Genomic DNA, 144,179 nt, shown 5'->3' with positions numbered 1-144,179 from the left:
TTTTGGGACCTACAACTCAAAGCCACTGTCTTCAAAAAGTTCGATTTTGGAGAGAAAAAGCAACTATTTTGTGCGGGCTTAACTGAAGAAATGGCAGAGTATGTCAACTCCCAAAGGCCACACACCATATCGGCAGTTATACACCATACTATGGTGGCTTCTCGAATCAATTTCCAAAAAGGGACTAAAAGAAATTCTAAGCCATGGAAAACAAGGGTTCCAATGAGCCTAAGGGGAAGGACAATGTCCAAAAGTCTCCTAAGGGCAATTCCAACAAAGCAAAAGAGAAGGGAGTTTACAAAGGAAAAAATAAACTCTCTCCTAAAGAGCTTGAGCGTTATCGCAAGGATAACCGGTCTTTCAAGTGAGGCGAGCAAGGGCATGCATACCGCGCTTGTCCTCAACAGAACACCCGCCATGAACCTCCTAGAGCTACCTTGGTCGAAATCCAAGAGGAGGAAACTCATCACAAAGGATCTTCTCTATGCCATGCTTGGGGAAAGGTAAGAGAACATGATTCTTTTATTCTCTTTGACCCTGGTGCTACTCACAATTACATATCCACAGAGTTGGCCACCAAGCTAGGCATACAAGCCTACGAGATGGGAGATGTCCTACCCGCGGACGATGCTTTCAAGGGGCAAGAAGCTTCAATCACTCCCTTCATCGGGAAATTGAGGCTCCATGTCCAAAGCTATGTGGACAAAGAGGACTTCTTTATCTCTCCTCTCAAGCACGAGAATGTAATCCTAGGGGCACCATGGTTTGATCGCATGGCTACAATGTAAATTCCCTGAAAGAAGAATCTACTTTAGGTTCAGGGAAAAAGATATGTACATAGATGCCAAGCAAATGGGTAACACCATAACCATTGTACATACGCAAGCTTTCAATAAGTCAATAAAGAGCTCTATTTTCGTGTACATGATTTTTGTTAAAGATTCTCAAAATGAACCTATAGAAAAAGAAAATATAAACAATCACAAAGAATTAGAGTTATCCAACTTTCTCAAGGGGTTTCAAGATGTTTTTATTGACGACATCCCTTGTGAACTACCTCCTAAACGAGGCAATGATGACCATGCAATTGAACTTCTTCCAGGAAGTTCACTGCCTAATAAATATCCTTATAGAGTTTCTCAAGCTCAACGGGAGGAGATTATGCGACAAGTGTATGAGTTAGTTGAGAAGGGTATGGTTAAGTCTAGCTCATCTCCATTTTGCTCACTTGTGTTATTAGTGCAAAAGAAAGACGGCACATATCGTATGTGTCTCGACTATAGAGCACTAAATTGGATCACTATCAAGAATAGGTTTCCCGTTCCACGGGTAGAAGACCTATTTGATAAGCTACAAGGGTCCACTTACTTCAGTAGGATTGACCTAAAAAGTGGCTCAAATAAGGATAGTTGATCAAGACATTGTAAAGACCACATTTTGCACTACGTTTGGTCTTTATGAATATATTGTCATGCCTTTTGGCTTGCCCAATGCACCAAGCACATTCAACCGCTTGATGGAGAAGCTATTCAGGCCTCACCCAGCCTTTACTGGAGTGTTCTTTGATGATATCATCATCTACTCTAATTCATTAGACGAACACAAGCAGCACCTCCAGGTAATATTTCAAGTTCTAAGAGAGAATAAACTTTATGTTAATCGAAAGAAAAGTGAGTTTTTCTTGCAAGAGATTCAGTATTTAGGTCACATAAGATGGCATCCAAACGGATCCATCAAAGTTAGAGGTAATAAAAGGATGGCCTAAACAAAGGAATCTTCATGGACTAAGAAGCTTTATAGGTATGTGTGCATACTATAGATGCTTCATAGGAAAGTTCTCACTAATAGCAGGACCATTACATGACCTAACAAAGAAAAACGTTAGGTATACATGGTCTTCCAAGGAGAAAAATGCTTTCGAAAAGCTTAAAGAAAAGATTATCTCTCAACTTGTGCTTACATTACCGGATCTCTCAAAGCCATTTGAGGTCCAATGTGACGCTTGTGGTGATTGCCTTGGAGCTGTTTTGCTCCAAGAAGGGCATGACATAGCCTATGAAAGTCGAAGGCTCGACCCTGTTGAGCAAGCTCTAGGCATATATGAAAAGGAACTCCTCGCAGTTATACATGCCTTAGACTCATGGAAGCACTATTTATTGGGGACTCCTTTCATTCTGCGAACATATCACCAAAGTCTTAAGTACTTTATGACGCAGACCAAGCTCTCTGACAAACAAATGAGGTGGGCAAATTTCCTTTCGCAATTTCATTTTCACATTGCTCACATTGCTAGCAAGCATAATCAAGTAGCCAATGCACTCTCAAGACGGCCGAGACTGAATGCGGTTTCCATAGCAACTCACAATGATCTATCTTCTATGATAGATGAGTATGCTATTGATCCCGATTTTAGAGATGTGATTTCAGCCCTTGCATTAGGGAAGAAAGAGGAGCCATTTACTTTACAAGATGGTTATCTTCTCCATGGCAATAGACTATGCGTTATTAACTCACTACATGAGAAAGTAATGTATGAATCTCATGCTCCTCCTTATGCAGGGCATAGAGGGATTCAGTCTACCCTAAAGGGAATTGAAACATATTTCTATTGGCCTACCATGAAAGAAAACATACAAGAGTATGTATCTAAATGTGTGGTACGCCAAAGACGAAGTTTGACAGAGGGAAGCAACCTGGAATGCTTCAACCTTTGCCAATCTCTAATTCACCATGGGAGAGCATATCCATGGATTTTATCTTTGGATTGCCTAAGTCTATCCATGGGAATACAGGAATATGGACGATAGTAGACAGGTTTAGTAAACAAGCTCATTTTATACCTGTCAAAAAGACTATCAAAGCTCATCAAATGGAAACCCTCTTCATTTCACAAATCTTCAAGTACATGGCTTGTCAATGTCCATAGTGTCGGATAGAGATCCTATGACTAGTAATTTTTGGAAGGGTCTCTTTGAGAATTTAGGGACAAGGCTAAATTTCTCTTCGGTCTATCACACACCCGCCAATGGATGGCCAAAGTGAAATAGCTAACCTAACAATTCTGGATCTACTAAAAGTCTATGTAATGGAAGTAGATCAAAGGTCCAAATGGGAGAAGTACTTACCCTTATGGAGTATGCCTAAAATAACACTGTACATACTTCCACGGGAAAAGCACCTTTTGAGGTAATTGAGGGGAGATCAAAAAGTCCCCTACTACTTAACATACACGAGAAGATCTTTGCTGCAGATGAGTATAGCCAAGACCTACAAGAATCTTTTCAAAAGATTAAGGATGTTATCTCTATCTCACGACAAAGGCAAAAGGCTGCTGCTGATAAGCACAAAAGAGCCCAAGCCTTTAAAGAAAATGATTGGGTCTTACTCAAATTCCCAAAGGCTCGATTAAGGCACACAACGGGCAAGAATCCTACGGGACACCAAAAGTACTATGCTAAGTTAGCAAAAAGGTACTATAGTCCCTTCCAGATTCTTAGGCCAATCAATGAGATGGCCTATCAACTCAAGTTGCCCAACCATTGGCTCATACACAATGATTTCCATGTGATCCTACTAAAGCCTTACAAAGGAGAGCCACCTCACGAACCAACTATTGAAGACCCACTGGAGATTGAGGACCAAGAAGAGGTGTTGCAGTCCGAGTCGTCCATTCTCTGACATGAAGACAAGGTATTAAGAGGCGGTAAGACTATCCGACAATATCTTATTTAGTTTAAGAATTATCCTTTTGAATATGCTAGATGGATGGAAGGCATACAATTAAAGGATAACCTAAACCTTGTCAATGCTTACAATGCTTCCCTAGAGTAAGAAAATGTACAAATATTAAAAATGAACAAAGTTTTTGTCTTATAAGACTCTATGTTTCTTATTGTGCACACAAATGAAGTAGTATGCATGCTTAGATCAAGTTTGCGGAGACGACGTCTCCCAAAGACGAAGTAAAACTTGTCACTCTATTATGGAAGATTGATAGGACTAATGTGCAGACATGCTTGGTCGCGTCGAATGTCGTCCTATGCATGTACAAGAGTGGCGTCGCCGATGGGAGCAACATGAGGGGCAACTTGTTCCAAGAATGAAACGTTTGTCCATTCTCCATACGTTGCCGTACTGGGGCCCGATCTACTAATCAACCATTTGCTGGATCCAATGCATATATTCAAGAATGTGGGAAAGCTCCTTTGGAAGACAATCATGGGAATGAAAGACAATCGAGCTTCACGAGATGATTTGCAGTCAGTTGGAAAGATGCCAGAGCTGTGGCCTTTCACCAATGCAGCTGGTCAAACAAAACTTCCAAGAGCGCCATGGGTATTGCTAAAAAACGAAGAGCGACAAGTGAAAAGGGTGATTTCAGAGTTCAGGATGCCAACAGGATATATGCGATGTCTCAAGACAGCATTCACCCGTGACGATCAACTGTCAGGGTTGAAATCGCACGACTGGAATAAGTTCTTGCAATTCATTCTTCCAATTGCAATCAAGGGGTGTTTAACGGAGGAAGTGCGGACCTGCATATACAAGATTTCAGAGCTAGTGCGGTGGATCTCTTCCAAGGAGATACGGGAGGAATCTATTACAGTCGCAAGGGCTAACTCCATTGAGGCAGTTTGCATGATTGAGAAGTATCTACCCACGAGCTGCCTAACTATCCAAATGCACTTGCTCGTCCATGTAGTAGATGAGGTTGCAATGGCAGGTACAGTCCACAGCCGTTGGATGTTCTTTCTAGAGGTTCATGAAAACACTTAAGGGTTTTGTTCGCCAAAAAGCGCGTCCAGAGGGGAGCATGGCAGAAGGATGGCTGGTGCAAGAGTCTCTTGTATTGACGATCGAATTTCTATCCGTTTCTGACCCAAAAATGCCTCGACTATGGAGCGATGAGGAGGATGCAAGACTGGTGGGAGAGGAGCCGCAAGGGCAAGGGGTGCCGAAGAAAATGAACCTGGCCATGCGAGAAAAGATCATGAAGTTCTGTATACTAAATTCAACGCCGATGCAAAAATGGCTTGAAAGGTACGAAGAAGAGAAAGAGAGACGCAATCTAGAGCGACAGGATTTCAGGCGAAGTCGAACGACTAGAGGCTTACCCTTGCCAGACTATCTCGCTCCTCTACCTGAATTCCCTACAATGGCATGGTTGGACAAGACAGTGAGAGCAGCTCGACAGATCGGAGAACACGATCCTAGTGACACCTTGGGGGGCACACGATCCTAATGCCTCCAAGCTCTATACTGTACGGGGAGATGGTTCTGTTGACATGGATAGAGTCGGGACTGAGATACGACAGCGGATTCGCCAGCTCGTGGAGCTGCAGTTTTCGACCAGCATTCTGACGTCTTGGGATCAGCAACAAAAGGAAAAATTCACTTACATAGTGGAGACCATCCTGAGAGAGTACCAGCCTACTCCGGGTTCTTCCGTTGTTTCGGTGCGGTGGATCAAGGGTGTTACACGGGACACCATCAAACATCAACGAGATGCAGCTCGGAAGGCTTTCAGGACCGGCTCGCTGAAGCCTTTGGGCATCCCACACGAGACGTGGCTACAGATCAGGGAGGATGAGCGGACAGCGGCCACATGGTTCAGACAACAGCGTGAGGCCACGCAGGTACGACAGATGACTAGGGGGACATCTCATCTTGGTAGCGGAGGCTTCGACACCTTTCGCTATGAGTTTGTGAGTTTCTAATCCAATCTTAACTATGGCGTTTTTTAAAACGCGATGAATCATGTATTCTTATTACTTTGATTGTTGTATAAACGCAGAACCTTGCGATGCATCGAGCTCCATCACGTGAGGAGGAGACAGATGGATATCGCAGAGGTATCTATGAAGTGCTGAATGATCTTGAAGCTTCAGGAGAGCCTGTAGACTGGGAGGCCTTACAGTCTCGTTGATCGCTTGAGGTGAGACGTTAATATGTGTGAGTTGATTTAATTAAGTCAGTATATGTGAAGTAATATCAATACTAATTTTGTGAGTTGTCCTATGTGCAGGTTGCGACGCCTAGTCATTAGTGGACCAGATTTCATCTATATGCTTTGTGAGACACAGACACGCTTCTGTGTCTCTTTTTTTGTACAAACAGTTAGTGTTCAGACAGTTATTGTTTCCCTTATGGTTATGATTATTGTCATTGTCATTGTATAGACAGTTATTGTTTCTCTTACTGGTTATGCTTATGGTTATTGTTAATTTTGTTTATGGTTATGGTTATCTACATTATGGTTTTGATCAAAGTGATTATAGCCGGTTATGGTTTTAAGCTATGGTTTTAAGTTATGGTTATGGTTCGTTATGGTTATGCTTTTAAGTTATGGCTATGCTTTTCAGTTGGTACGGTTGTCTTTCATTGGCCTTAAATCTCATGTGAGATCCTACATGGATAGCATATAGGAGGCGTATACATGATATGTTTTTTTTTTTAAGTTCATGTAAAAACAAAGGGAACTCTGCCGAAATTTCTGCGCGCGGGAGCATGGTTGATATTTTGGTGCTGCTCGCTTTCTTGGGCAGAGGGCAGGAAGTCTGGTTGTGGCTGTGTCCATCTTTTAACTGGGCACAGGCCAGGCTACCTGCCCTCTGCCCAAGAAAAAAAATTTCTGCTATGGTCGTCGCTATATGCGTCGCTATCAGCGTCACTAATAGCGACTGGTTTCATAGCGACGCGTATAGCGACGCTCATAGCGATGGGCAGCATCGATATATGCGTCGATAACACCTTCTTTTGTTGTAGTGCAAGCACCAAATGGACTAGTCATCCATTCTGGAACGATGTCGTAGGGTAACATAGGGATCCTCTACCCGCTAGAAAAAAGGACTAATGAATATGTCTTATCTTCTCTACCCCATAGTCGAGGACAACTATGATTTTACGAGAGAGGTAATGTCATAATAAATAATATCTAATTCTCCTAAATGATTTTCTCATGTTAAACTGATTATTTAATATGGGGAAGTACCAGGGGAGAAAAAGCTAGAATATTGGTTAAGCTGGCAGACTGGCCACAATAGGGATCCAAAGGAGAGAAAATAGGGATCCAAAGGGGGGCCATCTGCAAAAGAGCTATGTGCAACAATGGGCTTAAAAGACCCTAAGGTTCAACCCATTAAGACTTCCAAAATGCTAAGGTTCCAAAATTTAAAGGTTGTGTCCAAAGGTCAAACTCTAGGGAAATTGGATGCTTTGTGTGTGTCCCAAAAAGTCATCTCAAGTCCTACATAAGAGGGGGCGAGCCCAAGAAGTAGGGGATGAGAAATAAACTCACACACACACACACAAGCTATCTTTACACAAAGGGAATGAGGGACACATGTCAGCTCCCTAGCCTAGATGCCCACAAGGTGTACTCAAATCCTATTGGATGGCCTTGGAGGTGGACCAATGAGAATTAGGCTAGAGTAAATCTAGTTTAATTAATTAAAAAACACCTAATAAAAGAACCAAAAAGAATTAAGCTCTCTAGAAGACTATTGGACAGTCTCCCAAGGGGTCCAATGAGAATTCAGCAGCCCAATGGCTTGCCTGGTTCCTATTGGCCAGGAGACAAAGGGGTCCAATGAGAGTTTAGTTGCATTAATTAATTACCTAAAGCTCTCACAAAAGGGGAAAGGGGGACACCTGTCAGAAGGCTATCACTTATGCTGCTTAATTTCCATTGGCTAAGCCTGGGGAGGTCCAATAGGGTTGCAGCATGAGCAAATAGCAAGAGGCGTCGACCAAGAGAGAGAAGGGGATGATTTTCTCAAGGCATTATTGCATACACACTCACACTAGTCCATGTGTGGAGTAAGAAGACTCTCTCTCTCTTTCTCAAGCTTTAATGGAAAGCTTATCACCTACTCCAAGCTTGTGAGAAGGGAGGACTACGTCAACAACTCTTAGCTTTGTGATGCAAACAACCAAGACCCAAGCTTCAATGCATGCTCATCTCCTCTACCATGCTAATTACTAAGCTAAGCTATGCTAATATGAGTGAGTATGTGAGGAGATATACATATTTCTCATAAGAATACTCCTTCTTCCTCTCCATCTACTCTCATACCCCACTAGCTCTCACTATCTTCGAAGGTGTGTGAGTTCTTGGGTCTGAGACCGTGAGGGAATTGATGTTGTGTTTGATAAGTGTTTTGCTTAGTGCATGAAGTTTCCATCTTCATTGCACTAGCTAGTATTGAAGGAACACAAAGAATTGTATTGTAAAATTTCTCTCTTGATGGGAGAAACCATAAAACAAAGCCTTTTGGAGGGGGGACCGGCTCCATGTAAATCCGATCCTCAACTGTTGCCAATAGTTTAATTTCTCTCTCTTTTGAAGTATTGTTCATCCTATCTAACTAGGTGTTATACTTTTTGTTGCTCTCTCCACCCAAGAACTCTTGTTATTCTCATTAGGAATCTATTCTAATGAAATGCTCACTATGTTCATGCTATTTTCCGCTACACACAAGTTACTAGGCCATTAACTATTACACTTAGGGCTAGGACAAGAAGATACGTACACGCCACCCTATTAAATTAAAAAAATTGAACCCGAAGATATTTTGTTGTCTTCCTTTTCTTCTTCTAGCCAAACATCTTGCATTGACTCCTGGCGAGCATAAAAAGTTTCTTGAAGTTTCTTGGTTGAGTTTCCAATCAAAAAACCTTGCTTTTCATCATTGGAGATGTCAGATAGCTCCACAATTGAAACATTTGTTCTTGAGGACATACCCACACCCATATTTGTGACCAACATAGACTTTGTGGACAAGGTTGAATCCAATACAATTGAAAATGATCACCTAATGTCACACCGTCTTTCACTTGAGTCTGAATGTCACCATCCAGAGCAGAAATGATGGAAAACATCTCGTTGTTACTACAACCCCCCATAATCTCTAGGATTGACCATGGGAAATAATCTTGCAGGGCAATCAAGTAACAAAGATTCACTACTATTAGTATTCCGACAAACTCACCTTGCATAACAAAACTGAAGCCATCACTGGGAGAATCTATCAGAGCTTGCAGGCTATCCAGATATATTTTAGTTGACATATTTATAGAGAATCTCTATTTTCCCAATTGTCTCTCTCCCCTTTCTATATCCCTCCACATCTCTCTCTCTCTCTCTCTTTTCATATCTCTATCCCTTTCTATCCTCTCTTCTCTCTCTCTCTCTCTCTCTCTCTCTCTCTCTCTCTCTCTCTCTCTATTCCCCTCTCTCATCCCTCAATCCCTCTCTCTCCCTCTTTTCCCTCTCTCTATAGCTCTCTCCCTCTTCTCCCCCTAATTATCTTTCTCTCTCTTTTTTTGTGTTTCTCTCTCTTTCTCTACATCTCTCCCTCTTTTCCCCTCTTTCTCTTTCTATCCCACCAATTCTCTTCATCTGACTCTTTTTTCTCTCTATCCCTCTCCGTCCTTTTCCTCTCTCTATCTCTATCTCTTCTTCCTATTCCTTTCTCTATCTCTCTATTCTACCACTCTTTAGAGCCCACTTTCTCTTTGTAAAATGTTACAATGCAGACTTTCTTTTCCAACTCTAGAGTACTTTAAAAGACATAATATAAAGAGCTCAAAAGATATAGGGAAAATTACCAAAATACACCTCTAATTTGTGGAGATTCCCAAAATACCCCTCAAATTTCAAAAAAAAATCAAAATGCCCCCAATATTTTGTCATAAATTTTCAAAATGCCCTTCAAATTTTCCAAAATTCCTTAAATACCCTAGTTTTGAGAGTAAATTTCTCCAAAGATAAAAAACTTGTAGCATTTCATAAGAAGATTGATTGTCTATCGATAGAATTTGAGTTAGTTATGTAGGCTTTGGAGATGAATTGCTTTATTATTTTTAGACATATTGCCCTTTTGTGCGAGGTATTTTGTGACAAGTTACATGCTAAGTACTCAAAAACAGATCTCAATTGTCAAAAAGAAATAAAGATTGGAAAATTTCAAGCAATCCAACCAAAATAGATACAAGGATATTTTGAGAATTTTTGAATTTTGGGGGATATTTTAGGAATTTCCATAAATTAGAGGGGTATTTTTGTAATTTTCTCAAAAAATATTAGAAAAAAATAATCACTATCTCCCTATTGATCTTGGCTCTAGCACCCATGTTGACAAAGAAAGGCGATGCAACTCTCCCGCCTATGCATCCTGGCGCTAGGACCCATATTTAGATGGGTCGCCTCTCTCTCTCTCTCTCTCTCTCTCTCTCTCTCTCATGCACAACAACATGCTGAGCAATAGCGCTCACCAGGAGAGAAATTTTAAACCTTAGAAAAAGGCAAATACTTGTTCCTTCAGGAATATGCAGAGGCATGCAGACTCACAAACATAGAAGAGATAGGGCTAACACACAGAACAGATGAGAGAAGAGCAACACAGCCTCAAGCCATGAGAAGAGGGCATGCACCTTATCATGAGAGGAACAGTCTCAATACAAATTGTTAGACTATGCACATAGTGGCGGTCACAGTCGGGGTAAGAGGTAGCAGCTACTAGTTATGCATGCGAGAAAGGTCACAAAAGATCAGGCAAAGAAGCCAAGGCTATGGCCGGGTAGTGGGTATCAGGTAACCTACCGGTTTGAGCACTCCAAAGCTCACACAAATTGATAGAGATAGAGAGACAGTTCAGTGTGAGTCTTCTAGGGTGGGGAGTAGGTTTCGCCACCGTTAGTGGTAGAGAATTGGCCCATCCATGCTGCGTGGGGTGAGTGGTTGGACGGTAGAGGTTCGAGATGCACTGTAGCTATAGGTGGCGGCATACATTGGATAGTTGTTGGCTTTGGTTGGGGCAGTAGAGTGCCACCCGTATTGGTTAATGAGGTTGTCAGCGTACGAGAGCTTTGTCGTCAACCAGATCTGAATGGGCTGCAGTTCTTGTCTCTTGGGTAGCCAACTCTACATGTCCACTAGCACTACCAATGCTGATGCACCGCCGTATGCACTGCTAAAACACCCACCGCTCCTGGAAAAATATATGATCTATTAATATTATCAGGGATGTTTTTTCTTTTGTTAGATCTTTTTCCCACAAGGTCCATTGTGGACAACTGGTTATTCCACTCCCTCTTGAATAGAGAATCACTATTCGAGATTCTTTCCAAAAATCCTTGAGATTTCTTGGAACTATAACTACTACACTAAAATCTTCTTCATAGTTCTTCCCATTCATGGAATTGTTTCCCACAATGAAAGTTTATTGGTGCCTCTGAGAACGAGAGGTTTTGAGTTGAAGATTGGTTGAGTAGATCTCTTGGAAACTATTATGGCAATAGTAAAATTTCCATATATCTTGTTTATTAGGTTAAATTTCTACTTGAAAATGAGTATTGGCCGTTTTGGATTTGAGGCGTTTTTTTGGTAATGAGTGTGCCTCATTTCTAGTTCCATATTTAGCTTGGCGCTATCACGGTCTTGCGTATCAAAGAGAGAGTGTGAGATTATACATAAATGCTCTTTTTCAAAGAGTTGTTTTGTAATTATTTTGCCTCTAATGTCGCGCCATATGCAGCTTGGTGCTAGCGCCCAATTTGAGACAGAGCGAGAGAGCGAGAGAGAGCGAGAGAGAGAGAGAGAGAGAGAGAGAGAGAGAGAGAGAGAGAGAACAAAAACACTTTTGACGCACATTAAAGATTTTGCTAGCTTCTCATCTCTAGATCAATTGAACCTGGCGCTAGCGCCCGCTTTGAGAGAGAGGGAACAAAAATAGATGATTGCCAAAGGGAGTCAAAGAGAGATTTTGGAGAGGGAGCCTTGTAAATAGCAGTTAGTAGGTTATGTTTTGATTTGCAAGCATTATCAAACAAAAGTGTGATTGAGGTGAGCGCCCTATCTCTATCTTTTTCTCTCTCACTATGTCTCTACTCTTCCCCCCCCCCCCCCCCCCCCCCCCCCCCCCCCCCCCCCCCCCCCCCATCCTCTCTCTCTCTCTCCTCTCTCTCTCTCTCTCTCTCTCTCTCTCTCTCTCTCTCTCTCTCACACACACACACACACACACACACACACAAGTTGTGAGCGCTAGCGCTCAAATTTTTCTATTTGTCTGTTAATGTTGCGGCACAATGACGGGGGAGGGAGGGAGCTTTTTGCATAAGATTAGGGAATCCATCACAAATTGCTTAGAGAGAGCTTTTTCAATAAATTTTCCAAACCGTCAATTTTTCATTAAAAACTCCCTCATAAGCTCCCTCCAAAAGCTCCCTTCGTTCCCCTACTCGACAAACATCACAACCGTTTGCATGGAAACAAAGTCCTTGGATGATGGTTTTGCTTATGCCAGGATAAAGAGCAAAGATGGAAAGCGAGTTGTGCACTTCTTGATTAAGTGTGTGAATCATGAGAGGAACTGTGATAGTCTTTGTTGAGTATCATCTACCAAAGGCAAACAAAGAGTCCAAAGACTACAAAGGCAAGGGGTTTTTGCCATGTACCATTGTAAAGCGGGTTTGCAATGGTATAAGAAGAAAGGGATTCTCACTTGACCCAAAGCAAGAAGAATCGTTTTCTAAAGGTTTCCACGGATTAACAAAGCAAGGGGGAGTATGTTTTATAAATCTTGAGGATATGAAAAGAAGTACAGGATAATATGTACATAATGTACATGATATGAAAAGAAGTGCAGGACAATATGTACATAATGTATAGAAAGACATGAAGGAAAATTGTTTCATAGAGGATAGTGAATGCATTTTAGGTATCTTTGAACGAGTTTCTTGTATAGATACTCTCTCTGAGTTTGAGGCTATAATGGAATCTAGCATGCAAGATGGAGTCCAAGTTGTAGAGGTGTGCTCTTTGGAAATGTATGAAGTGATTGAGGCTTTTGAAGATCAAAAAGATTTCAATGTCAATGAAGGATCGGAAGTGTGGGTAGAGACCAAGTACAAACTGTGGCAAAGAAGGTGAGACTGGTGGCCTTACCTTTATCATTAAATTGTGCAGGAAAAAGCTAGAACAAGCTTCTTTGCATCAAAATCTCAGGGATTCAAAAAGAATTGGACACGAGTTCCCAATGGAATCTTTAAAAGAGATAAATGTTGGTTGTGAGGAGTTTTTAGAAAAAGAAGAGAAGAAGCATTCTAAAGGAATGTTTTCAAGACATAGTAAGGCTTTTGCTTTCGAGCCACATGAGATAGGGTGTGTTAATCCTAGTGTTGTTGCACCTATGGTGATCTTTACTATCGCTCATGTACCTTGGAATTTGTGTCCAATCCCAGTTTTGAAAGCACCTATGCCAAAGCTAATAGAACTAGTCAATGAGAAGATTAGCATGGGTATCTTAGAGTCTTCTTGTGCACCGTATTCAAATAGGTGGTTCATTGTGCTTAAGAAGAATGGAGCTTTGCGTTTCATATTGGACATGTAGCTTGTAAACAAGCGTATTATTAGGAATGTGGGTAAATGACAAATTGTGATGAGTTTACAAAGGCGTTTGTAGGAAGGTCAATTTACTCAATGGAAGATCTCTATTCAGGGTACAATCAATTTCAACTAGATGTTGATAATAGAGATCTAACAACCATGAAAACACCTTTGGCATTGGTAATAATGTGTACCTTCCCTCAAGAAGGAACGAATTCAATTGCACATATAATGAATGGGTAAAGATATAACAACCATGAAAACACCTTTGGCATTGGTAGTAATGTGCACCTTACCTCAAGGAGCAACGAATTCAGTTGCACATATAATGAATGGGTTGAACAAGGTTCTGCATGAATTCATAACTCAAATTGCAATGACATTTCTTGATGATCTGCCTATCAAAGGATGTGAAGACAAAGACAAAGAGGAAGCTATGAATGGGATGAACAAGGTTTTGCGTGACTTCATACCTCAAATTGCAATGAAATTTCTTGATGATGTGCCTATCAAAGGTTGTGAAGACAAAGACAAAGATGACGATGAAGTTATGGATTTAAGGGGGTGTTGTAAGTTTGTTGCAAACCATATTGAAGACTGTGAGAAGATTTTGTCAAGGTTGGAAGAAGTTAATCTTACCCTGTTAGGAGAAAAGTCTATATTTGGAGTTAATGAAGTGTTGATTGTGAGGCATATGTATGGTCCATATGTAACTGCAGACAAAGGAGAATTTGATGTTGATGAAGCAAGGGAATTGTGAAGGAGTACGAGCGGAAGTGCGACGCGAGAGAGAGAGCAAGAAGAAGAGCACAACGATATGGTGAACTCGCTCTACTGTAATGTGTAGCTGAGCATAGTGAGTTCTTATTAGGTTTTTACAAAAGAATATGTGTACAAACCTGGCGGCCCGCCCACTTACCTGGGCGACCACATTGGGCTTCACATTGGGCTTTATACCCCAACAACCTCCCACTTAAAGTCCAATGTGGTACTTTAAGTGTGAGAGAATCTACTATACAAGCTAATATACAAGAGATGTACAGAAGTGATGTACTACCCTACACCTAACTGCTTGCGGAAATGCGCAAAGCTCTCTAAGGGAAGTCCTTTGTAAGTAGATCAGTAGGATTTTCTGTGGTGTGAACTTTGACAAGCTGAAGTTGCTTATCCTCGAGCATTTCCCTGATGAAATGATACTTCACATCCACATGCTTTGTCTTTGAGTGATAAATTGGATTGCGAGCCAATTGTATAGCACTTTGACTATCACAATATAACACAGGCATCTCTTCTTTGATTCCCAAATCTGTTACTAGTCGATTAAGCCAAATTGATTCTTTGCATGCCTCTAATGCTGCAACATATTCAGCCTCTGTAGTAGACTGAGTAACACAATCTTGTAATCTAGAACGCCATGATACTGCTCCACCAGCCAATGTAAAGACATACCCTGACGTAGACCTTCGGTTGTCTAAGTCACCTGCATAATCTGAGTCTGTAAAACCCTTTACACTTAGCTCCTGACTCCCATAGCATATACGCATACTCTTTGTAGCTTTCAGGTATCTTAATATTCCTTTCACTGCCTCCCAATGTTTCTTGCCTGGGTTTGACATGTATCGACTTACTACTCCCACTGCAAATGCAATGTCTGGGCGAGTAGCAATCATTGCATACATCAAACTACCCACTGCGCCAGACGCATATGGAATCTTATCCATTTGAGCCTGTTCTTCCTCAGACACGGGACAATCTTGTTTAATGCTAAGTTTCACATATGGTGGCAATGGAACACTTAGTGCCTTTCCCTTCTCCATATTGAAACGTTGCAAAACCTTGTCAATATACTCTGTTTGAGATAACCAAATCAACTTCTTTGATCTGTCTCTCTCAATGCGCATACCAAGTATATGACTTGCCTCACCCATGTCTTTCAGGTCAAACGATTTTGCCATCTTTGACTTCAAAGCTGAAATTTCTTCCAAGTGCTTGCCAGCAATCAACATGTCATCCACATACAAAATAAGGATCAGCCAACTACCATCCTTAGCCTTCTTTGTATATAGACAGTGATCGAACTCACTACGTTTGTAGCCTTGAGAAAGCATAAACTTGTGGAATTTATGGTACCATGCCCTAGGTGATTGTTTTAAGCCATAAAGACTCTTTAACAACTGGCATACCCAATCTTCCTTGCCTTTCTCAACAAACCCTTCTGGCTGCTGCATGTAAATTTCCACATCTAAATCACCATGCAAGAACGTTGTCTTGACATCCATTTGGTGCAACACCAAATCTAATATGGCAACCAATGCAAGAAAGCATCTCAATGTAGTCATCTTGACCACCGGAGAGAAGACTTCATTAAAGTCAATGCCTTGTTCTTGCTTAAAGCCCTTGGCAACAAGCCTTGCTTTGTACTTTGGCTGACTATCATGAGCGGTGATCTTATACCTGTAAACCCATTTACAAGGTAGAGCCTTTTTGTCCTGTGGTAATTTAACTAGCTTGCATGTCTTGTTTTTATGCAGAGCTGTCATCTCTGACTGCATGGCCAATTGCCAATTCCCGACATCCTTCATTTGCACTGCTTCCTTGTAACATGAAGGCTCATTGCAATCAGTCAACATGACATAGTTCATAGATGGAACAAACCTATCAGGCGGTCGCGTGACACGTCCAGATCTACGCACAATACGTGGCTCAGGTGTGGTTCCACTCTATCCTGTCCTTGCTCCTCTTGAGCCCTGACATTTTGTCTTGCACGTGCAGGTCCATCTTCTTGGAAGACAACTCTTCTAATCTCCTCAACCCTCTCTGGTTTAGAATGATATTTGGATTCATTAAAGTGAACATCATTGCTGCGGACAACCTTTCTGGATTCGGGATCCCAAAGTCTGTACCCCATCTCACCAGAATTACCATAGCCTAGAAAGATGCACTTTCTACTTTTTGGCTCAAGTTTGTTCCTAAATTCCTTTGGAACGTGAGTTTATGCCTCACAGCCAAAGACTCTGAGATGCTTGTATGAGGGCATTTTGCCTGACCATACCATCTCTGGCACTGAATCCTTCTGCAAAACCTTGCTAGGAGATCTATTTACAAGATGAACAGCTGTTGATACAGCTTCAGCCCAAAACCCATTTGGCAGTTGTGCATTAGACAACATACTTCTGACCTTCTCTTGTATGGTCCTATTCATCCTCTCAGCAACACCATTTTGAGGAGGATTGTAAGGAGCAATAAGTTCACGTTTTATACCTTTTGACTCACAAAAGTCCTGAAAGGCCTTTCAAACATACTCTCCACCATTGTCAGTGCGTAAGCATTTAAGCTTCTTGCCACTCTGATTCTCCACAAGTGTCACAAACGTTTTGAAAACACTAAACGCTTCATCCTTGTGCTTGAGAAAGTAAACCCATACTTTCCTCGAGTAATCATCTATAAATGTCATAAAGTAAGAAGCTCCCCCTAGAGATAGGTTAGGCATAGGTCCACACAAATCACTATGAACAAGTGCCAACTGTGTATCCTTCTACTGCTTCTATGCTTATCTGGCTGCTGTGTTTGCTTACCATACAGACAATGTTCACAGAATTCAAAATCATTAAATGAAAAGCCAGGCAAATAACCAGAACGAGACAAGATTTCCATTCCCTTCTTGGACATATGTCCTAACCGGCTATGCCACAAAGAAACGTTCGGCTGCTCGGTTACATTGATTACATTTTTAGAGACATTTGATACATAAATCATGTAAAGTCCTCCAGACTTTACTCCATGTGCTACTGTCATAGAACCCTTGGATATCTTCCACATGTTCTGTCCAAAAGTGGTGACGTAGCCAGCATCATCAAGTAAACATGTGCTGATCAAGCTCTTTGTAATTGCGGGAACATGTCTCACATTCTTCAGCGTGAAAGAAGAGCCATTCTGAAACTTCAATTGAACATCTCCAGCACCTAAGATCTCACATGTCTGCCCATTGCCTAGCCGAACATGATCTTTAGTGGTCACATAAGAAGTAAACCACTCCTTGTTTGGAGACACATGAAGTGATGCCCCTGAGTCTATAATCCAGTCACTCAGTGCATTTCCATCAGATGCTGTAAGAAGAGCTGAGTCCATTGTATTCTCCAAGAAGTAGATGTCTCCTGACACTAGACTGTCATCTTCTGCAACAGTGTTTGTCACATTTATTTCTTGAATCTTCACTGAGGACTTGTTCTTCTCACCATGGTCTTCAGCTTTCTCTTTGCCTTTTTCTGCTTTCCATTCTCCGCAGTCTCTTTTCATGTGACCCTTCTTGCCACAGTGGTAGCATTCTATGTCACTCTTGCCTTTAGCACTGCGGGACTTGCTACGAGACTGATTCCTCTTTCCACCTTTGTACTTTTCTTTGGTCCTTCCCCTGACAACTAAGGTTGTTCCTTTGCCTTTGTCCATTGTCTTTCTATTGGTTTCTTCAGTAAGCAGACTTCCTTCTACACCTGCTATGTTCAAACCATCTGGAGGTGCAGAATTACTCAAAGCTGTGCGAAAAGTGTCCCAACTTTCCGGCAATGTGATCAACAGGAACATAGCTCTAACAGGTTCATCAAACTTGACACCTTGAGCTGACAACTGACTATAGATTGTGTTGAATTCATTCAGATGATTGGACATAGGTGTCCCTTCTTTCATCTTCAAGTTAACAAGCTTCTTAAGCCAGTATACCTGTGAAGCTGCACTCTGTTTCTCATAAAGATCACTCAGCTTTAACCATGCTTGATAAGCCGTCATCTCGTCTGCTACATTGAAGTAAATGCTTTCTGCCAAAGTCGGCATAATGGTAGAAAGTGCCAATTCATCCATTTCGCTCCATTCATCTTCGTCCATATCTTCTGGTTTTATCCCCTTGAGCTTTATAGGTTTTATCTGCTTCTTTTGTACCAACACGTGCCAAATCTGCTTCTTCCACAATAGGAAATTGGTTCCATCCAGCTTCTTGATATTGTAAAGAGCAGTGTCCTGTGATCCAGCCATAGCTACGCTTCACAGTAGTTTACTTTCCTGGGAAAAATTCGGCAGAGTTTCCCCTGTAAACTAACCTCTGAACCAATATCAACCTGTCAAATGAACCAAGAAAGCTTCAGATTCTGCAGAAATTTTGGCAGAGTCTCCTTTGTAAAATGGCTCTGGTGTACTAAAAACAGACCAAAAAATAGCTCAAAAAACCACTGTCTCTCTAACACTGTAAGCTGTGGGTAAACCTGTCCTGCACCTGTACTGTCTCTGACTGTCCTGTCACTGTCCTGTAAGCATAGACTGCGACAATGCCTCAACGGCAGTAAAGCAAAGATGCAATCCCAACTGTCTAACTCACAGTCAATACATCCTAGCTGCCTATCTAAGGGTGCTCGAGGGATCGCTCCAAGACTTGTATCACCGAAAGGATCTCAACATTCGAGAATCCCCCAGCTCAATAAAACCTCACTCGACCCTCAACAAAGGCTGCAGTAAATCTGACAGTACATAGACTTCCCACAAAGTCATACATCCACAAATTTCCCACTATATGTTGTAACCGCTGCAGCGGTTGTTTGCTGCGTGACTCACAGCCAGCAAACCCTCAACAAACATACATCATCTCTGACAATACTTCCCATGTGGAAGTACCTGCAATGTCAGGATGAAATCTGGAATATCAAGCAGCAAACACAAGCTACCTGATGAACTAGTGGATGTCGCCTACAGTCTGTGTGTAGATGTGCCAGTGTCGTATGTGACACGCCTCCAAGAACTGTCAGCCGTCCTTCGATGTGTAGACAGCCACAAATCAACACTCTGGGAGTGTCGATATCCTCAGCACCTGCAGTCGTAGGCCGAAAAACCCAAATTTGCAGAGTCGGATCTGCACCCGTTGAGACCATGTAGTCGAAAATGGCCTGCGCAAAACTTTGTCGAAGCCGAACGGTGACCGAGATGACCTCATAATGAAATTCTAACAACACCAAGCCCAAGCCTCGATCTGAGCTCTGATACCAGTTGAAGGAGTACAAGCGGAAGTGCGACGCGAGAGAGAGTGCGAGAAGAAGAGCACGACGATATGGTGAACTCGCTCTACTGTAATGTGTAGAGCATAGTGAGTTCTTATTAGGTTTTTACAAAAGAATATGTGTACATACCTGGCGGCCCGCCCACTTACCTGGGCGACCACATTGGGCTTCACATTGGGCTTTATACCCCAACAAATTGTTCTCTAGGATGGGCATCAAACTAGCTTTAACTTGTGCTTATAACCCAAAGGGCTATGGAAAGAGTGAAAGAGGGCATCCTCCAAAAATTAAAGATTTTTCTAAGGCTTGTGAAGGTAAGCTTGGTGAGTGACCAAGGCTATATTCGTTTACATTATGTGATGATCATACGACACATAGTTCAATCACTGACTATATGCTTTTTGTTGAATTGATGTATGGTCAAGAACCTCTGATGCCAATTGAAGACATAGTTCTTACATGGAATGTATTTCCATGGGAAGATGTAATGAGTAGAGAAAATCTTCTTGCATTGTGCATATGAAAATTGGAAAGAAGGCCTAAATACATTGAGCTTGCAAAAGCTCGTCGACTAAAGGATGCAAGGTTGAAAATCAAAGATAAATTTGACAAGAGACATAGGCTCGTACCAAAAGACATTGAAGAAGGTGATTGGGTGTTGGCGTATGATAGTAGCCTTGAAAACTAGAACTCTACAATAAGGAGACTTGCAAAGAGATGGTTTGGCCCTTATGTTGTCAAGCATGTGCATTGAAATGCAACTTACACCTTGCGTGAGCTGAATGGGACAAAAATGAAATTTCCATTGCAAGAAAAAAGAGTTAAATTTCTCAAAGAAGAGGGGATGTTGATCCATGTTCTGCACAACCTAGTGAAGGGGATGATGGGTCCAACTATATGCAAATTGAGGATGAAAGTGAAGGTATGGTATCTGAACATGAGTTTTGATGCTTAACAAATACTATTGTGGCACATACCAGAGGGTGTACAAGTTTAGAGGGGGTGGATTTTGTGCCATGGCACATAAAAAATGTGAAATAAAAACAAATACCTCGCTTTTGACACGTTTTGATGCATGGAAAAAAGTAACCATGTACATATTGTGATATTTGCTAAAGCAGCTACTATGTTCGCTATCATGTACATGCCTATCTGGGGAGTCGTGGCCTTGGATGTGGCATTGCATGATTTTCCATTTTATAAGATGCGTGATTTGATTTCATAATGTATATGTTTCAAGTGTTTCATGGTGATACACTCATATCACCTACAAAGATTGGTGCAGGCAAAACTGCGAAAAATAGCAACTAACGAGCATCGTCCTAAAATTGGATGGAAAGTGACCCAAAATAATGCATATCTATGCCTTTTATGCTTATGAGAGTGATCCCACAAGTTTAGGGATTTTTTTAAATCTATTTGGGATTTTCACATCAAAAATAGTCTTTTTTGGGTTAAAAATGAGCGAAAAAAGTGGAAAAGAGGCCCGAAATTTGACACATCAGCTCATATTTTTGTGGGGAAGAGAGAGAGGTCTGATTCTCAATGTAAAAAAAACTTGCAACTTTTCCCTTCTATGCAATTCACTTCATATCGCTCTATGAGTGTGTAGTGTAGTCCCGCCTCTCCACTATCTTGTATTTGAGCTTGCGAGGGAGTGAATTAGGGTTTCCCTTCATCAAAATGGTGTGTGGAATTCAATGTGGAAGCTCTTAAATCTATGAAAAACTAGAAAATGGTCATCATGAAGGTGGGAGCTCGTGAATCCCTTTCAACTCTTTGAAGTTACGACTATGTAATTGGAGGCGAGGCTACATGATCCATGAAAGAGGTTTGGGTTTTGAATGGGATTTGTGTTTGTATGAGCGTTGAGTTTTCATGGATGAAACTTTAGTTTTTTAAATTTCTCTTTTTAAGTAAAATTTGATGTGAATTGGTGATCCTTTCATCACAAACTCGTCTACAAAATTAAGCAGATTCCAAGCACAATAGGAAAGAGGGTTTGTGATTGTTCTTTCACGAACGCTCTTAGAGTTTAAACCATATTTAGGGAGACGGTTGGTGATTTTTCATAAAAACTTTTTCACAAAGTGTTTGTGATTTTCATTACAAACTCTCATAGGCAAAGGTTTTACACCTTCCCAGTTAGTCCGCACACTTTTGACAACGCGATATCATAGTCTTTGCTAGGTCAGAATCCCTTCCCCCATTATATGTCACCTTAACTTCTACCATGATGTTGAACCTACCCTTGCCAACATTGGCAGTCGGTATATACTCAATGTAGGCGTGGCAAAGAGCACACAAGAGACAAGGCTACCCATAATTGGTGTTGATGAGGCTACTCACACCTCCACCATTGGTGCTTGGGCCTCTACACTAACACAAGGCTCGTCATCAGTGCGTGGGCACTTGCCCCTAACTTCTACCATGATGTCAAACCTACCCTTGCCAACATTGGCAGTCGGTATATACTCAATGAAGGCATGGCAAAGAGAACACAAGAGACAAGGCTACCCATAATTGATGTTGATGGGCTAGTCACGCCTCCACTATTGGTGCTTGGGCATGTACACTAACACAAGGCTCGTCATCAGTGCGTGGGAACTTTCCCTTCCTTTTCTAGCTATCGTAGAGATCCTCTACCAGCTTTATGCAATCCATAAAGTCTAGTTGAGGCTTCACTATTGGCTCAAGGGAGTCAACAACCCTCACTACTTGGCCAAATATTCATGAGGTCTCAATTGCTAGTTGGTATGCTCTCTGAATATATATATGCCACTGGATGCTTGGCCAGATTTCTAAGGTTAAGCATTGTATGCATCCTAACATAAGGTGTCAACAAAGGGCTTGAATGTAGAAGTCTCGAACAAGCTCTATAGATGGTCCTCATGAGTAGAGTGATGCATACAAAGTCCTCTAAAAACCAACACTCTGGTTTTGTGAACTCATTGGCCATGGTGTAAAGAGTACCTACATCAAATGTGGGTCAATCACATGAGAAAAAATATTTAGTTGGCATGGTGACAATTTAAAAGCTAATGTGCACTAAAGTTTGAGCATACAACGTGCAATCAAGAAAACTCAAATGGTCAAAAAACCAAGCAAAGTCAATTGCAATCAAGCAAGGCAAATGATAAAACAATGATATTGTATGCAATCTTGCCCATTGTGAGTACCTAAGCCATCCCAAGATAGAACACAATGGTTTTTAGCCCAATTGTAAGAGTAAGGGAGTAACCCATAGATCCAAACGATGAGAAAAATTATATTGAAAGCAAGTCACTAACAAGTAGTGAGATCAATCTCTCTTTGTAAGAAACAAGGCTAGGTCGAGGATCAGAACGCAAAGAGAAGCATGAAACTTGATAGCTCATAGTATGCTAGAGTTATGCTAGCCCTAAAAAGCATTGCACAAAGTAGGAAACATTATAGGTGAGTTAAGCAACATACTTGATGACTACGGTCTCCTAGAACAACAAGTCAAATAGGAAGTGCTAGATCTACTTTTTTCCAAAATTACTATGATAATAAGAGATGATATCAAATTAGAACAACCCATAGTAATGTCGAAACCCCCTAAAGTACCTCTGGGGTTGGACGTGCCAAATGGTGAATCAAACCTTGCAAGTAGTGTTTACCTAATCTATTCTACATTAAATGTGAATAGGACATGCCAGTAGAGGAGCATCAAACATGCACACAAAACTTGAAAGCATTAATTTTTATAAAAAAAACTTTTAATAGTTTACAATATGGCTAATCATCTGTGTAGATAGAGAGAGGGTATGTGTGTGTTGCTAGCTAGAGAGAATGGCAATGTGTGTGTGTGTGTGTGTGTGTGTGTGTGTGTGTGTGTGTGTGAGAGAGAGAGAGAGAGAGAGAGAGAATGAGAGTGAAATGTCCGATCGATAGTTGTATTGAATGGAATATTTATGCGGTTATAAATGACCACTTTATTGATAAATTTTATGCATTGATAAAAAATATTCAATTATTCATCTAGATATAACTAAAAAATACACATATAATCAAATAAGATGCTTTTTTCATTATTTAACTGAATAAATGCAACCCAACTTCTAAGTGCTTGCCACTTTAAAGAGGGAAATGAGGACATTGGATGATTGGCCTTTAAGATCATAGTACAAACTAATGGATGTAATGTTGAAGCATATGTTTGGGGAGTGATATTGATATATCTCATTGCAGGATATGTCCAACAAATGGAAGGTCGCGAAGATTTGGGTTTTTTTTTTTGGCAAATGCAAAATTGAGAAACTCCATTCAAATGTGATCACCCATGTTTGCAACTTGGAGAAATGCATAGTGAGATTCTTGGTTAGGGGCTCTAAGTTGGAAAACAACATTGAGCTTTGCAATGACAAGTCTACAAAATGTGGTAATCTATGTAAAGCACAAGAGGTTTTTGATAAGTTTCCTATCATGCATGTCATCTATTGAAGTGCATTTATTGCATGATATTCCAAACAAGGGAAAGGCCAATGTGCTATGTGTTGTTGTCACCAAAGCTTTATATGATGTACAAGAGAAAGTAGACCAAACGTATGGCATGCAGCTTTGCAAAGGCGAGTGTTAAGAGTCTGAGAGGATAGGCTAGATTTAAGATTCTAGGTGTGGCAGATGGGTGCTAGGCTTGCCTCATCACCTGGCACTCACTATCCTTGTTGTTAGGTATATGCAAGCCTACCCTATGCTAGCATCCTGGAGCTGACCTAATCTATAAGGTCACCATCATATGAAATAATCTATGATATCATTTTGCATTGCATATTGGCTATAGTGCCCTTAGTTGTATATTCTCATAGTTCCAATTTATTATAGTTGTTCTAGTCATTAATCCAAGTTCCATCTTGTGCTCTCTCTCTCTCTCTCTCTCTCTCTCTCTCTCTCTCTCTCTCTCTCTCTCTCTCTCTCTATTTCTAACATGGTATCAAAGCAAGATTTTTAATTAGAGATCCTCATTTATCTCTTAATACTATTTGATCCTCATTATGCTTCAATGTACAAAGCCTTAAGTTATCTTTCTGTTATCCATAAAGCTATGTTTAGAGAGGATATCCAAGAAATGGGATAATGGGTAGACACCACCCATGATGTCACTTATATATTCAAACTTGACGACAAGCCATGAGCTCTAATTTTGTGTGCTACTTTCCATTGTGTACGGCCTCTTATACTCATCAACATGATTATCTTCTTGTAGAGCCTCTCATACATAGCACTAAATGGCCCCTTGTAGGGCGTGTAGCACTAGCTACGTAGCCATAAATGTCGGCCACCAATGCCATCCAAGGCAACAACCTCTCTTTCACTTGCAATGACACCTCCAATGGCCACAAAAAATAGTATGGTTTCCTCTCACACTAGGCATATTGGGTGCTCTGGAGACAACGCTTGCCTCCCTTGAGGCTGTGTACTCACCTCATACGCATTCCCTTTCTCTCTAGCGTTGCTACTTCACATACACTTTCTCTCTTTCGACACTCTCTGACTATATTTTCCAATAGAGACTTGAAAAAGCCATAGTTTATTCTTTAGGGATTGTTCTTACAACAACCATTCTTATCATGGATGATATACATTCCGTAATATCCATTGAATCCAATGATAGCACAAGTTCTATTGTATCAATTGCTCAAACTAAGAGGAAGAGGTCACAATACTGGCAACATCATGCCAAAAATCCAAATCCTTGATGGGGAATTGGTTCATGAAGGAATAAAGTTTTGGACTAAAAAAACTTTCTACATCCAGAATACCATGGCATCTTAAGCCTTGGCATCGCCACTCGGTAATAGCAGCAGGACTAGGACCTCTCCTAACTTCTTACATGGAGTTGTATGGCATCTGAATTGAAAATTTGGATTAACCAGGCCACTTGGATGACCACGATCCTTTTTTCTTACAAGCTTTGGAGGAGATAGAGAAGGATCCAACATGGAGAACAAATGCAGAGCTTTAAATTGGGAGCCCCTGGATTTACTCCAACATTTTGAATATGAATTTCATTAATGTTATGCATTTTTCAAAGATCTTTTCCCATGTGGTTTTACTTTGATGGTGTGTGTATTCATTTAGTTGGGTTTAAACCTTCTTCATGCTATTAGAAGCATGTCATAAGAACCCATGTATTTTCCCTAGTATATGCATATAGTTCAAGTTATGAGATCACTTTTTTATGCTCTTTTCCCTAAGAATTTGTATTCAAGGGAGTCTTTGAGTCATCTGAAGCATACGTGTGACCAACCTTTGAACATCGAAGGACGTGCCTCTGAGCTATGTTGACTTTTGATCATTAGCCTCAGTCTCGTGCATGGATATTTTATCTAGTGTCATGTCGGTGCATCATCTATATGTATTCTATAACAGCAGTGAGAGAGTGCCCTTTACACATGTCGAAGACTGCGAGATAAAGGCTAAAGTCCAGGCTAAAGTCCACATCACCTTTGCGCATGATAAAGAGGGAGAGAAAAAGAGAGAGAGCGGCCGGCCATACTAGTCATCTCTAAGCCTATCACAGTCCATGCTAGCTTTCCTACCTTTCTGTTTTGAATCCAAACTCCTTTTTTGAGCTTAGTGTCATCTCTTAAGTTAGCACCACCTATGACCTGAAGGCATTGCATCTTTGGCCATAAAGCCCTTAGTTGTTTAGGCTTCAATGAGGCATGGTGAGTACCAACTACATGCTAGTGATATGTTTGTTGCACACTATCACTTCAATTTTATGGTTCCTTGAATCCTGAATGTTTTGTTTTATGGCTTGCAGGAATCTTTTGAGGAAAAGGACCGTCATTACTTTGACTTTCAAAGACGTACATGACAACCTCCATGTAGAAGGAGGTGGGTTGTTTGAGCAATACTATGTGAAGATGGTACGCTTGATTGACATAGTTGATGGTTGACCTCTATATATTAGGGGGGAGGTGTTGATTATAGAGAAGTGTTGCATCACAACAATTCAAGCCTGATGTCTATTTCTCTCCAGCATTTAAAGATGTGTTTTTATAATATCTGATGTCTATTTCTCTCCAGCAATTAAAGTTGTGTTTGTATAACATCTGTAGAATTGAAGGTCACTTTAGCAACTGCAGAGCTTGATTCTTATTTATTTGAGATGTTAGAACCCAAGATTTCTATACAAGTCTTTGGCTACCAAGCTGATTGTTGGTATTCCATTCAAGGTACAAGCTGGCTTGAAGGACTTTGATTGGATATATACCAAGTGTTTGGTTTTAAACTTACTTTGGGAAATTACTTTGCCTTTAAAATCTCTCTTTCTCTCTAGGAAATTAATAAGACTCTTTCTCTTTCTTTCTATGAGTGTGTGCAAGCAACTCTCTCTCTCTCTCTCTCTCTCTCTCTCTCTCTCTGGCTGATGAACATCAGCTGCGAAATGTAGCAACTCAGGACTAGTGAGTGTTAGGAATTTCAAGCACTACAGATCAATTTTTGTAGTGAAACTCGTCCCTCGTCCTGGTCCTGGTCCTCCTGCCCCCTTCGCCAGTAAGGAAAGATGGCGTCTGCAGACGTCGCAGCTTCTTCTGATGGTGGAGAGGGCGCTGCACCTCAAGTCGAGTGGGAGTGGTGTAGCGATTCGCTGTGCTGGAATGCCTACCCTCCTTTCATCTCTGCTCTCATCGAGGCCGCCTTTCAATCTTCGCGTCCCTCTGTCAATGTTACCCTACCCAAATTCTCCTATTCTATTCAATTTGAGACGCTGCAACCGTTTCAGGTTGGCTATGTGTGTGTGTGTGTGCCCATCTGCAACCGTTTCAGGTTGGCTATGTGTGTGTGTGTGTGCCTATTCTATTCAATTTGAGACGCTGCAACCGTTTCAGGTTGGCTATGTGTGTGTGTGTGTGTGTGTGTGTGTGTGAGTGAGAGAGAGAGAGAGAGAGAGAGAGATGCACATGTACATGCACGCATTGGTTCCGCGCCTGCAGGTTGTAAACAGAAAGTTTAAAGATTGTACTTGATTGCATGCTGGAGCTGAGGAGGACGAATTCTCATTGATGTGGCACAACACATAACAGAGAGGCGCAAAAGTCTTTGTTTGGGAAGATGCCATTGATCCTGTTTAAGAAAATATGCACAGGGCTGATTGTTTCCATGTTTTAGGTTCTCCCTTTTGGGTTCAACATGTTCCTGTTGCTTTACATATACATAGTGTTCCATTTTTCCTGTTTGAAGAACATGTAAGCTATTACACTGTCAAAAGTACATCAGTGCACTTGTAAATTGTCCTCTTTGAAGAAAACCCAAGTGACAACTTACTCTTACACACCCTTAACGAGACCATGTTCTATGAATTTACTTGACCTTTCGATTAAGGGAAGTGGTTCTTTATGCTTTTGCAGAAAAACTTGGTCTCAGGGAGAACGAGGCCAGTGAAGAGGCAAGCAACAGATGAGACGTCTGTCTCGTGGCTCTGGTGGGAGAGTGAGAAGCAGTTTTGGCATGTATATGGTGCTGAGCTTGCTCAAAAAATTGAGGCAGCATGGAAGGAAAGTGTGCTAAGCAAGACGATAGGAGGAAAGAGTGCTCCTGCTGGTTTGTTTTTTGTAATCCGTAAACAGGCTTACAGCATGGAGTTTGAGAGGGATGGACTGCAAGTCAATCTTAAGACAAAGTTCTCTCGAGGTGTTCGTAGAAAGCTGTGTTTAGGAAATCGGCAAGGATCGGATGAAGGAGCAGCAACATCAACCTCCTTGGGATCGAGCCCTGCACATGGGCAACGCAATTCTGCTCCATCTTCGTCAACTCCATTGTTGGGAAGAGTACTTGCCAATGACGCACTTCATAATATTTTTAGGCCAAGGACCTCATCTCTGGCGTGTGATCAAGGACCATCTTATACCTCAAGCGATGTCGTGGATTTGGCAGACCCATCAGAAACAGAGGATTGTTCCATTTGCCTCTGTGGCCTGCAAGAGGAAGCAGCAGTTTCTCTCTCAAAATGCAAACATTGTTATCACAGGGATTGTATCGAGTCTTGGTTCAAAAACCGACCGACGTGTCCAGAGTGCTTGACGGTGTATGGAACCATCATTGGAACCCAGCCTCCTGGAGAGATGCATGTTCAGTATATCACTTATCAAGAGGGGAAGTATGGTTTAGCAGGATATCCTGACACTGATATCATAAAAATTACCTACAACTTTCGGAGTGGTATTCAGGTTTGTTTCTGTAGCAGCTCTTAATAGCTTATCTTGGGGTTGTTTGTTAATATAAGGATTTCTTCCATAAAAAGCTTGGTGGATCTGCAGAGTGCCGAGCACCCGTCTCCTGGAAAGCCTTATATGGGCACTGTCCGGATGGCCTACCTTCCTAAGAATAGAGAGGGCGAAGAAGTTCTTGAGCTGTTGAGAAAAGCTTTCAGTCGCAGGCTACTGTTTCGCGTTGGAACATCGGTAACAACAGGCCAGAATAATGTGGTTACGTAAGTTGATTACAATGTGAACAATATGGCTTTATAAAAGTTTTGTGCTACAGTATTCACTCAGCTTATGGAGTTGAAATTTTTTGGTAGGTGGGCAGGCATTCATCATAAAACTCGTATGTTTGGAGGATCAAGCCACCATGGCTATGTGAGTGCTTTTGCCGAGCTTTTCTGTTTTTGGCATGAGAATGTTTTTGGCTTTTTCCATCATTGATAAGTTTCTTGAAAAGCTGCATCAGATGTTACTCTTTTATGATGACCACTTCTTCCTTTCATTTCATTCAATTTCACAGCCGGATGACACTTACTTTTCGCGAGTCAGAAAAGAGTTGGAAGAAGCGGGTGTGGTGTCAGCTACATGAGTAATCACTCTACAAGATGCAAATAAAGGAGAGGAAGCCTTCCAAAGACACCAAAAGCTTACATGATGGATCACAGCAGTTGTGTTGAAGAAAAGGTATTGAGATTCCACTATGTATAGACAAAAAATGATGCAGTACTCACCCTATTTATGATTTATACCTAAGCATGAGGATGGTATACACATGTTCACCATGGCCTTTGCAATCAAGTGAAATTCTCAGGAATTAGATAGCAGAATTTCTCATCTCTGCTATTACATACTGCCACCCTGTTCATACACATTCCAGGCTTATATGTATGTCAGTGACAGTCCGATTACAGAAATTTGAAAGTTGCATATTTTATATGTCAGTTATACCCTGACTTTCAGAATTTTTGACGTTGCATCCCTTTTCTGTGTAAGTATCTGGTCCTGGCAAAAAGCATGGAGGGATTGCTGCAAGCATCGAGTCATCTGTGATTCGATCTCAATTGTGGTTGTGTACGAATCTGTAACTTCTGAGATTCTTTTTGTTGTGGTTTTTGCATTACCAAATTATACGTTTGACTGGTGTGTAGAGAGTAAGGAAGAAAGCTTCATAAACATCTTTGCGAGGCCGAAGTCGGCCTATGAGATGGAACTATGTACACGTGTATATCCTCTGGGTATGCAGAAAATAGCACAATAGCTCGATCTGGTCCCAAATTGGGGGTGTGGTATGTCATACATAGGTGGGTAGGGAGTGAACGGTCCCCGTGCATAACAACTGGGTCTGAGAAAGCCGATTCGGTGTCCCTCATTACATGTATATACATCCACATGTAAGAGATTCAATTATAACATGAGCCGACCACCACCAACCAGCGCTTTATAAAAACTTCTTCCCAAAAACATGGAAACCTACAAATGAGAATTATTAGAGGTAAATTGACTATATCTGAAGGTTTTTACACTAAATTTCTGTAAATTTGGTAGGTTTTCTCACGGTCAAATTTAATTGGCATATGTGCTTCATTGATCTCTTGCAACCATAACGTAATAACAAAACAGCCCTGTTTTGAGAGAGAGAGAGAGAGAGAGAGGGGAATGAATGAATGAAAAATGAGATTGCCCTGCATTAGACTTTGTGATCTAAGGAATGTAGTTGTGCTTTGAAAGTCGTGCAAATTGATGAATTGCCATAAAAAAGTCCTTACATCCAAGAGTGCAGAGGCAATGGAAGATAAGAATCGGTTCCATCCATCTTGCAAATGATTCAAGACTTAAGGTAACAACAGAAAATCATAGGCTCGTTTCTAACACACTTATCCTCGATGCCACCAAGTTTAAAGGTGTGGGGTTCACCAAATGTTAGCCTTCAATGTATTTTTGGCTAGATTACAAGCTTGTCTTGAGATAACTCGACAAAATTTTACAGATTTTAGTAAAACTTTTCGTTTCAAAACAGAAAACAACATCCTTTGCCCAACCCTCAATGTGAGCCAACACCCGTGGATCGGTATGTCATTCCTTACCGGGTGACAAGCATAGTTCAGTGAGGTGAGCCTTCAAGGTTTGACCTTGTTGTATGATTGAAGCAAGTCCCGTAGTACCTAGGTCCCCACAAAGCTTCATAATTGTGCGTAGTATATGTGTCTTCTAGGGAGATACTTGAGAATCTGGAATAAGCCTATCTTCTAAAAGTAACATCGGAATCTCGGATGGAGTAGATGAAGCTAGTGACAACAGCCTCTACCGGTGTCAGGGGCCTGACCAAATAAGGATACATGAAAAGTGTATAAAGACTCTCGCCCCGCCACCTTAAGAAAAAAGGAAGTTTGCTGCATAGAAAAGTTGTGCCCAATATGTTTCATGGACATGAGTGGCACACCAAATAGACCTGTTTTAACCTACTGTAGGGCTTGGCTAGCTCATATAAATCAATAAGTAAATGTAATTTCATTTAAAGTCTCTGGGTAGAGGCAACACTGCATTGAAATTGTTGCATTAAAGTTGTGTATTTGGAGCCTTCACCAGCATTGCTGGCATTTCCAGCATCTAATATTTTTAGTTTTTGGCAATAGTTCATGTTAGCATAAGTTAACGGAGCGGTTCAAGGACAACAGCTATGTTCTTCCTGCCTCTCTCCGGGCTACAAACACACACATTTTGTGTGTGTCTCCCTCTCTCTCTCTCTCTCTCTGCACACATACAAATCTGGATGGTTTGGTGCTATCAATAACTATTATTTTTACTTTGCATATTTGACATGTAAGCCGTCTTAGCTCAGCCGGTAGAGCGCGTGGCTTTTAACCACGTGGTCGTGGGTTCGATTCCCACAGACGGCGGCAGGCTATGCTTGTCAAGAATTTTTCTTTACTCACAAACCTGTAGTTTGTTGGAGTTTTCCCAAAGAACATTCCAAAATACAGTCTTTATGTATTGATCTCACAATTATGAGCGATTAATGCAGAAATGCTACAAACCTGCGCATTGTGACAAGAGTTAATGCATATGGAAGAAGCCCTCCAATCGAAGGCATTGAAAAGAATCTTTTCCAAAAACTTGGCAAACCTACAGATGTGAAACAACGGAGGTAAATCAACAAAATTTGAAGGTTTTTACACCGAGTCAGTGTTAGAAAAAAAGCGGGATCTAGTGTATTTTAACTGGCTAAAATTATAAAATCCCGGTTAGATTTTGAGCTTTCCTTTAAGAAAACCGGCAAATTTACACAAGTTTTAGTGTAATTACCGGCAAAACCTTCAAATTTTGACCTAAAATCCGGGAGAATTTCAAGTTTCCCCTTATTTTGATCGGTTAGGAAAAATGTATTATTCTAGCCCTGCACCGAATTACACTAATTTTTGCACCTTCAAATATAAAATTTAGAAGTAAATTTCAAAATTTGTAGGTTTTTTTCAAGCACTGGTCCAAACGACTACATTTGGGCAGACTCTTGCTTCAAATTTACTAAAAGTAACCCAGAGTGTTGTCCACGCCAACAGACTGCATCCGGTAGAGGATGCTCATGAGTCATTACTTTCTCCTCAACCATATGCAACATTTTCTCATCAAATGTGTTCCTTATCTGGTTGCTTTAATCTTGGAAATCCATCTCTCACAAATATCTTCATCAGGCTATTTCCCCATCCAAACAAAGAGCATACATAGTGTTTCCCTACACTTTGCCTTGCCTCAGCCTTGGACGTCTATAAAATTGATGGGCAATGGGACTGTCTAGAGGAACTCTCACAGGGATTTCCGTAAGATCAAACCAAACCACACCCAAGAAATCATCATTCTTAGACCGCCAACTCGGTGTCAAAAGTACTTATACTACTCTATACATGTCCTATGGCGAGGCCTCTTATTGCAAGGTCTTGTTCTTGGAGTGTGATCTTGAAGACAGAGTGATGCAAAACATCTTTGCCAAATGCAAAAGCCAAGTTCCATTCTGGATTGAGGGTATTTAGTGTCTCTTCATCATATCCATGTTAAGCATAACCTAGAATAAGTGCATCACAGGAAAATCTCGTAGTTGAGGCTCGTGAAAGACTTTATGTGCTCTTTTAAAAGCATTATATTTGACATGCATATGTTCAATTTTTTCCGAACTACTAAGTTATGGACATACCAATATATATCTTAAGGAGTATACCATCATCATTGTTCCCTCAAGGTAATGTAATTGTGACAAGTTCTTTAAAAACGCGTAGTGAATGCAGTTTCTCATGACATAGAGGCTAGAGCTTCTCCAATTAGCTTTGGTTATGCATATGGACTGATAATTGCAACCCAAGAGATTAAATTCTTGAAAGCAACAAACCCTAGAGATGAATTTTTTCCCATGTCAATGTCTTGCATTATTCCACATGCTTTCAAGATTCAAGCATCTGAGATGGAATTTAGAATTGAGCCCTCCATTTCATACTCACTAGGACCAAGAAATTGAGATGGGGAACATCAATGGACATGAAATGCCATTCCCTGTTACGGATACTCACATTTGAAACACAAAACGGGAATTTGGAACGGAAGTTGGGTATAGGAACATAAAACTAAGACCTGAAAATGGTCATTTCCTATAACTATGCCTCACTTTGCTTCTTTGTATGGGCAATATTGGCCATACCCTATCATAAGCGCAGTCCAACAGATGACATCCGTGCTTTAACAAGTACACTGTGCTTTACATACATACTGACCAAAAAGCTTTGTAAATACATGTTTTACTACCTTGGTTCAAATCTTTTTTTTTTTTTTTTTAAATCACAAGCGCAGAGAGATTGTATTAGATAAGCAAAAAAGTTACAGACGGCCATTCCGACAAGCTTGGCACATATACATCATACTTCATGTCCTTTAGATCCTGATTACAATTAACCATCAGGAGACTACTCCTGAACAAAAAGAGACTAAGTGCCATGTCACATGTCCTAACCATCCACCTTATCAATCTCTGCTTGAAGCCTTTCCAAGTAAAAGTTACCATCCCGGATCCGCGACTCCAGATGAGCTATCTCGATGTCCAGTTTCTTCTCCCACTCGTCCTTGGTGAGCTCTTTGTCTTCAAAAAGGATTCCACTTGAGGAACCCGCCTTGAGCTTTCAAATCTTCTTTGTTAGCATAGAGTCATATCCTACAATCAATGCGTTCCAAGGGACCGCATCTTAGAGCCTTCAAATTTAAGTAGTAATCACATAAGTGCATGGGAGTGAGTATACCTAATTAAGGAGCAGAGAGCACATACTACGCGTATGCCAACTCTCACTTGTGTTAAATATTACTCCTTTTTTCACGTGACCAAACTAAACAAGTGCATCTCTTCATACACCCATCAACACTATATCTCACAGGCGCCGCTCGATGCCTGAGAGCATCAATAGTTGGGGTTGCACACGAATCTCGACGGCAGTTTGAAACGTGATAAACAGAGCGAGTGACGATGGTACTCAAGGCCATGATCTGGGCTGAGCAAGCCAGGTGATCTAACCATGTGCTTGTCGGAGTGCATAGTTCTTCGTCGTTGATCGGGAAAGCACCGAGCCTCTAGTTGTAAGAGAGATGAGAGAGACATACAATAGAAATTGAGAGAACATTACAACAATGACCCAATCCAACACTGATTTTATTAAATATCAAAAGTTATGTACATCATGCGATTGAAATCAACCCTAGATAATCACCAAAAACTATAAGAAACCCCTCGATAAGATTAACATCCTGAGCACTCGCACCAAGACACGCTAAATAACCACTGCCTTGCCTCCACCCGATCAAAAATTTAGTCCTTGCTCGATGCTCAAGCCCACGTTAGCAGCATACACCCAAGCTCGCCGATGATCGTAGCCTATACGTTGGTTCTGTTCCAAGCTTCAGAAGCCATCGCTTTATACATGTGCTCACCCAAACCCTTCCCCCATGACATGCCTGTATAATCCCTCAGTGAAAGAGACCAACAATCCCTAGCTGCGCACAGAATAACCCCAAGAAATCCACATCTGCATACCCTTAATTCCCTTTTTTTTGCTCTTGATCCCCTTCTTCCCTTTCACCTTTTCCCCATTGAGCCATTTGCTAATAAGAGAGAAAGAAGAAGATCTCCGATAAAAATTCCCTTCCAAGATTCTTCTTCTTTTCCAAGACCTCGAATAAAATTCCCTTCCAAGCTTCTTCTTTTCTCCACTTTCCCTTCTCAAGTTAGAGAACTTGACAACAGTTGAGGACCGGATTTATGTAGAGCCGGTCCCCCTCCAATAGGCTTTTGTATTATAGATTCTCCCATCAAGAAAGACTTGGTACAATATAATCTTTGTGTTTTTTATGATCTAGGTGATGCAATGAAGATGGAAAGCTTCATGCATCACGAGCATACCATAAATTTTGTAAAAGCATTAACCATCCCCAGCCTCAATCCCAAGGCCTCAAACACCTTCAAAGGTGGAGAGAGCTAGCGGGGAATGAGGGTAGGGAAGAGGAAGAAGAAGTAACATACGAGAAAGAGATAGTTTCTCACTTATCATCACTCTTCTTGTATAGCATAGAAGAATAATGATGATGAAGAAGATGACAAGCTTAAGCATTGAAGCATGGCTCTTGGTTGGATTTGCATTCCATAGCCAAGAGTGTTGGTGTAGGGTCTCAACTTCTCAACAAGCTTGGAGAAGGAGATGGAGTTCTTGCACTTTGCACTTTGCACTTCACACAATGAGTGTGTGTGTGTGTGTGTGTGTGGGAGAGTATTTCTTGTAAGCAGGCTCCCTCCTTGCTTGGGTCGCACCCTCTTCTAGCTCATGGTGGAAGCTCATTGGCCATCTCAAGCCTAACCAATCACAAGCTTGTTCACAACAACTAGCAATAGAGGTAGTCCTTGGACAAGTGTCCTCATTTCCTCTTTGAGAGAGAGGGCTTGTTCAATGTTCAAACAATTACTTTAATTAACTATTTTATCATTGGACCTCTCTAAGGATCAACCAATAGGCTTCAAACACACATTGAGGGAAATTTAGCTAGGGGCTCGACATGTGTCCAATATGCCTCTTTGAGCAAGGGGTGTCCCTTGGGTGAGGGGAAGGTCATCCATGCATATCCCCTCCTTGTAGGGCTCACCCCCTTCTTTGTAGGCATAGGTCTTGCCTTTCTACCCCTAAGCACCTTGGCCCCCTAGTTGCTTAATCACCTCAAGCACCTTAGTCATCATGCATGCAAATAGCAAGAACCTGGCCTCTCTCTCTACCATCCCTGAAAGGTCCAAGGTGGGACTGCCTAGGAATGAACCTCCCATTATATAGCCCCTTGGGCCTCATTCCCTATCCACACTTGCAGCCGGCCCCTTGGACCTGGTCCTTGACCACTAGGCATTTCCCTTGGTATGACATTAATCCCCCCTTGGAGAAGCGTTTTCGTCCTCGAAAACAAGAGTGATGATGCACTAATGCTTTTCACAGGGGCATCCTGCAGGGATGCAGCTGTTTACTTGACCAGAACATGTTTCAGTAGGAGGTTCAATGAAACCAAGAGTAACATCTTGATTTTCCATATTGTTGTCCTGTTGCAACCGTCTTGGTGTAACTGTCGCAAAAATAATATAGCGTATAAACTCCATGTAGAACTCACTTGAGTAGCTAAATGAGTAATCACAACTAAGATGTACCCAAAGAGTACCTCTTTTCACTTTCCTTGAGAGCAACTTGCTGACGTAACTCATCGGCTAAGTTTAAGACCTTGACTTGTTCTCAAATCTCATCAGTAAACAACCCCACCATAGTTAGTGTTCACAGTTGAGAATCTGAGTTATACATGAAAAGACTAAGCTTAGTCGCTAACATGCTTTAACTTATGGTAAGCAAACTCCAAGTAGAGCATTAAATGCTTATTAATTGGATTGCTTTGTGCTAATATATACACTTTGCATTTTTTTTAGCACAAGATTACACTTTGTAATCTATCTCCTTGGATAACTGATAATATTGAGGTGTGTTTCCCCCACGGTTTACAAACAGTCATCCCAGATGACTAGTAAATGGGGATCACAATATCGTACAATATTGTTGAGTAATCAACAATGTCTTGAATAACCATCGTGGTAACTTGAAAAATCCATAAGCACCCAAACTGAGCCATGACCTCTATTAGTGATTGGTAGACCCAAAAGTAATCTCATAGAGATACTGTACAGATTGCAAAATGCTTCATAAGCAACAACTTGATGAATATGTATGTCGTTCCAAATCAGTCTTTGCTAAACACTAGGGCCCATAACACCTAGTGTACATGCATTTAGCAAAAAACATATCCGAACATGTATATCCATAATTGTCCTTGCCAATACTTATGGCGAATATGGTGCTCCTAGCACACATTAAAAAGGAACGTAAATAGTTCTGAAAAGAAACTAAATACTTTCAACTGCAATCATTTGCATGCCGTGCTAAAACGTTTGAACCATAATAGAAGGTGAAACAGTAATCACTTCTAGGTACAAACAATGAAACTTTTTCATTAACAACTCATAGCCTTGCTATATGCATAAACAACCATCTGTAATGTTGTTTAGCTGCATTTGTACCTTCACAAGTCATTCTAAGTATCCGATAATTTTTGGCCATCAAAATTGCTCCTGATATGTCGTGCTAAAAATGGTCTAGAAAACAGATTTGACTTGCACCTAGGGACTTTGTCGTGACACAGAATTGAAATAGTGGGCACCAGTGTCAGTCCCAGAGACTCATATTCTCCACATGTGGAATATGTCTCATGTAAGGATATCTGGAAAAAAACATCCTTCAAGTACGAGATGTACTTGTGCCTGGAGGTAACTGCAAACACTCTACGAGGGGAGTGAGAGGGACCCTCATTAGATTTGCTCCACACTGGCTAAACCGAACTCCTTGAGTCCCTAGACCATGTAGTATCCCATGTGACAACATGTGCCAAATAAACCCTACAAGTGGGTCTATAACTGCACAATGCAAACAATGTATGTTGGACACTACGGCCCAAAATACTTTGTTCCGAGTGCCTAGGAATTGAACGTAATGTTCACTTACCCGAAGTCAAATGCACAGGAGCACGTCTCCCACCTGTGAAGGGATAGGAACACTAATGAAAAAATGGTGAAAACTAAGCAATATTGCAATTAGAACCCTGGGTGTTGCCTTCGCAATCCAAACCATTGGGTTAGAATCTTCGTAGTCAAACCCCTTGGTAAGACCCTTTATAGAAATTGCTCAACATAGTCAACCGTATACAAAATGTTTGAGGTCAACTTGAAAAGTTGAATATGTCACTAGCCCATGGTAGATTGCGGACTTCTTTCCTTGAAAGTATAACTAGAATAGATCAAAGTGTGATCATCAATGCCTATGGGGTGATTTAGTAATCACCCGCTGGTTCTTACCCCAAAATGGTGCTTCCATAGACACTTGTAGTGCTATAGAGAGAGCAATAGATCCACACAAGTGAGATGTCTAGCTCTTATGAACAGCCATGCTGTCTCAACTGTTTGCTGCCTCTAGACCCCATGGTATAGATCGCCTGATGTGAGTTTAAGAGTATTAGAAACTCAACTCGATTTTGGCACTAAAAAACATGTAGTGCTAACACAACACTCAAAACATCTGTAATGGCGAGACTCGTGCTTGTCCATTGATAGCGATCAGGATTCCACTGGGTAGTTATGTTCAAGCTGGAGAACAATCACCCAAGAAATGCCAACAGGTGGGTCTTACCCTAGGTCTGACAATGGCTCTTAGCCATTGTGGCGTATAGCCCTTCTGTCAATAACAAATTTGTGTTCAATCGACGAACCGATGAAGACTAATTTGAGTGGCATCTTGACCATTCCTAGCCTGAGAGCACCTCGGCTCAGGCTGACTCACGAGCAAAACTTGTATCAAGAAGCTTCTTAGAAAGTTTTCATTATTCTTTGAGAGAAAGAAGAAAGAGAGAGAGAAAGAGAGCGTGTTGGGTTGAGGAACTTTCTTTAAGTTGCTGGAGTGTGTACCCAATCTGTGTGCTCTTACGCATCTTATGCCTGGTGTGCAGCGTATCCTATAAATATGCAATAGTTTGTCTGTATGACGCTTTCATCGTCAAGAGAGGTGACACAAGTCAAACCTTGACCCATTGACCTTCTATGGGGTCGTGACTGTATGAGGACGACTTGAATAGGGCACTTTGCCTATGAATCAAGTCCGAGTTGTAGGTTCCTTTTAGTGGTGTTATAGCGGAAGCGTAAACCAAAAGGTAGTGGAATTCAATCCACCTAGCTAGCATGCCTTACATGTAGAGTGGAAAGCCCTTGGCAGGAGTGACGGTTCAAACGTGAGAGCCAAAACCACTAGTGCCTTGCACAGTCTCTACGGGTAGGGATACAGGAGAACTGAACGTTGTCACACATAAAATTTGTGGAGATATTCTTATTTTACCATCGTCTTAAACTTATGTGCCAAAGCCCGTGATTCCAAATAATTGACCATTATCATAGCGTAAGAGAGAAGCCTTGCTTCGTGTAAAACTATCAAAGCACTTTGCTTTGCATAGTAACAATAGTTTCCAATTAAAAGTGGAAACATGGAAAAATTGAAAATCGTCTAACTGGGTCATTTGGATGTAACCTGTTGCCTGGAAATTTCGAAGAAAAACTCGTTTGAATCTAGCTCCTAGCCAATTCTGCTACATGAGAGAGAGTTGTAGTGTGTATCATATACGCTCTCAGGTATCGTTTACGCCCGTCTGACATGTAATGAAATATCTTGCAAGCATAGTGTCAAATCCCTTCCAAGTTGGTATGCTCATAGCATATGCCAAACACGGGAAGTCTCAATAAAAATGTGTCAATTATGGAAGCCGTGTTTCACATAAGTACTTCGATGCTCATTAGTGAAACAGATGCGGTTGGTAACCTACAAACATCATGGCAAAAGCGAATCGACTTTGTCGAACACTTTTAGCTAAATGACCATGTCGGAATTGCTTAAAGAAAGAAAACATTATGCATTATATATTGACTGAATATGCTATACTAAGCAAGGTATTGTATCATATGCAACTAACCAAAAAGGGTTATCTGAAGGGAAAATAACCTCTAAAGAGCATGCAAGAAATTGATCGACTACTTAGCCGCAAAATCCATCCAAAGACCTAAGAATCCAGTACTTGGGGACAATGTTTCCGTTGATGTTGTCCCATACAATTGAAACATAACTTCTGCAATTTGGCTTTCTGAAAGTCTACTGTGGAAAGTCTCCTCTTTTCCACCTTGGCGAAGACTGGTTTGAAAACTGTCACAGGTGTAGATACGGTAGCCTGTAGGATGCACGAGATGACCAGCTCAGTAAGGTGATCCAGCTGTGTAGCAAGCAATTGGATGCGAACTGCAATTTGCGAAACCGTTCTTCAAATGTTTGAAATTCACATCGTGTCACGTACTCTTTTTCATCAATGAGATTACTAGTATCCTCCAAAATTTCAAGCACACTTTGAGGAGGAGAAGTAGATGCGGTTGAAGGAAGTTCAAAATCAAAAAGATGATTCTTGAAAAATTTTGTATCCAAAAAATCGAACGTGGTATCCATGATGATTGTGTGTGTTGCAAGCAAATAAGGAGAAATCTTGTAGCCGTATGATAAATCGGCGTCGCCAATAACTAGCCGTGCTAATTAGGTTCGTAATAGTAATGAAAAAGTAGAAAAGTGCCTTCAAAGTCAACTTGTGCTTAAACTGAAAAATATTCAACCCGAATCCCTTGGATTCGTGGTTGTCCCGCTAGCCGGTTGTTACAATCGCGTTGTATTCCAACAAGTGTCTCGTAGAACCCTTGCGAAGTAGCAAGGCTTGAAGACTTTGAAAAGATAACTGCAGAAAAATCCGGCTTGTCGATGGTGTTCCCAAGGAGTAGCAAACAGCCAACGCTTGCGGCACCTTGCCAAACCCCCCTAATCAACTCCATCGAGTATGCTAGTCCAAAGACCTATGGGCACTTGCCGCTTGCTTGCGGCACCTTGCCAAAACTCCCCGAATAAGCTCCATCGAGTACGCTGGTTCTTAGACCTGTGGGCACTCGCCCTTAATGAAATTAACTCCTAAGGCCAAGGGCCTTAGGCGCCTCAATGTGAACCCAAAGCTTCACAGAAGCCATGGCGGCCGTGCAGGTAGCGCACGAGCAAAAACAGGGTGAGGCCGAGCGATGTGCTGCAAGCCGGGCTCCGCGCCTGAGTCGAGAAACCCTCCTACAGCCTTTGCGCTCCTATTGAGCCCGCCCTCGACGGCTTTCCTGCACCTCGACCCGGCGAGCTTCTCCTTCCCAAGCCCCCCTGCACACGGGTTAGCCTTGTTTCGTCTTCAACCTTGACTAAGCGGCCATGCCCGCCTCCAACTCTCGGCAAAACTCGCCCTTTGGTTGCATGAGCATGCTAAAAGTGGAGGTCCACGACCCACTGTGCCTAGAATAGATTGTAGCTTTGATACCAGTGAAAGGCCCCTAGTGTGACTGCCTAGGAATGAACCTCCCATTAAATAGCCCCTTGGGTCTCATTCCCTATCCACACTTGCAGCCGGCCCCTTGGGCCTAGTCCTTGACCAGCGGGCATTGCCCTTGGCATGTCAATCCCCCTAGTCTCAAGGGCTCGCCCCCTCCTTGTAGGGATTGATTTGACTTTTCAAGCTCATGCCTAGCTTAAGCATGCACCTTAGTTATCAACCATGGCATGCACTTTAATCATCAAGCACCTCAAGCATAGGTCTAGCTTAACCTAAGGTCTAAGGACTTTTACACAAACCTTTGGAGGTCTTTAATGAAGCTAACCCTAAGGTCTTTAAGCTCCATTCTAGCATTGCTCTTTGACAAACCATCTCTCATTTGAATTTTGGACCCTTGACTCTGGCCCGTGTTTAGATAAATCCATAAGCACATGTCCATATTCTAGCCCTTGTTCCCGTTCTCCCGCATTAAATGATCAGTTTAATATGAGAAAACCATTTGGGTTGGTTAGATGTTAGATTTTATGACACACAAAACCAAAAAAAAAGTGGGCTTTATCTTCCCCTTTTAGTTCAAAAAGTGGGCTTTATCTTCCCCTTTTAGTTCTATTCCACCCATAACACATGCAAGCCCCGACCCCCTTTTACTCGAGTTCTCAACTCTCAACCTACTCTAGCGAGCTTGCAAGTGCAAGGGAGCGAGGGGGGGGGGGGGGGGGGGGGGGGGATCCCTCTCCTTATCATTTAAAAAGAGTCAGCCATTTTTGACCGTCCACTCCCGTGAGAACCGGGTACCATAGTGCCAACGACAAGCGCCCACAGAGTGGCATCGTCGGAGGCAACTCATCCACCCAAGTAACGTCTCCCTTGGGATTATTCCACGCTCGTAGTGCTCTTGCCCATGAGCAATGTGAGAGGAACCTCTGTAGTCATGCAGCTTCAACAAGCTCTTCTCCACCAGTGGGACGATAACGAGGCGTGCATGCTCTTATATTTATACATTACTTCTTAAGCCACAGTTTTTGCGTATGAGACTTACCTATCTGCCATGTGGCAGTTCGTAGGGGAGTCACCTTCTTTATACTAAAAAAAACCCATTTAAATGACCCCCTTGAATACTTTGTACATAGCTCCTCTAATTTGAATCCTAATGGGTCTACGTGCCGATTATACGGAATCTGTGCAGATACCTTTTCTAAGTAAAACCTCTTAAAGCATCTCTAAAGATTCTGCATAATGAGACCAGCTTCGAAATTGGGCACGCCTACTTGCAATAAAGCCCGGCAAAGCCTCAATTCCAACGCCCGCATCAATTTCGATATAAAAATCTTCTCATTCATCATGCATTGAACCAAATTTGCACGTATCCCATTACTTCAAAACCCCGGCAAGGTCTGGGGTCGGAGGGCTGAGAATCTTGGCCCTCCATTTGCACTCAATTATTAGCCATAGTTTGAGCGTGGGCTGGCAAATGTACGACGCATCAACGACCAAAAAATCTAGACCTGCTCTATCGAGTCACACCGAATAGTTGCGTGCCAAGTCAGCACAAAGAAGAGGAAGGAGCGCATGTCCGCACCTGAGAGCTATGCTCATCCAATGCCTAAGAGCCACCTCAACACACGTAATATATCTAGGGGATGTAGTCTTGCACATTGCATATGAGCTCCTACGCCTATTCTCGGTCACTTATGCACATGCACTGCTGGCCACTATTGCACCTCGTCTCTTAGCAAGTGAGTGTTGGCCCCCCTCCCCCGGACCCTTGACTATCGGGAATGGTCCCTGAGTGACCGTTCCCTACAATAATGTTCCCACCAATGGCTCCTGGCCTCCACTGGCCGCCATGCGATCGCGATATTACAGGGAATGGTCACTCAATGACCATTCCCTACACCATAAAAGCCTCATACTCCACCATTTTTACCCGATCCGTAGGCAAAAAAGCCACGACACTAAGTGACATGGCCGTGCACGTGGGGGTGGGTAAGGGGATCGACGGCACAGAAGGGTGGCGGGCATCTCGAGGTGGGTAAGCCCCCCAAAAAAATAGCGGCACAGGTGAGGAGACCGGATTGGAACCCACAACTTCACACCCCAACGCCTTTTAAGGCTTGAGCTAACTTCGCCCATCCGCACACATGTGAAAACAATGCCATTTTACATGGTTTTATAGATGATAAACGTGGATTTGCCTAGAACTAAACCCAGACAGGCCCCCTGTCCGAGTTTAGTTCTAAGCCGGGTTTAGTTTTAATAAGGAATTTACACGAGCTTCCCATCCATTGATCCCCTCACCCCGCCCTCTTAAATGCTCCGTGTCATTTAGTCCTGAGGGCAAAAAAGCCCATTTGGATCCTGAACGTGACGTACATCATTGAGGTACCAAAGTTAACCCACAAACTAGAAATACCATCAAGCATCACATCAACTTAGTGCACTTCTAGATTTCTCAAAGCTATAAATCATCAATAACTTGAGCTTATACCATATGAGCCTAGGAGAACACCCAAAACGATGATTGACTTTGAATCCCATGCATCCAACCCTTTTGTCTGTGTAAAAAGACCCATCATTTGTAGCCACACAAGTGGCAAACACATTGATTGCCAAATCTGTTCCAAATTTGGCAAAATTGCATAAATGGTTCCCATTCCCTTGAATTGTTGTTTGTGAGGTAAATGACGGGCATTTTGAGAATTTTGGAAAAATTGAAGAGGCATTCTGGGAATTTGGTTATTATGGGAATTTCTGAAATTTGAGGGGTAAATAGGGAATGACCACAAATTTCAGGAAATTTTCCATTTACCACATAACATTGAGAAAAGTTAAAGATAGGGCGATGGAACAAGTTTTTTTGTTTTTTTCAAACTTATTTAAAAATGAAAACCAAGATGGACACTGCGAACATGCCTTCACGTCATACATGAGAGAGAGAGAGAGAGAGAGAGAGAGAGAGCGAGAGGATGGTCTATCGACGGCTTTATCTTACCATCAGAAAAGAGGTGATGTGTTCGTAGGCACTTTAGCATTGTTTAAAAATCTTTACAATAGAAAATAATACTATATTTGTGTGGTATGCAAGCCGTCTTAGCTCAGCCGGTAGAGCGCGTGGCTTTTAACCACGTGGTCGTGGGTTCGATTCCCACAGACGGCGGCAGTACTTCACATCAGGAAATTTTTTATTTACAGTTTTTTGCCTTCTCTTCTGTTACAAGAATGGCATCTTGACAGCGACATTCATGACTGCTTTGTCATCTTGGTTATGGGTTTCTCTTGTTCATGTCCATTATATTCGACTTCCACAGTCATTTGATTTGACCATGTACATTTCTCTTATGTTGTTGGGGATAAATTGCTCAAGAGGTGTCAGCACCGGGTTTCTGGCTGAGAGAGACCATCTGTGCCCACAATGCAACACAACATAAACAATACGATTACACATTACGAGGCAAGAAGAAAAGAGAGCATAATAGTTGCATTTGTGCTTTGTAGATTGCGTAGCAATGTACAATGAGAAAGGAGCATAAAGATGACTTTTTCTATTGGGAACTCAAGGAGAGGAGGAGGCACTGGTGAGGAAGGTGAAAGCTCGGGAATATGTATGCTACAATTGTGGGCAGGTAAAGGTGGAAAGTCAATCTCCATAGCAAAGTGTGGGATATCAACTTGGGTGTTCGGCAATCAATATGTTGTGTTCGTAGGTAGTGAAGCTTTGTGTTATAAATTTTTGGTTAAGGATAGAGCACTATTCAAACAAGGAGAAAAGTCACAATGGCCTACACAAGAGTGTGCTTGACCCACTATTGTTCAATATTATAGAACTAGGAAAAAAAAATGCCCTAACAAAAGGCCTACATATACAAACAAGCAATAGGAAGAAAAGAAGTTCGCCCTCATTAACTTGCCATGTGTCACTAATCGACAAGCTTTATCCAACAGTCCACAATTGCCCCCATGCCTTATGTAGGCCTTTGCCTCTAGATTAGATTGCGACTCGAAATCTTCACAAGACTTTGCCATGTAAAGAGTTGTCTTTCTTGTTTTTGAAAGGGAGAATGGAGAAATTGCCCTTCCTATACCAAGGGACAACTATTAAAGAACTCATTTTGTGAGAATCCATGATCCAATGACTTCACTAGAGGCTTGATACTTAGTTTGTCATGTGGTTAGTTATGGGCAGCTTAGAGACTATCTGAAGACTTTTCTTAATGTGGGAGTCTCCTATTAAAATTGTGGATATCTCCCTGTCTTGAGGACCTTTTTCAAAGCTCATTTTGAGTCATCAGATCAAGCAAATGAGTTCCTAGTAAAGAGTCCTTTGGACTTGAGGAGAGCTCTCTGCTACATTTTCTTATGTATGCGATAGGTCGGCCTGCACTATCCAGTCATTTACAGCCACGCAAGTTACAAGCTCTTCCCTTCGCCATCGATTCAACAACCTAGTCTCCTTCCAGAGCTTTGTTGCTTCTCTCATGAGGATTCATGAGGATCCTCCTCGCTTCATCTCTCTCCCACTAGATAGCTCTAATAGAAATGAGATTCCTCTTGTTGTGCTAATGACACAGTGTATATAAGGACAATTTTTGTCTTGTACTTGATACATTATATCTATTAGGAGATCTAAGAGGCTGAAAAACAAGTGTTTTTGGTATTATATGCGCATACAAGATGACAAATACATCATAGGGTAATGCCAACCGACGTGAAACAATTACAATTACATCATAGGGGTTACCCTATGATGTAATTGTATGTCATCTTATATGCCCTCAAAATGCATACATGATAGAAACTTTGAGAGAGAGAGAGAGAGAGATTCAAACAGGGTTCTGATATTGAAGAATTTTCCTCCTCTTTGAATCCATGGCAAGGATAAGATTTGTCTCCTTCGCTCATGACAGCATGAGGAGAGATTTCTTCATCTTTGAGTTGATTAGAATGCATATGTTACAAGATTTAAGAGACTTGAGAACGAAGAATTAGTCTGACTTGGTGTGATCGTATATTTTATGGATTCTGGGATCACATCTATGTGATGGTTGGCATATTTTGCGCACATGCGTGCAAGCGCGCGCACAGTCTTTAGTCTATTACAATGTGCTTGTATCCTTTTTCATTCTATAATTTGTCGGACGTTTAAATAAACACGAGGAGCACAATCTCCAAAATCTGACGAATTATAAAATGAAAGGATACAGATACATTGTAATAGACTAAAGATTGTGTGTGTGTGTGTGTGTGTGTGTGTGTGTGTGTGTGTGTGTGTGTGTGTGAGTGAGAGAGAGAGAGAGAGAGAGAGAGAGAGAGAGAAAGAGGAAGAAGAAGAAGAAGAGAATTTTAACGTCGTAGGAAACTATCCCAAGAGACCTTAAAGATCTATCCGACGAGGAGAGTTCAACTCAAGACTGTTATTCAAGAGGGAAAGGGGTGAGAGAGAGAGAGAGAGCCGACATGCTTCAGCTACACTGCTGAATGAGGACAGATTTTTGTAGGCTTCATGTAGCTGCTGGATTCTACACCAAGTTTGATGTTTGACCGGTCATATCTTATTATGGGATGTATCATGTGGTTTTATGTGTGTTTTATCCCACCTTCAACTGCAGTCATGTGCTACAATCACGTTCTTTACATTTATTCTTCTCTTGTTGTTGTATTTTGTCACCCATCAACTTTCCAAGTTGTGAGTAAAAGCTAACTACTTTGGGGTCGTTGCGGTACTTGTGTATGCTGTCTGCATTCCCTGCAATCTCTTGCACGGCAGCCATAACAACTGGATCTTCTAAGCCAGACTTGATGACCTCATTGTCCATGACATCTTGCACAATTTCTTTTGTGGGTTCTAACAAATCTGCAAAAAAACAATGCAAATAACCAAGTTAGATGTCAATGTGATACAATTACCTGCACCTGAACTCTAATGGGCACAACTTGATTATTTTTTTGTGATACCCGAGTCCTATTTATAGGACAAAAGTGGCCCTTGACCGGACATGGCTCAAGCGCACATCTTGGGGGGGGGGAGCGGGTGTTGGTTTGTGTTTGTTTGTTTGAATGATTAAGATATTCAAACTGTCTATAGTTTTTCCATGTAAGACAAACTCTTATCACTTCAATTGTCGAGCAATACTCACTTATCAACTCTTTGCGGGCTTTATCCCTGGGAGAATCATCCAATTTCACTTTTAGAATGTCTGCATAATTCCACTCAAACAAGGATCAAAAACTTATTCTCAATAATCTTTGAGGAGGTAGTAACACAACAGCAAACAATCCATCTGAGGCTCCAGAGGCATCACCCAAAGATGACCAGATAGATTACTTAAGTCAATAAAAACAAAGGTATTACATGAAGATATTAAACTAATTTATCTAGGGCTTCCACCAACATAGAGGTCTCACAAAAAGACACAACCAAAATGCATCTTTAAATGAGATTGACAAAGATTTGGAGTAATGATCAGAATACTCAAAAGGTATCCAAGCAACTTGGCTGCGTGCGTTAGGTTTTCAGCGATAAATTTGCACATGTAGCTACTAGCATGCACAAAATTAACATTCTCATGCAGTTCAACAATTAATAGCATTTATAGGGTTTCAAAGGAAGGAGTTATTTAGGATCTTTTGCTGTGAAGATATTGGTGTTCAATTGGAGACAGCTATTGGGCATAGCATGACCTCAGTCATCCAGTAACACACCAGCATCATATCTTTTTGGCAAAACTATTGAGTTCGATAGTTCAGCTGTAGATATCGAATTTTCTTTGGACACTTTTCGCATAGTCCATGATTGAACGACTTCTGCTGCTAAATTGACCATTTTCGTTTTTTTTTTCACAGTTTTCACGTTAATGAAATCAGAAATTAGAACTGGTAAGTTAGAAATGTAGATCTACGAGAATGAATGTGCTATAATGAACGGACATCTCTGATGCGTCATTTGATGGGTGACATAGAGCATCGCTAAAGAGTTGTTCCGTAAGTTCGGTGGATAGGAGACTATGAGCAATGGAAATTCTTGATGCGTCACATCAATAAGGGAATATTCCATGGTCTGAGTAGGAAATCCGGACTCGGGATGAGTAACACATCAGATGCAAGCGCTTTGAAGAAATGCAGATGCTTTCTGAGACGTGAGTTGCTTTTTGGAAAAGCAGATGCTCTCCCGTAAAGGAGTCTTATGTTGGCATTGCATCTGTGAGACCGCATCCAAGGATGCACGTGACAGTCAGTGTCTACTGAATTGGTTTATGGTCTCTGTCTCTTTTGCAGGCATAATTGAGGGCGATTACAATTCTTTCAAGAGGGGGGTTTGTCACAAACTGATGACGTGGCATACCCAGTGGAGTGCTAATGTGGCAGCTGACATGGCAGACAGTATGGACGTCTGCAAACAAAACTGACTCGCTAATGTGGCAACAGTACGGAACTCCACGATTTCCGCCGACTTGCTGACTTGGCAAAGTGTATGGACTTCCATGTTTTACACTGGCTGCTAACGTGGCCTGGCTGTACGGATTTCCACAATTGGAGCTGGTGCTTTTTCAGCCTTGGAAAGACCAGTTGCTTTTGAGATTAAAGTGCTTTTGAGTTTAATGCTTTTGGGGCCCTGCTTTTAGTAACCCTTGTAATCTATATAAGGACCCAAGGGGGCGCTTACTTCTCAGAGCATCTAGACGGAGAGTCTGAGAGCGAGCACCTGCGGGCAGTTGTACTTTGCTCAAAGATTAATATGAAAGAAATACCGAAAGGGGCGCCAGTCTTTAGGGCCCATCTCTCTTGGCATGGAACTACGCAAGGCCGTGGAAACTCTTAAATTTGTGAAGTGTTTTGAAGTGAATCTCTCCTGTGTCGCGACAGAATCTAGACTTGGGGTGTCCAAGTTTGTTACATACTTGGGGAGATACGTGGATCTACAGACACGTATCTACAGAAGTTTTGCATGAGGAGGAGGATGCAGACGAGCCTATTGCGGATGAGGATTGGGATGACATCCATGATCTCACGCCACCACTATAGACTAGTAGGCTAGTTGCTCTTGTGGTCCTTGAGCCTTGACATGATTCCATTTTGGCATGGCATCTATGTATTGAGCTCTTGAGTCCCTAGTGGCTAGTCTTGACTCTTAAGCCTCGACTCTTATCTTTTCTTTGAGTTCTCAGTGCTCACCTTTTTGTAGCACCTTGGCTGGCCCTATAAGCCACGCTTGAACGTACATCGTATAGTCATGGTCTTTTTGCTCCATCTTTCTGTCTATTGGACTCTTCGATCTTTGCACTTCCTAGATGATGTTATTTGTGATGCGCTTAGTATGTTATGAGGTGTCTCATTACAATTTACATCCGCAACCACTAACTCGCACAAGTGACGTTGCGACATGTTGAAATATGCCTAAACATGATTCTAATTGTGTAACAAGATGTTAGAAGCTTGGCTTATAGTTATTTACTAACTTATAGGCTATTTTGAGGCTGATTTCAGCGTTTTTTTGTGGACCGTTCTGGCGTTCCCGTTCCGATCTCCCCCTCCCCGTTCTAATACCGTTCCGGAGCCCCCCGGTCCCATTCCCGTTCCAAGTAACTTTGATTGGGATGGTTATCTTCACCACCAAGAAATTTGTGTGGCAACACCATAGATAAAGAAGATTATGGATGAAGTACATGCTTTCTCTTATGCGGGTCATCAAGATATTTCACCTACGACTATCATTAGAACGATATTTCTTCTGCCAAACCTAAAACTAGACATAGATCAATATGTCAAGGAACGCTTAGTTTGCCAAAAATGTGAAATACGATCAACACAAGACGCCTGGACTACTTCAACCGTTGTCATGCCATATAAACCTTGGGAGAGTATGCCATGGATTTTACTATAGATCTCCCTAAGACTCAGACTAGAAATGATGCAATATGGACCATGTGGACAGATTTATTAATTCGAGACGGATTGCAGAGCAGTTGTGCTCTGAGATCAAACTAGAGGACCACTGAATAGAGAGCTTGAAAAGGAAGGAAAGTATCATCGAGTTTGAGATCTGGTTCGTAGCGTGTGAATAGCATCCCACCTTTAATTCATGTGCTTGTATAAGATTCTCCCCGTAAATAAAGATACTCTTTAAGAGGGGGGACAGTCACAAGTTTGTGACGTGGCAGCATGGCACTGTAAGGAGGTTAGGGTTTTTAATTAAAACCTAACCCTACCTAACTTATTAAGAATGACCAAGTGACCTAAACCCTAACAAGCGAAGAAAAAGCGTAGTTGGCTAGAAAAATCAGTGCAAAAAGCGGACAACTGCTGACATGTCACCCTGCTAGAAATTTACAAAAACCTATTGATGTAGCAACAATGCACGGATGGCAAATTTTGACACGAGCTTTTGATCCGATGCTTTTAAGGCTCCCCTTTTATCACCCCTTGTACTGTCTATAAGAGCCCTTGGAGCCACTCTCTAGTACAGTATCGAGACGCAAAGTCACGGAGAGTTGGACCCTCGAGAGTTATACAACTTCAATTAAGAAATCAAGCAAGAAATACCAAAATGGGCACAAGTCTTTGGAGCCACTGCATCTGGAAGTGGAATGTAAGGGCCCTCCCCGTCTAGCACGACAAGTCGAAACCTTTAGGAGTCAGCAAAAGAAGTTTTTTTTGCCCAACCATTTTGGGTAAATTAAGAGGAACTTGAGAGTATCCCGTACCTAACCGTTGTAATACTACCAGTTAAATTTTTTTGCCGCGCAAGCTCGTTTAATCGATATGTAAGCTCGAACTCAATAAAAATTGTCCCAACGAACACTCAGGTTTTTAACAAGATTTAGTTGAGAATTTTTTTGCAAAAAGTAGTTCAAACTAGCATGACAATTGGACTTTCTTTAACTTAAAACAATTTAGATAAAGAAAAGAGAGTTTGGAACAACATTGGTAAAGAAAAATTCAACAAAGAGTAAAATATTTCACCTAAAAAGAATGATCATATTTAAGTAAATTCTTCCAAACTAATGTTAGGTTTAATGGCCATGTGGCCGACCGCCCATCACTACCTACTACTAACCTTAAGTGTACAGCTATACACTTTTGTGAGCCACTAACACTAAGTACAATGTGTATTGTGTCTTAGTGCATAAGATAGAGAAGAAAGAAACGGGGCACACAGTGTGTGTCGGCTCTCCCCCTCCAACCTGTGTGTGTGGCTATGGTGGTGTGTGTGTGAGCGTGCGTGCGTATTCCTCTTCCTCTTCCACTGTGCTCCCGGCTCCTCTCCTTCATCTGGTATCAAAGCTGTTTCATTCCCGAAATCGCTTCCGCGCGCCATCAAAAACCTCATTCGAGCTACGGTTCAGGAGCTGAATTTTTCAACCTTCCTTTGGTAGTTTGTGCTGCAGAGCTTCATTAGGCAGTTAACAGGTACCATTGTTACAGTCTCTTCCATCTACGAGAGCCCATGGCTCATTTGGGAGTGTGTAGCCTCTTTTGGAGTGGCCTCATACACATACATAGTGGGAGTTTGACAGCATTGTCTTCTTCAACTACAGGTACAGATACAGATACAGGTACAGGTACATAGAGCGGCTTGGTTAGCTTTCTCTGTGCTTTTCGGCTTCAATTTAGGCTTCGGGTCACAAGCTAAAAGTTTCAGTGCTTGCGATATTCTGGTTCCAATGGGAGCAATTTCGGCTACGGCATTGGGTCACAAGCTATAGGTTTTAGTGCTTACGATATTCTAGTTCCAGTGGGACCAATTTTTTATGCGTACATGCATATGTTGGCACTTTTGACAGTGTTTGAGCTCTTTTGAGAGCAGTTTGACTCCCCGCAAGGATATTTCTTTGCATGCACATGCTTTTGGCGCCTGTTTGAGCGTTGTGACAGACTTGTACGTCTGTGGATATTGCCATTGTACGCTTTTGTGGAGCCATCTTATGGCTAGGACGGCAATCCCGGGCATTTTTGAGACTTGGTCCGGATGATAGCCATTTCTAAGACTTGGCTATACGTTTTGCTGCATAATCTACGTGTTGAGTGTCGATAGCGTGAGGTTTTCATTGAGCTGGGGTATTCTCAAATGTGGAGATACCTTCGGTGATACAGGTAGCTGGAGCATCCCTTTTACGAGGCCTCGCCATAGAACATGTATAGAGTGGTATAGGTGCTTTTGACGCCAAGTTGACGGTCTATGGTCAGTTTGACGGTTTATGCGTCTCAGTTGATCTCTATACAGTGTGCTTTTGAGAGGCATTGCTCTCTTTTATGCTTTGTGAGTGACATACTTAGTCATTTTGTGTCGAATTTTGGTTTACATAGTCCCAAATACAAAGGAGACTGCCGAAATTTTCCCAGAATCTTTTGGTAGTTTTGTCACCATGTCTACTAGCAAAGACCGTGACATTTATCACATAAAGAAGTTTGATGGTACTAATTTTCAGCTTTGGAAGAACCAAATGCACGATGTGCTTGTCCAAAAGAAACAAAAGTTTCCTATTGCCTATGCGGCTAGAACTGAAGATATGCACATGACTTAGTTTCAGTGGGAGGAGCTTGATGCGCTATGCAGGTCTACGATTAGACTGCACCTTAGTGAGTCGGTGTACTTTTCAGTGTCAGAATGTGAGACTGCTCATGCTTTATGGCAGAAATTATGCGATACTTACGAAAAGGATACGGCTAGCAATAAGATTTTCCTCATGCGAAAACTTTTCAACCTTCGTATGAAGGAGTCAGCTAGCGTTGCCAGCCATATCAATGATTTTGATTCTCTTTTTGCTCAGATTCGTGCACAACGCATGACCATTGATGATGAGATGAAAGCAATCTTTTTGCTTTGTTCGTTGCCACCCTCTTAGGATATCTTTTGCACAGCTATTAGTAACTCTGCTCCTAATGGTATGCTAAAGTACGATGATGTTACTAGTGCACTTTTGTCAGAGAAGATGCATCGGAAAACCATGACTAGCTCGCATCATGGCGAAGCTCATTATGTGCAAAGGGATGGTAAGCAACGTAAGGGCCGTTCTTTGCAATGTGAATCCAAGAAAGAGGGCAATAGAGATGCATCAAAAGGTAGATCAAAGTCTCGTGGTCGCCGCAATGTTCAATGCCATTATTGTGATAAGTTTGGTCAAATAAAGAAGGATTGTTATGCTTGGAAGCGTGACAAAGAGAAGGACAAAGGTAAGGCAAAGATCATGATGATAAAGAGGAGAAACCAAAGAGGTCGGTTAAGATTGAAGAACTGAACATAGTTCAGGATGACAGTGATGTGCAAGATATTAATATGTTGACTGAAAATAATGATGTCTTTTATGATGCACAAAAAACTGTATCTTTGCAGATTTCTATGCCAGCTGAACTCTTTATTAGTGGTGAAGTATCCCATACATAAATTCTTGATTCGGATGCTTCGTTGCATGTCACACCTCATAGGCATTGGTTTACTACATACGAGAAAACCATTGGCTCTGTTACACTTGGTGACAGTTACTCTTGTGACATTGTTGACGTAGGTGACATTGCCATGGTTATGGAAAATGGGGTGAAGTTTATAATCCATAATGTGCGTCATGTTCCAGCCTTGACACGCAATTTGATTTCGGTTGGACATCTTGATGACTTAGGTTACAAAGTCACTTTTTATCAGCAGTCTTGGCGTGTTGCGAAGGGTCATTTTATTATAGCCCACGATTCTAAAGTTGGTTCACTTTATCCTCTTTATGTATCTGATAAAAACGATATTCTTTCTGTAACCGAGTTGCCAACCGTTGCTTTGTGGCATAGCCAGTTAAGACATATGTCAAAGAAGGGAATAGAGACACTCTCGTTTGGGCTACTTACCGTCTTTGTCATTTTCTGATTTTCCCTTTTGTGAGCACTGTCAATACGGAAAGCAAACACGGACACATCGTACACATTCTTTTGACAAAGAAAGAAAACCCTTAGAGCTTGTGCATAGTGATTTATGTGGGCCTATGCCTTCTAAATCCCACGATGGTGCGTCCTCTTATGTTACATTCATTGACGATGCAACACGACATGTTTGGGTCTAAGCCATGAAGTCTAAATATGAGACCTTTTCTTGCTTCAAGAAGTTCTTATCTAGTGTTGAAACTCGGTCTGAACATAAGTTGAAAGCTTTGCGCTTAGACAATGGTGGATAATATGTCTCCAAAGATTTTACAGACTTCTGTTCAAGTAGGGGAATTAAGCGTGAGTTTACAGCTTCTTCTACCCCTGCACAAAATGGTGTTGCGGAACGAATGAATAGGACCATCCAAGAGCGGATTACGTCTATGCTATTACAGGCTAATTTACCGCAAGCATTTTGGGCTGAAGTATTATACACAGCCGTGTACTTGATCAATAGATCACCACATGCTTCATTACGGTTTCGTGTACCTTTGGAGTTATGGTCAGGACATAAATTTTCTTATGAAAAACTCCGCACATTTGGTTGTAAAGCTTATGCACATGTACCCAAGGAGTTGCGTGCTAAGCTAGATCCTAAGTTTAGGAAATGCATCTTCATTGGCTATGGTGTAGATGGTCAATTTGGCTATCGTTTATGGGATCCGGAAAGTCAATCAGTGATCCGTAGCAGTGATGTTGTCTTTAATGAGACTAAGATGCATAGACAGCCAGTGAAAGAGGTTGAATTCCGGAAAGTGACATTTTTCGATGTATCACCTCCTGTCCAGACAGCTCCCGAGCCACTTACTACACAGGCTAGTACGAGTTCTGATCAACCGCAGAGAGCTCAAAGAGTCTCACATCCGCCATAACATTTTATTCCAAGCATGGATTTTGTTTTCTGACAAATAGTGGTGAGCCTTCTTGTTACAAAGAGGCTATGCTAGCCAATGATAAGGTTCAGTGGGAACATGCTATGAAGAGGGAGTTGTCTAGTATTGCAAAGAACAAAACATGGGAACTTGTTCCATTGCCAAAAGATAGGAAAGCATTGCCTTGTAAATGGGTTAACAAGAAGAAGATTGACAATTACAAAGCTCGTTTAGTGGCCAAAGGTTTCAAGCAAGAATATGGTGTCGATTTCCAGGAAATCTTTTCTCCATTGGTCAAGATGACCACACTGAGAATGTTGCTTGCTTTGGTTGCCACTGAAGTTATGGAGCTTGATCGAATGGATATCATTACAGCTTTCTTACATAGTGATCTCGAGGAAGAGATTTTATATGCAGCAACCTGAAAGGTTTGTGCTAAAGGGCAAGGAACATTGGTCTGAAAGCTTTTGAAAAGTCTCTATGGCTTGAAGCAATCATCCAAACAATGGTATCAAAAGTTTGATGCATTTATGCGTTCCCTAGGCTATAAGCGCAGTAATGAGGATCCATGTCTTTACGTGAAAAGACAACCCAATGGACAGCTTATTATGCTTATCCTTTATATAGATGACATGCCTATTGTTGGTCATTCCAAGAAGGACATTGCTGATTTGAAAACCAAGCTGAAAAGTCAATTTGACATGAAAGATTTGGGTGAAGCCAATCACATTTTGGGTATGCGCATTTCTCATGACCGTAAGAAGAGGTTGTTGTACCTTTCTCAAAAAGAGTATGTGCACAAGGTTCTTGATCGTTTCAACATGCAGAAAGGGAAGGCTTTGAGTACTCCATTGCCTGCATATTTGAAACTTAGCAAGAACGACTGTCCCAAATTTGCTGAGGAAAAAGCTGCAATGGCTAAGGTTTCTTATGCTTCAGCTTGTGGTAGTCTCATGTATGCCATGGTGGCTACAAGACCTGACATTGCACATGCAGTGGAAGTTGTCAGCAGATTTATGTATAACCCTGGTAAAAAGCATTGGGATGCTGTCAAGTCGATACTCAGATACTTGAGTGGCACTGCAGATAGACATTTATGCTATGGTCGTAAAGAGTCAGGGATTTGTAGACAGTGATTATGCAGGCTGTGTTGACAGTCGTAAATCGACAACAGGTTGGATTTACACATTTGTTGGTTCTGCTATTTCTTGGAGATCCGTTCTTCAAGACTGTACATGTATTTCTACCATAGAGGCAGAGTGTTGCATTAAGTGAGGCATGCAAAGAACTATTTGGCTTGCTCGCCTAGTGAAAGATCTTGGATTGAAGCAGTGTACACAAGTTCTTCATTGTGACAGTCAAAGTGCTATTGCCTTGGCTAACAATCTAGTGTTTCATTCCAGAACGGAACACATTGATGTGTGTTATCACTTCAGTCGTTAATGCCCTGGCAAAGAAGAGCCTTGGTTTAGTGAAGATTTCTACGTCGGAGAGCACAACGGATGCACTCACTAAAAGTCTCTCCAGCTATTAGTTTCAGCACTATCGTGAGTTGATGGGCATTGAGTCCATTCTTGTGGTCTCCCACATTGACCATCAAGTGGGAGAATGTTAGGTTTAATGGCCATGTGGCCCAAGGTGGTACCAAACGTACTGTACATGGCGTATATGTACGTACTGTACATTGTTCCGTACAAGAAAAAAATTTATGTACGTAAAAATACGTACTCTTGTTAAAAAAACTCAATTCACCAACCTTTCTAGGACATTGCTGATAAAAAACAAGAGGGACCAACAACTTTTAAAGAGATTTATAGACATGTTTTACAAAACAACCACATACTGTGTAGCTACTGCAAGAGACTTCAAAGTTTAGACAACATTCATAATTGAGCAAGCATATTAAAGCTCAAATGATCACCCATAAGTCAGCAAAAATGCATCAAAAACCCTCAGCCATGCTTATCTTCCAAAAAGAAAATTTTTAAAAAGTGCCTTGTACGGATAGATCTATACCATACGGATCGTACAATATGTCTGTACGGTATGGAACGGATCCGTACTTACGTTTTGATCCTACCTTGATGTGGCTGACCACCCATCACTAACTACTACTAACCCTAAGTGTACAGCTATACACTTGTGTGAGCCACTAACAGTAAGTACAATGTGTATTGTGCCTTAGTGCATAAGATAGAGAAGAAAAAAAGAGGGCACACACTGTGTGTCTGCTCTCCCCCTCCAACCTGTGTGTGTGGCTATGGTGGTGTGTGTGTGTGTGTGCGTGCGTATTCCTCTTCCTCTACCGCTGTGCTCCCGGCTCCTCTTCTTCAACTAACAATACTCTAAGACTTGAGATAAGCCTCCGATAACAATGTTTATACAAAAGGCATGTGTTCTTCCTCATCAACAATACCTTCCGTAGCATGGTCACAAAAACAAGTTTCACTTGCAAAGCAAATATTAAGACATTGATCTAAAGCTATAATTCGATTTGATATTGCTATCCCGAGCTCCTTAGTGTGAAGTGATCTTGCATACAGACCCCCACGTGGTTATCTTCTAATGGGAAGAAACTCTATCAGTTAAAAGACATCACGAAAACCAAATGGGTACGTTCTCATCACACTGTAGTATCAGAGTCCCAACGATAAAACTTCAATAACCGTCGCCAATCAAATATTATCACGAAAATGGTTCCAATTCCAAATGGTCACCTTGGTGATATTATTACGAAAATGGTTTCAATCCCAAAAAGTCACCTTCGTGATATTACGACTTGTCTTTCATACAGTTTTAGCAGCTTCAGAATTGAGGAAAAAGAAATTGCGCATATATTTCCAAACAAGTACTTACTAAGGGAACCGTATTTCGATCACAAATAAGATGGAGAAAAAAACAAACCTCTAGAACGCTTTTGATCACCGAAAAACGAGCTTTTGATTGTTACTTCCAAAGGTCCGAAGAGATTATGTGAGAAAGGTTAAAAAGGGTAACAAAATTACTCTTAGAAATTAAGAAACAAGAAGGGCATTCAAAGCTTATAAAGAAAAAATGGTATCTTGTTAAAGAAGCCAAATTGCTTATCCTAACCGCCTTTTCTTTTTGATATATTAAGATCTCGAGCTGAAGAAAGCTCTTTCTTTTGATTTCATAAGGGGTCTACTTCGGATCATCTACTGTAAACCACGGGCATAAGAAATGGTACTATCTATTATCTGTGCATCATAACTTTCGTCCTAAATTAATTTAACTTAAGCAAGATCTATTCATGTGCATTTCTCGCATGATTGTATTGAAGAAAGATAATAAGTGGGAAGAAAGATAATAATTCAAAAGTGAGATAATGAGTGGGAAGAAAGAAAACTTCTTGATGTTTATAGGATAAAGACACGTGGAATTTCTCTATTAACTTCATTGATATTTATCTCAAATGAAGAAAATAAAGACATGTGGAATTCCATTAACTTCATAACTAATGGTACTTATCTACTAATTTTGAAATTGAGAATTACTTCAGTCTTCTCCATTCACTCACTCGCTCATAATTTTTACATAAATGGAAAGAAGATAAGCTTCTTCCAAACCTTTTTTCTCTCAATTACTATCTTCGTCCTCTTCTTTCATAAGCTACAAACTTCTTAAGAGTTAATATCTTAAGAGCCTCTCTCTTTTAAGCTCCATAGCCACCAAGTTTTAAAGTAAATCGTATGAGCATCCTATTTGTCCAAAATATAAACTTTGTGTATATGTGTAAATGGACTTCAAGAGGAGGCAATAAAGCAACCATAACAAATTTCTACAAACACAACAAACTAATGAAATTCAAATGGCCAAAACTTCTATACCAAAGTTTTTCTACTAAGATAGCCTTTGAATCAAAAAATGTATATGCTAAATCTTCTACAGATTTCTTGTTAGCATTGAGCTTATATATCCCACGAAACAAAGTTTCACATGCCACAATAGTATCACCAAACTAAGATCATGCACAATATATCTGTTATCTACAAATTGACTACAGAAACAAGTTTTGCAAGTGTGCAAACAAGATGCTCACACTCTACTTGAAGGATGGAGGGCTATGGTGGAAATAAGCTTAATTTTTTTTTTCCGAGAAGAAGATCCTTCTATTAGTTAATGAAAATTGCCCATAGGGCTACAACCACCTCTGCAAGAGAGGGCTATAACAAACATGATGGGGAGACTCTCCCAATGAAAAAACAGCATATATACAATGAGGCTAAATCAAGAGATGGGAGGAGGGAAGAGCCACACAGGTGGACGGTAGTGCCATCTGAGCACACCTTGGACAATGGTGTAGAAAGGCCCAGGGCGCCAGAGTTGAAGGAAAGCCTCGCGGCGCTCCCGCATGCGAGAGCTGCCCTGTAGTCCCTCAAGCTATCCTCTGAGAGTATGGATCAGCTCTAGCCAAAAGTCACGAACAGTCTCTGCTGGTGGCACAGGGCGAGCCTCGAAGATGCGGAAACAGCGGGCCCGCCAAATGAACCAAAGTGTTAGGCCACTGATGAGCTCCCAACACTCCTCTCTCTCTCACTGCACCACTCATGTGGAGTAAGCTCTTTAGCAGGCTGGAGTGTAGGTCGCCCCCCCCCCCCCCCCCATCACTATCATCCTGCTGGTGGAAGATAGCTCAAACTGAAGTGCCGGGCCCGTGAGAGTGGACCAAGCCACTGCCCCCCAAGTGTACTGTCGAGCCGTGGAGAGAGTAGGCATCAGCCGAAGAACTCGTAGCCACACCTGCTGGGCTGAGGGACAGTCCCAAAGACAATGACGCTGACTCTCCACCAAATGGTCACAGGCTATACATGCGGCCGAGAGACCACTATGCACTAGCCAGCTCCCTACTGCTGTGGCTCTGTGTGTGACCAGCCACTGAAACAAGGTGACGCGTCTCGGCTGTCTGGAGTCCCACAACCTCTCTCAAAAGGCTGCCAAGAACTCGACTGTGAGACCCTCCTCCTACCAATGACGTGCTACAGCGGGGAGGGCCTCTCTCTGTGCTGCTAGTATATGATGTCCCAGCCGAACAGTGTACTGAAAGAAAGGGACTCCTGGGTGGTCTGTAGAAGAGAAGGGGTCCCTCCATAGCCACTCACCAGGATTCCACTGTACTCGTGCCAGTGGACAACACTCCCAAGCCCATAGCCTCCAGTGTCCAGTCTCAAGAGCTGTTGGGCCAGGGTCTATGACGCAAGTCCTCCCACAGATGCCCACTACTCGGATCCTCTGAAAACAGCACTATGCTACCTGCGGGGCCTCTACTGCAACTCGTTGTAGTCGTCCCCCACCCTGAAGCTCGAAGAACAGGACTGCGACAGTCTCTGAGCAGGCCCTGACTAAGATGAGAACCTCCAGTCGTGTGAAGGCTCCCATCCACCGGGGTGCTCCTGGCTCGAGAGGCGTGAGCCACTCAGCTGGAACTGACTCTGAGATGTCCCGACACATGCTCTGCACCCCTCTCATGCCCTGTATCTGGAACCCCTGCACCTCCTCTGACAAACCTGTGAACTCTAGCCAGTCACCTAGAGAGCGCGTTGGACCTGCTGCCATGGGACCCCAGGAAACATGAGGCCGACTACCAACCAAGTGGCCTCTCTGAGTGCTAACCATGGGGTTCCAGACGAGGGGCTGCCGTAGGCGCTCCTCCGTGCACGTCGGCTGTCTCTGCTCCAGGCCACGCCGTAAGAGCTCCCAAGATCGAAGCAAACTCACAGCGAAGCGGTCCTCCAGTCTCCTGCTCAAACCAACTCTGCGCATCTCTGTAAAGATCCATATGGTCGAAGGTTGCCAAGGGCGTCCTGACTGAAGCACCCTGGCACGAAGCCTCTGCAGCAAGAACTCCTTCCAGGGCTCCTCACCTGGAAGAAGTCCTCTGACTATGAACTTCCCAAGAAGGGCTCTGCTCTGCTGTGCTGGATCAATGATCCCAAGCCCTCCCTGAGAACAAGGAAGCGTGATGACCTGCCAAGCCACCTTGGCTCGGGCTATCTGAGTGTCACGTCCTGACCAAAGGAAGTTCCTGATCAGCCTCTCTACCTGGCTGATACAAGAACTCGAGAAGATCCAACAGGAAGTGATGTACCACAGTCGCCAACAACACCTGGTTGGCAACTACTACTCTGCCAACCAGAGAAAGTCATGTTGAGCTCCAATGTAACAACTTTCTCCTGATAGACAGGAGAAGAGGAGCAATCTGCTGCTCGGGAGACAAGTCCAAACCAACCTGACAACCCAAGTACCGAACTGCAGTTCCTGGGGAAATCCACCTAAAACCCTCTCCTAGCATCCAATCTGGCACAGGAGCACTACCAACCGAGAAAGCCACTGTCTTTCTCCAGTTGATCAGTGCGCCCGATTCACAACAGAAGGTCTCCAAAGCCTGCTCACATCTGTGAAGATTGGCCTCCTGGCCATCTAAGTACAAGGCTGAGTCATCGGCAAACTCAGTGTCCAGTAGCTCATCTCCCCGAATAGGGAGTGCCAAGCCCTGTAGGCCAACCTGCTGTGACACCAAAAATCTGCTCATCGCCTCCGCATAGAACAGAACGAGAAAGGGGGCAAGAGGACAGCCCTGTCTAACCGAGCGTGTGAGCATGAAGCGATCACCTCTACCTCCTGCCAAAAGTACCTGACTGTGAGTCTGTCTGTACAAGGCTGACACCCCTCTGATCCAAGCATCTGAGAAGCCCATCCTGCGTAGAGTGTCCTCTAGAAAGTCCCAGTCAACTCTGTCGTATGCCTTCTCAAAATCGAGAAGAAGAATCACGAGGTCCTCACCACGGAGCCGTTCCAGGGCAGAAGCCTCCCAGAAAGTAAATATGTTGTCAAGGATACTGCTTTCCTTGACAAAACCTGTCTGAGTCCCATGTATAAGGCTCTCTAAAAGTGGCTGAATCCTCAAACTCAGAGCCTTGGCAAGAATTTTGTAGGCTGAGTTGAGGATGGTGATGGGGCGCCACTGTCGAATCTCATCCAAGGAGCCACCCTCCTTGGGAATGAGGTAGATCAGGCCCTCACTCATGCTGTCAGGCATCACTCCTGTGTGCAAAATGTACTGAAAAGCACTACAGAGATCTGGGCCAAGCAGGTCCCCAGTACTCCAAGAAAAAGCTGGGAGTCAACCCATCCTCACCTGGACAGCTACCACAGGGGAGGGCCCTAAGAGCTGTGTGCAGCTCCTCAAGCTGAAGTGGCATCTCTAGCCTCTGACGCATCTCCTCAGTCACAAGACATGGCATCTGTGCCCAAACCTGCTCTCTGCATGCATCCTGCCGCTCTGACTGGGGCTCAGTAGACAGTAACTCACGGTAAAAGTCAGTAGCAACTGCACGCATATCCTCGGGCTCACAAGCAACTGACCCATCGGGCCTCCTCAACTGACTGACCTTGGCATGTGAGTGCCGAGGTCCCACTGTCTCAAAGAGAGCACCAGTCACTCTGTCACCCACCTGAGTCCACTGAGATGCTTGTCGGTGGAAAGCAAACTCATGTCGCCTCTCCTCTGTGCTAGCAAGCTCCTGTCGAGCCTGTTGTAACTGCTCCTCCAACCAAGGACTGTCTGGATGCTGCTCCTGCATCCTCTGTAATGAAGAAATGCCCCGTCTGAGACGCTGCTCCGCCTCTCTCGCTGCAGCCCGGTGAGCCAAAGACTCCTGAAGAAAAAAATGGCTAATCTGAGCTAGGCCTGAGGCCACTCTGTCAGCAGGAGAATCCTGTCTGTCCATGCCCTGTCCAGAGAGCCTCTACCCTCTCTCTGAGTGCTGAGTCCAACAAGACCCTCTCTGGGATACGGAGCATCGTGCTCCCACTCCTCTGCCTATCTGCCACTGTGAGGATCACTGGTGCATGGTCCGAGAAGGAGGTCCCTGCCAGGATGCCCACTGATCCTCCCAAGTCACTGAAGTGGTCACTAGTGTAGAAGCGATCTATCCTCGATAGATTCACTCCTCCCACTCTGCGGTCTGATCTAGAGAAGGCAAGACTGTCTAGGGGCCTCACAAAACCAGAGTGCTGCCATGTATCTGAGACCTTCAAAGTCATACACAACCTCTCCCAAGCTACCAACTCGACTCCATGCACAGTAGCATGGCTGCCACCAATCCTGTCAGAAGGGTCCTCCAACATGTTGAAGTCCCCTCCTATGCACCAATGATCTGCCTGCGGCAGAGACTCAACAATCTGTGACCAAAACTCTGCACAAGCACTCGCCACATTAGGCGCATAGATGTTCAGGAAACCCACAAGGCCACCCTGAACCTGCATAGTAATCCACTAAGCCCTGCCTGGCACAATAATCCCTCTTCCCACAATGGCTTGCTGCAATGAGTCCGCAATAGTCATACATACCCCACCCTGGATGCCTCTAGGTCCAAAAGCAGCTAACCAAAAGGTATCATATCGTCCACGCAAAAGCTGACCACATCGCCGAATGAGGCTCTCACACAGATGGTGCTCCTGAAGCATAAGGAGATCAATCTCTCCTCCCACAAGGCAACGCTGAAGCTCCTGACGCAATCGGCCCCGCTGACGCTGAAACTGGGGCCCACCTAGTCCCTGCACGTTCCATGAGATGATCCTCATGGGGAGCGAGAGAGAACAGATGCTGCCGCAGCAGCTAGACGGGCTATCTTCGAGGCTGGCTTGGATGGGGAGTAATCCGCATCCGAGCATCCTCTAGATAGGCGTGACTGCAGTGAGTGCCTAGCCCAAGCCCAAGCAGAGCGAGCCGTACGTAAAGCAACCTCCTCTGTCCAGGAGTCCTCATGAATGTATACATAGCATGGCAAACACTGCGTATCAGCAAAGAAGTACACCACAATGTGCCTACATCCTGCTGAGTCTGGGGGTGTCACCACAAACTTGGCCAATGGCCACAAAGTCTGCAACATGTCTATAACTCCAAGTTCTCCCATGTGGTGAGAGAACTCTAGGACCTGCGTATGCAACCATCCCAACACTAAGTCGAGGGTCCACTCTGTCTCGGCCCTGCCACAGAGGGGGAAAGAGAAACCAATTGCTGAGTCCAAGGCCTCTGCCCCCCTAGCGGCAAGGAACAGAGCATGGACCCTGAAGCAGGCTGCCTCATGGTCTGCAGAGGGATCGCCGAGAAAACGAGTGAAGCCGTAGTCGAAGAAGTCCCAGCGGCGCCGGATGTCAATGCTCGTCAGACCACGAGGGATAGCTGCAAGAGAAGATGTCTGCATCTGCAGAGGGGCCCGTAAGAAAGGCTGACCCTCTCTCGCTAGGCGACTCGTGGCAAAGGCACTACCAAGAGATCTCCTAGCCGCCGGAGAAGGCCCTGCCCCCTAGGTCGACTATGGAACTGGAGTAGGAGGGCGGGGAGGAGCTGGGGGAAGCGGTGGAGAAGAGAGGCGGGAGGGGACGACAGAGGTAGAGGGGCGAGGTGGAGAGGCGACGAGAGCAGAAGGCAGGGGGGAGGATGAGGAAGAGGGGGGGAACTCTGGGGGGGGAAGAGGCTGTCGAGGGTGAAGCTAGGGTGGGGGCTGGAGCAGGGACCTCCTCCTGCTCAAGAGGACCAAAGCGGTTCCCCGTGGGAACCCACTGCTGCTGAGTAGGCGCCTGAGGGCCACTCTGAGTGCCAGGCTGACGCTGTGGCCCCTGTCGTCGTCTACCACGGGCCTGCTGCCACCTCTCCTCCGCTGGAGCCCCAGGCTCCGAGGGTGGCTCTGCATGTGTGCGTTGTGTCGCTGTCTGTGGCTGCAGGCCAGCCCTGGCAGGCTGGGGCTGAGGCTGTGGTGCAGGTCGAGGCCTCCTCCGTGGACAGGCCTTCGCTAGATGGCCCATCTGTCGACAAATGAAGCATTGGTTCGGGAGGCCCAAGTACTCCAGACTCTCTAAACCAACCCCCACTCACCCGAGGCAAAAGGATAACCTTCGGGAGCATGTGGGTGTCTCTTACCAAAACTCGAACTGAGGGAATGCCAGCCGCCTTGGCAGCTACTGATGCTGCCGTACGAGGTGTCTCCAGGACAGTCCCAATGGCTGAGCCGATCTTGGATAGAAGTCGTAAGTACTCCCTCCGTAAACCCGGAAAGCAGAACGAGATGGGGATGTCTGCCTCCTCTACTAGAACATCCGAAGCCGGGTCAAAACCATGTCTCCACTGTCGAAAGTGGGCACGTGCTGCTCGGATGGTCAGTGGACTCATGGCTATGACCTTGGACGCCATCTCGGAGGTCTCAAACTCGATATAATAGTAACCCCGTCCGAGAATCTGGACATCCAAGATCTTGCCCACCTCTGCAAGAAGGCGGGCCTGGAGAAGGTCATGCAGCTCTCCTCTGCTAGGTCAGGTGCCGAGAATCTTGCAGATAACCGAAGTCGCCTGCAATCGCTCTACCTCTGCGGCAAGGCTCGCTTGCTCTGTCGGCGAAAGAGCAAGTCGAATGGTGGGCTCAGCGGGGTCGGGCGAGGGGGCTTCGGGCGAGTCCCTCTGTGGCGAAGCTGGAGCCTCCATCTGTGTCTACTGCTGTGGCGTAAGAAGAGGGCAGTGGGAGGACTCTGCAAATAGGCGCGCAGAGCACTACCCTAGAGGAGACTCAGTGCTGAAGGAGCCGACTTGCAGGGAACTATCGGGATGAAAGAGAGCGGGCCGGGGGGGGACAGCGGGCAAGGGCGGCTAAGGCAAGTGTTGGTAGCAGCGGGTGGGGACGGCTTGGGCGGCAGCAACGGGCGTGGGCGGCAGCAGCGGGCAGGGGCGGCGAGGGCAGGCAGGGCAGCGGGGGTAGGCAGCGCGGGCAGGCAGGGCAGCGGGGGGGGGGGGGGCAACGGGGCTGGTGGGCAGCGCGGGGAGGGGGGGGGCGATGGCGCAGCGAGGGGGGAACAGCAGCAACGAGCGCAGTTCGTTTCTAAACAAGCTTAATTTTGAAACTTGGTGGCTATGGAACTTGGAAGAGAGAGGCTCTAAGATATTAACTCTTAAGAAGTTTGTAGTTTATGAAGGAAGAGAGCGAAGATAGTAATTGAGAGAAAAAAGGTGTGGGAGAAGTTTGTTTCCTCTCTACTTATGCAAAAACTATAAGTGAGTGAGTGGAGAAGTAAGCAATTCCTCTTTTCAAATTAGTAGATAAGTACCACTACTTATGAAGTTAGTGGAATCCCACAAATCTTCATTTTCTTCATTTGAGATAAATATTAATCAAGTTAATAGTGAAATTCCACATGTCTTTATCCTTTTCATTTGAAATAAACATCAAGAAGCTTCTCTTGTTCCACTCATTATCTTTCTTTTTACTTATTATCCTTCTTTCCAATTATTATGATTTTCCCCATTTATAATCTTTTTTCAATCCAATTATGCAGGAAGCCTATTTATTATCTTTCTTCAATACAATTATGCAAGAAAAAATGCACATGAACTGGCCTTGCGTTAAGTTAAATTAATTTAGAACAAAAACTATAAACAATCTCACTTTTGTTTATAGTCAATAATAAATGACCTGAAGAAGGAGATCCCTTACAAAATCACCAAAACAAAAAAGAGCTTTATTCAACTCAAGATATATTGAAACGAAAAAGTGGTTACATTACGCAATTTGGCTTCTTTGGCAAGATATTCTTTTCTATTTATAAGTCGCCAATGCCCTTTTGTTCCTCAGTTTCTAAAAGTAATTTTTTTCTTCTTATTAATATTTTTTTCATAATTTCTTTAGACCTTTCGAAGTGATTATCAAAAGCTCGTTTTTTGGTGATCAATAGTGTCCTATAGGTATGCTCTTTCCTCCATCTTATCTCTGATGGGAATATGCTTCCCACGGTAAGTATCCCATTTTTTGCTATTAAATTTGGTTACTTTCACTAAATGATCACATGAAAAGCAGTGTCGGTTTTGAACATATCTATCTGTCACTTCCTCCAGACAAGCGAACCTCTGAGAAGAGCTTGTATAGAAAGATACAAACAGGTTCTCCTTCTACAATTAGCAAGCTATTATGCTTAAACTGTATGGAAGACAAGTCATAAAATCTTCGGGGTGACTATCAGGAGGCGGAACCATTTTCATAATAATGTAGGGTTGGCCATGGTTATTGCAGCTTTAGGGCTGGAAGCCCGATACTACAGTGTGATGAGAATGAAAAACAATTAACTGATATTTTATAACGGTTTGCTACGAGATACTCCTTGATTAATTTACTCAAGACAGTCCAGCGATTAAAATAATTACTCCTTGTATTCCAAAAATTATTCTTTTGCTAACTTTTGAAGGTTTCCACCTTTTGTGTGTGGACGGGGAGGTCTCTTACAAACTCCTCAACAAAAAAGGAGTTGCCCTCAGCTCAATAATCACGGAAATTGCTTCAAAAGTTTATCTCAATCTTCCTAAGAAGCATCTTCAAATGGGTACCCCTTCCAAAGCCGCTAGAACTGCCTCCACCGGTGGGCCCCTCCTGTCGGGCGTAATCTCAAGTCGAGCCGCCAATTCAAGTGAAATGAAGTTGGCTTTGGCTCCTCCATCAAAGAAAATGAGGGCTTCCTGATCTTTTACTTTGCCCCATGCGCGGCAAAGTTTTGTACTTTCATCCATCTGACTTGGGACGGTTCCCATGCAATCCGGTACCACTCCTACTTCTATCTTGCCTTTTCTGCCACGTTCTTCCGCTGCTCTAGAACTCTCACACCTTTCTTCAGTTTATCCTCGTTGTACCTTTTGGGGGCACTTTGCGGAGATGGGGCCTTGTTCCCCGCAACCAAAACACTTTCCCTCTTTGAGATAGTCGGCTCTCTGTTCCACAATCAAACGGGGTCGTGCATCCTTTTTTTTTTGGGAGTTCTTCTTCTTTCTATTGTCGTTTGTCGAGGTCTGTCCGGCCCTTTGAGTCAAAACTTCATCGGTGGGGTAGGTTAAGTTACCCAAATGTATCGAGAATCCCCGCTTAGCATGTCCCATCAATTGTTACATGGACTCGGACTTTTGCTCAAGGTAGTAATCTCGGATCTCTGTAGGGAGTCCGCAGCAAAACCGCTCAATATGTTCTTTGAAAGTGACCTTCTTAAATGAAGAGGTCGGTAGAAAAGAATCCCAAAACCTCTCACAATAAGCGTCCGAAATGTCACCCTTGGTCATCCGAAGATAGTTCCAAGCGGTTCTCACATCTCGTTCGTACTCCTGGGTCAACCAAGATGAAATAAAGAGCCATTTGAACTTCAACCACTTGGTCGGGGCTTCTTTCCTCAGAAGAAGAGTGGACCACCATGTTCGTGCATTTCCCTTCAAAAACGATGTTGCCCTCCTAATCTTGGAGTGCTCTGAGTAGTGTTCTCCGGAGAAGGCTATATCAAACTGTTGAATGAAAGCCAACGCCTTCGGAGCATCTTAGAATCCGGAAAAAGATTAAAATTTCACTGATTGTCCACCCTCCTTAAATTCCTTTGTCTTTTTGTTCTTGTCTTCAAGGAAATCATACTCATTGGCTCTGTAAAAGTGTTTCTTTTTTGCATAAAACTTGTGATCGTCGGAGTCCAAAATGTCGAAGAATGAATCCTCCGTAGAACTATAGGAAACTGGTCGGAATCTGATCTTCTTTACCTTTTGCTCGTTCTTTCCAAAACTTTGTTTCTTGCTTCGCTTCTTGCCCTTTCTGTCCTTCTCGCTCGAGTCGGAAGAGAAAGAGCTAGAAGAAATATCGGAAGAAGAGGAAGAAAAGTCGGAAGAAGAGGAAGAAAAACTGGGTAGTCCTTCACACACGCTTCTTCTGTTTTCGTGCAGTTGCAAAAGAAGATTGACGGCCCAAGTAACCGGGGTAGTCAATCCCCTTGTTGCGCTTCTTCAATTGCGCCTTCGATGGCTTCTTCGTGTCTAGAAGCTGATTGATTCGGGTCTCGACAGCATCATGGAGTTCTTCTCAGTGAACATCCTCGGAGTAGAATGTTTCTTGATTGCCGATTTGATGTGTCTCAATGGCTTTCTGCCAATGAGTATGCATTTCATCCATCGGGTGCCGGGTCAAAAATTTTGCATACTGGGGATCCTTGGCAAACTGAAGCATCTGCTTTGCGCACTCGTCAACTTGTTGCTGATGTTGCATCTCCATGAGTTCATACTGTGAGGGCTAAGGTGGCCCATACTCATTCTACGCTAATCTGCTTAAATATCCCGTACTGCCTCCCGCTTCAGACGTGGCAGAGGGAGTCGTCTAATTCTTTTTGGAATCCATAGGTGCCGCAAGAAGAAGAATCGGATTTCCTGGTAGAAGAGAAATTGGTCGTGCTTTGATACCACTGTAACAAACTTGGATACCCCAAGTCTAAATTCTGTACATTCACTTACCAAACTTCACAATTTAATTGATTTGACACGGCTCGGCGTAGTTCCGTGCCAAGAGAGATGAACCCAAAGATTGACGTCCCTTTCAGTATTTCTTTTTGTATCAATCTTTGAGCACTCCCGTAGGGAACCTTTGCTCTCAGACTCTGCGTCCAGATGCTCTGAGAAGTGAGGCCCCTAAGGGTCCTTTTATTCTTACAAGGGATGCCAAAAAAAGCAGTTAAAACAAAAAGCAAAATATTCCCAAAAGCAACTTGGTCCAAAAACTGCAAAAAGCAGTCAACACAATTTACGAAAATTCCGTACAGCTGTCAGCACAAAAAGCGGAATTCTGTATTGTTCTGCCACGTCAACAGTCAACGCGTCCGTACAGTCTGCCATGTTAGCATATGTCTGCATGTGTGTGTCCAGGCAGAATTGCCACGTTATCAATTTGTGACAAATTGACCATCGAGTCTGAGATTTAGAACGCTGCTTGTAATAAATTTCTCCCTAATAAAGACTCTCTTTAAGAGAGGGGACCAACCCATCTTCTGGTACCCAATACTGTGTCGAGCTTCTCTCCCAGCTCTTTTGGTTGAAAGTTGATTTATTTTCAGCTTGTTGATTATCCGTGTACACTCTCGTTTGTGACAGTGGTATCAGAGCTCGGATTCCTCTCTTCCTCAGTAAAGGAGGACGATTCTGAGAAGGCACGGGAAGAACAATGACGAGCCACGGAAGAACCACCGCACTTCAGCAAGTACGAGTTCAACTCATGGAATTGCAGTAGCTTCTCAAGTTGCTGGCTGTCCAAAAGATTTTGGAAGGAATCAAGAATCCGCAACGAACAAATGTCAATGGGCATCACGAAATTCATGCCGGTGGTAAGAAACCGCAGGAGGAAAACACGGGAAGAGAAGTCAAAGCGCACGAGGGTCTCCAGATCACAACAAACGGCCTTCCAAGAGCAAGGGCCAGGAAAAAGAACTCTCTCTGTTGAATGAAAGCAAGGATATTTCTATCTCTTCTCCATCATACTCTCCTGATTATACTACTACTACTACTACTACTTCTCATACAATATCTAAACCTTTTTCAAAGAAGAAAACTCCTACTACCCTACGTAATACTAAAGATAAGCCCAAGTTCAAGGAGGATAACCGCAAGCATTTTCGCAAGATGCGGGTTCTCAAATCCGGTGACAAGGATGTCAAGTTTGACAGTTACACAGGACGAAGAGACATCTCCAAGGCACTGTCTTTTGACAACGAGAACTTAACCAAAAAAACCAAGTTGCATCATGTTGGGATCATAGTTACCCGGACCAAAAATGAAGAACGGGAACGGAACGGGACAGGAATGGGGAGGAAGAGGGGGGCCGGAACGGGAACGGGGCCGGAATGGTCGACTAAAGTAAGGCTTGAACTACCTCGCTTAGTCCCAAATAAACTCCTAAACAACTCAAAAACTGCCCCCAAACCTGTCCTCAAACTGCACCAGATATGTTCCCCAAACAACCCCAAATTTGCCCCCCAAAAGCCTACTTTTTTGCCCCCAAATGCCTACTTTTTGCCCGTTCCGCCCCGCGTTTAGCTGTTCCCCAAACAACCCCAAATGCCTACTTTTTGCCCGTTCCGCCCCGCGTTTAGCCGTTCCGCCTCATGTTCCCCCCGTTCCGGTTATACCCCGTTCCGGAACGGCGTTCCGTTCTTGACTCCGTTTCGAGAACGGGACTCGTCAGGAACGCCGTTTCGGCACATTTGTGTTGTGTTCTGCACGTTCCCTGTTACACTGGTTGGGATGTATCTCAAGGAGACGGCAAGCATCTCATGGTTAGCTAAGATTCTGAAGGTACACAAGCCAAAAAGTGGACTCCATTCAAATCTGAATCCTATGAACAATTTCTTCCGCCTGATTTCGAGGACATTCAGAAGGAATGGAGCTGGCTTGCCGAGAAGGAACATGAAAAAGTCACAGCTTATGTTGACAAGTATTGGTCAGTTCTTTTGAAAGTTACGCCTTTCATGAAGACCTCCGACAAGGAAAAGATGCATAAATTCGAAGCAGGCCTACAACCTCCGCTTTGAAAGAGCATGAAGGTGCCCCCACAATACCCTTTAGCGGATGGAGTCGGCAGTCATTGCCAAGGATCTACATTCCACTGGTACCCCCAAACGGATGGAACATAGCACGTATTGTGCAAGGCAAAGATCGGTTTATGATGACCATGCAATCAAGGCAAAAGGATCCCCCTGACAACCCAGATCAGCCTAAGAAACCAGAGGGTACCGGAAAACGGCTCAAGTATCTCACGCCAAACCAAGTACAAGCCTTCAAAGAGCAAGGAAGGTGTTTCTGCTCTGGTGAGAGAGGACACATGAAGACCGACTATCCTGCTCGATAGCAACGGCAAGAACAAACATCTTCGAAGAAGGAACAATCGAAGAAGGAACAATCGAAGAAGGAACTGCTCCACCGAGCTCGAATTCTATTCCTGATGTGCAAGGGAATACATAATCAAAAAAAGGAAAGCGTCAGCTCCTAAAAGGCTAAGAATTTGTGAATAACCGGCGTATTGATCCTCTTATGATCCTAAATCAACAGACAACTTTATCTCATTGGAGACTACGGAACGCTTGGGCCTCACACCCGCTCAGCTTGGAACTCCGATCACTTCCGGATCCGCATTCGAGGGGTTGACTACCAATGTAACTCTTGTGCAAGGACAACTCAATCTTCAGATTGGCGAGTAGAAGGACCACGAATCATTTTTGACATCACCCATCGAGGGATGTGATATCATCTTGGGAATGCCATGGTACTATCATATGCAACTGGTCCCAGATTATGTGGAAAAGGCCCTCTCTTTTGAGCATGAGGGCAAGAACATCAAATTTTTTTTGTTGATGCAGGGGATTGGCTATTTCCTATTGTAAGCCATATCTCCATTAAAGAGAAAATAAAGAAGTGCGTTTCTGCTTACTTAATTTTCGCATGGAAAAAAGCTAAAACTAACTAGTGTTCGCTCTCTAGTTTGAAAATCAAACGTTTTCAATATATTGAAAAGTATAGGGATTGTTTCACGGACACTCTTCCAGATAAGCTACCTCCAGAACGTCCGGAAGATCATAGCATTGATCTCGTACCAGGTAGCTCTCTTCCAAACCAATCCCCTTACAGGATAAGTCTCCCTCAAAGCAAGAGGAAATTTTGAAACAAGTCAACGAGCTTCTGGAAAAAGGTCTACTTTGATCAAGTACCTCGCCCTACTGCTCTCCAATTTTATTGGACCAAAAGAAAGATGGCATGTTTCGAATGCGCATAGACTATCGGTCTTTAAACAAGATCACTATCAAGAATCGCTTTCCGATTCCTCAAATTGATGATATTCTCGACAAGTTACAGATGACAAGCATCTTTAGTCGCATTGACTTAAAGAGTGGCTATCTGATTATTGACTTAAAGAGCGGGAGCGGGTATCCGATAAGTTACAGGGGTGCATGAAACCGGCCCGTAGGGCGGTAGACTTTGGCTTTCACCTAAAATTCTTTACTTTACTTTAGATTTTCACACACACAAAGAACTTTGCAAAGGTAACCTGTGACGGGAATTAACACTTAAAGCACACACACACGGCTCGGAAGCTAGAATGCTCCGAGCACACGCCGACAACCTGTAGGCCCCAAAGACTGGCGCCCCTTTCGGTATTTCTTTATTATATTTCCAAAGGGAATAAAACCTGTGATCTCCTACGAGCTGCCCCGCATAATTCGGGCTGAAAATGACGTGATCTGGCCCAATTTCGGCTGTATAATTGTACTAGGACGGTTCACAGACAGTGTCCCCACACAATACGTGACTTTCCCGATACATACGGACACTTTGCAAAACCTGGCAAGAATTGCAGCACGCTGAATTCTCTGTTTTCTGCCCTGAAAATGCGCCAAAACACCTACACAACGGTCCTCTCACGTCCCCGGACCTCCTGGGGGTATTAGGGACCGTTTAGGGCCGAAACCCTAAACCTGCAAAAATACACAGCAGGCTGTATTTCCCTGTTTTGGGCTCCATTTCGCGAGCCGGTCACATCCGTAGCAAGTCCTCGAGCTCCCGCACCTGTAGGGCTACTTGCCTTTGAATCGGACGAGATTTCTCGCGTGAAATCTCTCCAAATTCACTTGTACCTGCGAGGGATTAGCAACTAGCTAATCCTGTACCTATGCAAGAGGCTCTTGCCTCGGCAATCGCGCATGAACCCACACAACTATACATACAGATGAAAAACCCTTGAGCGGGGCATCACGTTTCTATATTCAAAGGGGGAGAGAGATGCACGAGAACGCAATCATCACGCTACATAAGACAAGGGAGAAGGCAAGCTTTCCATTAAAGCTGTGAGACCTGCACCCACTACTCACCCACACTCTGTAGTCACTTATGAGTGAAAATCAGCCTCCTCTCTTGATTTGGGCGCCCCCTCTTCAAGCTGGCTTGGCAAGTTTGCTCAGGAGCCGCCATGTGTCCACTTAACCTCTTTTGAGAGTGTAGCGAGGGGGGCTAAATGACTTTGAAATGAGCCTAGACACCCTTTTACTGCTCAGATTCCAATGTCGGTCAGCCCGACCATCTCGTAGCGACCTGCCCTTGCCGACCGCGGGTGAAACTCTCGGCCGTCGGCCGTTTCACACTGGACATACAATGTCCGCCCATTTGCAACTTCAAAAAGAGGGTCGCAAAAATTTAAAAAAATCATTGGAAAGAAACCAACAACTAAGGTTAGCAGTTGCCACGTCCTCGTGACAATGCAAGAATCTTTAGTCGCATTGACTTAAAGAGTGGGTATCATCAGATACACATAGCCCCTAAGGATGTCCATAAGACTGCCTTTCACACTACATTTGGACTTTAAGAATTTTTGGTAATGACTTTCGGCTTGACCAATGCTCTTGCCACATTCAACCGAATCATGGATCAAATTTTCAGCCCACACCAAGCTTTTATAGGAGTGTTCTTTGATGACATACTCCTTTTTTTAAAGACAAAGGAGGAATATTGAAAGCACTTGGACATAGTGTTTCAAAAACTCTGAAAGCATGAATTGCATGTAAATGCAAAGAAAAGTGAGTTCTTTCTCACGGAGATACACTATCTCGGTCATATAGTCTCTTACAATCAAGTGAGTATGGATCCCGCCAAGATCCAAGTGGTACAAGATTGGTCAACTCTTACTACGGTACATGATGTAATGTAGCTTCTTGGGATTGTGTTCTTATTATCGGAGGTTTATTCGAGGCTTTGCTCAAGTAGCAGGACCACTCCATGACCTAACAAGAAAGAAGATCCATTTTAAATGGGGATCGAGACAACAAGCTGCCTTTGAAAGGCTAAAGTATTTATTGAGCCATGGACCTATTTTGATATTGTCAGACTTCAGGAAACCATTCAAGGTTCACTGCGATGCGTCAGGTGATTGCATCGATGTAGTACTTAACCAAGAATCCCATGCACTGTCTTTTGAAAGTAGATGGCTTAAGGATGCAGAATTGCATGCCTCAATCTACGAGAAGGAACTTATGGCTATAATTCACGCCTTGTCTACCTGGAAGCACTATCTTCTAGGAGCGGACTTTGTGATCAAAACCGATAATCAGAGTTTGTCGTATTTTCTCACGCAATAGAAACTATCTGAGAAGTAGATGAGGTGGGCCCACGTTTTATCCATGTTTCACTTCCAAATCCTTCATACGACTGGGAGTAAGAATGTGGCTACGGACGCATTGTCTAGACGGCCTAAGGTGAATGCAATTACTTCTGTATATCACCAGGAACTAGAATCACTTCCAGATTTGTATCCAAACGACCCAAATTTCTCTTCCATTTGGAGCAAGTTACAAAACGGAGAGAATGAATATCCCTATTCCATTCGGGATGGTTACCTCTACCACCACCAAGCAATTTGTGTCGCGGTGCCATTGAGGAAGAAAATCATGGAAGAAGCACATTCCTCACCTTATGCAGGTCACCGCGATATTCTCCCTACAACCTTAGCATTGGAAAGATATTTCTTTTGGCTAGGCCTTAAAGTAGGCATCGATCAGTATGTCAGAGAGTGTTTGGTTTGCCTAAAAGTCAAGTACGATCGGCATAAGATGCCTTGGTTACTCCAACCTTTGCATGTGCCTGATCAACCTTGGGAGAGTATTGCCATGGATTTTATTATGGATCTTCTAAAGACTCAAACTGGAAATAATGCAATCTAGACCATTGTCGACGGATTTAGCAAGCAAGCTCACTTTATTCCAGTCAGGAAAACGATCATATGGCTAGGACTTTTCTAGCACAGATCTTTAAGCATCATGAAATGCCCAAGTCTATTGTAAGTGATCAAGATCCTCGCATGAGTAGAAATTTTTTGGCATGCCTTGTTTGATAACCTTGGCACAAAGTTGAATTTTCTTTTGCATATCAACCTCAAACGGATAGGCAAAGTGAGATCGCCAATTCCATAGTGTTGGATATGTTGAAATCCTATGTGTCAAACAGACAGTCTGATTGGGAGAAGTGTTTGCCCCTTGTCAAGTACGCGCATAACAATACCGTACATTCATCTATCGAGAAGGCACTCTTTGAGATTCTTATGGTTAACGTTTGATTCCACCAATCCTTTTAACTAAGGATAAGATATTTGCAACAGATGAGTTTGTTTGGATATGGACACGGCCTGCAGGCAAGTTAAGAGAGAAATTTTACGCTCTCAGGAAAAACACAAGAAAGTTGCGGACAAGCATAGATGTAAGGTGCAGCGGATGTGAATATTAAACTTTGCTCAAGATGAGTGCTCCGATCTGTGCTCAAGGGTTCCTTTTACTTATGGAAGGGAAAGAGCCTTCTGTTCCTTTAGTGAGAGAGTGCAAATGATTACAACAAAGTGGTAAACACTGTGAATGAAGGTGTTGAGACTGAGAGATAGAGAGAGAAAAACACAACACCAGAATGTTGTCCAACCCTCCTCCAAAGGCCCCACTCTCTATGGCGAGAGCGGTCTACTATTGATTGCACAAATCTCTACAATGCAATGGACTTGCCGACGATGTCAACGACAATGAGGACGACGATGAGACAGGCTGAAAACCGAAAACGCTAAGGGCTAAAATCTGCAAAACTTGTATCTGCTGAATTCTGACTCTATGTCGGTGACGATGACGATGCGACAATGACGCGCTGAAAACGCAGATGCTGAAATCTACGAATAGCGGCCTGAATCTGCAAACACTAGCTGATATGACCGTGCAGCGAGGATTTGCTGCGGGAAGGTGAGATCTCTGAGGTTTGGGGACTGCGGTATGGAGGTTAACTGCTGGAAACTGAAAACGCTGATGCAAATCTGGGATGTGTCGTCAAGAAACTGCAAACGCTATGGCTGATCTCCAACTCCAAAAACGCTAGGGCTGATGGGTCATCTGCTGCAAAAATGCTATGAATTCTATTGTCGCCATGTTGATCTGCAAGTTGCAAAACGCTAGGGCTGATCTGCACTTGAAGGAAAACGTTGGTCTTTGGTGGCTGAAAACGCTATGTCCTCTTGCCGGTCTTGCTGAGAAGGTGCTCTTCAGATGGTGTCTTCTGCTCCTTCTGCCAGAAAGTGCTAGCACTAGCTTTTTATATATAGATCCTTAGCCAGATTGCCCTACCCAGTTTCCCAACAAAGTCACTTATTAATAATAAGTGAAAAACGGCTAAAATAGGGAAAAAATAGGTTTTTTGCACTGTAAAATGCTCCTGATGGATTCTGATGGTACTGTTGATGATCATGTTGTGTGCAACCAGAGGATATGCATCTACTCCAAGTGCCTGGACATGCACGGTCTGCGAACAAACTCACAAAAGTGCCAGAACACTTCCTAAGCTAGGCTAACTGAACCCTTGTCATGAAGTAGCTTGTCCACATGCACATAGGGTTAGATGTGCACGTGACAATAGAAGGAATTGGACTTAACAATCGATCAATTGGTCTTACTCAAGTTTGAGAAGGTATGACTAAAGAAACAAGCAACTCATAAGTAGAAAACGATAAAACTTTTCAATTGTTATCATGGGCCGTTTAAGATAATTGACCAAGTGAACAATGTGACATTCCAACTAGAGCTACCGCCTAATTGAAGGATCCATGATGAGTTCCATATTAGTTTACTCCGACCATATGTGGGACCGCCTCCAAGTCAACTTATGGCTGCAACTTATGGCTGAGGAACCTCTTGAGGTTGAGGAAATGGAAGAAATACTCCAACTCAAGCATATCATTCATCATCAGGAGCGGCCACTAAAGTCCGGAAAGATTACACGGAAGTATTTGGTAAAGTTCAAGAATTATTCTACTTTAGACGCTCAGTGGATGACCAAGCACGAATTAGCATTCCCGGGATTCTGGAAGGACATGTACAAGCACAACAATTGAGGACAATTGTTTAGAAGCCAAAGGAATGTTGTTAAGTCAACTATTTTCTTATTTTTCCAAGTAATTCTATTTATTGAAATTAGGATATTAAATGTGTACACTTGAAATTAAAGGTTAGGAGTTGTAGATCTTCTGGAATTAATAAAAGCCATCAGGAAGGGACAACTCTGATCAGTCATATGATGGGTGACATTAAGCATCACGAAGGAGTTGTACCATTTAGCTCAGTGGGAGGGACCGAAAAGTGGATATTCTTGATGCGTCACATGATGGGTGATGGGAGCATTGGAAAGGGAATATTCCATTGGTCTGGCAAGAAATACAAACTGGAAAAAGGAATACGCCAATGTTGGTTGGCAAAGCTAAAAAATTATACGCGATATCTTTCTCTCTCCTCTCTCTAAAACTAGCACCAACACTCTCTACTCGCTCTGCTATTCCAATGCTCCCTATCCTCTGCTGTTGTTGTCACATCTAGACCGGCTATTCCTGCCGCAGCCAAGTGCCCATAAAAGCAACCCACGTCCCCTCTCTTGCATCAGTTTTCACCAACGCTAGCTCTTGGATATTATGCCGTCGGGCATCTGCAAGTGACCGTGTGAATCCATCATGCGAAGGTCGCTTTTCTGCACTCGGAGCGACAAGTATCGATTGTGAATACGCTCTACGAGTTGTTGTTTTCGTATTTGTGCTTTTCACAAGTACTCAGTCACGGAGGAGGGGCAAAAAGGCCTTGGCCTTACGCTTAGGGATTCCGAAAACAAAATCAAGAACAGTTTGCGGAGTTTCATGCTCCGTGTGCAGGAAGAGAGCTCGTCTCTCAAAATTTCCCGCACGGAAAGGAATTGACCATTGAGTCTATGATTTAGAACGGGGGAGTTACTCTGGCTCTTGTACTTGTAAAAAGATTCTCCCTAATAAAGATTCTCTTTAAGGGGGGCGGGACCATCCCATCTTCTGGTTCCCCAATACTGTGTCAATCTTCTCTCTCATCTCTTTTGGTTGAAAGTTCATTTATTTTCAACTTGTTGATTATTCGTGTGCGCTCCCTTTTGTGACATAAAGTATGGCCGAGGTGCCTAAACTCTAACGAGCGAAGAAAAAGGCTCACGTGGCTGGCTGGAAAAAATCATCGCAAAATGCGGGCCAACTGTTGACGTGACACCTTGCCCGAAATTTGCGGAAACCTGCTGACATGGCAGCAGCTTACAGATGACAGTTTTTGGCGCAAGCTTTTGGAATTGGAGCTTTTGGGACAAGAGCTTTTGACCAGATGCTTTTGGGGCTTTGCTTTTAGCACCCCTTGTACTGTTTATAAGAGCCCTTGGGGCCACTCTCTGGCAAAGCATCTGGACGGAGAGTCGTGGAGAGTTGGACCCTCGAGAGTTGTACGACGTGATTGAGCAATCAAGAAAGAAATACCGAAAGGAGCGCCAATCTTTGGGGCCAATGCATCTGGAAGCGAAACTCTAACGTGTTGACTCTCCTCTTATCTCTCTCAAACTCAGTTACTTGCAGCTTTTGTTCGTGTGTTGCTATTGATTTCTTGCTTGGAGTGTCCAAGCCTGTAGGAACCACCAGCCTATCTTCTGGTCCCCAACACTGTGTCGATCCTCTTATTCTCTCTTCTCCCTATTCTTTCTGTGAGATTCTACTTATTTATATTTATTAATTATTCGTGTGCATTGCTGTTTGTGACAACTTCATCGGAGGGTTCCAGTTTGGTATGTCTGCAGGGCAGCTTAGAGATATCTTAAGGCATCTCTGGTCAACATGCCTCATATTAGGATTGTGGATATCTCCCCAATGAGCAGAGGCCGATTCATACCCAAATTAAAATCGGACAAGGAAGATGAGTTCCTAGCAGTGAGCCTTTTGGATTGGAGCATAGCTTTCTGCTACTTCGAACGTGTACATATGGAGACAAGGCATGGATCTACCTGGTCTAGGGGAGAGTCTAGCAGTTACAGTAAGGGTTACATGGTTTCCTCCCATAGATTTGGCTGCATCTTTCAGAGATTGGCGGAGTCTTGGTGTGCTTTTAGATGAGGGGCAGTCTCCATCCGTCATTAGAGATCAGATCCCAGCATCCAAGTTATCCTTCACCCCTCTCTCATGAAGTGATCACGGAGAGGGGAGACTGATTGCTGCATTGCAACATATGTAGTTGTGTAAGGAGCAGCTGATTAGTAGGGGAAGTTTTACCAGGCGACAACGCACAATGGTGGCCAGAAAGGTACAGTGATGCTGGTGGAGAGTACAAGTCAAGGATCGGGTGCAGTAAAGAGTGGCTACTTTGATTCCTCTGATAGCATTTTAGAGTGCACATCGGAAGGGAGAAGAAATAGAGAGAGAATGAAACCAAAACGTGATGCTAACCAATAACCAAGACCATGAGTGCAGTATAAATTATGGAGACAACAGCAAGAGCAGCAGTAAGAAGAGGCGAGACGCAAAAAAGACTAAAAATACCCACCCCCGCGCGATATGATATAAATGGAGAATGAAAGGAGCTAACAGATAGCAAAAGTCTAGGAATGATCTGTATGTGTGTGGAATGCCCTGCCTGGCCAACACATAACCAAGGGCCAAACACTTAAGGAGCAGAGCAAGAAAAAAAGTTGAACTTCAGACCACAAATGCTCAACAGCAGGTGGAGTATTTTACTGAGACAGCAGCCAAGACAGTTTTGCGACTGCATAGGCATCACAATACTAACAAGTATAAGAAGTTAGAAGGGAAAAATGCACCAGGTATATCTTTGGCTTTCGGATGTTTTGTCTGTTTGCTACCCTGCAAAAAAGGCATTTCTTGCCTTCTTCTTTCTTGCCCTCTATTCTTCTCATAGGATGAATTCAGAAAGCCTTTCTTAAGCGTATTAAACATCTCATCAGGCTTTGCTTCTTGACAGGCTTGATTCAAAGTAGTTGAGTCTGTTGTTCTCTTTGGAGAAAAGGTAGCTGTCATGCAAGTGAGCAGACGTTTAATTGTTAAGTCATCACATCAATTGCATGGGTTTGTTTGACATGTTAACATAGGGAAGATAGAAGGATAAGGCACCAGGAACATTCTTGTTTTGGCAAATGTTCGCTACATAATTAGACATATCCTCCAATTCTGGCGGCTCATCTGGGACAATGCAAACACTCATAGAATAAGCACATTGAACATTTTCTTCAAAAAGTAGCACAGTGGTGAAGTCTTAAGGCTGTGCAAACTTCAACAGTTTTTAACGTTGCAAGAACAATATTTCAACCTTAAAACATCTTCATCTTTGTTTAAATTTTCTTGTCTCAAGGTTTTTTCTTGACTTTGGATACAACAATTTGAATACACAAGCCCCCATTCTTATCAATCGTCTTAAAATAAAGGCTTCAAACTTGCAGGTTGTGAATTGAAGTGATCAACAAGCTAGATGACCACAAATATTTTAGACAAATGAAAGGCACGATAAGCTTCTTCCATGTAATAACAATCCAAGGGCAGATGCACTCAGTCAACAGCATCCTAGCACTCTTATCAACATTCTACGTAGGCAAGGTTGCATTTAAAGCACGAAGAATAAATTTGAGCAAGAAACTGGTACCCTGGGTGTGCAACAATGTGACAATGGAATCTGGATGTGTGCACCCGCGTGCGCATGTGCACCATCTTTCAAAGCTGAATGGAGACGAGCTTAAGTCTAAACAGTAGATGCAGGTTTTGAATCTTGCCAATAAAGCAAATGTGGTAGCTATTGGTAAACAAAATTCAAACAGCCATTGAACAATCTGATGAATGGGCATCCCATAAAAAGACAATTAAACGTCATCCTAGGTCTGCTCTATGTTGATTTTGTCAACAGCATCCTAGCACTCTTATCAACATTCTACGTAGACAAGGTTGCATTTAAAGCACGAAGAATAAATTTGAGCAAGAAACTGGTACCCTGGGTGTGCAACAATGTGACAATGGAATCTGGATGTGTGCACCCGCGTGCGCATGTGCACCATCTTTCAAAGCTGAATGGAGCCGAGCTTAAGTCTAAACAGTAGATGCAGGTTTTGAATCTTGCCAATAAAGCAAATGTGGTAGCTATTGGTAAACAAAATTCAAACAGCCATTCAACAATCTGATGAATGGGCATCCCATAAAAAGACAATTAAACGTCATCCTAGGTCTGCTCTATGTTGATTTTGTAGCACATTGTAAATGTGCCTTATCTTTTCCAATGTATAGTACGTAATTATAAAACAGTTCCAATGGCACAGACTCTCAAAGTCGATGATCCGGAAGCCTAGAGCAATGGAGAGAATGCATGAGAGAGAGAGAGAGAGAGAGAGTGTTGTTGAAACAACCAACCGTAGCAATGAATTGATGATTTATAATGGGGGCTTGGGTTTGCTCATTTACTACCCAAAGGCACTTGCCCTACCTAGAATCTTGTCAAATGAGTAAAATAAATACCTAAAAAACAAATAAATAACTAGGATCACACCGGGCATTCACTTGAGATGCATAAACTTTAACACCCTCTTTGCAACTCACAGTGGACATATATAGGAAGAAAAAGTCGATGAAGAAGCTACCATGGACACCCCAGCAAAGGATGCTTTCCACTGGATACCCCTTGGTTATGTAACCATCAACTAGTTCCTAAATTAAATGCCATCTTGAGCAGCGATTGCCTCATAGAAAGTTGAATTGTAGACCACACTACATCCAAGAATCCCCATTCGTAAACTGTGAAGACATCACGTCCAAACTTTCCAAGAATTAATGAACTTTGGAACACATCTTGTCCATAATCTGGCCAACAACAATGGATTGTGCGCACATCCAATGTTTTGTATGCGTCACATTGGTTCCTTGCCAGATGCATGTGCCTTGAACTCCGACACACATGTTCAAACACCGATAACTTGAACTACGCCACACAGGTCCAAATCAAGTATCGGTAGCTCAAATTGCCCTCTCTACTACTCACAAGCCTCTCTCTGGTTGAAGCATGTTGCGACAATGACCACCAAGCTAGAAATCTGGCACCATGGCCGTTGTGGCCGCCACTTGTGCCATGCAAATCTCCTTGGTGCAAATGTTAGGTGCAGCGGAATTGAAATGGTAAGATCTACGGTTTACACTTCCACAATCCTTTCCTTTCCTTGCGTTAGTGATTCCGTTTAGCTTGAATGATGGTTCCTTTTACCTTTTCCTGAAGAGAGGGAATAAGAGACTGCGGTAGATTTGTGGAGAGGGAGAGAGAGAGAGAGAGAGAGAGAGAGAGAGAGAAAATGAGGGGTCCCAACCAACCCTCTCAAGGGCCCCCCACACCATTGTCGATGTGGTATTTGCTTTAGATTGCATTAATGCAACATGCAATACCTCTTCAGCACTGCCATGACATGCAAGTGCAAATGGTAAGAAATCTTACCAACACTTGAGCCATTTGGCAATTCTTTGAGCGTAGCTACAAGCATTCTGACCTCATCTATCAAGTCTCCCTAATCAAGTCACTGCCAAGTTTTTAGCTAGCAGGCCCTTCTTAATGAGGTCCTTATCTTCAGGTTAGAGATCCCCGGGCAGTTGCAGTCTATGCTTCTACTCACTGCTATACCTGCTTCTTGGAGAGCACTTATTACCACCCAAGCCACTGTGGAGAACTTGCAACTCCAAAGAAAAACAAGAAGCGATGTACCATATAGCCCACGAGACATCTGGAGACCATCTGTTCGAGAGTCTGGCTGCCATCTTGATGCCTCTTAAGGGGGGAGCGCAAAACCACAAGATTTGTGCTTACAAATGTGCAGCGCAAAAACCATGCCGAAGGTCTCAATCTCGTCCGGAAACCTAGCGAGGTTCTTGTCCAAACGCCCTGTTTTTTTGCAAAGACGCTGCCAGTGGCGTAAAACTTCTGTAAGCTAAAACGAGTCCAGATCATACCTATACACACCCACCTTTCCGCAGTACGTACTTGATATAACGGTTACACAGAGAGGGGGGGCCGGGGGGGGGGGGCTGCGTGTGCGTCCGTGCGTGTTTGCAGGGGAGAGAGAGAGAGAGAGAGAGTGTACCTTGAGTCATCGTAGCCGTTGTACTGTCGAAGTGAAGAGGGGGGAGAGAATATTTTCATGGACCAAAACCAATATGGGGAGGGGTGGAATCGGACGGGGATGCTAACGCTTTTGGTGAAGGAGTAGCGACGAGCCAGGGATGCACAGCAGGTGGCAAGGGGGGGGGGGGCCATGTGGGTGTGAGCTAACCGCCCTCTCGCGCTTTCTGGCAACAGGATCTCTCTCTCTCTCTCTCTCTCTCTCTCTCTCTCTCTATATCTAGCGACTTCTAGTCGGGGGCATGTGCAGGCCATGCTACTCCCCTCCTAACCGGCCCTCTCTCTCTCTCTCTCTCTCTCTCTCTCTCTCTCTCTCTCTCTCTCGCATAGACATGTGCTTGCTTACCTTTGGTCTGCAGAGGAGTGGCAGCGTAAGCAGATGAGTCTCTCTCTCTCTCTCTCTCTCTCTCTCTCTCTCTCTCTCTCTCTCCAAGGTTATGCTTGTAAAGACCCTCAATGATGAAAATCCATGCATTGTATACAACAATGAGCAACTTGAAGTGGTAAATCACTTCAAATACCTTGGCCTTGAGGTTCCATCCAATCATAAATGGAAGGATTGTGCAATGCGTCGCTTGGAAGCCGGAAAGAGGGCTTATTATGCATTTGAAAACATGTGCAATGCTCGAGAGATCAAGTATTGGGCTCTCAAAAAGTACCTCTTTAACACATTGGTGACACCGGTGCTTCTTTATGGAGTGGAGGTGTGGGGTGGAAGCATCGGGAAGTCTTCTTGGAAAGAGTTTGAGAATGTTCAAAAGCGTTTTCTCACCAACTTTCTCCAAGTCAAGGCATAAACACCCTACATGCTCTTACTTCTTGAGTCCGGATCGCTTCCCATTGAGGTCTTGGGCATGCAAAGGGTTGTGGAGTACATGCTTGAGATACAACGTAGCCCTTGCATCGACTTCTTAGAATCGCATATGAAGCAAGTCAAAAGGTCCAAAAGACATGCAAGAGCAAAATACTAAGTTTGGGGTGGATGCTTGACATCAAGAAATGGTTTGGAAGATGGGATGCATGTCATTTATTCAAGGATGCGTCGATCGACTCCCAAGTTAATGAGGCCAAGGTGGAAAGGTACGGAGTGTACAGTACGTAAGGTACGTACTTCTGTACGGGTCGGCCTTTAAGGTACGTGACCAGTACGTAACATTTGTAACAACAAAAAGAATAGTGACTTTAGCTTTTTTCAGCCTATACATACTAGGAACTACATAGAGTCTAGACATAGATACTACTTCAAACATCCATTAGATACTGCTTCAAATGTTATCCGTACTTAACTCTTAGAATACATCACTTAGTCAAATTTCAATAGCACTAAACATGAGTCACGATTGCGAAAAGTTAAAACTTAAAACTTCAACATACCATGATACCGGAATCAAAATACATAAAACATCAAGAGTCAAGATTGAGGACTGATTATCAATCCTCATACAAAGATGGATACATCATACTATAGTGACCAGTTTAAACTCTACCATCAAAAAGACAGAAAAATGAGAATACACTATATAATACAATAAACTTTAGTCCATTGCCCAATGGCAAGATGCCCCTAAAAAAACAAAAAAACAAAAAAAAATTGTGAAAGGGGGAAAAAAAATCGGACACTATCTATCCGTACGTACGGAACCGTACTGTACGGATCCGTACGTACGGATGCAACCTTGAATGAGGCCTTCTTACAACACCAATGTATCACCGCTTGGGAGAACTCCGCAGGTTCTCGCTTCAGCCATTACACCCACACGTTGCCCCAAACTACAAATCTCTCTTCTTCTTCGAACGAGGTAACTGAACCCATCCCTACATCCTTGAGCCCATCCTGTTGAGTGCGATCCGCACAATTGCCTCCATTCGTCTTAGCTCCCATTCTCTACGCTGCGAGACAGGACGTTGGGGCACTGGCAAGGAGTCTCATCGACTTTGCACCTTATGCCCTCGTCAAGTGCGAGAGAGTGAGTACCACACACTACTTGAGCGCTCAGCTTTTGACCACATTAGGTTCTCTTTTCCCCATATATTCAGCCATGAGCTCTCTCTACATACCTTCCTCTTCCAACCACGATGTGGACTCTCTATTGCGACGCTCATTTCAACCATTTTTTAGCATCGAGAGTCACTTATGACCTCCACTCACACCACGTGACATGTTCATATGGTCCCATAGGTCGTATTTGACCTTCGAGGACGATAATAGAACTCTGTGTGTGTGTGTGTGTGTGTGTGTGTGTGTGTGTGTGTGTGTGTGTGTGTGTGTGTGCAGTGCTAGAGGCATCTATGCTTCTGTCGTTGTTGCAGTCCGAGCAGGCAATGTTCTGGGGAGGAGGGAGCTCAGCTGAGCCCAAGTCTACTATGGTTGTCGTCCAGGAGGCCTCTCTCGTTGCAACCAGTTGTAGGCATATGTGAGGGCTAAGGGAGAGGGGACGGGCACGCAGCTAGAGGTGGAGCTGGCAAAACAGACTGGCCATGACAATTTGCAGGGCAGCGGTCGGTTATCGAGCTCGGGGGCATGATGGCGCTCAGGGTGCAGGACTGAGGGGAGGGGGAAAGGGAATCTCGAAAAGTATCCCCAAAATATTTGGGTTTCTTTTAGAAGGAGCCAGTAGCTGTTATGGAATTGATATTTTACTATTTATCACAACTGACAGGTGGAAAAGGCTTGACCAAGCTAAGCTATTGCAAAAGGATATTATATTTTATGTACATTTAATTATTCAAGTGCTCTTTTATGAGCTTTGGCCATTTATGACCGGCTAGTCAGTTTGTAATCAATTTGACCATTCAAGAATTGTATAAATCAAATACGTGCAAGAGGGAAATTGTCACCCTTGCACAAGGGGAGATTGCACCCAGTGCTTGTGTCTTCTTCTCTCCCCTCTTCTCTTCTCTCTCGCCATGCCGACGTAGCACTCCGCTCTAGGAGGTGCATCAGCCTGTGCCCTCCTACTCTGTCTTGCTCTCTACCTCTCTCATGTCAGATTTACTATGGCGTACGCATACACGATTTTATAGGTATGCAGATCTATTGTTTTATTGTCTGCAGCATGTTATTTTATGTATTTTGCAGGCCTTCCACGCTCCCGTTTGTAACACTGGTATCAAAGCCGAGGATACGCTCTTGGTAACAAGAAAAACACCCCATGCAAGATTTGTCTTCTAACAACATAGCTCTCCACGATTCTATAACACAGATAAGTACAATTACATACTTTTATTTTGTTTTATATAAAAAAAATTATTATCAAATCTATCTTGTTAACGTTGTAACCCCGTAGAATTTGTGACGTTAACAAGTAAACATGAGTAGGTAGTACCAATTTTTTCATTAGATGGAATCTAAAGAGATCCCTTGGGCTAAGAGAAAGAGAAAAGAAAAATGAAAACTTTTCCTTCATTGATTTGTTTAAAGAGAAAAGGGGAACAAGAGGGGGGCAGCCTCGCGTGGTAGGGGCAGGACAAGGCTTGGACATCAACGTCAACGCATGGAGGGGTGGGTAGCCAGAGCCCCAGTTTTTTGTTTTTGTTGGGGAGGGGATATTTTTGGGAGAAATGACCAAAATATCCCTCTAATTTGTGGAACCCCTAAAATTTCAAAAATTCTCAAAATACCCATGTATCTATTTTGGTTGGATTATTCCAGATTTTCTAAGCTTTATTCCTTTTTGAAAATTGAGATTCGTTTTTAAGTGCTTGGCAAAGAGAGGGAGATCGGTCAATGAAGGGCCAGTTTCTTGGTCATTCATAGAGGCACTCCCTGTCCCTCGCACGCACTGGTTTGCAGAGCTGCTTATAAAGCTGATAAGGTGACAAGGGGAGCAAGGGCCAGGCGACGCCTACGTGCAATCTCTCTTCGTTAACGCACAGTCCATGCTTGTCCGATGTTCGTTTGCAGGGCATCGCTCGGGCGGAGGCAGACACTTAATAATCAAGGAGAGGCATGACGAGAGGGTGGGAGCACCCTGCAAGTGAAGCGGATGCACTGACGAGTTCTCTGCATCGTGCACAAGGAAATTTTTGGGAATTTATGACAAAATGTCTCACAACCAGGAATATTTTGGGCATTTTGGAAAATTTGAAGGGCATTTTGGGATTTTATGACAAAATGTAGGGGTATTTTAAAAAAAATTTTGAAATTTGGGGGGTATTAAAATAAAAGGAAAGGGTGAGGGGAAAGAAAGAGAAGAGGAAAAAAAGGGAAAGGGGGGGGGGGGGGGGGGGGGGGCACATTACTCTTTTTTTTTCAATGTTAAGGCCACCACAAAAGCCACAACAGGCTTGTAGCCTAGTGGTTTAGCTTGACCCTTTAATTTCACCGTGATGGGTTCAAATATTGAAATTTGAAGTTATGAGTGGTCTTGTGTAGCCTTTGAAATGCAAAGTGGGTGGAGTATCTTGTCTAGATTCCACATAAAGAATTGAAGTGGAGCGAGCAGTAGTAGTGGTAGTAGGATGACAATAAAAAATATATGATATGTAGTAGTAGTAGTAGTAGTAGTAGTAGTAGTAGGATGACAATAAAAAATATATGATATCTTACATACTTAGAAAAGCGTAAATATTGTTACCATAGTCATTAAAAATAGTAGTAGTAGGATGACAATAAAAAAATATGATATCTTACATACTTAGAAAAGAGTAAATATTGTTACCATAGTCATTAATTTTTTATTGTATTGGTGTAAACTCTTTTAATATAATAGAGGGATCACATTCGACTATGGGAATCTGATATAGAGATATGTGTGTGTGTGTGTGTGTGTGTGTGTGTGTGTGTGTGTGTGTGTGTGGGGAAAGAAACACTAGATAGAGAGTAAGCAAGGTGAGTGATGCTCAAAAGGCTCGAAGAAGATCCATGTAGCTTGACACTCAAAAAGATAATAGACGAGTTTAACTCGTGAGAAACCAACACCCCCTTTTTTTTTGAAGGATTGTAAACTTAAAGCCAACATTTTCTTCCTTGTTGCCCTCTATAGCTCGGCTGTTGTCAAGCATGCGCTATGCCTTGTTCTGGGAACATGATGCTCTGCCACCCTCTATGCAATTGGTATGCGACGCACAGTCCACCACCCGAAAACCACTGTCCACATTGGATGTACGGTTTTCAATGTATCTTAGCCGACGTCACACACTTACGACAGGTTAACTAATACATGGTTCTCATTGCCACACAAATTGTGGCACCATCTTAGTGTCGTAAGCGACTGTAGTCAACCTACTGTAGCCCCTGTTGATGAGCCAACTACCTAACCTCACCCCTTTAGAATGGCGCAACACAACCTCAGGAATTTAATTCCATGCACTGAATCTGCACTGCAGACCCTATCCCACGCAACCAACCAATGCTGCTCATTTTTTTTTTAATTGTTTTTTTTAAAACATGCAACCCTGCCACAAATAAATCTTGTCCACAGTCTGCACGTTGCTTTGCTCTACTACATCGTGCATTCCCTAGACCACACAATCATACATTAACTCATGAAGCTATTCGGGCGCACCGTCCCTGACTCTCTGTCCCTCTCTCCCTTTAGCCATCTTGCATCGCAACCAGACTCTCTCTTTCTCTCTCTCGCTTTTTACAACAACCCTTCTTTTCTTCTCTCACCCTCTACCACATAAACGAAAGTTCAGTTCTCTCTCTTTTTGCTACGGCCGCCAACCAACCCACCCTATGGAGTGGCTCTTCACAATCTATCTCTCTCTTACTCCCTTATAACCACCGGCTTCTCTCTCTCACCCTCATGCAACTACCTGATCCTCAATCTCTCTTCCTCGTTTGCTTGCAGTGGCGACCACACATGCACAGTCTCTCTGGACTCTTGTTGCCAACCACCATTAGAAAATCTCTCTTTTCCCACCAACAAACGTTTTCGTTCTCTCTCTTTGGGTTGTGTCGCCTTGTTCTACCACCATTGCATGCAAACTACCCACCACCCTAGGCACACCCTTTTTTTGGCAAACAATGTACACCTGGAGCTGCTCACAACAGTCTATGTAAGCAACATCAAGCAGGGTGCATTTACAGTAATTTGAGCATCGCCTTCAATAGGTGGCTTTGATACCGCTACTACAAACGGGAGCACGGAAGGCCCTGCAAATACCAACGATAACGTACTGCAAGATATAAAATAGACTAATCAACATACCTGGCAATCCCATAAGCACATAATCACGTGATACACGAATAGAGAGAGACAGGGAGCGAGATAGAGCAAGAGAGCGTGTGCAGGTACACCTCCTAAAGCAGAGTGCTACACCGGCATGGTGAGAGAGAAGAGAAGAGAGGAGAGAGGAAGGCACAAGCACTAGGTGCAATCTCCCCCCGTGCAAGAGTGACCATTTCCCTTTTGCACGTATTTCATTTATAGGTTTCTTGAATGGTCAAATTGAGTACAAATTGGCCGGCCGGTCATAAAAGGCCAAAGCTCATAAAAGAGCACTTGAAAAATAAAATGTACATAATATACATATCCGTTCGCATAGGCCTAGGTCGGTCAAGCCTTTTCAACCTGTCAGCTACAATAAATAGTAAAATATCAATTCCATAACATACCTCTCCGTTAGAAAGCAACTGTCCTCAGTTGTAAAGTATGAATCTGCAAACGATACCTGTCAAAAGACAGTGATTAGTATTCTGTGTTAAAATATCACATAGTAAAAGAAAAATTTATTAAACTAAACAATATTGCTTATGCCTGCCGTCATCCACATACTACCTATTCTAGTGTCCCATAACACTAGGATAAGCAGTATATGTCATATCCTGATGAATTAGGATATCATTGGTCACACTCATCATCATCATAATCAATTCTCATCAATCTCAAATCCAATTTCATAAATATTTTTGCGACATAAAAATGTCATATACCAAATCCAAATCCCACATAAATCCAAGTCAAACTATCTGCCAACATATACCCATTTCAAATCCAAAATCCAAATATCCAAAGCCAAAATCCCGAGTAACAAAATCATACCAATTACAGTGGTGGCCAGCCACTACAGCATGAGTTTGTGATCGGTGTTGCCTAAACCGGGGTTTTCACCTTGAACTGTTTTTTGACTCTTTTCACCCACTTTTTGAACTTTTTTGCATATGGTTCTTTTGGGAAAAGTGTTTGTTTATGTCTCAGCTACCTACTGCTCAAATCTCAGCCAAAATAATTTCAATTTTTTTTTACGAGGTACATGGATCGCGATCCATGTTCCATCACATCTGAACACCAAATTTGGCTTGATGATTACCTACAGTGTCAATAGTCTATTCCACCACTTCTTTCTAGATTTGGACAATTTATCCCCAGTCAAAAGTGAGTTTTTTTGTCTTCTTTGCGGTTTTTGACTAGTTTCTGTATTTGGCTATTTTGACCAACTTTTTCCAATTTTTTGACATCGTCCCTTTTGACAAAGTTGTTCCACTAGTTATCAGGGATATACTTGTCAAATATCAGCCCCAAATGTCAAAAGGTACATGGATCGTGATCCATGTTTGGCAGCAATTTTTCATGAATTTTGTTCTAGTTGTTCTCTATCTCTTGTAGCCAAATCTCACCCCTTTTTAAATTTGAATTCCAAATCTCAAGATTTGTCCAATTTTCTGTCTGAATCTCTGCTTTTCTTGTTTTTGCCCTAACAATCAATTCTGATGTGATTTTTGAGTTTTTCTTTCAAGAAAACTTGATCAGAGCAATATCCCATTGATGCTCAATGTAGCTGGTCACTTTTTTGCAAATTTGGTCTCTGAGGTACATGGATCGCGATCCATGTTCCTCCACAGAATCTGGCCAAACTTTCCAGATTGCTTCTAGAGAGTCTGCTGATGCCCTTGATCCACGAATTTTTGAATTTGGATCACTTTTGAGGTCTCTACCATCAAATTTTCAAAATTTCAGAGTTATGGTCATTTCGGCCAAAATATGGTTTTCACCCTTTTTTTTCTCAATCTTTTAGCCCAAACTTGCTGGTGGTAGTTTTTACTTACCATACTCCTAAGTACTGAAATGAAACATGAAACAAAAACAAACAAAATGGTAAAGTCAAAACGAAAAATGGTACAGCACTCTGTAAGCATAGAAAAAATCAAAGAATGAAATGATTTTGGCTACCTCACTCACAACCCTCTTTACTTCTCAAGGATAGATCTAGCAAGTCCTTGACTTCTAGACTCTATCAAGCACTAAACCCCATGTCTAGCTGCTTCACTAATAATATGTAAATGGAACGAAGAGACAAATCTTTGAAAAAGACGCTCTAAATACGCACTAGGTCACTCACCATCTAAGGATCATATCCCCGACAGGGTGCCAATGTTTGTGGGTTGTCGCGACGGACGTTTGCAGCATAGCTATTGGGTACTAAAATAATTTCAATACTCAGGGAAGTGACTCGGATGGGACACATAGACTCTTTGAGATCGTCAATCTCAAGAAGTGAACCTTAACATTCAAACACGCTAGCTCAAGAAGCAAACCAACACTCAAAGATTAGGGAAATCTGCCTATGTCCTTTCTCACAGCTCTAGGTCATCATGAAATTTCTACGCTCGAACGGACTCGAAATGCAACGAAACTTTGAAGGAGGTCTAGGACACCTAGGGACACTATCCTACCAAGTCTGGTCGCAATCCAACAAGGTACCAAAATCACAATCCATCATGAAAAAGGTCATGAAAACTGCAACAGATCAGTCCAAAAATGTCGGCCTATGGTCTAAGAACACTTACCTATGGTCAAAACGACTATAAAAAGTGATTTAAGCACTCAAAATCTGTAATTAAGGCTCACAAAGGCGTAGTCACTAATCACATCAAACCTGACAATGCTTACACTTAATTGAAAGAGCAAAGAGAGAGGAACACAATGTAAATTTCAAAATCAAAAAAAGATTACCCAATCATTAGTTGTGATGATTACAAGTTGGAGCAGGATCGTAGCTCAAGCGTACGTACAGTAGAGCTCTTTTCTTCTCTTAAGATAAGCCTTCTTTCACATTAAGGTTATTGACCTTTATACCTAGGGATTTCTAAATGGCTAGTGGCCAGCTCACATGGACTTTTATAAATATCATGACAATATTACAAGTCATGGAATTGACACGCTACTCTGGAATTAGGATTTACACAGAGTATCATTACACTAGCTCGGAAAACTAATAGAGTACAAATGTGGTGTCCGGCTACGTGTCCGGCCGGTGGGTGCCCGTTTGATCTTTCTCTTAACACATCACCAATGTCACAAGGAACACAAAGATTGTACTACACCAAGTCTCTCTTTATGGGAGAATCTCTATTAGAGCGGGGACCGGCTCCACATAAATCCGGTTCTCAAACAGCTGTTGTCAAGTTCTCTAATTCTCTCTCTCTCTCTTGCAAAATTATTGTTCATGCCAAGTTAATTAAGTATAATGGTTATTTTTATACTGCTAATTAAGTTCACCCTCTATGTTCTCAAAGTAGTCTCATAAAAATGCTCACTTTAATTCTCTTAATTGTGCTATTCTCAAAGTTCATGGGCAATTTCCATTACATTGGTATCAGAGCTATTGGTTTCTCTCTTCTTGCTTAAGAAGAGAGGTCCTTAAGTTGTCCATGAAAGGTTGGGCATGTAGGGTAAGTGTTTATTGCAATAGGGTAAGTGTTTATTGCTAGATGGATGCAAGGAACCTAGCTTAAGGATAATATGAACCTTGTAAATGCTTACAATGATGCCTTAGAGTAAGCATTTTAAATGAACAATGTTTTTGTCTTATAAGACTAGTTCTCTTTTTATTGTGCACAAATTTAAATAGTATGCATGGTGCTTAGGATCATGTTTGTGGTGATGATGTCTCCCAAACACCAAGTAGAACTTGTCACTCTACTTTGGAATTTTGATATGGACTAAAGTGCAGACATGCTTGCGGCAGCTAAGTCTCCCAAGCACCAAATGGATTAGTCATTCATCTTGGAATGATGTCGTAGGTGATCCTCTACCCGCTAAGAAACATGGATATAGATGTGTGCTTCTAGACCTATCTCAAAAGGGGACCAAAAGGAGAAATGGTTGCATCTCACAAAAGGAGACGGTCTACCAAAGAGCAATGTGCAATAAGTGCTTCTAGACTTATCTCAGCAAGGGACCAAGAGGAGAGATGGTTACATCTCAATAGGGGTCCAAAAGGAGGTTGTCTATCAAAGAGCAACGTGCATCTCACAAAAGGAGGCGGTCTACCAAAGAGCAATGTGCAATAAGTGCTTCTAGACGTATCTCAGCAGGGGACCAAGAGGAGAGATGGTTACATCTCAATAGGGGTCCAAAAGGAGGTAGTCTATCAAAGAGCAACGTGCATCTAATGGAGCTTAAAGACCTTAGGGTTAGCTTCATTAAAGACCTCCAAAGTTTAGTGTTAAAAGTCCTTAGACCTTAGGCAAGCTAGGGTTGTGCTTGAGGTGGGAACCCGGCCCAAGCTTGAGGTGCTTGTCATGCTTGGTGACTAAGGTGCTTGTCATGCTTGATGAGTAAGGTGCTTGTCGTGCTTGCTGATCAAGGTGCTTGAGGGCTTGTCATGCTTGATAAGGAAGGTGCTTGAGAAGCTTTCCATGCATGGGGGATAAGGTGCTTGAGTCAAAAAGAGACTCTACAAAGGAGGGGGAAAGCCCCAAAGCTAGGGGAATCTTTTACTTAACCTCCCACTCACCCAGAGGGTAGTCCCTTTCTCAAGGGACACATGGACACATGTCAGGCTCTCCCTATGCTTATCCACATGGTGTGCTTGAATCCTATTGTCTTGGCTAAAGAGGGGTCCAATGAGATTCTAGTTCAATTCAACAAATATCTAGATATTTTCAAGTTCTCTTTCTAAAAGAGGTAAGGAGGACACTTGTCCTAATGCTACCCATGTTGCTTGAAATGAATTATGCATGTGATTGGCTAGGCTTAGAGGGGTCCAATTAGCTTCAAGCTTGAGCTACAAGGAAGGGGTGTGCTTGGGGGCATACACTCTCTCACACACTTATTTTTCACACATTCTCACTTGGTGAAAGTGCAAGAAATCCATCTCCTTCTCCAAGCTTGTTGAGAAGTTGAGAGCTTATACCAACACTCTTGGCTATGGAATGCAAATCCAACCAAGAGACATGCTTCGATGCTTAAGCTTGCCATCTTCTCCATATTCATTACTATGCTATTATGATATGCTAAGCAAGAAGAGTAATGATAAGTGAGGAACTATTTCTTTGTCCTATGAATGATTCTTCTACCTCTTCCCTACCCTCATTCCCTGCTAGCTCTCTCCACCTTCGAAGGTGTTTGAGGCCTTGGGACTGAGGCCGGGGATGGTTTACAAAGATTATGTTATGCTTGTGATGCATGAAGCTTTCCATCTTCATAGCATCACCAAGGTCACAAGGAACACAAAGATTGCATTATACCAAGTCTCTCTTTATGGGAGAATCTATAATACAAAAGCCTATTGGAGGAGGACCGGCTCCTCATATATCCGATTCTCAACTGTTGTCAAGTTCTCTAATTCTCTCTCTCTCTTACAAAAGTATTGTTCATGCCAAGTTAATTAAGTATAATGGTTATGTTGTTACCACTAATTAAGTTCACCTTCTATGTTTTCAAAGTAGTCTCATAAAAATGCTCACTTTAATTTTCTTAATTCCGCTATTCTCAAAGTTCATGGGCAATTTCCATTACATGCCCTCTTGGCTTGGTGTATACCGTCCTTTAGCAAACAATCATTCAAATATATTGCAAAGTCTCCCCAAGTTCGTATACTAATAGCATATCTCAAACTTTGGAAGTTACAATGTGATATGCATAAAATTGAAGCCTTGTTTCACATAATAACATGTTAAAAGACTGTAAACTTTGTAAAGCACCATCTAATTGTGAACCTCGCCGATATTCGAAAGCCCGTCAAAAAAGATAGTCTCTAATCCAATGATAGTAAACCGTCAATTTGTAGATAGCAAAAAGGTCTTACTAAATATTACCAGCTTTGTGTGGTGCAACTGGTGTTTGATGCTGCTTGCTAGTCAAAAGTGTCAATGATAAAAGAAGATCGAAGAGATGCTCACTTTTAAATTCTCTGTATTCTCTAGCATTTTTTGAATTTGCAGAGATTCACCAATGTAGCTTGCCGAGTCTAATTCGGCAACGTAGCTTGCCCTGAAATCTGATTGTCTTTTAACTTCGATAACGTGCACTACTCTTCCGAGGATAGAGGAGGTGAGAAGGGAGGGGAGGGGTGGGGTGGGTGGGTGGGGTGGGGACAGGGTGGTGCTGTGGGCACACTCCCTTGGGAAAAAACTTCAAACGGTGGCCTTGCCTTGGACGCTCACCTTGGGCGTTCAAGTGGGAAAATAACACAAAATATCTTAGAGTAGCGAAGATGACAGCGTAGAGGAAAATAAAAGGGCTCCCAGCTCACATTATAGAGCTTGAGAGAGATCATCAAAGAAGAAAAATCCACTCCCCTTGGCAACACAAACGCAACAAGCTAAAGAACTCGTAGTTCTGTTGCGATCGCTCTGACCTCTCTTTTCCCTCTAAGCGGCCATGTCCGCATGGATTTGTTAGAGAGAGAGAGAGAGAGAGAGAGAGAGAGAGAGAGAGAGAGAGAGAGAGAGAGAGAGAGAGAGAGAGAGAGAGAGAGAGAGAGTCAAGAAGATAAATAGATATATATATATAGAGAGAGAGAGAGAGATAGAGAGAGAGGGGAGGTCCTTGGCTACTCTACTAGAGGGAGGGGCTGCAATGGGTGATGGTGGTAGGAGTAGGGACGACACATGGTGGTAGTAAGCTAGCACCACTAACCACCATTTGTGGGCTAGGGTGGTGGGGGTGATGGGTGTTAAGGGGCAGTAATGGGAGGTAGTGGTGATGGGATGAAAAAAAAATAGAGCAAGGCTTTCAAGTGGTTGTAGGGGGAAGTAATTAGTTTCTTTTCATATAACTATTTACCCTTCTCTTCCATGTGTGCTATGAGCATAATATCTGCCATAAGCATTGGCAACTCTAGTCATGAAAATGCAGGTTCGGATCAGTTTTAGTTAAAAAGCATGCACACTAGGTGTTATGGACCCTAGTGTTTAACAACATGGAAAATCTAGATCGACATGCAAATTCATGAAATTGATAGCTTATGAAACATTTTGCACATATGTGCAATATCTCTATGAGATTATTTATGGGTCTACCAATCACCACCATAAGAGGTCATGGATTGGTTTGAATGTTGTAGATAAGTTGATTGAACTTTATAGAATTTATTCAGACCACTATTCCAATCTCTAAAGTTAACCAAAGTGGTTGTTTATAAGATGTACTAATTCTAATTTCTATGTGTTACTCCAAAATATTGGGCGTTATTATGACCCATGTTTACCAGTCATTTCTAGAGGAATGTCTATAAACGTTTGGGGAGAAATAACTCAATATCAGTACTACCACTGTCATAATAATTAATATCTAATTCTCCTAGATGATTTTCTCATGTTAAACTAATCATTTAATATGGGGAAGTGCCAGGGGAGAAAAAGCTAGAATATTGGTTAAGCTGGCAGACCGGCCACAGTAGGGATCCAAAGGGGGGCCATCTGCAAAAGAGCAATGTGCAACAATGGGCTTTAAAGACCCTAAGGTTCAGCCCATTAAGACTTCCTAAAATGCTAAGGTTCCAAAATTCAAAGGTTGTGTCCGATGGTCAAAGCTTAGTTAAATTGGATGCTTAGTGTGTGTACCAAAAAAGTCTTCACAACTCTACAAAGGAGGGGGCGAGCCTTGCAAGTACGAGATGAGAGAGAAACACACACACACACACACACACACACTCACAAGCTTCTTTTACACAAAGGGAATGAGGGACACATGTCAGCTCCCTAGCCCAGATGCCCACAAGGTGTACTCAAATCCTATTGGATGGTCATGGAGGTGGACCAATGAGAATTAGGCTAGAGTAAATCTAGTTTAATTAATTTAAAAACACTTAATAAATGAATCAATAAGAATTAAGCTCTCTAGAAGACTATTGGACAGTCTCCCAAGGGGTCCAATGAGCATTCAACAGCCCAATGGCTTGCTTGATTCCTATTGGCCAGGAGACAAAGGGGTCCAATGAGAGTTTAGTTGCATTAATTAATTACCTAAAGCTCTCACAAAAGGAGAAAGGGGGGCACATGTCAGAAGACTATCACTTATGCTGCTTAAATTTCATGGCTAAGCTGGGAGGGGTCCAATGGGGTGTTAGCATGAGTAAAATGCAAGAGGGGTCGACCAAGAGAGAGAGGGGGCTGAATTTGTCAAGTCATTATCACACACGCACACAATCTCGTGTGTGGAGCAAGAAGACTCTCTCTCTCTCTCCTTCTCAAGCTTTAATGGAAAGCTTATCACCTACTCCAAGCTTGTGAGAAGGGAGGCCTACACCAACAACTCTTGGCTTTGTGATGCAAATCCAACCAAGAGCCAAGATTCAATGCATGCTCATCTCCTCTACCATGCTAATTACTAAGCTATGCTATGCTAATATGAGTGATTATGTGAGCAAATGTACATCTTTCTCGTAAGACTACTCCTTCTTCCTCTCAATCTACTCTCATACCCCGCTAGCTCTCACCATCTTCGAAGGTGTGTGAGGTCTTGGGTCTGAGACCGTGAGGGAATTAATGTTGTGTTTTATAAGTGTTTTGCTTAGTGCTTGAAGCTTCCATCTTCATTGCACTAGCTAGTATTGAAGAAACACAAAGAATTGTATTGTAAAATGTCTCTCTTGATGGGAGAAACCTATAATACGAAGCCTTTTGGAGGGAGGACCGGCACCATGTAAATCCGGTCCTCAACTGTGGTCAATAGCTTAATTTCTCTCTCTTTCTAAGTATTGTTCATGCTATCTAACTAGGTGTTATGCTTTTTGTTGGTCTCTCCACCCAAGCACTCTTGTTATGCTCATTAGGAATCTATTCTAATGAAATGCTCACTATGTTCATGCTATTTTCCGCTACGCACAAGTTACTAGGCCATTAAATGTTACAACCACTAATCTAGAGACGGATGGGAAAATTGTAGGAATTAATCTACTACTAAAGGATATGATGAGGACATACATTAGTAGAAGCAATCCAACCAGAAAGGTTATTTCTCTAGTTTGGAGTTTGCTCTTGCAATTGTGCCAAGCATGTGACGATTGGTTTTAGTCTATTCATGCTTAGGTATGCTTTTAACATATATCACTAAATATCGTGGACGCTGAGAAACTTTAGGAGGACAAGGATTATGTTGAAACTTGCTCATCAACATGCTCAACAAGCACAAGCTAGTTATAACAAGTATGTTGATGAGAAATGTTGACACGAAAGAGGAAGATATTTTTTACGTGTGCCAGGTCAATACCTAGATTATCTTTGAGATATTTTCAACCTTTTAAGATACTCTAGCAATTTGGAAATATGGCTTACAGACTCTCATTACCTACACACTCTCGTATTCATATGGTATTTCATGTAAGTCGTTTACATAAGCGCTTGCATAGGGACGATAATGATATTGACTAGCAGATTTTGATCGATTTCATTGAGACTCCAACCCAACTGCATGAAATTGAGTGTATTCTTGACTATCATGATCTATGTACGTGTCATCATGTGCAACGACAAGCATTAGTCAAGTGGAAAGACAAATCTAAAGAAGATGCAACTTACAAAAACATTAGTGTTCTTAAGAAGAAATTTTCCACTTTTGTTTTTTAGGACAAAAACGCTTCTCCAAAGGGGGAGTAATGTCAGGCCAAGGGAAAGACTCCAGAGGCCAATCTAAATTGAGCTCGGTGGTTTCCTATATAAAGGAGCAGAGGTTGGCTGAAGAGTGTGATTCTAGACCCTCTGGTCTCACATTATCTATCTAACCCCCCCCCCCCCCCCCCCCCCCCCCCCCTCCGAGAAAATATTGGTCGATTCTTTTTAATAATATTATCTCACAAGGGAGCTCTATTTATCTCAGGGGTTTTGCATAGTCATCTTTGACCTTGAAGAGTGAGACAAATCAACCAATGATTTGGCACCTAATGCAGTTGATGGTTGACTTAAGAACCTTTGTGCAAGATCATTAATTTGAGTACTAGGAGTAGACAAAAAAATCTTTAAGATAAGCATTGTATTTGACACTTTGTAGCATTTCCATTGCCATGTCTGTGCCAATTGCCTCATACAAGCTAATTTTCTCCTTGTATCCAATATATGCATGCATGGTAACATGTTTGATCTCAAACAAATTAAACACATATGGCTGCTCCTTGCTTCCAAGCTACCTAGGGAAAATAACACTTTGAATGAAAGGATACCTACACCTGCTCTTGAGATCCAAAAAAGCCTCCAACCCTTTTTCACTTATATGCTTTGACCTCTTCGCGAATCCAAGCTCCTGTCTATTTAACGTTACACATTTTATCTTTTTGGATCTCCCCTTTGGTGGATTTTATATGGAATCTACTTCTCTCCTTGCTGGGATATTTTCTTTGTGCGTGCTGCGTCCATTTAGATTGTAGATTATCGATGATTGTAGATTCTGCTCATTATGGCATCTATAATATGTAGAGATAGATTAAAAAATAGATTAAATTATCATCCATGGAAGTCAAATATGACCTATGGGACCGAAACAAAACATTACAAGTTCCTTTTGAGTGAAGGGATTGTTGGATACATCTCGATTAAGGATTGAGGATCCAAAGGGGGGTGATAAAGGGAAGATAAGATGAAATGAACAAAACTAGGTGAGGGGAATCTAGTTTGGAAGTTCAAAACTCCAAGATAATGACTTTACCTCCTTGATGGGTAGGTGAGAAGGAATTTAGTTTCAGAGTTCAAAACTCTAGGATAATGACTTTACCTCCTTGTTATAAACTATCCTTTTCCTTATTGTATGTGCTTCTCACATCTTTTGTAGTTCTACCGTCTTCTATTTGAGTTGGGCGGGTGTAAGATCTTTTGCAAACCAAATTTTGGTGTCCTTGAGAAGTCTCATTTGCTCAAGGAGTTTGATTCGATCTTCTTTGGTCTTAAAAGTGAGGATTGCATGGTGGGTGCAATGTTCGTGTGTAAGAGAGGTGATTGTGGTTGGGTCCCATTGCACCATGTAGGTTGTTGTTTGGATGCGAGCAATGGCCTCGTGGAACTTGAAGTCCCCCTCCCCTTTCTAGTCGCTTGGAAGCCCACTGGTATGAACATTGAGGGTGATATCCTCTTGGCATTGTTCTTCACGTAGCGTGGGTGCCACACGATCTTCAACCTTACGAAAGATGATATCCTGCACTTGGGTTTTGACCTCCTTTGTGAGGGTGGTCTCTACTTCCACATTTGTGTTATTGAACTTGATTTTCATATGTTCCATCTCTTCCTTTCTACGGTTCTCCACTGTGGTGAGTCGTTATAGCGACGCTGCAGAGCCTTATATAGCGACGGTCATAGCGACGCTCGAGAGAATTTTTTTTTTGTGAATGCCCTGCCACCCATCAACCATATTGAATGTTTCATTAATTGATTCACCTTTTAAAAAAAAGTGCAAGCTTAGATATAGACCCAAAGTAGTCACCCACAAGACAATATAACCATTAACTCCATCATCTATAGTATTATTTGCAGAATAAAGATACAAAACTGACAAAAGTAAATTGATGAAAGTAAATCAATGACAATTGTACACATCATAGGCAAAATCACTTGATTGTTAAACTTTGTAAATGTAATAGTTACAACACCATTGTCATTATTGAAAAAATATACATGGTTTTCAAAAAGACGTATAAACGTCGTCTCATGATACATATGCTATGACAAAAAGAAACTAATGCTATCTAGATACGGCTAGACTGACGTCAATTAATCAGACGTCTCATTGCGTCCAAGCGGTGTATCTGTCTGATTCTGTAAAAAAAAACAATAAGACAGCTTTCTGTAAGTATAAACATATAGCGACGTTTATAAAACAATACAACAAATAGAAAAGAGTAAACCCTAATACTAACCATGCCACCGTGAGAACTCAGAATGTCCATCAGAGCGTTTAAGCCCTTCCTGCCTGCATACTCGCGCTCGTACGGTGTGGGGTCACGTCCTGCCATCGACCACTGTCAAAACATACAAAGAATCCATTATGTTAGAATTTAAAAACCCCTAAACCCTAAACTATCAAACCTAAAGAGCAATGCAAAAACACTTACAAAATCGGCCTCAAATGATGCCCACCCGCCGCTCCCCAAGTGGTGCGAGCTCCCTGCCTCTACTTGCGCTCTGGCTGCCTTCTTTTGTTGCTTCCACTTGTCAAGATTCTCGCGCGCTGCTTTCTTTGCATTCTTCCAATCTTCTTTGGCCAGCCAATCTGGTCTGTTCCACCCATGCTTGACTGCTTTTTGCACATTGGAATGCTTGTACTTGCAATATTCGCGCATTTGAACCTTCATCAGGTCTTCATTGAAGCGGTCATCTCGTGTTGAAACGAAAAACTCGTCATGAAGCATGTTGATGACTCTGTCTTTTTTAAATCACTTGGTACTTCACTCCAGGTGTTTAGTATGTAGTGTCTAAACACTTGAGAGCAAAGACCGCGCATGTGCGAAATCACCTTCTTGCCTTCATCATCCAAGATGATGCCGCTACTGAAGTCGACGGAGTAAGGCAAGCTCTCTCGCTGGTGACGCGTGAACCTGGGTGTCCCGACAGGGGTCTCTAGTGGCGTGTCGATGGGGGTACGGACGTTAGGTGTCTCCACTGGAGTCTGGGCCCCGAAGTGAGGAGTGTCGACTGGAGTGACTCCTGGAGGAGTAGCTAGTGGTGTGTAGCTGCTATGAACGGCCGTCAGCCGCGCAAAACTTGGTGTAGATGGCGATGCCGTGGTTGGTGTCAGGGTGGGCAAAGAAGGGGAGGGTAAAGAGCCTCGTCGAACACGAGGCGGCGTCGAGGCATTAGCGCGGCATCCCCACAACAACCGCTACCGCCACCACTAGAGCGCCGGTGCCTAACGAGTGTGAAGATCGTCTCGTTGACACCGAAGCTTCAGAGCGTGCTGAATGCTCCGAAACAGAGGGAGACGCGGCCGAAGTAGGAATGTGCGATGGTGGGCCACAGCGATGACGCTCCATGTACCACTGTCTCTGCTTGGGTGACAAAGAAGAAAGAAACTGCTCATCATCCATACCTACATTAAACACATGAACATTTAAACTTAATATTGAATGAATGGAGAAGAAAACATGGACAAGTAGAGAGAGAGAGAGAGGGGACTCATAAAGGGGGAGGGATTCCTGTGTAGAGAGATTTCATTGAATTTCTGTGAATTTGTAAAAGCACTGCGCTCCGGGTGCGATGGAGACTGAAGCTACATCGCGAAGGTCTGCTCATAGAAGTTGCTTGCTCCACCACTAAATCTAATTGATCGGGTGAAAGAGATGCTGAGCAGCAGTAGTAGTGCTTCTTAGTGTCTCTTTCACCCGATCAGCTAGATCTAGTGGTGGGACGAGCAACATCTATATTGAGCAAACCAACTTTGCGATTGCAGCTTTAGTCTCCATCCCACTCAGAGCGCAATGCTCGTCGTCCCTGCTTGTGAGAACATACTTAGAGCATACATACCTGGAGTGGATGCAAAGACCATTAAATACAATGATGTAATGACGCATATAGACATAAATGGACAAAAAGCCACGTGAATACAATATACATTATAAAACGGAGCTAGATTGTTCAAATACAATATTTAAAGCTTTAAGAGGTCTCTCTCTCATCCTCGCAAAGCTCATCATAACTTCCTATATCTATATAGAGCTCTCCGTTTAAACAGATGTCCTCCGTTTCATTTGTAGATCCTCTGCATGCACCCCATAGAGAGTAGCAGCTTGATGCTTGTTTGACACCACCTCAGCGGCTTCTGACTGAGCATCTTCTCCGATCTCCTCCATTGATGCTGCTATGATTGGCACATGGTAGCCTTCATACGTCCGTGCACTACGAGGGGCTACCTCTAGGACGTACCACCAGTTTGATGCAGACTTTGTAGGATAAAATATCACCTGCCAGAGCCACATAACTTACATGAGAGCTTCCAAGCACATAACTTCTAAAATGAGATGTTAACTTTTTACATAATTACTTGTTCACAATGCTCGGGTAGTACGAAAGTGTCTCTTAGGTCAGTCCATTTCTTAGTTGAATCCACCTCAAGAAAACCACACTCTCTTCTACGCACAGTAGCGTTGCGACCCTCCATGATTATCTTGAACCATTGCATGTTGAACAAGTCGACAAATATAAATCGATCCTCAAAATCTCTTGTAGCGTGTCGAAGTAAGTGAGTTCTGCCACCACAGGATCTGCATCAGAGGACCGTCGTCGACTAGACCGTTCAAATTTTGCCATGGTTCCACAATCTTGAGTAAAATGCTTTTTGTCGATCTGTTCCACCCTAAAATGTCGACCTTTACACCATGCTGCTGTGTATGACTTATAGTTCAACGAACAAAGATTATGAGTGGCCGTTCAGAGATGCTTTCAATCCCTACGGCCAAATGATCGAGTCTGAGGTGACAAATGATCGGGATACTGGGAGGTCTCATGGGTTTGGTTTTGTCACCTTTGCTGATGAGCACTCCATTGTGGACACAATTGAGGGCATGAATGGAAAAGATTTGGATGGCCGAAGCATCACTCTGAGCCAGGTGGAGGTGTCTATTGAGAATCCGGAGGTGGGGGTGGAGGCTATAGCAGTGGCTCACACTATGGTGGAAGGTGGGTATGGAGGAAGGTCAAACAGAGGAGGATATGATGGTGGGCGAGAGCGCACAGTTACGGTCAAGAAGGAGGTTGATGCAGCAAAGGGGGAGAAATGGTTATGGTGGAGGAAGCACGTATAGCAATGGTGGAGGTCTAGAATCTGGCAGTTGAAGGAAGAATTAACAAGCATTTTTTCTTGGTTGATGACTTCGCAGAAGTTGAAGAGAGTTCGGTGTTTTTTTAGTGTCTACTTCTCCCTGACTCTACATATTTGTATTAGGCAAATGCAGAGTTTTATGTATTTGCTAGAAAACTTGGTCTTTCGAACAGGGATGATGAGAGGTGACTTCACTTTTTAAAAAAAAGGAGAGAGAGCTTGCCATGGTTGCTGCATGCAGAGCTCATCCCCTCCCTGTTTGCGCCCTGATCTCATAGTAGTGCTCAAAATTTAACATTCTGGCTTGCACAACTACACATGCACAGAGAGAGAGAGAGAGAGAGAGAGAGAGAGAGAGAGAGAGAGAGAGAGAGAGAGAGAGAGAGAGATCTCGATCTCCATTCCCTTGCAATCATGCGAGTCCTCCCTTTTTCTGCTTGACCAGCTCTTGTGCATGCTTTCCGTTTCGTCATTGGTTTAGGCTACAACAGAGATAAACAGAGAGAACGTGACCACTCTCTCCTAGAGAGAGAGAGAGAGAGAGAGAGAGAGAGAGAGAGAGAGAGAGAGAGAGAGAGATGAAAACACAAGCACTGAGAGATAGATTCAAACTCAAAATTAACGTGACCTCCTCCCCTTTTCCTAATGAAAAAAGAGAGGCTTTAAAAAAAAAGCATACCTTTTAGGATATCCAAAATATCATCAACTTGGGGGCTTGTGAGTCCGTGAAGATTAGGTCCTACTATTTATTACACTTGCACTCTATTGGTTTGTTTGAACAAGTGATAAAATTACTAGTCTTGCCAGGCATAGTAGAAATTTCTTTTTGACATGCAATTTTTCAAGCTTTCTTTCATATGCTTTGTGTAATGTGAACAATTTATATAATTTGCCATATATAACCTTAAGGTTATGAACACAAAAAATGACAGACAATTTAGAGATTCTAGCATGTCAAATGACATGAGGTTCTTTTAAAGAACTTTTTTTAAAAGAGTACAAGAACTTTGAAACACATGCACACACCCTATGTACAATGGTCTCACAGGTAGGGAGAGGCATCTTATCACACATACACACACACCCAACCCCCAGTGGAGGCATATGGGAACAATCGCTAAGGACTTAGAAGACATGTTTATTAAACCAGTTGTTTTGATAGGCCCTTGAAAAAGGTGTCAATTCTAGGTGTTGATCTAAGTCTAGATCCCACTTTAAAAGCTCTACATCTCAAAGTTTAAAAAAAAAAAAAAAACATAAACATAGATAATTGAATTAGAAAAGCACCCTTAGGCTCTACATCCCTAAGCTTTAATGCCCTATGCTTTAGATCTCACTTTAAAAATTCTACATCCTTAAGCTCGAGAGCCCTCTTTACAAATTTAAAATGGTAGATCCCGAAGCTATAAATCCAACATCAGGTTGTCCTCAATTTGAGATCGCTGACCCCAATTAAAGAGAGAGAATCGATTTTGAGACTCTAGAGCACGCTGCAATCGCAGTGGGACAGTCGGAGAGAGAGCTTAAAAAATATTGAGGTTGGCTGGAACCCATGTGTAATATATTTTTGCTAGAGAGGCCAATGGAATTCGAGAAGTTTCCTACATCTTGCATCACGCTCCCAAGCTCTTCGCAATAGAGAAACATGGTTTCCACCCCACCTTGATCACGCTTTCTTCTCTCGCATCTACCCATCGGTCCCTTCAAAGACTCCATTGCACTTGACTTTTTTGGGATCTTGATTGGTAAACTGGGTTTTGAAGCACGCTCTGCACAAGTTTGGAATATACTGCTTCACCTACTACTATGTGCAACTCTCTTGAGTGTGCGCCTAATACTTTCAGCTAATCAAATTTAGAGACATCTAAATCCCTTAAGAGCTTAGGGTATTTTCCTTCTATAACAAGGCCATATTGTTCAAAGAACAAAATGCCAGAAATAGTAAAAGACCTAAAGACACAAAGTTAATGCATTGAAGGAAACAATTGAGAATATTAACTCATGGAGAGAAAGAAATAAGTACAAAGTCACTATATGGTATATTCTTTTCTTTTTTTTTGCCATATTCACAATTGTGAGTTGTGATAATTTATATTAACCCGATAAGAATACAATAGCCCTCAAGCACGACATGTGCCTTGAGGGGGCTAAGGTTCCACCAGAGACTTGTACCCAGAAAACCTACTATTTTGAGTAACTCCTATCCTCTTGGGTGTTCTAAATAGCTCAAAGTATGCATCCATCCTTCATCTTTGTCTACTACCCCTCTTCTTGCTCCTACCATCTGAATGAGCTCAATGCTTGATCTCACAATATCATCAAAGATAGCTACCTCTAGTTTTTCCTCAAAGACTTGAAGGTTCCCGGACTTCCATACTTGGTTCATGTAGGAGAATCTGATCATTTGAGTGCATATCATACCAGCCTGGCTTTGGATACCACGCCCTCCCAAGATCAGATCATTTGTAAAAAAGGTGATCTTCCAAGTCCTTCTTGCCCACTTGCACAATCTGCTGGCTAGACCTCCCGAAGTAGGGCACTTGCAAAAGAGATGGAGGGGGTCTTCCAAGGCTGACTTGAAGCCTGAGCAAGTGCCTGAGTGAAACCTCTAGCTTGCCTCTTAACCCCAGTGGGTAAAGCTCCCCAAAGCACCTTCCAAATGAATACCTTTATGTAGTCCAACCCTTTAGTCTCTTAAATGGTATCAACCCTCTTTTTCTGGTGTTCTTCTGCCCAATTTTTCTTCCAAATTTTGTTGAGTGGGGCAAACCAATCAAGTTGGTACATTGGCACATTATATGTACTACAACACTTGGGAAGCGAGAACACTTTGACTTTCAGCCAATGCCAAGCTCTCCAATCTATTTCTGATCGGCATACAGATGGACATGTGGATGCCAACACTTGCAAGAGTCTTATAATGAGAAGCCTTTCTAGATCCCCAATTTATGTTCCATCACCATGAACTCCCCATCCTTCCCGCAATAGCTTCTGTCATCTCAGAGATGCAAAAGCTTATGGATTCCTTTATTGCTCACTTGCTGTGTGCAACTTCCCTCCAAAAAGGGTCCAAGGAGCCCCTTCCAAGTTTGGAGAGCCATGGGGACCAATTGTGGGAGGAATCCTTGAAGTACCTAAAATTCTCTCCCCATTCTAGAGTTGAGGCTGCTTTGTTACACTTCTGTGCTAGTTCCCCTGTGCAGCCACCAAGATTGAGTGATGTCCAAGAAGGTGCATGAAGCTTGTCCGGCACAGTGGCCATCCTCTATATGCCCCCACTTGAGGAAAGCTTTGTGTGGTCCATAATATCCCATGCCATAATAGCCCACTCCTATTTCTGGTTTGTCAGAGAAACCACGAGTTTGGTACACAAAGCTTCTGCATGTATCATAGGGTCAGTAATCCCGATACCGCCCTGCTTCTTAGGTCTTGCTACCCATTCCCATGTCCCCCACTGGTAAGGGGTTCTGGTCTTCATGTTACTTTTCCACAAAAACTGCTTGATAGGCTTCAAGAATTCTTTCCATTTGGATTTGCTCATTTTAAGCAATGACGATACAAATGAAATGTACAAAATCATGAAAGCATTGATCACCTTGATTCTACTATGGAAGGGGAGGAGCACAAACTTCCATTTTCTCATTTTGTTGTTGACTTTAGCCAAGATCCAGTCAAATCTCTGCTTATCTGTAATGCCCACTCCAAGTAGAGCACCAAGGTGCCTGAATACAATGCCCTTGCCTTTCACCTCCCCGGAACATTCCGTGGCATCAAAGGTGTCGCTTTCTGTGAGAGATATCAGTCTTGATTTCTCAGTACTAAGCATAGATCCGGATGCAGTGCAAAAAGTTGGACTATCTGAAGGGCTCTTCGTAGAGTCTGTGAATCAGCTTTGAGTAAAAGCAAAGAGTCATCTGCAAATAGCTTTGGCAATTGTTGCTTTCCTTCAGGCAGTGAAAGACCTTAAATTTTCCCTTGTTTTGCGTTGTCCTCAAGTGTAGTCACAAGCGGGTGCGAGCCAATAGCAAACTACAGCAGGGCCATGGGATAGCCTTGCTTGATTGCTTGACCTCAAACCCTCCCACTATCTTGTTGTTGAAGAGGAGATTAGAGTAAATTTCTTCCCACAACGTTTGGACAATCGCACACGTTCTAGGTCCAAAGCCCAGACCCTTCATGACTGCCTCAATGTAAGCCCATGAAATTCTATCATAAGCCTTATCCAGATCAAGTTGGAGGAGGATACATTCTTGCTTGGTGAAAGAAGCGTATTCAATACCAACCATGGCAGCCAAGATGTTGTCATAGATTGACCTACCATTTATGAATCCATGCTGGTGGGGTGTGATGATTCTATTCAAGGTTGGATCTAGCCTCAGAGCAATCACTTTAGCAATGATCTTGTACGCAATTGTCATCATAGAGATAGGCCACCAGTGCTTCAACAAAGAGAAATAAATAAACTTGGGGATAGGTTTGATTGACCCTCTTTTCAGGCTGGCATCCAAATGCCCCTTGAGCGGAGCCCTATTGGATAGTTGCACTATTGGGATTTTGATATCCTCCCAAAACTCTAAGATAAATTCGACAATTAGCCCATCCCACCCACGGGACTTTTATTTCTCCATAGCCTATAAGGTATTCCAACATTCATCAACATTGATAGGCCTCTCCAATGCTTTTGCTTTAGTAGGTAGTAAGTCACAATTGACTGTACTAAGTAGCACGACCCTAGCCTCCTCGGTCACCTGAGCGCAGTCATCTGGCTGGCCAATAATTTGACTGAGATGGTCGAGCATGAGCTTGGTCATAGCATTCTGGTCTCTTACAACATTCCCCCTCTCGTTAGTAATTGCAATGATAGTGTTCCTTCTTCTCTTGACTTTGAGAGCTCTGAAAAAAAATGTGCTTGGTTAGCGGGCTCAGGTTTGAGGGCAAGCTCTCTGGCAAGTAGTTGGGTCTTGTTAATCTCCTCAACTTGTAGATTAGCCAGCCTTGCTTTGGCGCTCAACCATCTTTTATGCTCTTCCTGAAGAATTCTTCCTTCTTGCTTTCTTTTGGCTAGTTCTTCCACCTTATCCTTCAGCTCCCTGTTAGCGTCCTCTTGAGCCTTTTTCACTTTGGGTCCTGCTCATTTTATTGCAGATTGGATTCTACGCACCAGAGAGGGTCATACTCTAGGGTCACTGGCCTCCACATCTTGCCTTAATTTGTACAGGTCCATATTTGCTAACGACCTGAAGAGGGGGTCCTTAAAGAGATGATTACCTGTGATACTAAAATTTTCTTCTCCTCCTCCGGGGAACATGCATCTTTTCTAGTCCTGTAATGGAATGACCTATGAAATTTGAGAATAGCAGAAGGAGAATTAAAGAGATTATTTTTGTGAGAATACTTTGAGAACATAGAGGGTGAACTTAATTGATGGCAGCAACATAAACATAGTACTTAATTAACTTAGCATGAACAATATTTTTGCAAGAGAGAGAGTTTAGAGAACTTGACAACATTTGAGGACCGGATTTATGTGGAGCTAGTCCCCCCTCCAATAGGCATTTGTATTATTGATTATCCTATTAAGAGAGACTTGGTACAAAACAATCTTTGTGTTCCTTGTGACCTAGGCGATGCAATGAAATGGAAAGCTTCATGCATCACGAGCATAACAAAAACTTTGTAAAAAATCATTAACTATCCCAAGTCTCAGTCCCAAGGCCTCAACCACCTTCGAAGGTGGAGAGAGCTAGCGGGGAATGAGGGTAGAAAAGAGGAAGAAGAAACATTCCATAGGAGAAAGAAGTAGTTTCTCACTTATCATCACTCTTCTTGCCAGCATACATAATAGCATAGTAATGAATATGGAGAAGATGGAAAGCTTAAGCATTGAAGCATGGCTCTTGGTTGGATTTGCATTCCATAGCCAAGAGTGTTGGTGTAGGCTCTCAACTTCTCTACTAGCTTGGAGAAGGAGATGGAGCTCGTGCACTTTGCACTTCACACATGAGAGTGTGTGTGAGTGTATGTGGGAGAGTATACCCCCAAAGCAGCCCCCCTTCTTGCTTTGGCCAACCGGGGGTCAACCCCCCTTGTAGTTCATGCTTGAAGCTCATTGGGCCCCTCCAGGCCTAGCCAATCACATGCAAGAGGCATATCAAGCAACAATGGTAGACTTGGGACAAGTGTCCCCCATTCCCCTTTGAGAGAGAGGACTTGTTAAATGCAAAATCAATTAATTAAATCAACCAAATTATCATTGGACCCCTTGAGAGGCTATCCAACAGGATTCAGGCACACCTTGAGGGAAACATGGGTAGGGGCTTGACATGTGTCCTTGCTGCCTCTTGAGGTTTGGCTTACCTTGTGAGTGTGTATGTGTGTGTGTTTTCTCTCATCCCCCTAGCTTTAAGGCTCACCCCCTCGAGTAGGGATTAGATTTGACTTTTTGAACACCTTACCCTGAAGCACCTTAGTCAGCAAGCACGACAAAGCACCTCAAGCTTGGGTAGTGTTCCCACAAGCACCTCAAGCTCCCTAGTTAGCAAGCACGACAAGCACCTCAAGCATCTTAGTCATCAAGCACGACAAGCACCTCAAGCATCTTAGTCACAAGCACGACAAGCACCTTAGTCATCAAGCACAACAAGTACCTCAAGTTTGGGCAGAATTCCCACCTCAAGCTCGGCCCTAGCTTACCTAAGTTCAAAAGACTTTTAACACTAACCTTTGGAGGTCTTCATGAAGCTAACCCTAAGGTATTTAAGCTCCATTGGCTAGCCTTTCTCTCTGACAGATCATCTCTCATTTGGACCCCTTTACCATTGGCCCCGTGTTGAGATAGACCGGTAAGCACATGTCTATATTCTAACCCTTGTTCCCGTTTATTCTCCCATATTAAATAATCAGTTCATTTGGGTTGGATAGATATTAGATTTTATGATAGGCACTGGTTATGTGTAGCTTAAGAGGAAAGTGATCCGACATGCTTTTGGAGGTATCAACACTTAGCATCGCGAATGAGGGCAGCTTGTCAGCCTGATGGGAGACGTAACATCTGTCCAATCGGGACACCATGTTGGCACATTCAAGGCTCGTGTATGTCATGCTAGGAGAGCTACTCCATGGACCTGCATTCAACAAATCGAGCAATACCCATTTCTCGTATAGTGCCTGCCATTTGGATTTTTCAGAGCCAGCCAAGATACTAGCCCCAATCCCATCTTGTCCTTGCGAGCTTCCACCATATTGAAGTCTCCCATGATGTATCAGTCACCTTTGATAGGTTGTTCCCTAAGGTCCATCCAAATTTTGTCTCTCCCCTTAGCATCACAGGGAGCATAGGCGTTGATGATGGTGAGGGACTGGCCTGCGCACTTTATCCTTACCCCAAGGACTCTACTTGAGGCGTGATTGAGCACAACTTGCGACTCGAGTTCCTTGTCAAAAATGGAGAGCACCCCACTAAACCCCGAATGAACATCTCCATAGAACACCAACTTCCTACCTATAGCCTACTTCCTAGAGCAAGAAGCGTCAAGGTGGTGTTCCGGAATAAGCCAACAATTCGTAACTTCTTTTCTAACATCCTCCCAGAGAAGAGTGCTTTTCTTCACATATCCTTTCACATTCCAGGACTGAATATGTAAGTCTTCCATCAGGGGGATAGTGGGACAAACTCCTCCACGTCCATTGTCACCTCCCCTACACTGCCTTCTTCTATCCCATTTAACTGAGAGGCGGACATCTCCAAGGTAAGAAAACCCTTTACGTTCCCATCCTGAAGCACCTCAAAGACATTGGCTATATTGATGGGGGCTTCTTGATTATCCGGGGGATCTTCCTTGCGGTGGAAGTTGCTCCGCACCAAAGTTTTCACTCGCTTGCACTTGATGTGTCTGATACTTGCTGCCAACCTTCGTCCATTGACCAAGGGGGCGTGGGCAAGACAATTTTTTGACACGGCTTTATGGGAGGTTTGATACTAGGGAATGCAGCAAAATGTAAGCTTGGTGAGGCTTGGCTATTGCTACCTGGTTCAACCGTTGAATGCTTAAGTGGGGTATCTTTATGGGTGCCCATCTTTTTGGACTCAAGCACCCCATTACCCTTATTTCTCTCGTCATCCCCTTGCTTTGCAGCTTCCACATCCATGTTGGAAGTGGTCACTTCTTTGAGTGCGGTCGCTTGTGCCTGTACAGTTTTGTCCTCCCTAGGAACATTCAAGTGACGGTCTCTGGAAAAGTGATCAAACCCATTGCACTTGAAACCTGCTCCAAAAAAAGTATCAAACTTAAGCTAGATCACTTTCAGGCCTACCCTACATTGATCACCATGCTTTCAGGAGGAGGTTTGGACCATAATATCTTTTTTATTTTTGGCTCAAGTACCCAAGTAACTAGCTAGCTGAGAGTTTTCAAGGAGATAGGGAGAAAGTATCTTCATGCATACACACCTATATACAATGAAAAAGTGGGGATAGCCATAGTGTTAAGGTGATTTTGCGAGGGGCAAGGATTCTCAGAATTACATAAAGTGGATAGCCAAAAAATAGCTATCACTATCATGCACACATTCTTGATTCCAAAAGAACAAAGTTAGAAGCAAAAAGCAAGAAGTGTGTATTTATAGGGTATAGTGATGGTTCTAAAGTATAAAAACTCTATGGTCCAAAGGCAAAGAAGATATTCACTAGTTGTGATGGAGTGCTTAATTTTTCGGAGCTTCTAATTTAGAGTTTTTCAAAAAAGATTTAGGTCTTTTTAACAAAATTTGAAAAACTCTCGTAATTGTAGAATTTTTTTAATTTTTCAATTATATGAGAATTTTCATTTCCTATATTATTAGCCTTCAGTTTCCTAATTTATGTTCACCCTTCCAATTTCCATAGCCTTCTAGTTTCCACCAATTTCCCATTGCAGCTCTCAATGTTTTAGCGTAAAGTAATGATTTTTTTTCTTTTTCAAATTGTGGTGACTTTGATGAGCTCCAAAAACAAACAATATAGTCCCATATTTCATATAATAGATTTCAAGTTACAGGCTACCCAATAAATAATAAATGCATTTTCTTTGAAATATACATATGATGTGAGCTCAAGTGTTGACCTAGTGGACCATATGCATCAAAGTTGGTAGTATGGCATTGGGTACAAAAGTCCAAAGAAGCATTGGCTTGATAGTAACCTTGATTACAAAGAGAAAAGTTATATGTGTACTTACACAATTATATCTTAAAACACTCTTTCTTTTAAGAGGAAACATAATCACCAAAGTTGGAATCATCATCATTATTATATTTAGTTTTTCATCCATAATATGCAGCATAGGGTGGTTACAATGCAGGTTTTTTCACCTTTAAAGACCCAAAGTTTAGGAAATAAATTTGTGTGTAGGTAAGCAAAGCAAAAAATGGAGATCTAGCATGTTAAGGTGGCAAACAAGGGGTGAGAACTGTCTAGCAATATGAACAAAAATCTATTGAAGAGATAGGTATGGAGTGAGATTGCAATTCCATCTTCAAGATTTACCACCTAAAATCATTATGGGATGCACTTGTACATGAGTCTTTATCCACTTTGAAAGACAACGGTATCAGAAAAGCCCTCATTTATCAAGTTGAAGGCAAATTGATTTCTCTTTCAGAGGGGACCTTAGACTTTATGATTGAAAATAACTTATTGTGGTAGATCTTTAAGGGATACTCAATGACAATGAATATTTAGATTCTTTTTTCCTTGTGGTGAAAAGAAACAATTAAAACACAAAAAGATTTTGAATGCTAAAAACCCATTAAAGCTTAAGTGAGGCTCGTTAGTTCCAAATACTTTCTAACATTTTTTTAATACATTTCTTATGTGTTGGTGTATTTTGATTCTTTGTTAGAGGGTTGGAAGGTGCATAACCCCACCATACAAAGTATAAAATTATATGATAATTTATTAGGCAGGACAATACATAAAGCAGGTACAAAGTCAAGCGTTTTAAACTAAAGTCCCAAGTCCATGTCTTACATGTATACATCTCCTTTCATATGTATAAAATGATGGTAATCATAGCTCATTTATCTTGTCATTTAGGTTCTATTACACTATGTATGTATTAAATGTTTTGTTTTTAATTTTTTTAGAACTACATCAGGTGATCAAAACCATCAGTAGCTAGAGTGGCATGCAACGTCATTTTTGTTGCAGCTATCAACAACTATTTTTAAAAAAAACATACTAGCAAGTTTGAGTGGAGATATTATCTTGACTCAACAAATAATGAACAACAAGCCTTAAGTACTACATGTGACTCGAGGGGAAAACACTTCCCAAATGGTGGTGTATAATTCATAATCAAAAGACCTAGCAGCTTCATCCAAAGGTAGTGGTCTATTTTTCCCCTAAATGGCCCCGCCCAAGTAGTTGATGTAGTGTATGTTTCTATTCTTTACCTGCACAACTGTCCCTACTCTTGACCCTATTAAATATATAATCTCATTGCTTTCAGGTATGATATCATTAAACTGAGCTATTACAAGGATTCCACAAAGGTTAAGATAGCAATATCTAGCTATTTATGTGCACACAAGCACTTCTTGGTGCTAAAATCTTCTCCCTCTCGAAACCAAACCATTCCTAAAGAAGAGTAACTTCCATGTCATTTGTGCCCATTTGCAGATTGACCTTGTGAGGAAGGGAAATCTTTAAATAGATGTAAGGGATCCTACAAAGATACTTTGCACCTAGAGATTCATAGTAGGGATAAGCCCCACAACACCTTCAAAGTGATTATCTTTGTTGAACTTGGCCATATTTTACTTTCCAAATGTTGTTCGTAATTTTTAGCCACTTCTCTTTTGATCAATTAACCCTCCACAATTTGGTGTGCAGAGTGAACCATTTCACATTATGAATTCACATAATTTCTAACACTTTATTGATAATTATCCTTTCATTTTAGATTCAAACTATGGTGCACCACCAATCAGTTCAATCCTTTCAACAGTAGTTGCCAACATTCGAGAAATGTGCCAGCTTGGAGATTCCTTTGTTACTCACTAGTTTCTCTCCAAAAGGTATTCAAGGATCCTCCTCGCAACTAAGAGAGCAAAATGACCATTGTAAGATGGAGCACTTGAAGTATTTGAAGGTCTCTCTCCATTTTAGTGATGATACCACTTTGTTTCTTTTTTGAGTGTCCTCTAATGAACTTTAGTCTCCTTGTCTACTTTGGTAATCATATTCTAAGACATCACCACCCAATCCTACCTTTGATTTGATAACGGTACTATTAACTTTGTACACACGACTTAATTTGCGTGTAGTTTTGGGTTCAATATCCCAATGCCACATAGGTCCCAAGGTCTTACCACCCATTCCCATTTCACCCCACTACCATCAAGCTATGTTTCTTATGTTATTTTTTCACAGGAGCTTTTTAATGAGTTCTATAAATTCTTTCCTATTGCATTTGGTCATTTTCAAAATAGGTGAGTCAAAGATGTAAAGATACAAGTGGAATATGAACCACTTACAAAGGAACTATAGTAGGAACAAGCACGCAACCTGCTTGATTGATATTTTCACTTCAAACATTCCTACTATAGTACGGCCAATGTGGCCAACAACTTAAACATGAAGGCATGTAGCAAGAGCATATTGACTTAAAAAAAAAAACAATTTTCAACTTGGGAGAAATTAATGTTATCAAACTAACTAACCTTTGTTCTTGTACATGTGAAACCATTTGATCCTCTCATGATAGGAAAAAGGGCTAAAAACATACCTTTCTACTTGAGTTCAAATCCATTTTACTTATCATCCTACATAACAATTTCCTCCCAATCTTTTTTATCTTGTGTAAGTAATTTTCACTCTCTCTTTCTCTCTCTCTCTCTCTCTCTCTCTCTCTCTCTCTCTCTCTCTCTCTCTCTCATACTCATCAAACCCTAGCAAAATGGATGTGTGTGTCACAAAATTGTGGTTGATGAAGGAAGGGCTACTAGCTTTTGGGGAGATAACCTTTGCATTGATTTGTGTAGGATGCCAACTTACAAAATGAAGCAAATAGTTACTTGGTCCCGATTAAGCCCACCTCCCGCACTCATCTTCTGCCCAACATGTCGTCTGATAGTCCCTCACAAGCAACGAGGATTCCTACCCATTCTTAAACAACCTATCACATTTCTCCCAAGCAGTGTGAGACACATATTTCTTGCAATAATATTATTTTTTGCTGCATATATTATTGATTTAGTGATGCCCCTGTCATCAAGCACAACCACATGATATACACACGCACACATAGAGACAAATCTCCAAACTCAGTCGCCTCCTTCCCCCTTGAGCTGCTGCTCTAGCTCACTGGCAATGACCAATGCATGTCGCCTCGACCTTGACACCTCCCCCCCCACTGGAGACACGCACCTAACTCCCATGTCGCCTTCCCCTTGACACTTTTCATCCCCTCCCTTTTCTTTTCAAACCCACAATGGGGATCTTTTGAGATTTTTGCTTTTTAAAAAATGGTTCCTCCCCTATTGGATTTCTTATGTGTCGCCTCTAATGGGCTTCTAGTAGCTTCAATTGCTAGAAGAATAGACTAGAATAGTGAGCATGTAGACCGTTCACACACGGAGGAAGAACAATTTCCACTTGAATTTTGCAAGAAAATAATGTGAATATAGTAAAATATACTTTTATTTGCAAAATTTGGAGTGGTTTTTTTCCATGAACAACTAGCCACGTAGGTAGTTGAGCACGCTATCCATCTGCGCGCGCGGACGGATAGCGTGCTCAACCACCTACATGGCTAGTTGTCCATGAAAAAAAACCACTCCATTTTTTACAAATAAAAGTATACTTTTATATATTCACATTATTTTCTTGCAAAATACAAGCGGGAATTGTTCTTTTCTCCCTTCTCAATTGATTTTCTCCAACTTCCAACTAGCTCAAGGCTAAGTCGAGAGACATTTTCCCCCGCTTGTGCGCGTATGTCGCACGTGTCAATGCAAGGAACTTGCCGATACACCGTGTGCGAGCCACAAATGGCTCCAAGCACACAATTTACAAGCCTAAACTAGTAAGCTCAAAGAAGGCAATGGTGTGTCACTCACCGCTCTACGCTTGCTTCGTGGAGAATCTCTTCCTCGCTGCGAAGAAGAAGGAGCCGCCGCTTCGCTGCGCTCAACCTCTTCGCCGCCGCCGTGCCTTTGTAATGCTCGATTGCCTACACACTCTCTCTCTCTCCCTCTCTCACACTCTCTCTCTCTCTCTCTCTCTCTCTCTCTCACACACACACACACACACACACACACACACACACAAAGAGATGATGAAGAAGAAGAAGCAGATGGAGCAAGAGCACTCTTCAATTGCACAAATGAGAGAATGAGTGAATTTTAGGTTTAGTTGACTTTTATATGAGCTCGCTCCATTCACACTTGGGCGCCCATGCTTAGCCAGCTAATCCCTTGAATGTTCCAGTTAGAGTGCGCCTCTCATCGGCGATCACTCTTACCCTTTTCCTATTGGACCGACAAGCCCGGTACCTGACTGTACCAAATAAATAATACAATGTCCGCTGTAGGTTAGAACATCCGTCTCATAGGTGATAGGGTGTCCGTGAGCCGTGAGGGTTAACATGCCCCCCTTCCTGATGTATATTCCGTCCTCGGAAGCTATTGAGTTGAAGCTGGTTCGTCGAGGTGGAAGAGCATTTGAGATGAATGTCCTTAGCCTTCTTCAGTCACTGCAAAATCAAACAACATTGGCACAGTAATTACATTCTCATAAGCGATTAAAAAGCATATGCAGTTTTAGGCAGACAAATTGATTGGTAACAGAATTTTAAACAATTTGTCAGCAATAAACATTAAATTGCAATGTAATCAAATGCATAAAAAGATGTAAAGGTAAAAAATTAAACAAGTCTAGGGTCACTAATTTAACAGTCGAAAGGCACTAGAGATCGACTATTATTACCATGGGTAAGCTTCTTAATTTTCTCTGGTCAATTAAGTTGTTTAATCGCGAGAGCCAAGTATTTCATGTTCGAGGGCTGACTAGAGGCTATACCTAGAAGACCTTGTAGTTAAGCTACAATAAAAGAAATTTCTCATGAAATCATCACCTCACTGATTACCTTTTCTTTGACCCCCCAAAGTCTTTTCACAGTGATTCAATTTTGATGTGTGTGCTTATTTTGTATGCCTTGGGTTTTTTGATTTTCAAGGAAAAGCGCCCACACTGGGAACCTCTAGGGCTCTAGTACCATAGGCGATACATGTGAGTGAAGTACCCAATCAAGCTGAGATTTCTCTTCCAGCTTAAGATTTTACATTGTGGCACTTTGATTTTTTGTTTGTTCATTTTCAACATTTTAATTTTGTAACTTTGGGGGGTCATATAACACTGATACACCTCCCCAGGCTCATCACACAAGTAAACTCCCTTTATAATACTTAAGCTAAAGGTCAATAGGGTCAAGCCCACTAGAAAGCCCTAGTAAATTTCACACAATGTTGCCTAAATCGGATTAAGAACCTAAGTAACCATTGATTATTAGGAAGGCATTCCCCATGGTATTAAGAGAAGATTTTTAACACCTAACTTGGTCAAACTAGCTTAGTCGGACTGCTTGATTTTTAAATCTAGACAAGTGATTATGACAAAAAATTCATTGAATTTAATGTTTGGTACTAAGCAAATGCACTAAATATTATGCTATCAATCACAATCAAAGCAGACAATCATAGATGCAAAAAAGATAAGGGGCAATGCTAATGGACAAGAAACACCTGTTGGTGTTGATGGTCGCGCTTGATTTGAAGTGGATGAGAGAAAAATTCCATGAAGGTCCAAATCCTAACCACAGCAACACGTTCCTGTACACACGAGGAAACACAAAGAATACCTCTAGGAGGCACATTAGTTTGAAAAAATAACTTTGATAATCACTCAACTCTAAAACAGAAACACTCCTATTGTACTAATTCTACCTACCCTCCATCACTCGAGTGATGAGGATCAAAGGTGTTTTATGGCATAGGCTTCTGCTTCACTATACCAGATGTGACATGTGTAGATCTGGTCAATGTTTTGACTTTTATTGTGCATACTCTTTTGGTAATTGCTCTTGCTCTTTATTTTTTTTGTTTTTTGTGAGTATAAAGCTTTATATGTACATTCCCTAAGATTGGGAGATTAAGAGGTCAGGGAGGAAGGTTGAGAGGGGAGTGAGTGAATGATGACTGTCAGCAAAGACTCCCCCCTTCCTTGGGTAGATCATACCGTTTGAAATGAGCTCATCACCCTTTGAAACCAATCGTTCTAGTTGGTAATAGGTGAGGATTTTTGCCAGTAGTTTTCTCTTACCTTAGGTGCCTCGTCAAGTTGCAAGGGTGGTAAGGTACTCTCCCAAGATCGAACTTGAAGTGGCTCATCAGGTGATTCTTGAACACTGGGAGGTGTGGATTCCTTTGTAGCTTTATGGAGGTGCACTATTGTAGGTGGAGGCTGTGGAGAAGCTTTTACCTCTATGGATGCATTACATGAGGAGCTAGAAGCTTCATGGGACTCCCCCCTTCCTGAGCTAGGTGGAACAAATCGTTCTTTCTTTGGTACCCAAACTAGCTCTGGAGCGGGTGTGTAGCGTTCTGTGATTTTTTTCTTTCCACGGTTGTTAATTTGTTTTGGAGCTACAGGATTGAGCTCACATGGGTCAGGTGACAAGTAAGAGTGCAATTTACATTTTGGCACCCAGATTTGATAATTTCCTTGATAGTAGCCTTGGGCTTCCAATTGTCGTTTAGGAATCCAACACCACGTTTCCTTACATTTCTTGGAGCGAGTGGGATGTTTCTTAAAAGGCTTCTATTTTTTGGCACTAGTTATGGTCGCTAAAGAAGCTTTAGGGATCCACTTGTATGTTCTTTTTGTTATATGAGGATGAGTCTTGTCAAAAGCTATATGCATTGCTTGTAGCATATTTAAAGGTACGTGTGGTGGCATTTCATCCCCCTCAGGTGTTACCCAGGTCGTCCCCCTATTTCCCCAAGTGTCTATGGTTGTTACTAGGTGGACCCAATCCACATTGTCCGACTCAGTCATCCCAGGTAGTACATCCATATAAGGAGAATCTTCCCCAACATCAATGTCCGCTTTACATGTGTAACAATACTGCAATGGGGCCGAGTGAACTGTGGTGTCAGATCTATGATCAATTATAAACCTGTTTCCTAGAGGATGTGCTCGACCCGTCACAAGATCCACTCGAATGACAGAATCTTGGAACTGCAAGTAGACATGGTTTTTAGACCAGTCATGCACCATTTTTGCTTCCCTCATGAAAGGACGTCCTAAGATCATCTCCGATGCCATAGTGTGTTTGGAGAAATCCATAACAATAAAGGTAATCCTTATTTTATGTCCAAAGACCTTGATCTTGAGATCTTCTAGCATCCCAATAGGTTTAACAATAGACCCATTGGCCATCTTCACTACTACGTTTGTGGTCGCAAGGTGAGGTTTTCCCATAGTTTCCCAGCAATTTTTAGTCACAATGCTAACCCCAGCGCCACCATCAAGGATTCCCTTCACAGTTAATCCCTTAGTAGTGATTGGTATGGTCGCATTGGATTCATCACCCTCAAAGTATTGTCCCAACTTGTTAACAGGTATTTCTATAACAAGGTTCTCATCTAGGTTCGGTTGTGGATCTATGTATTCCTACTCTATTGGCATCTCCCCAGCTCCATCCATCTGTGCAAATTGTGGTAGCCCAAACTTCAGTTCTCCATTGAGGAAGGCTCGAAGAGCTGAGACTAGCTCGGGGTCTTTATATAGTTTGGACATGATGGTGGTTCTAACTTCTGAAGACATGAAATCCATCAATTTGGCAGTGTTTAACAGCACCTTTTGGCCTTGAGTCCCTTGACGTGGGGAAGATGGGAACTCCATTTCTTCGATAGGATCAGGTAGCCCCTCTGTAAACATTCTTTCCATCAAGAAGTGAGTACGCCCACTTTCCCATGACTTTAAGTCACTTTCTTCTTGGATGACACTAGGTATGTCCAAGGGTCTATGGTCTTGGTGAGGTTGTTGTTGCTTAGGAAACACGGTGTCTGTAATCTGGATCTTCCTAGGTGCTGGTTCTAGATCCCTTTGGGTATCTTCTACCAAACTCCTTAATTGCTTGACTCGCTCAATCTCCTCTATAGGGTTTGGGTAAGTTCCTATCTTCTTTTTGGATCGTGGCCATTGTGGCTCATGAAGATCTTCCTTGTTGGTTTCTATGTTAGTGGTCGTTTTGGTCTCCATGGTTTCACCTGAATCAGATTCTTCTTCAGCGTCGTTCATATATACGGAGTCGTCACCAGTCCCTATGTTGGTCTTTGAACTAGGGTCTGACTTCACTGCTTTTTGCGATCTCTTTCTTCGTGTTTTCTTCTTTTTCTGAGATTGGGCAATTGATGCCGTGTCTCTTTCCTCAAGAATATAATTTTGTTTTTGGAGCATCGATCGTGTGAGTACGTTTACTGGTACCACGGGTGTACTTGGTGATGGCTCCTCGGTAACTTCAATCAAGTTTAATGGCGTGATCTTCGGTGCATTTGAATTATTTGGACATTGGGCAATCAAATGATCTTTGCCACATCAATTACACATGAGTATTAGCATTGTAGACGTGCTCACTTGATTGGTTTGCATTAGTGTGGCGTTCTTTTGTAGCCTAATAGGACACTCGGCTACATGATGTGGACCTCCACACTCATAGCATTGAAGAGGTGGTCTCTTAGCGGTGTAATTGATATTTTGGCCTCTTGCCGCAAGAGCAGCTACTTGATAGACAGGTTTGACTTGTCCCCAATAGTCCTCCATGTAGTATTGTGGACTTTCTTCAAGCACATCCATCCCATAGGCGATATTAGGATCTATATCTTCCTCACAACCTTCCAAACAAGAAATAGATGACTCATAATCCACTTGATTTACAGAAGTGATTCTCGGATGTGGTGGTTGCGGTCCTAGCACTGGAGGTGGTAAGGGTGTTGTTTGAACAACATTTTGGGCCCTAGGGACCATGTGTTGTGCTGTTTGTTCAAGAGGTGGGGCCGGCATCAATGCAGGCATTCGAGGTGTGTTTGTCCATGCTAAGGTTGGTCTATTGGCCATTGCACGCTTAAATACTATGCAATCCTTTGCTTGATGACCATACCTTCCACATGCATTGTACTTCCCATTGAATTTTACTCTAAAAGTAGGGCATTCACTAGTACTATGCGGTCCATAGCATACTGAGCACCATTGCTGCTCCCTTCTTGGATACATATGATTGTTTTGTGGAGCACGATTGTCTCTAAGACTCTCTTGAATAGCCTTGGTGAGATCTGCTAAAGTCATCTCATATATCTTTGGCTCCTTAGCAATAGGCTTTAGGGTCATTGGCTGATGCCCCGATGCTTGTGAGCTAATAGATTTAGACTCAATAGACACTCTTTCTCCTTGTATCATTAAATTATCCTCCAATTGGATCGCATTGGTGGTGACTGCTTCCCAAGTGGTGATACCTCTAATGACTAGGCCATTGTAGATATCCTCATGCCGTAATCCCCTAATGAATCTATCAAGCAATTGGTTATTGTTGAAGCGCTCATTTGGATTACAACGAGAATTCAAATGCTTCAAGCGACTTATAAAGTCTCTCACCGACTCTCCTTCCTCTCGTTGGGCTTTCTGGAGCTGAGAGGCTACACCCCAAAGCACTCCCTCTCGTATGTATTCTTTTAAGAACAGTCTCCTAAGAGTAGGGTAAATCGTTTTTTCTTCCACCCTTAGGGTTCTATACCAATCCCCAGCCTTTCCACTTAAGGTTAGGCTTAAAGCATTTCTCTTATGTAGGTCATTGTGTTCTCCTAGAGAATCACATAATTGTTCAAACACTTCGATATGATTTCTCACATCCCCATCTCCACTAAATTTTTGTGTGAGCTTGGCTATTTGTACTGCCTTACTTCTAGGCTCTCTATCAAGCGTGTTACGCATATTCTCAGCAATAGATCAACCAATAGCTTGAGCAAATGTTGCCAAGTCACCTAAGTGAGCAGGCACCGTGGGTGAAGGTGCTCCAGAGACTACACGTGGAGTAGGTATTGGCATTGGGCTTGGCGCATAGGAAGCCCTTGGGTTCCATGTTGGGTACGATGTTGTGCCATTTGGTGGTCCATAGTTCATATGGGTGGTCCTAGGCATAGCAGACGTCGGATGTGACATGCTAATGCTAGCCGGTATAGTCCCATGGAAATAAGAACTTGTGTATTGTGGTTGTGGAGCATAGGTAGTTGAAACAATGGGAGGGGTAGGGACTACATGAGTGTGATGACCCATAGGTGAATACGATTGGTACGCACTTGTAGGTACTATTGCAGGCATTGAGCTACCATGTAGCGGTGCTTTACTAACAAACGAGGTCCATGGTGTGTTTCTTGGCATGCCCATCATTGGGGTAGGCATGGTATCTGTGGTGTCATCCAGGGAAAGATGAGCTAGACTTGGAAAAGTAAAGCTATCACTTGTGGGCTCAGATTGCATTGAGACCCCTGGCGAAACAACATATGGGGGATCGATGGGACTCACTGGGGGAGTCTCCATTTGTGATTGAGTGGGTTGTTTCCCTTTGCCCGTGTCTAAAAATTGCATAGGACCCGTCGAAGGTATGTTTATTCCTCGATTTTGCCTCTCAGAGTGGATAATCCTATGGATGACATTGCAGATCATGTGTTGTTGTTCCTCTAGACTAGTGGCAGTAGATGTGGATTGTACAACTTCTAACCAACCCACATGGTATGTGTAGCCCATGTATAGGTCGGTCAAAGTCTCCGTGTGTAGGTCATATTCCCAATTTTCATTGAGAAATACCCCGTCCAAACTTGGTGTACTAGAGGGTTACCGTGAGGTGGATGCAATGTTGCTTCCCTTGTTTTGACTTTTAGTCACCGCTACCTTAGAGGCGACTTTGGAAGGTGGTAGCTCGGTAGGGCCCTCATTAAATGAGGTAGGTAGAATGTCCACGTGGACACTCTGAGGGAGTGTGGGGTCTACAGGATATGTGAATGGTGATTCTACTTCCCCACCCCCTTCGTTTACGTCACTAGCCGTAGGTTCAAAGCGCGTAGCTCTACTAAAAGTTTCCATCAAACGGCTAAAAACACTAGTTCCAGGTTGTTGGGCCCAACTAGGTACGAATTCATTTGTTCCCCTGGGGCTTTGTGTAAGATGCTCTTCCATAATATCGTAGTCAGAGGAAGAGTCGCTAGCCGCTATATTTGGGTCTTGGGTTGCACTACCTTGGGTCCCCGCCGAGGGCGTAGACCCTAGCGTGGAAGGATAGTGAGTACCCCTGTAAATCAAAGCACTAGCTAGTTGTTCGAACTCTAGCACACGACCGGAGCGTAGATACATGTGCTTTGGGTGCCCTACAAGTGTCGGCAAGTACCCTCAAAGGTTACTTGCTTTGTTTTGTGGGTGTTTTGCACCCCGTTTTCTACTTGATTTTTTCTTGTTTTTGATGTTTTTTAGTGTTTGAATTTTTTTGATTAAAGTGTGTGATAGCTCGAAACGAGCGTATCACTTAGAGGGTCGCTGTGTGCTTTACAGCACAATTTTCGGGCATCTGACGTTCCGTTGGTCCTCAATTTTTTTTAAAGCTACGTGTGAAGCTAAACTTCGTTTTTTTAAAAGGTGACTGAGGCCTAGGCCTGAGCGTGAGCTTGTGCTTGGGTCTAGGCTTGGGTCTGGGAGATATTCCCAATCCCGGTCCTACCTTTAAAATTTTTTAAATTTTTTTTAATTTTATTTTTTTATTTTTTTATTTTAAAAGGATAAGGTCGCCGCTGTTGGGATCGGAGAGCACACACACAGAGAGCCAACACGAAGAAGGAGATAGACACAGTGTATGGCGGGGCGGTACTCACACTACAATATGTAGTTATGAGTATAGTTATTATGAATGAGTAAATGAATGGCTGTACATGGGCGGCTGAACAACGGGCAGCCGGGCACACGGGCCTTTAACCCAACAATCTCCCACTTAAAGGCAGTGTGCCTTTAAAGTGGCCAAAGTACAGCAAAAGAAGTCAAGCCATACCCATCAGCGATCTACAGTGTGCAAACCGCTGTGAGGGTAACGACTTCGTGAGTAGATCAGCAGGGTTATCGCCAGTGTGTACCTTGACAAGCTCTATGCGCTTGTCCTCTAGCACCTCTCGTATGAAGTGATACCTCACCTCAATGTGCTTTGTCTTCGCATGGAAGACATGATTCCGTGCCAACGCTATGGCACTCTAGCTATCACAATGTAGAATCGGAGCATCACCAGCCATACCAAGATCTCCCACTAGTCGTGAGAGCCATACGGCCTCCTTGGCAGCCTCAGTGGCAGCCATATATTCAGCCTCTGTAGTGCTCAAAGCAACGCATGGCTGTAAACGTGATGCCCACGAAACCGGTCCACCTGCAACTGTGAACACATAGCCGCTAGTAGACTTCCTCGAGTCCACTGACCCTGCATAGTCTGAATCTGTATATCCGCAAACAGACATATCCTTCTCACCATAACATAGGGACAACTCTGAATTCCCTCTCAAGTATGTGAGAATACCTCTCACTGCATCCCAATGACGCTTGCCCGGGTTAGACATGTACCTGCTAACCACACCAACTGCATGAGCAAGATCTGGACGCGTAGCCACCATGGCATACATCAAGGAACCAACAGCTGACGCATAGGGAATCCGAGACATCTCTGTATTCTCCAAATCTGTCTGAGGGCATTCTGTCTAAGGGCAGTCATCATGGCTGAGTTTTACATATGGAGGCAACGGGGTACTAATGGCCTTCCCCCCTTCCATATGAAAACGCTCAAGCACCCTGTCAATGTACTCTTTCTGACTAAGAAAGAGCATCTTGCGAGAACGATCACGAGTGATCCGCATACCCAAAATATGACTGGCATCCCCAAGATCCTTCATGGAAAAGGTCTCATGTAGCCTATGTTTCAAGGCATCCACATCAGAAATACACTTCCCTGCGATCAGCATGTCATGACCTTAACAATCCTTTGAGAATGCTTGAGGTATGGTGTGGACATGATCTGCTAACTATTCTTAGCATTTGAGGCAATGTGACACTACACCAAGTGTGTGAGGATTTGGAGGATGAGGTTGACCTCAGCTTGCCTCCAAAATTTCTTTTCCACTACAACATGCGAAAGGTAGTATGTTTTGTATGTAAACATTAATGCTGCATTAATTATTTTCCTGCTGGTTATCATCAGAAAATATTGGTCTAATCTAACTGTTCGATTTAACTGCCGTGTAGGTGTCTATAGGTGCCTAAGAGAAAGGAGAAGAAGACATTGTGCGCAGAGATAAAGGATGACCGACTGTTTCTAGTGAAACGCAACTCTTGATTGAAGAAGGCGGCTCACAAAATATATCACATTTCTCTATACTGTAGATATTATAGAAAGTTGTTGACAGCAAGCTTGCAATCTACATTCATGCAAAAATGCATTGTTAAGGAGTTTCTTCTTGCAAATAAAATCTGAGAACAATTATCTTTTCAAAATCGACTCAAGTTGTCTTTACATTGCGTTTAATAATGTACACTGTAATAATGTCCAATTAAATCTTAGTAGCTCTCATTTACAATTGAGCGGATCTCCCCCTGGCTTGATTATCATGATTAGGATGCAAAGGCTCATGAGACGGATTGGGGGTTGGGTCATGGGCTTGGGGTTGAGGAAAAGATTGTGCAGTGGCATTGTCTTCCTTAATAAAATTGGGTATTACAAAAAGACTAGAGGTCGAGTGGCCAGAAACACGAGGGAAGGCAGGTCCGGGTGCTTGGTCTGTCGTTGGTGGAGGTGCTGCTTCGTACCTCCAAGGTGGAGGCCGAGGTTGTGGACGTGGTGATGCATGACAAATGCATCGGTGACTCCTTCAGGATGAGTCTCCACAAGATGATCATATTCTGCATGATCATCGTCCTAAATGCCTCCAAGTTGGAATAATCTGCCAGGTTCCTTGCTTGCAAATGAATTCCATAGATTTTATATGTAATTGAAATAAATCATGTGTGCAAGGATTACAAAAGCGAAACATTGCACTTACACTTCTACACTCCTCGTCATAGATGTGTTCTAGAAGAAGCTCCACATTTGCAAAAACTCTCCATCCACAAGAATGTGTGTTGTCTTGCTTTGGAACCTTGCAACTCAGAATCAACATATCTTTCCAAACACTATCTTGGGTCAATGCTTCCCATGCAGCAACAAGCTTCTGAACAAACCTACAATACATAGCATATGGTGACCACACGTTGCATCGAAATTGCAGAATCAAGAAACAAGTAACTATGTACCTTCGGACATTCCAATGAAAACCATGCGCAGAGTTTGCAAGGTAGCAATGCTTGCGCTCAATGTTCAAGCCTACAAGGCTCCAATGTGAATTGATTGCACAAAAAAAGGAATTAGTTTTCTATTCGTAGTATACAAAATATTGAAGACTAGCGTAGCGGTATACTTACTTTTTGTTGTAAGCTAGAAGTAAAACTTTCGCCGTGTCCATGTTCACTCATTGAAACCAATCAATGACTTCAATCAGGGAAGTGTCCTCCGAGGTAAGCACGACTCACAGCTGTGCATCCAAAACGACTACCTCGGATTGTAGATTTCGTGCCAGGTTCGTAAGCCAAAATCAAATAAATACCTCAGAAAAATAATTTAACATACCAGAGACTGAAGTTGATAATTTGGTTCGTAAGCTCCGTCCCACTATTTTGAAAAACACCTATCTCGTGAGGGCCGAAAATGAATGTACAAAATTTGGCCCCATATAAGAAGTGCTACATCGAAAGCTGGGCCAAGGAAACGTAGGGTGTCATTATTATCTTGGTCAATTGTTAACAACATCTCCCTTTCATTTAAATCCTCCGAAGGCTGTTCCACATTCAAATGTGTGCTGTGTGGTGCTCACATCCGTCACCTTCACATTGGTTATTGGAGGGATTGCCAAAATATTATCCATTCTCCTGCTAGATAGATGGACCGGTGCAAGTGTCTTGTCATACCTAGATCGTAACAGTCTTAGAGAATTGATATCCTGGGGCATCACAGTCACTCTATGGGCATGAGCTATGAGGACATAGCTGTTTTGGAACAGCTCAATCAAAAAGTCCTCGGCTACCTTGTGGAGGAAACACATTGCACTTCTGGCCCATCAAAAATTCAAATTTGCGCTCTCACAAATTTGGTGAACTACTCTTTGAAAGGGTAACTTAGGAATAGCAAGAGAAACATGCCTCTGGAGTTTCTGCAGCTCAAGCAGAACGCTTCGATTATGCTCGTACCTCCGACTATGTGTTGCCCAAAGATTAGGCAGGGTTTTGCCTGCAACTCTTGACGATGAAGGTTGATTGTCTTGCGGGTAAACCTTCCTTACGGTCTGCTTCGTGCAAGTGATGGAAACAAGTGTTTAACCTCAAAAGCGTTGCGGAAAAGAATAAGAAGAAGATTGAGCAATGAGGAGGTTACGTTGCAAAAGATGATTGTGAGAGGTGAGGAGAGTCATCAAACAGCAGTGGGGTATTCGGAAATAGAAACATTATATAATCGTCAAGAACATCATCGTCATTACCACACCTGTGGCAGCCACAATTAATTGAGTCGCTCATCATCATTGGGAAGAGTGCGTCACCACATGAACAACACATGGCATACTGCATGTCGACTGGGGTACGAGGTCAACAATGTGGTTGTCACGACATAACGTGATATGGGATGTGTCTTGTTCGACCAAACCACCTCCTCGCATTGTGTCGCACAAGAAAAAAATCCGCGGCACTACGCGAGTAGGGGGGAGTATACCGTAGCTAGACCTCTATATCGCATTATGGTGCGATATTCTTAAAGCCGCATAATAGCGCTGTGAGTGGGATGGAAACACACGCAACGCCTCTATAATGACCCGACACACACTCTTGGGATGATACACACACACATTATGGGGCACCACTCGGCTTACACAACCAGCCTGGCTGAGACAGGAAACACACAAACGGAGTGAGAAGAGAGAGATTTCCCACTTGCCCACTAAACACTCACACATACACACTCACACACACACTCTCAATTCATCTCAAAGGAGGCAAATTGCTGTTGTTTAGACTCAATGAAGCTCAGCCCTACACCAATGGGGCATATAGTTTACACAGTATTGAGAAAATACACCAGATACAACCACAAAGTTAAGCAGAGGCTTCACTCACCGGAGAAGATTACACAGAAAAACAGCAGAAAATTTGTGAGGAATTTGGAAAAATGGACAGTGCCATTGCCTCCGGAAAGCCCAAAAACCCCACGCTACAATGTCACACTGCTCAAATCCGACCTCGGATGAGCAGTTTAGGGCCAAAAAATGCTCCAAAAACAGCAAAAACACACTTGCGGTTGTTCCTCCTCTCTTCTCCACGTTTTTTCTGGTCTTCTCTCTGTTTTTTCAGTTCCCACACTTAGCTTTATTAGTTGGGCACCCTTGGCCTTTTAGATGACCTCAAACGGACCCCAAACAGGACAAAAACTGACCTCGCAGTACATAGTTGTGACCTTTTTGCATCATCCGCACACCTGGCACTCAGATTTTTTCAATAATGCATCCCGCCACCACGTGAAGTGGCCCCAAAAAGTGGTCCTCATGATGACCTTTCTGCATAAGTATCACAAGAAAACACCCACGTCGTGTCCATACTTCTCCGCGTGCAAGTATTGACCCCGTTCGACCTCCTGACGCCACTAGATGCCATCTGACGCACCTGCTTACCTCATGTCGTCGGCCCGCGGATAGCTTCCTCGAGAAGTTTTACGCGCTACCAACTCCTCCTTATTGTAGAAAAAACACACTGGTACTGGTAATAGTGAAAATCGATGCACTATGTACACCCTGTCCTACTTGTACACATGTGGGCCCCACGTAACCACCTGGCTCTGAAAAATGGGCAATTCTTTATTTGGTGCACCATGCATGTATATGTACATATGCGCAATCCCTTGCTCCAAAAAGCTCTTGACATAATTTGCCCATCCCCTAGCCTGCTAGATCATTCATGATCAGCAACAGCAAAGAGAGATATGAGACTCGCCGCATCACAGGTCTCCTCATCCTTCACCAACATTGCTTGCTCCACAGACAGCTCATCTTGCTCCACCATCATTAACCTGGCATGATATCATTTAAGATGCAATCCATTTACCCTTGACTTATGTAGAATCCCATCCAGGTTAGCCAACTGATATGTACCATTTGGAAAACACTCCACTACCTTGAAAGGGCCTTCCCACTTAATCTGAAACTTCTTTTGGAAGGTGTTGTCCAGCTTACTATTATAACGCAAAACTAAGTCATGCTTCTTGATACCCTTACTTTTGACCTTTTCATTTATCTTTGCCAAAGCCTTATCCTGCATCTGCCCATAATGCTCCAATGCGCTCATCCTATCCAACTGGACCTCTTGTAACTACAAGAGCTTCTCTTTGAATGCATCACTAGGCGGCCCAAGAAACTTCTCTAACATCTTGACCGCAGGCAACTCTACCTCCACAGGCAATAGTGCTTCCTTTCCATACACCAAATGAAATGGAGTAAACCCTGTACCTGTCTTCACCGAAGTACGGTAAGCCCATAATGCACTAGGCAATTCCAAATCCCAATTCTTTCCTTGGTGCTCTGTCACTTTCGAAAGAATCTGTACCAACTCACCATTGAATCTTTCATTTAAGCCATTACACTGTGGGTAATAAGGAGTGGTATGCTGGTGCCTAATCTTCATCTTTGCGCATAAGAAGTCTAGCAGTTTAGCTCTAAATCCTGGCCCCTTATCTGAACGTAGCTCTAATGGCACCCCAAACTTGCAACATATTTCATCATACACAAATTTTGCCACATCCTTTGCAGTGATCTGTTTTACTGCTATAGCCTCTGCCTATCTAGAGAGATAGTCCACTGCCGTCAAGATATAGCTTTTGCCCCTGCTTGTGATAGGTAACGGGCCTATTGCATCAATCCCCCACTTTTCAAACACATCAAACGCCATAATGGTTTTTCGTAGCTCTGGCTTCAACACTCTCTTCCCAAATGGTTGACACCTATTGCAAGACCTACACCAATGGTGAACATCCTTGTGCAAACTAGGCCGTACATACCCCTCTTGCAAAATCTTATGCAAGGTAATCTTTAGAGCAAAATGGCCACCACATGCGCCTTCATGATTCTCTTCCAACACTCTGTAAAGCTCCTCCCGCCAAGGTACACGTCTCAACACGAGATCAGCCCCTTTCATGTATAAGACATCACCAATCAATTTGTACCTGTATGCTCTACGCACAAAGCCATACTTCTTAGACTTCTGAATCTCCTTTGGAATGATTCCTGTTAGCAAAAACTCCTCTTCTTGAGCCAAACCTTCCCGGCCATGATAAAGAGGTAAAGTGGTCCTCAACACAAATAGCTCCCCAATCATGCCTTGAGCTGCTTCATGTGCCTCTCCATTTAGAGCACGTTCAATGTGTCTGATGATCCATGCTTTGAACTTTTTTAACAGGCCTTTAATTCTGAAGCACATTTCCTTCAATGAGGTGTTCATGCTCTTCCACACACCCAACACTTGCTTCACCACTAACAAGGCATCACCTTTTATGCTCAACCTTCGAACCCCATGCTTCAAACAAATGTGTAATCCGGCTTCCAAAGTAGCATATTCAACCTCATTGTTACTATGAGCATCCAATTTGAACCCTCTCTTGCATACTAGCTTCCCCTCTGGATCATAAAGTGCTATACCCCCTGAAGCCGCATCATGGCTCTTTCTGTATGAACCATCAAAGAACAACACATGTGCATTGCTGATTTGTGGCACTTCTTCAACTACCTTTCTCACCACCTCTTCCTTAACAATAAGGGGATTCTCCTTGTAGGTCAACAAATCAGCTAGGGTAGCCCTTGTACTATCTTCCACTAGAAAAGAGAACTTAAACTCTTGTAGCTCAATTACCCATTTCTTCACCACATTTGACATGTTAGTACCATTAATTAACTGTGGCAAAAAGGCATAACTCGTAAAGAAAACAAAAGGCCGTGGTAGCAAGTAATGACGAAATCGTCGACAAGCAAATATTACACTGGCCATCACTAGCTCTACTTCCGAGAACTTTCTCTCCGCTACCAACTTCACTCGGCTTGCACAATACACTAGCCTCATATAATGGCTGCCCTTCCCCTTTTGCAATAGCATGGCTACAATGGCATCATCCCCTACTGATGGATTTACATAAAACACTTTCTCCCAATCAGAAGCCTGCATGGCTGACAACCCCCCTAACACCTCTTTCACCTCTTGAAACACTTCTTCACACTTGTCATCCCATTGCAATGGATCATGCTTTGCCACTTGCTGTAATGGATAAAGAAGCTGCGAAGACAATGGAATAAACCGTGCCATGTACTTCACTTTGTGTATAAAAGTTGCCAATTGCTTCATACTCGTAGGTGATGGAAGAAGAATAATAGACTTAACCTTTTCTGGATTAGCCTCAATGTCATTTTCTGACACCATATGGCCCAATAACTTCACCCTTGGCTGTGCTAGATGACATTTCTTTGGATTTAGTTGTCCTCCACATTCATCATATCGAGCCAATACCATGTGCATCTTCTCATGGTGTTCAGCCCTACTGCTATAAACACAGAAGTCATCCATAAAAGCTTTAACACAACTACCAATGAATGGTTCCAACACCCAATTTTCTCTCTCTTGATAGAAGGAAGGTCCATTTGACAACCAAAATGGCAATACTGTGTAGCAATAGCAGCCCCATGGCGTAATAAAAGTGGTCTTTGTGCGGTCTTTAAGAGCAATCTTCAATTGAAAATAGCCTGAAAAACCATCACACACACTGTACCTCCCATAACCTGCCACTGAATCCAATATCTGATCGATGAATGGAAGAGGATATGGGTTCTTCTTAGTGGCTACATTTAAGGGCTTAAAATCTACACAAATCCTCCACTTCCCATCCTTCTTTGGACTGACTACTACTGGACTCACCCATTCTGTGGTCTCTACTGGAACTATGAACCCTGCCTTCAATAACTTGTCCACCTCTACCCGCAAGGCTTCCATTTGCTCTTGACCCATCCTTCTTAGCCTTTGCCGTATTGGCTTAGCACCTTCTTTCAGCTCTATATGCATCTCTTCGCCCTTGAACCCTCTGATCTCTTCATATGAAGTAATGAACAAATCAGGAAAACTAGCCAGCATTTGCAAATATATCTCCTTCTCCATAGTTGAGAGGTCTCCACTGATCATTTGTGTCATCAATTCCTGCTTCTTTGACAACTCAACTTTGGTTTGCATCAGCCCTTCAATCACTTCATAAGGCCCTTCACTTTCATCTTCAACCTCATTCGCAAATGCAACTAAACCAAACTCCTGGATTTCTTTGTCCATCAAAAGAAATGCAACATCAACATCCTCATCACTGCTGGTAGTGCTATCACTATCCTCATCTGTCACCGTGGAAGAGTCTTCATCACTAGACTCATCCTCATCTTCATAAAGCTCCTCTAATCGTTTCCTTGTGTCCATATTATAAAGCTTCTTGGTACCTGTCTTTCCATGGAGGCTAATCGTACCATGTCGCCAATCTTGAACAGCTCCCACTACACAAAACCATGGTCTGCCTAGTATAATAGGATATGCTCCCAACCCTGCTGGCATCACATGAAAATCAACCACTGCCTTTGCATCATATGCCTCCACTTCTAAGCTCTTTACAACACCCAAGCATTTTACTTTTTGATGGTTTGCCAATCTGATCCAAAACCCTGAAACCCCAGTCACTGTAAGACCCATCTTCTCAACGCATGAGTGTGTTATCACACATATTTGGGCCCCGCCATCAACATAGCCTTGTCCTACATTTTTCCTTTTGTGCCACACATCTACTATTGGACAGATATCTGGTAGCTCGTCCATTGCCAACACCTTCACTGAACCTCTCTCTGGCTCTTTCTCCATTGGGTTAACCATCCTCTTCCACTGTCGCTTTAGCTTAGGCACCATCTCTATAAGCTGCCCAAAAGTAACATCTGCCTTCCTTTTTGTCAGATCCTCCTTCAAGTCATAGCTTAATTGCCCATCCCCTAGTGGAAAATTTGAAACATGAAACTTTCGACGAGATCTCCTTTTCCTCTTGGCCTTGACATCCTCGCCTTCATGGCTCTTTCCTTTCTTCTTACTAGGACCTGGGACACATCTTCCTTCCTTATCCTCTATGGTCCTCTTCCCAATAGGCATCACTAATGTATCCTTTAGCTTTGATGCCTTCTCCAAGGTGACTACACATAGCACTTTTGTCTTTCCCTTTTCCTCTTGGGTTAATCCATTGGTTCCTTCATCTCCCTTAATTTCGATGCCATAATCATTTGACCTATTTAACACCTGTCTTGGCAATGGATACATGTCTCCCCCCATCCTTGGTGGCTTATCACATTGCGGGCTGATGTGACCCAACTCTCCACAATTGTAACATGTGGGCGTCTGCCTCCAAAACCTAGCATTGCTTTGTCCAACACCATTCCTAGGCCTTTCTTCACCTCCTGGCTGATTTGCAAACCTCCCTCGACCTCGATTATTTCCCACTTGACCTAGCATGTTTAGGCTGAGATTCTTCATCAAATCTACCACTTGCCTCATGTCTTGCCTTAGCCCATCATCTTGCACCAATGTAGTGACCACTGTTGGCATAACCTGAGTAGTAACAGGAACCACTGGTTCATGATGAACCCCTGACATGCGACCTTGTAAAGACTCTATAGACTAAAATTCAGACCTCATGGGAAACGACTCCACCCCTAACTGGCTCATTTTCCTCAACTTCCACTCTTTGTTCCCTGCTACCTCCAATGCATCTTCATATGTCCTAGGCTTCTTTAGCTCCACTCTCCAACGTATATTCTCCCAAAGACCAGCCAAGAACCTGTCCTTCTTCATCATCTCAGGCGGGGGTACTTGTGGTGCTAAGGGCTTGCACATTCGCTCCCATGCCAATGAAAACTTACGTATGTACGCATCTACTGGCTCACCTTCCTTCTACACCAAACCTTGTACTTCTTGCCACACTTTGTCAGGATCTTCTATCTTCACAAACTCCACTTCCAATCCATGCCTTAGATTGTCCCAACTCAATCTTACGGGTGGATCAGCCACACGCAACTCCTCTTCAAATGCTTTGGACCAAACTCGTGCATCACTCTTCAAACAGATTTGGAGAAGACGTAGCATCTGCGCAGGGTCATGAATCTGGTTGCTAATGCAGGCAACCTCCATCCTTTCCAGAAAGTCTTCCACATCTTCATCACTTCTTCCATGAAACTCCGGATAAGAGAAAGCCATGGCTACTCAAGCTACGATGCTTTGAGAACCCCTTCAAACACACATGCAAGAACCCAAAACTTCTCACTACCCAATCCCCAGAAACTTCAATGGAGCTCAACTTTAGATAAGGACAAACACATGCACATCAAATGAGTTTTCATAGTTAATCATCAGAATGACAACATGCAAAGGAAATTCCAGGATCTCTCGTAATCTTCTTGGCCCGAACATAAAGACTATGCGCCGCTGGAAAAAAATCTTCCTGGACACATGAACATTTATCTGGATTCTTTGTGCTAAATGAAAAGGAGTGAATTGAGGGCCATTTTGATCATCCATTAAAGCCAACCATGTAGCTTCCAAAAAAGCACACTTGACTAATCCTCTGAGTTTGCCAAAATTTCAGCAGCATAACAACATAAATGGCTTAAAAGACCAAAAGACCAGCCATCATAACTTCGAAAAATTTTGACAGAGTTTCCCCAAAAGTAGAGCAGTGTGAACCCAAAATATAGATTGTATATGTATGAATAAACTGCCAACAATAGAACCCGAGCATCAAATAAGAATCACTAATACATAGCCTATGGCGAGGTCACGAAAAGGGTGCTCCAGCTACCTGTATCACCGAAAGGATCTCCACATTTGAGAAACCCCCAGCTCAATAAAAACCTCACGCTATCGACCCTCACACGAAGGCTAATGCAAATCGCGTATAGTCAAGTCTCAGAAATGAGTATCTTCCATACCAAGTCTCAGAAATGGCTGAGACTGCCAAATACAACCAAGTATGGCTCCACAAATGCGTACAATGGCAGTTTCCACAAGTAACGTACAATCCAGTAGACAATGCGCTCAAACAGGCGCCAAATGATGCATACCCACAACAACTGCAAGTGACACCAATGCTAGTACAACCTGTAATCCCCAATCTCGAAGCTCGAAGCTCGAAGCAGAAGGTACTCAAAGAAGATCCTCCGTGGGGGCGCCAAAAGAATATGAGCGGGATGGAAACACACACAACGCCTTTATAATGACCTGACACACACTCTTGGGATGATACACACACACATTATGGGGAACCACTCGGCTTACACAACCAGCCTGGCTGAGACAGGAAACACACAAACGGAGTGAGAAGAGAGATATTTCCCACTTGCCCACTCAACACTCACACATACACACTCACACACACACACACTCAATTCATCTCAAAGGAGTCAAATTGCTGTTGTTTAGACTCAATGAAGCTCAGCCCAACACCAATGGGGCATATAGTTTACACAGTATTGAGGAAATACACCAGATACAACCACAAAGTTAAGCAGAGGCTTCACTCACCGGAGAAGATTACACAGAAAAACAACAAAAAATTTGTGAGGAATTTGGCAAAATGGACAACGCCATTGCGTCCGGAAAGCCCAAAAACCCCACCCTACAATGTCATAGTGCTCAAATCCGACCTCGGATGAGCAGTTTAGGGCCAAAAAATGCTCCAAAAACAGCAAAAACACACTTGCGGTTGTTCCTCCTCTCTTCTCCACGTTTTTTCTGGTCTTCTCTCTGTTTTTTCAGTTCCCACACTTAGCTTTATTAGTTGGGCACCCTTGGCCTTTTAGATGACCTCAAACGGACCCCGAACAGGCCAAAAACTGACCTCGCAGTGCATAGTTGTCACCTTTTTGCATCATCCGCACACCTGGCACTCAAATTTTTTCAATAATGCATCCCGCCACCACGTGAAGTGGCCCCAAAAAGTGGTCCTCATGATGACCTTTTTGCATAAGTATCACAAGAAAACACCCACGTCGTGTCCATACTTCTCCGCGTGCAAGTATTGACCCCGTTCGACCTCCTGACGCCACTAGATGCCATCTGACGCACCTGCTTACCTCATGTCGTCGGCCCGAGGATAGCTTCCTCGAGAAGTTTTACGCGCTACCAACTCCTCCTTATTGTAGAAAAAACACACTGGTACTGGTAATAGTGAAAATCGATGCACTATGTACACCCTGTCCTACTTGTACACATGTGGGCCCCACGTAACCACCTGGCTCTGAAAAATGGGCAATTCTTTATTTGGTGCACCATGCATGTATATGTACATATGCGCAATCCCTTGCTCCAAGAAACTCCCGACAGCGCGATATGGACTCACCATGCCTCTCTATGACGTTGTGGTGCGACATTTGGATGTCGCGTCACAACGCGATAGAGACCACCCATAACATGGGCATGCCTCCCTATCGCATTATGGCGTGACATTTGGATGTCGTGTCCAACGCGATAGGGACCACACATACCGTAGACATGCATCCCTATCGCATTGTGGCGCGACATTTGGATGTCGCATCAGAACGCGATAGGGACCACCCATATCTTGGACACACCTTCCTATCGTGTTGTGGTGCGACATTTGGATGTCGTGCCACAACACAACAGGGACCACCTGTATCGTGGAGAGAGCTCCCTATCGCGCTCTGTCACGACATTTCTCCATTGATGTACAACGCAAGCAAGTCAACGACTGTGTGGCATAAGCCTACCACTTGCATTGTTGTGCAATAATTTTTTATTAAAGCTCTTCCTTCATAATCATTAACCAAAAAAAAAAACAAGGACAAGGAACCGCCGTGTTTTTGAAGGAGGATTTGAGGTGGCAAGCTTTGCAGAAATTATACAAGAAAGCAAAGTGCTAATATGGGCACCCGGGCGCAAGCATCACTCGAACGATTGGTCTAGGAGTACTTGTGCCTTGTTGTCAGCAGATGGAATGCCTAGGATGGGGGCAAATCTTGGCCATCGATAAATAAAAGATATCAGAATGAGCCGGGGTGGTTGCCCTGATAGCCATTGTAATTTATGATCCCTGGATGTTGTCATGGCTTAACATGATCATGACAAAACCTTGTAATTTTTTGGGCTGCTCAATATAATCCACTCACAATTGGGAGTTTTGCTACAAAAAAAAAGAAACAAAAAGGCAAAGACAAAGAACTAATATATGAAGACATTTGCATTATCTTCAATGACTCCATTACAACTTCAAGAAAGCACAATCTTGTTAGTCCATTTCAATTATTCTATTTCCTCCTTTATCGTTGGTGGTTCCTTATTCTCGTTCTGTATGGTACTATTTTCCTCAGCCTTTGCCTTTTGGTTTTTCTTCTTCAGCTCCTTTCAAAGAGATTTTGCCTCGGCTATCGTCTTCTCTACCTCCTTCATTTCCGCCATCATCTTTTAAGAAAGCTTCGCCTTTCCTCTCTTCTTGTCCTCCATACCTCCTACGTTGTGTAGATGTGACCGAGTTCCAGAGTGTGCAGTCAAGGTGCTTTATATAGCTACGGTACTCGCCGCATGAAGGACACGTGTCATAGGGATGATGGATCTTGCCTCGGTCTTTGTGCTGCATTCATTGCACCGGTTCTAATGCAATCATAAGGGTGGCTGAAATGACATGGTCGAGTTCTTGAGGAGTCTATATATAGGAGGCCAGTCAGTCCTCCCTTGGTACTCTTTAGTGTTAGCCAGTGCCTTCCTACCTTCACCCTAACCAACAACCCAAGTTTTCTTACTTCTCTCCATAAATGGATCCCTTTCAGATCGAGATAGAGAAGGAGCTGCCTTGCTCTAACGAGGCACCCAAAGACAAGCTATATCATTTTCTCTATATAATTGGGCTTCAACAACGGGAGCAAGAATTCAAGTCTATTTTCAATCATGCTTTCTTATTGCAAGAGTTTTTGGCTTCTGCATCACATTTCCTTGCAGAGTTTTATCAGACATACGATCAAAAGACGATCAGTGTCACATTTGAGTTTGGGGGTTGTTGATATGTTCATATGAGGGATATCAGTTCTGATCGTTTAAAGAAAGATATTTTCTACAGAAGCATCCTCAAGTTTCCACTACAGTCTTGCAGGAATGACTTTAGATATCCCATACATAATCGAAAGTATCAAGTTGCAGAATACTATGTTGGGTTCATACTCTTTTTGAATGTTAATTTGGATGATCACCGGGACACAGCAGAGGAGGCCAAGAGCAGTCACCGTTAAATCACTGGTGATGAGTTGGAGCAACCATCTAGTGGTGCTTTGTGTGTTTCAGAAAGTGTTCAGCTGCCAGAGAGAGCTTTTCCAACAAGTGTGCTCCCTATCGTCCCCATCGGTGATCATCATTATGTAATGCTCAATGACATTGTGAAACTGTTTGACTTGAGAGAGGACTACTGCCGTGCTATAGTCGCTCAAAATCTACAAGAGGATGGCAGTATAATTGACCCTGTCGATGACAAGTATTCTGTCATGGATGATCATGTAACAGCGGGTGAGTTTATCAAACCAGCAGAGGCACTAGCAATGATATACAAGGATGTAGCTGCATGTGCCACGACGCTTTCAACAGAGTTGGAGTCCAAGGCGGTATAGGAAAGGCTTGGAATCACAGAGATGAGAAGAAGTGCTCCATCAACGACATTGATGCTGTCCTCATCCTCTGCAAACGAGAGTACACTTCACTTATGGAATGCTTCATTACTCGAAGAAGACGAAAATCAGAAGGTATACTCCTGTATAAATATTTTTTGCTTCTTTGTATGAGAGTTTCATGTGTATATATCAACACTTGGCTTTTATTTCTCTAGCTCGTAGTCTATGATGATAAGTTCATTCTTCATCCCTATGGACGACGTAAAAGAGACTTAAGAAAGAATTCCTCTCTTGGTCAGTACTTGGAGAGTTTGAACGCTCCAAATTTTCTCTGTTTCAATTCCAGCTTCTCCAAAGACAAGGCTGAATTTCCCCTTTTGTATTGAAAACACTCTCAAGATATCTAGGAGGCGTGCCCATCAGATGGAATGCAAACAAGGTGATGCTGCTAGACAAGCAAGCAGCGATCTCAATTTTTGGTGTAGGGCATGGCATGTATGGGCTGCGCAGTCTCTACTTTTTGACAGACGATGTATATGGTCTAGCTTGTGGAATCACAGACCCATGCCTGTTGCCACAATATGGAATACATGATCTGTTGAAATAAAAGAAGCCAATCATTCAACTTATCTAGAAGAGGCCCCACAGGTTGAGGCAACTGAGGAGACCCAATTGCTCGACCTCAACATGCTTGCGACAGATGTTGATGACGAAATGCAAAGAGACCAAGGCACGAGGAAGAGGGTCCTTCAGATAAGGGCAAAAGCCAGAATATTATGTATCATTTCTAGATGACTAGAAATAAATAAATGTATTCATTTTATGCATCAAAGTTAGATTGATTATGTAACAATGTCTTGCAATGTTTTTTTTTTTTTTTGCAACCATCATTCACAATATGAAAAGTTGAAATTACATCGATTCTTCTAGATACATTAATTTTGCTGTTTGGATCTTACTACGGATGAGAGTTATGGTATAACTTGCAACGGTGTTGTCAAAACCCTTCCAATGCGTTGTTTTTGTAGTCGTCAATCCGCATGTTGCCTAGCCGTAGACGATAACTCCCATATCTCCATTCTTTGTCGTTTTTTGGCTAATCTCACCGCATGGCCAATCTGACTTTGTTTGACTTGTTTCTTGCGATGTGACCTGTATATTTGTTTTTGATACGTCCATTGGTGTAGCTCCTCTAAGCTATTTGATTTTTCCGCACCACCTGCATGTCGAGTGTGACTGAAATAACCACTACGAGCTTGGTAGTGGGTTTTTTCCATGCCCTATGTAGACCAAACACCCAAGCTGCCATATTACCTTGCAAACCAAGGCATGCGGTTACATATAATGTGTTGCATACAAAGCATGCAGACATTATAAGGATGATATGCACATTTCAAAAGATTATCATGTCTTCAAACAAAAATACAGTACCATGTAGTGAGTAATATGTTGATTTGTCCATGCACTTATGAATGGTTTGTGGTAGGTCTCCACGGCTTCTTGAATTTTTATAGTTGCCATCAGTCCATGAATTTAATTTGCAGAACCTGAATATTGCATCCAAAGTTTTCCATACCTTTGCTTTGTGAGTCCTTGTTGCACCATTGTCTGCATGGTCAACTTAGCATTGTGCAGATTTTTCCACCTGTTGTATCTTAATGCTTGTCTTTCTTGTGCACTTTGGATTTTTCGTTGCCGTACGGTTGTGGACACTGAAAGGAAGAGTCGGGATTTCACACCACCAATGGATAGCTTCTTTGGAACATCCTGGCCATTTTTTGATCTCTTCTCATCCTGCACTATCTTAACATGTCCTTCGTGCAAACCCATTTTTGAGAAGGCCGTCTCTAAAGCCGAGCTTGTCCTTTGCTTTGCAGATAGAGGTCAAGTGGTCCAGGAAAAATAGATGTAGAGAAACATTAGTTTTTCTATTATTCTACAAAGTGCATGCATTGTGCATATGTGTACTCTAGATAGTGGGATATCCAAAATGGGTCAAAAGTTAGGGTCACGTAGATGCCTATCCGGAGCTCTCCTCCAAAACGGTTTGCCAAGGATGTGAACCCCTCCCATGAAATACAAGCAAGGGCTTTTGGTTGTTGCTCCTTTGGAAACGTTGACATGCATTTCAAGGTTTTAGGTCTCCAGCCATGTGCCACTCAACATTGTAGGATCTCATGCCCTCCACATCCAATTTCTTTCCACTTCTCTGTTCGCTTATTGTTTTTGGTATGTTTGTTCGATGAAAAACCCAATTCAATATATCGAAGTTCTTAGTGGACACCAGAAAGGATAATTTTGAACTTTTTACAATGCACATTCAAAAGCATTCAACTAAAACATAACGATAAATTATCTTAAACATAACTTCTACGAACATTGAACATTGCAAGAAGGAAAATGTTGTGCTTAGATTGCACACTAAAGTTTTGAGGATCATCTAGTCCAATGCTTGCACCAGAGCTCTATCCATAAGTGTGATTGTGACTCGCTCAACCTTTGTCTCCTTTACAAGCTCACACTCATCTAGCTTGATGACAAACTTCAGGACACCGTTGAACTCTTCAATAGTGACATCGAACAATTGCACAATGTCTGACTGCAGCGTGATGATATCATAAAATATATTGTTATAATTGTCATAGAACATTTCTTCTCCTTTTGGCGATCTGTATGTTGATTCAATGTGGAAACGATTTCCTAGCTTTTGAAGCACCTCCTCATTGACTTCCCGTCTCGTTTTTTCTAAGAGAAAGGGTTTGGAAGAAGCGTGTGCTTGATGCGCAACTTTTTGACCTGTCTTTGCACAGACTTGAGTAAGAGGAGTTAAGAATCAAAACCCTTTTTTAGTAGAGCAGCACTACAAATGATGCAAATCCCTTTTCTAGTGGAACAACACCGCAAATGATGCTACATACTTGAAAATGGCAGCATATCCCTTATTGAATATACCAGCTTCATCCAAAATTGATTGAACATCCCGTGTAGGGAGTTGGTTCTCCTTTGAAAGGATGTCAAGCTATTTAGCAACGATCTTACCATAGCACTTATCATCCAAGAGGCCAGCTATATTTTTGCGATTCAATATGAGCCCGTAATGGGCCGAGGAGGTGGTTGTGCTATGCTCCACTTCCTTGTCAAGGTGAAGCAAAGATCTGTGCAAGCATGTTGGCAGTAAGAGATGTGAGAGTTTATGAATATAAACCTAAGAAGGATAGATGCACTCACTTGATGGCTTGCACTCTTTTCTTAATTCCTCCCGAGCCAACTTTCAAGTCCTTGATGTCTCTTAGTTTTCTTTCTCTTTGGCAAAGACCTAGCGCTGTTTTTTTTTCTCTAAGTTGTTGTGTAAGCTGCTTGATGGTCTCCTTGCTACCTTCAGCCTGTTGAGCAAATTGCACGACTTTTTGGTGTAAGCGGATATTCTCGTTGTATACAATATCTCTCTCTTGTTGCAGAACGTCATTTCTTGTAGCCAACTGCTTAGTATAGCCATACAAGCCATGGTGGCCATCTTCAACATAGTTCACTAAGGATGTAATATCCTTAAAAGGTGGAGTGGA

The 144,179-nt window shown here is 42.7% G+C and overlaps 3 protein-coding genes, 1 long non-coding RNA gene and 2 other non-coding genes across 9 annotated transcripts; 3 read left to right on the top strand and 3 right to left on the bottom strand.

The window, feature by feature from the left end:
* Window positions 1-26,771: 26,771 nt before the first annotated feature.
* LOC147423442 (uncharacterized) lies at window positions 26,772-29,625 on the top strand. 2 transcript variants are annotated; one of them, XM_086501902.1, is made up of 5 exons: window positions 26,772-27,181; window positions 27,807-28,625; window positions 28,716-28,888; window positions 28,979-29,036; window positions 29,182-29,625. In XM_086501902.1, the coding sequence occupies exons 1-5, from the start codon at window positions 26,963-26,965 to the stop codon at window positions 29,248-29,250; spliced, it is 1,338 nt and encodes a 445-aa protein (XP_086358028.1). In that variant the 5' UTR covers window positions 26,772-26,962; the 3' UTR covers window positions 29,251-29,625. The 2 variants fall into 2 exon arrangements, with proteins under 2 accessions (XP_086358028.1, XP_086358029.1); XM_086501903.1 differs by lacking the exon at window positions 26,772-27,181 and adding an exon at window positions 27,414-27,644.
* Window positions 29,237-30,795, bottom strand: LOC147423441 (uncharacterized). Its single transcript, XR_015186638.1, has 2 exons — window positions 30,428-30,795; window positions 29,237-30,131 (listed from the first exon to the last, which is right to left on the bottom strand). It is a non-coding gene; the product is annotated as an uncharacterized LOC147423441 (long non-coding RNA).
* Window positions 30,796-31,485: 690 nt separating this feature from the next.
* TRNAK-UUU (transfer RNA lysine (anticodon UUU)) lies at window positions 31,486-31,558 on the top strand. The gene has a single exon. It is a non-coding gene; the product is annotated as a tRNA-Lys (tRNA).
* A 12,721-nt stretch (window positions 31,559-44,279) lies between these two features.
* Window positions 44,280-44,352, top strand: TRNAK-UUU (transfer RNA lysine (anticodon UUU)). Its single transcript has one exon. It is a non-coding gene; the product is annotated as a tRNA-Lys (tRNA).
* A 2,160-nt stretch (window positions 44,353-46,512) lies between these two features.
* On the bottom strand, window positions 46,513-83,895 carry LOC147423438 (uncharacterized). Of its 3 annotated transcripts, none has more exons than XM_086502173.1 (5): window positions 83,763-83,895; window positions 80,773-80,841; window positions 80,463-80,672; window positions 47,330-47,389; window positions 46,513-47,046 (listed from the first exon to the last, which is right to left on the bottom strand). In XM_086502173.1, exons 1-5 carry the CDS (start codon window positions 83,770-83,772, stop codon window positions 46,802-46,804), a joined length of 594 nt encoding a protein of 197 aa, XP_086358299.1. In that variant the 5' UTR covers window positions 83,773-83,895; the 3' UTR covers window positions 46,513-46,801. The 3 variants fall into 3 exon arrangements, with proteins under 3 accessions (XP_086358299.1, XP_086358298.1, XP_086358300.1); XM_086502172.1 differs by lacking the exon at window positions 83,763-83,895 and adding an exon at window positions 83,123-83,408; XM_086502174.1 differs by lacking the exons at window positions 47,330-47,389; window positions 83,763-83,895 and adding an exon at window positions 83,123-83,395.
* A 17,774-nt stretch (window positions 83,896-101,669) lies between these two features.
* On the bottom strand, window positions 101,670-102,310 carry LOC147423437 (uncharacterized). Its single transcript, XM_086501157.1, has 3 exons — window positions 102,011-102,310; window positions 101,816-101,917; window positions 101,670-101,714 (listed from the first exon to the last, which is right to left on the bottom strand). The coding sequence occupies exons 1-3, from the start codon at window positions 102,305-102,307 to the stop codon at window positions 101,670-101,672; spliced, it is 444 nt and encodes a 147-aa protein (XP_086357283.1). The 5' UTR covers window positions 102,308-102,310.
* Between the last annotated feature and the right edge of the window lie 41,869 nt (window positions 102,311-144,179).

This window comes from Adiantum capillus-veneris, chromosome 26 (genome assembly GCF_014529385.1).
Source record: "Adiantum capillus-veneris isolate H3 chromosome 26, ASM1452938v2, whole genome shotgun sequence".
NCBI lineage: Eukaryota > Viridiplantae > Streptophyta > Polypodiopsida > Polypodiales > Pteridaceae > Adiantum > Adiantum capillus-veneris.
The sequence above is the reverse complement of the archived record's forward strand: the minus strand, read 5'-3'. Positions and strand labels throughout refer to the sequence as shown.

What these genes read in the sequence shown, in the direction of transcription:
- LOC147423442 (XM_086501902.1), top strand. Translation starts at nt 26,963, where the DNA reads ATGGCGTCTGCAGACGTCGCAGCTTCTTCTGATGGTGGAGAGGGCGCT. An exon ending in AGACGCTGCAACCGTTTCAG is followed by an intron (nt 27,182 to 27,806) that starts GTTGGCTATGTG and finishes ATGCTTTTGCAG; the next exon opens with AAAAACTTGGTCTCAGGGAG. An exon ending in GGCCAGAATAATGTGGTTAC is followed by an intron (nt 28,889 to 28,978) that starts GTAAGTTGATTA and finishes ATTTTTTGGTAG; the next exon opens with GTGGGCAGGCATTCATCATA.
- LOC147423438 (XM_086502172.1), bottom strand. Translation starts at nt 83,168, where the DNA reads ATGCTTGTAGCTACGCTCAAAGAATTGCCAAATGGCTCAAGTGTTG. An exon ending in GCCAAATGGCTCAAGTGTTG is followed by an intron (nt 80,842 to 83,122) that starts GTAAGATTTCTT and finishes GCATTGTCCCAG; the next exon opens with ATGAGCCGCCAGAATTGGAG. An exon ending in CCAAAACAAGAATGTTCCTG is followed by an intron (nt 80,673 to 80,772) that starts GTGCCTTATCCT and finishes CTTGCATGACAG; the next exon opens with CTACCTTTTCTCCAAAGAGA.
- LOC147423437 (XM_086501157.1), bottom strand. Translation starts at nt 102,307, where the DNA reads ATGCTTCATGACGAGTTTTTCGTTTCAACACGAGATGACCGCTTCAAT. An exon ending in CATCATTTGAGGCCGATTTT is followed by an intron (nt 101,918 to 102,010) that starts GTAAGTGTTTTT and finishes ATGTTTTGACAG; the next exon opens with TGGTCGATGGCAGGACGTGA. An exon ending in TGAGTTCTCACGGTGGCATG is followed by an intron (nt 101,715 to 101,815) that starts GTTAGTATTAGG and finishes TTTTTTTTACAG; the next exon opens with AATCAGACAGATACACCGCT.